At 40.5% G+C, this 142,874-nt stretch overlaps 5 protein-coding genes and 1 long non-coding RNA gene across 9 annotated transcripts; 3 read left to right on the forward strand and 3 right to left on the reverse strand.

Moving 5' to 3' along the window:
- The first annotated feature begins 3,568 nt into the window (after nucleotides 1-3,568).
- Nucleotides 3,569-21,099, forward strand: LRRC72 (leucine rich repeat containing 72). Of its 2 annotated transcripts, none has more exons than XM_015853749.2 (9): nucleotides 3,569-3,655; nucleotides 5,361-5,434; nucleotides 8,800-8,869; nucleotides 10,151-10,232; nucleotides 11,638-11,751; nucleotides 15,892-15,981; nucleotides 17,921-18,082; nucleotides 19,000-19,027; nucleotides 20,671-21,099. In XM_015853749.2, the coding sequence occupies exons 1-9, from the start codon at nucleotides 3,623-3,625 to the stop codon at nucleotides 20,834-20,836; spliced, it is 819 nt and encodes a 272-aa protein (XP_015709235.1). In that variant the 5' UTR covers nucleotides 3,569-3,622; the 3' UTR covers nucleotides 20,837-21,099. The 2 variants fall into 2 exon arrangements, with proteins under 2 accessions (XP_015709235.1, XP_015709234.1); XM_015853748.2 differs by having other exon boundaries at nucleotides 3,570-3,655; nucleotides 17,918-18,082.
- Nucleotides 21,100-23,313: 2,214 nt separating this feature from the next.
- Nucleotides 23,314-42,317, reverse strand: ANKMY2 (ankyrin repeat and MYND domain containing 2). The gene is made up of 10 exons (XM_015853743.2): nucleotides 42,146-42,317; nucleotides 41,203-41,267; nucleotides 36,882-37,020; nucleotides 34,700-34,798; nucleotides 32,569-32,729; nucleotides 31,079-31,293; nucleotides 29,911-30,046; nucleotides 26,594-26,722; nucleotides 26,025-26,166; nucleotides 23,314-24,878 (listed from the first exon to the last, which is right to left on the reverse strand). The coding sequence occupies exons 1-10, from the start codon at nucleotides 42,210-42,212 to the stop codon at nucleotides 24,649-24,651; spliced, it is 1,383 nt and encodes a 460-aa protein (XP_015709229.1). The 5' UTR covers nucleotides 42,213-42,317; the 3' UTR covers nucleotides 23,314-24,648.
- Nucleotides 42,318-42,537: 220 nt separating this feature from the next.
- On the forward strand, nucleotides 42,538-94,293 carry BZW2 (basic leucine zipper and W2 domains 2). 3 transcript variants are annotated; one of them, XM_015853747.1, is made up of 12 exons: nucleotides 42,538-42,669; nucleotides 61,900-61,964; nucleotides 67,910-68,086; nucleotides 69,159-69,262; nucleotides 71,845-71,910; nucleotides 78,911-79,046; nucleotides 82,150-82,259; nucleotides 84,053-84,223; nucleotides 84,699-84,845; nucleotides 87,126-87,264; nucleotides 92,095-92,217; nucleotides 93,836-94,293. In XM_015853747.1, exons 2-12 carry the CDS (start codon nucleotides 61,907-61,909, stop codon nucleotides 93,862-93,864), a joined length of 1,260 nt encoding a protein of 419 aa, XP_015709233.1. In that variant the 5' UTR covers nucleotides 42,538-42,669; nucleotides 61,900-61,906; the 3' UTR covers nucleotides 93,865-94,293. The 3 variants fall into 3 exon arrangements, with proteins under 3 accessions (XP_015709233.1, XP_015709230.1, XP_015709231.1); XM_015853744.2 differs by lacking the exon at nucleotides 42,538-42,669 and adding an exon at nucleotides 52,959-53,010; XM_015853745.1 differs by lacking the exon at nucleotides 42,538-42,669 and adding an exon at nucleotides 52,987-53,014.
- Nucleotides 94,294-107,289: 12,996 nt separating this feature from the next.
- Nucleotides 107,290-107,985, reverse strand: LOC116653034. Its single transcript, XR_004306420.1, has 2 exons — nucleotides 107,872-107,985; nucleotides 107,290-107,601 (listed from the first exon to the last, which is right to left on the reverse strand). It is a non-coding gene; the product is annotated as an uncharacterized LOC116653034 (long non-coding RNA).
- A 41-nt stretch (nucleotides 107,986-108,026) lies between these two features.
- Nucleotides 108,027-124,063, forward strand: TSPAN13 (tetraspanin 13). The gene is made up of 6 exons (XM_015853858.1): nucleotides 108,027-108,238; nucleotides 119,620-119,787; nucleotides 120,515-120,595; nucleotides 121,617-121,730; nucleotides 122,040-122,150; nucleotides 122,968-124,063. Exons 1-6 carry the CDS (start codon nucleotides 108,176-108,178, stop codon nucleotides 123,040-123,042), a joined length of 612 nt encoding a protein of 203 aa, XP_015709344.1. The 5' UTR covers nucleotides 108,027-108,175; the 3' UTR covers nucleotides 123,043-124,063.
- Nucleotides 124,064-126,530: 2,467 nt separating this feature from the next.
- Nucleotides 126,531-130,690, reverse strand: AGR2 (anterior gradient 2, protein disulphide isomerase family member). Its single transcript, XM_015853871.2, has 8 exons — nucleotides 130,579-130,690; nucleotides 128,878-129,009; nucleotides 128,727-128,790; nucleotides 128,592-128,644; nucleotides 128,277-128,350; nucleotides 127,820-127,883; nucleotides 127,302-127,385; nucleotides 126,531-126,854 (listed from the first exon to the last, which is right to left on the reverse strand). Exons 2-8 carry the CDS (start codon nucleotides 128,999-129,001, stop codon nucleotides 126,805-126,807), a joined length of 513 nt encoding a protein of 170 aa, XP_015709357.1. The 5' UTR covers nucleotides 129,002-129,009; nucleotides 130,579-130,690; the 3' UTR covers nucleotides 126,531-126,804.
- Nucleotides 130,691-142,874: the final 12,184 nt, after the last annotated feature.

A 142,874-nucleotide genomic window follows, 5' to 3' on the forward strand; every position in this document is an offset into this window, starting at 1 on the left:
CTCTCAGACATATGGTCTGATTTTTGGGTGGTCCTGTGCAGAGCCAGGAGTTGGACTCAGTGATCCTTGTGGATCCCTTCCAACCTGAGATAGTCCATAATACCATGTTTCTGTTAACTTTTTAAATGTAGGGTCAAGCTCGTAGTACTTACTGGAAAATATTTGCTCTCCCACAGTTCTGCTTCTGAACTTGTTAAGGTCAAAGAGATATCATCAGTGCTATCAGTAAGATTAATAGTGTCATTCAAATCACACAAATGCCTGAACACTTTAGTGTGGAGTATCTGAAACATCTGCACGGGGCTTGCAGCTACTGGGCTTGTGGGAGACCTGTGCTTTTCTGGAGCTATAGCTGGAATGCAGGTGGGATATCCTAGCAATCTTTCCTCAGGCTTCTTGGTTTCACTTGATAAACATTGATAAAATATTTCCGGTAACAAGAAGAAAAAAGGAAATGTGCATTAATCTACAATATACTGATTTTACTTCACACCTTTTCAAGTGACGTTTTTTTTACAACCTCAAAAGCAATTTAATTGTATTAACCTGTGCATAGCATTGCTGTAACACAGACAATATAAAATGCGTCCCAATTACTAAGTAGCAGATCACTTCCTTTTTTTTTTTTTTTTAATGGATGTTCTGTTAATATGCAGAACTGCACAAACGTGGGATTGAAAGTAACTAGCAGGATCTGCTTTGACTGGGGAGCTGGATTATATGAACTCATGATCCCTTCCAACAAAAATGACTTGATTCTATAAAACACAGATGCAATTTGTAAAATTATATTTTGTGAAAAAGTACCTTTGATAATAAGTATTTAATAGTAGAAGGCAATAAATGAAAGAACTGTGCAAGCACTGTAATATAATGATGTACGTTGTACTGATTTCATATTGAAAGTGGTGAGGGCAATCTTACTATTTTATTCTTCAGTACTTATTTTTACGCTGAAATACATTGTAAAAAGGCAGCTTCACCAGGGAGATGGCTTAGTCCTTCATTTAATAAGAGTCTGAACGTGACCTGCTAGATGAACCTCATGAAGAATTAAACATGAAATATATGACAAGGTCATTCTAGTGACTACAGCCCATTAAAGCAAATGGTTTAGGAGGAAAAATAGGATGGCAGCACAGCTCCTTCTCTGGTGGAATAATTAAGCTCAAGCAAAGATTAGAAAGCACTTAGTTTTGTCAGAATCTTGATAACCCCAAAATTTGAGATTTAGACATATATACAACAGTGTTACCATTTCTGTCCACATTATGTACAGAATAGTAGTGTTTTCTTTTTGTTGTACTGAGAAGGAAAAAAAGGTGGCTGATGAATTAGATAGCTGAAATAGAAAAACTATAGAAAATTATTAAGGTCGCTTCCAAAAAGCACGTTGTCTTTTCTTTATTTGGAGAATATCTTGTACACTATAGATGCCAGCAGAATTAAGTAAATACCATGCACTGAGGAAAAAAATAAAAATACTTCCATAGTTCCTGTTGAAGTGACATTTTGGGACCATCTTTTGCAGGCTAATTAGGCTAAGCCTTGCTACATTTTGCAACATACACCACCTCCAAAACCACTGAGGTTATATAATACCCGAGCACATGCTGCCAGTCAAGGGTCTCAGTTGGAAATCAGACTCACTCTCAAAGGCTGGATTCAGAATAAAGAGTTCTCCTCCCCACTCCTGAGCTCCAGATCAGGGCTAACAGCTGATGGGCAGTGCTTGTTTGCAATGGCAGGAAGGAAGTGGTCTTGGAAACTGTCTGGGCTCTGGGAAGAACTCTTTTCCCTTCCCAGATCCTGGGATTAATGTCCTTTATCATTTAACGCTTTCTACCGCATCTTCCCCAGACAAGATGGAGAATTTGGGAAACTGGATTAGGGGACATCTAAGCCCATATGCAGGGTTGTAGCAGTGCGTAGAGAAATGGGTTTTGTTCCAAACCACGTTTAACCTGAACTTCATTATCCAAGGCAAACATGTTTCTGTAATGTGGTCTATACAGCAATGCAATGGCAATCCCCCTTAGCCACGGTGTGGGCTTGAATCACAGGCATACTCAAGTACCCAATAATGCCTCTGAGATACCTGAGGGAATACGCAGTGTAACTTTGTGGGTCAGATGAACTGCAGTACCTGCAGTTTGAGCGGTTCATAAAATGAACAATTTCCAGAGCTGGCCTACCACTTTTGCCAGTGAAAACAAGATGTGTGCTTCTCCTCTTTTCATGTTCTGTTATCATATCAATATGATCACATTGTCTTGCTGTGACTGCATGCCTGTGTATAAGCAAATAAAGTATTTTTAGCATAAAAATGTAATGGGGACTTTCTGGCAAAATATGTGTATTAAGTCAGTCATTACTGTGAATATCAAGAAAAGTAAGTTACTGTTTATCCATTTTGTGCACAGCCACGCAGGAATAAGATTAAATAGGTTATAGGTCATATGTTATGGAGAAGGACAACATGTAGGTAACAGAAAGTATGCTGACAGCTCAATCTGAATCCAAAAATATTCATTTTCCACCCAAATTTCTTTAAACTTAGAGGAAATTTTAGGTGTCAATAGGCAGAAGGAAAAGTAACAGGGGTTAAGTTTCAACAACTTCATACATTTGGGCATATTTAGTTTTATACATTTTGGTATCTAGACTAAGTATCAATCAATTATTAATAATGAGAAGCATCTCAACAGAACAAATGAAAACAAACCTCAACCAGTGGATGTCACACTGGAATGCAACAACATACCTTCTAGAGGTTCCCTGGCTCTTCATACTTAAACATGGTGTGACAAGCAAATTCAGATCTGACTACTTGATAAAACAGTTTTAATATTAAGGTTGACTTTTTCTTTAATAACCACCTCACCTTCCAAAATCCAAAGATTCCAATGCAACATAAGAGCTATGGATCTATGTACAAGTTTCTACATCTCCAGCGCATTTCCTCTTTTTTTGTTGTTAACACCCTAGGGATATTTTCAGGAGTTGAAATAAGTGATTAAAGACATTTCTGTTGCCAGTTTTCTACCTTTAAGATGTCAAACCTTTCTTATTTGAGTTTTCCACTTTTAAAATCTAACTAGCTGAAATGGAAGCCACCCACACCATTTTTTTGCTATGAAAATGAGATATCTGCAATATAATACTTGCACTGCGGTTCCATTCCTCCATCACTCACACTCCATCCATGTCGTTTCAGCGGTCTGAACAAGCAAAGGCACGCACATAATTAACTCCACGAGGGACAGCTTATTCATAGCCTTGTGCACGCAGCTCTTGCTCTTTGTCTATCAGTTGCACGTAATTTACAATGGCTATTTCGGCTAATTTGAGTGCTCTGTGTAAGTTAAGTTCCAAATAAAGCTCCAAGTTTTCAAACCTCTTTATTGTGTAGATCAATCAAACGTTTTCCATTGTCCTACACGCGCATCGACACACACACGCACCCTGGAGAAAAAGCTTTTTCTATTCTTCAGCTTGTGCCGTACATAAAATGGTTTTAAAAATAACAACAAGACAACAATTGCTTGCACATGTGGATGTCATAAACATCGCTCCGGGCGCCCCTTCCCTCCCTCTGGTCGCCTAGGAACGCCACTCTAAAATGGCGGAGGCCGCCGAGGCTGCTGGCAGGCAGGTGAGCGGAGCTGCGGCGCTCCAGCCTCACAGCGGCGCCCACAGCGGCGGCGAACGGCATCGCTGCGGCCTCCCCCCCGCCAAGGCCCCTCGGAGCGTCCCATCCCCACAGCGCTCCCGTCTCGCCCCCTCGGCGGGCGGCGCCGGCCTCGCCCTCTCGCTCTGCCGGGGCGGCGGTGCGGAGGGAGGAGGGGGGTTTAGCTGGGCGGCCCGCTGCGGGTGGCGGTGCGCTGCCGCCGGGCTGGGGGCTCCGATGGGACGGCGTGGCGAAGGGCCGGGCTATGGCTGGGGGAGGAGATGGGGAGAACTCAGCTAGTGGAGTCTGAAGAGCAGCTGCCTTCGAGCGGTGCTTTTCTCTTACGCACTGCTCTTTAGCTGGGGTTCCGTTTTGGAGGTAGCATGCCTTTGCGTTCCCCAGGAACAGGCATTAGTGTTCCTGGGACTGATGTACAGCTGTCATCCTTCAGGCAGCTTTTCTTTGTAAGATTGTGTGGGCCGTTTGTCCAGCACTTTCCCTGCCCGACAGCTGCAATCAGGCTGCAGCCATGTCGAGTTCTGGACACATGGCCATGTCCTGCCACCGGCTGTGCTGTCAGTGTATGCCGTAGGCCCTGCTGGATCCCCTGGGAAAGTACCGCAGGTTCCATGCTCTTGTGTTTGAATCCAAAGTTATCTTAAGTTCCAGAACACACTGTATGGACTCATCATGCAGCTAGTGTGGGCTGCTCTAAGCATAACCATTAGTTCGTGGAAGCTGTTCTGTATTTGCAAAAATATTTTATAGAGTCATAGAATCACAGAATGGCTCGAGTTGGAAGGACCTCAAAGCTCCAACCCCCTGCCATTGGCAGGGTTGCTGCTTACCAGATTGGCTGCCTGGGGCCCCATCCAACCTGGCCTTGAACTACTCCAGGAATGGGGCATCTACAGCTTCTCCAGACAGTCTGTGACAAGGCCTCATCACTCTCTCAGTAAAGAATTGCCTCCTAAAATTAAATCTCCCCTCTCTTGGTTTAATGCCATTCCCCCTTGTCCTGTCAATACTGGACCATGTAAAAGGCCACTCCCCCTTGTGATTGTAAGTTCCTTTCAACTACTGGAAGGCTGCAAGAAGATCTCCCTGGAGCTTTCTCTTATCCAAACTAAACAAGCCCAACAATTTGCAGTTTTGTGTTGTAAGCGAAAATGATCTTAATGATGCTGGGCATAGTAAGTCATTTACTAACCCCATGTTGTTCCATGGAGACATCTTGCTTTATTAACTGCTGTAGCTGATATGCTTAATATTCATATTACTAGGATTGCCCTTATAGATTGTATTGCAATGTATTGCAAGTTAAGCTGTTCTCCTGGTGGTCAGCTGTGCAGTTTACCTGATATGAGCTGAGAAGCCCCTTCTTTCAACAACCATCCTATATCTATGAACTGTGATTCTCCAGGAAAAAGAAACAAGAAAATAAAATCAAAACAACAACAAAAAACAACCCTATAGTGAGTGTAACATAATTGTTGGCATCTTTTTATCAATTTAAAGTAGAAACTACTAATTTGATATCTCTGTTTTATATTTTGCTATAGTTTGCGAGGGGCCATGATTCATATGTTAACTTGGGCATGTGTATTAATTTAGAGTCTAAATATGTATGCGTTAGAACGTAATGACTTATGCAGGATCTCGTGCTGAAAAATGTACTGTGTACTGTCAGGCAGTAGAGAAGCAGCTGAAGATCTGCGGCTTTAAGAGGAACGTGGATGTGTCGGTGTTGTATCTGGCTGGACTGTAAGTAGATTGTTTCTCTGGCTTTTACTAGAAGTGGAGCACATAGTACATGGTAACCTTTCATAGTGCTTTCTGTAACAGTCACTGAACATCATTTATATGTGAAATACCATCCTTACACCTAGTCTGTGTGTGCTGTGCAATAAGAAATGGCAAAGAAAAATAGGGATGCAGGGAGCAAAGCTGCTTGAGCTTTGAAGCAGTTAAATGCCTCCGCTGTAGGCACACAGTCCTTCTCTAACAACCCAGCATTGCTCGAGGGTCTGTAAGTTCACAGAGTTTTGCATGAACTTCTTCCACAGGGAACAGAAACATGAAGCTTAATGTGCTGATCTCTACCTGTTCTAACTGGCTTGTAAGTCTGGGTCTAAAGAGCATCAAGACAGCAATTGAAAAAACACAGGACCTGCCCAGTCTGAGAACTGCCAAATGTCTGACCTCCCATAAGAAATTTGTTGTTGCAATAGCAAAACTCAATGGTAGCACCTTTGATATTACTTGCATCTCTGCTGTTAAGAACTGAAGGGAGGGCAGGGCAAAGTGAAGTGGGTACAAGAGCTGTTTGAGGCAGGCAGCACTGATCAGAGAACTGATCTCTGGGAGCTTTGTAAAGCAACTGAAGAGATGGGGTAGATGAGGAGAAGAAGCCATGCAAAGAGAAGGAAGGCAAAGCTTTTATGAACCTGTGGGTGATCTGGGTTGATAGAGCTGTAGGATGAACGTGCTGAGAGGCTACCAGAGAGAGATGGGTACATGACAGGACATACTTCAAAGTTTTTGAAAAGCATACTTTGAATTTCTGGCCAGGGCGCAATTCCAAGTGTTGCATACCTGTCTGCAGCCTCACAACTCTGTCTAGAGTTTCTACTGTTGATATCATGTCTGAAGAATTAACACAGTGTAATAATTCAGGCACAAGGCTTTCAAGGTCTCTAAGTCCTATGAATAAAAAAAAAACCCTAAAAACAGAACAAAAACAAAACAAAACAACAACAAAAACAACAACAAACCAAAACAAACAAACAAAAAAAGCCCAGGTGTTAGGAGATTTGGAGATTATCTAGTTTGCTTTTGGTGGAAATTAGGTGGCCTTGAAAGTCTCAGGGTATCCCCTTAGCACATCTGATTTTACACCAAGAAGGAATTCAACACTGTGGAAAGAAAATATGAAACATCTGGTTACTGTTAAATTATTACAATGCTTATTTTAGAAAGCATAGAAAATCTTACTAAGTAAGGAAGATATTTACATACTGAGATGGTGTGTCCAGTCTTAATAAGCATATTTTCTGACATTAAATATCTATATTCTCCCTGGCTTTGAAATACTTCTTGCTGTGGAATAAAGAAAGAAGAAAAGAATAAAAAGAAGTGATCAGAAGGCAGATATAGAAGTGATCCGTCTTCCCATGAAACCATTTTGAGAAAGATGATGCAAGGTTGTTTCTTTGATGACTGGAGAGAACCAATTTTCTTTTATTCTATCCCAAATTATATAAACCTTGAACCTCAGCCAATCTCAGTATCAGAGCATGCTTTCTTAAGTGTTAATTTGACATAATTTTTTCTACTGACTAAAGTATTATGAAAGTATTAAAAAAAAAAAAAGAAAAAAAGAAGTAGTAATTAAAGTCAATCAAATTTGAGGGAATCAAATTTTACTTTTAAACCACTACTGGCACGTGAAAAAGTTTACATTTGGTCACTAAAAGCTGTCATCCTAGGAAAACTGATTAACTTAGCAGTAGGTAGGATAAGAAAGCTGGAGGCCAGAAAGTATCAGTTTGTAAGAGACATGCGAAGTCTGGAAGGCGTACAGAAAGGGACATGCTTCTCTAAAATGTTAAAGGAATTAAGCTCTACCTGGGGCAAATTAAATGCCTTAATACTGAAAAGGAAAAAAAAAAAAAAAGGAGAGAAACAGATTAGGACTTGGAGATAGACAGCCTCATCTTGGCTGTTACAATGGAGTAAAGCCAATTAAAATGTAAACTTGTAGAATGGCAGTGACAGAATTCTATCAGGACATTTTGGCTATGCTATCTGAAACATAGTTTGGCAGTACACTGGTAAAAGCCTACAGAAAATAAAAGAAAAAATATAATAGCACTTGAAGAGCTTTGCATGTCCTGTCAGCTCTCATGCGCTTATCTTTACTACCTGCAGCATCGTATTTACTTGTGACAACAAAATGAACACTTATGTACATACTTGCAGGTTTCGTTTTTAGGGATGATTTGAGGAGACCAAATAACCAGTTAAACAGAGTAGCTACTTGGGATAAGGTCATTTTCAGAAATACATGAATTAAAGTAAAGCATATAAACTTTGTGGGGTTTGCCTCTGCTATTTTTTTATTTTTATTTTTTTCAAATGCAAGATAGAAAAAGTGTCCTATCAAAGGGCTATTGGGGAAAAAACACAAAATATGTGGGAAGTGAGACTTGGCTTCACAGCTGGAACACAAGCAGAGCAGTTTAGGTTGATGGTGAGAGATTAATTCCTACCAGTCTGGCTAGTTCTTTCTGAAACACTGGCCTTGGTCGTGCAGAATGTTGAAAACTGACATGAAAATTTTATTCTATCAATTAAAACTGTAAAGGCCATCTACAATTATATGACAGGAAGTCAAGAACATTTACTTATAACAATGAAAAACTGCAACAATGAGTAAAAATTACTCAACATCTCACCCATATTCTCTCAGCTTTAGTGGGTGATTTGTTATTTAGAGCACACCAGCAAGCTCAGCTTCAAAGTGCAAGGTAAACATTTAAAGTGAAATCCCTACCAGCATATGGGAGAGAGACCCAACCTCAGTCAAGCTGTTCATTTAAACCAAGACTGCTAATAAGTATGAATGCTAAGTTTATACAAGAAAAATGTTGAGGAACAGCAAAAAAATTCACAACATGCATTAATATGAAAAATAAGAAATTGACAGCAGTGTACTTGTTGTCTGCCTTCTCTTAGCGTCTCTGGCACCATGGCCAAAGAATCTATACTGCCCTTTCACAGCATTTTTCCTTTTATGTTTGCATCCCTCAGAATGCAAAAATCTTCCTTCTGTGTTTTCAGTAAAATTTCCATCAGCTGCAAAGTAGATGGGATGTTGTACTCACTGGAAAATATATGCTTTTATGGCAAAAGAAATCAGTGTATAACTGAGTTTGTTCCCATTTCTTTACCATTTGTTGCTCTGTTATGCTTTCACATGTTCACAGTGCATATATTATCTCTTCCCTTTGTACTATCTTTCTGGTATGTTCTCTACAGAATTGTTGCTTGTTAGTACTTACATAATATTATTTACCAGAAATCAAACTGCTTATGAAATGATTAAGCACAACTTTTTCTTCCACTAGAGGACTAAGAAGTATTCCAAGTCTGTCACTGTTTCGTAAGTTGAGGTATTTATGGATTCACAACAATAAGGTAATGTAATAAGGCTTTAACATCACCTAATTTTGTTTGAATTAAGGGACTCTCTAACTTAAGAGTGTTTAGTATGACAATGTCCACATTAAATTCTGTGGTATGGTCCTAAGACAGTTCCACAGACCGTGTGCTGTACCTGCTTCATCTGTGTAATTTAGATGATCATATTTCCTATATCCTGTATGAGTTCTAAGACAATGCTCTGCAAAAATATCCGGATGCTACAGTTTTCAGCCAAGTCTAAGCATGTTATAGTTTAGAGAAAATCAGCTACTTAGCAGTAGAATTGTGTGATTTGGAAATCTGCAAATATTTAGCCAACAATTATCAAGTGTCTTCACCTTGCTAAAAAGTGGGAATTTACAAAAGGCACTATTTTCTAACCTGCTTTTAAATACCTTACTATACAGTAATTTACACCACTCTCACAAAGGACGTGAATACTTAAAACACCAGAAGTGCTTGCTCAGGTAAATAAGTAGCTCTGTGAGGAAAGAAAATAATAAATCTACATTCCATGTAATTGGGGAGTATATTTGTATCTGCTGCCCCAGGCTAACATCAATTATGTAGCATCTTATGTCAACTTTGTTGAAAGACCTGTGGTTATCCAACTCAAAAAAAAAAGCAGAAGTATGGATATGTGAAGAGGTTGAACTAAAACCACAGTATAAGGCTTCCTATTTTACTTCTAAAAGGCACTAAAGAGTAAGGAGAACTGGCCTGTTGACTATCAATTTGAGAAGGATGGAGAAATGCCATTCTGTATGACAGGCGTGTGTAAGTCCCACACTACACAAGGTACAATAATCACTGCGAAGAATGTGACTTAGTTTTCAGATTGCTTTTTTCGCTCAGCCATGTTTTTCTGAACCTTAAAGTAACTTTTAATTTCCAACAAGAAAACTTATTTTGTCTTTTCCTTCCAACTTTCAGAAAATACTTAGAGCAAAACACATTTAACTTAATGTCGGTGGTATAATTCAAGATCTAAAATAACTCCTGCACTAACAAATTATATTACAGAAATCAGAATAGCTTCAGGAATCAAATTCTATTTGTTGTTCTTGTGTTTAAGCTGTTAGCATAAGCAGCTGTGCACCATTAATGCTCTCAGATGTTTCAAGGGCCAGATTGGCCCCCCTTCCAGATATTAACCTTGCATTCATGTCAAGACTGGAAGATTAAAAACTTCCAATAAGATAGTTTTTAGAAGACAGGGTTCTCCAGTGTTGCATTTAGATTATTACATAACAGCTTTCTTGACTCTGATTTCAGATCCAAGATTTAAGTTTCTTGGAGAAAAACTACTGTTTGACTGAGCTCTATCTCAACAACAATGAACTCGCACATATATCAGGTATCAATCTTCCCTTTTCAGATTGCTGAGCTATACTTTCTTTTTTGTGTACTGGCATTCAAATTTATAACAGTGGATGGCAGCCAGTAACTTAATGGCTGAAAGCTCACATGTATACCTAAATGTTAATTATTTTCTTGGGGATTTGATTTGTTCCAGGATACTTGAGTGGCAATAAACTGAGAGATCATATCAAGTTTATGCCAGTCTGAGGGTAATGAAATATCATATACTTTAATATCAGGCAGTTGTAAAACATTTGGATCCAGCATGACCTTATCTTATATTCTAAATGAATATTCAAAGTTGTTTTGCCATCGGATGATTTGCAGTCTTCTTGATGACCAGGCATTGCAGAAGCTGAATCTTCTGGGAGCCATTCATATTTTCATGATGAAAAACTGATTGTAGCACTGACAGACTCAGCATGAAAATGAAAGAGAAGTAATTAATAAGTTGTCTCATTTCTAATGTAGACATTAACATCCTTTGGTTTCTTCATTATGTAGTTACACTTAGAAGTGTTTTGCAGAAAAACATTTTTATTGCAAAGATCCTTTTTATACTTATATATCTTTATATGTTTCACATGCTCTTGTAGATTAAGGTAGCTGAGCCCAAAGCATATTAATACATTTGTGGATTTTAGGTGTTTTGAATATTAATATTTTACTTTTATCAGTTCCTATAAAATATTAAGATGTGTAATTGAGTTGATTAGTTTCTGTGAGATCTTGTGGAAAAATGAATGTCTGAAAGATAAAAACATTCAGGCACAAGAGGCGTTACAGTAAACACCAACATCTGGTTTAACAAAGGGTGGGTGTCATTAGCAGAGAAATGTGGATGAGAAAAAACTGTGTAGAAACTGGAAAATGAGCTGTTGAAACCAGCTGTGGTATGATGATGTGAACATGTAGTCGGGGTCAGCCACAACAGTGCATGCTTAATACATTAATAATAATCTGAAATAGAACTACTTTCTATAGGTGTAATCTATGTATTGCTTGTAAGGCAAAGCAATGTTAGGTAAGGACAGAAGGAAGTGGAAGATTACTGGGATATAGGAGAAAGGAAAGGATGCAGGAAGGGATGAAGAAGGGAGATGATACAGATTTTTTGGGTCAAGACTGATTGAGAGAAATGGAAAGAACTAGGATAAAAATAAAAATGAGTTGCATTCAAACAGTGTGACCAGGAAGGCAACAGGGATATTAAAATCTCTGATAAGGTTTCTTGACTTTTCTCATGCAGGGTGCTATAAAAATGTAGGTATAGTATAGTATAGTATAGTCAGTATATAACGAGAATGTAAAATCCCAGTGTGCAGCATAACAAAATAATTATCTAAATAAACGCAATGAGATGTGATGAGAATAATTAATTATTTTTCATTTCATTTCAGGTGCTCTGAAAAATTTGCGTTCATTACAGATTCTGTTGCTTCACAACAACCAGTTAAAAGAACTCGCTGAAACAGTGAAGGAATTAAAAGGATTAATAAGCTTGCGGACACTGAGTAATACCTTATTTTTGTTTTGTAGAACAGTGAGCAGTAGTTTCTAAAAATATCTTACCAGGATATGTTGCTTATCTGTTTGTGCATCACTTGCCAGTAGCTTCTGAAGCTAATTGTCAGCTTCAACCAAATTTGACAGAAGAGACATGTGCAAGAGATATGAAAATTCCATAGAGACTACTGCTACTAACGAAATAAATAGAGGAGTTTGAAAGTTAGCTGCTGGCTAACCAGTCTCCTGTGTAAGTAGCGTGGAGGCAATCAAAGCTATGTGCTGCTCCCCCTTCCAAAGGGAAAATGGGAGAATGCTGATATTATAGAGGTGACAGGAGACAAGAAACTGGTGTCACTGTTCTTGAGAGTGCAAGGAAGGTTATAGGTTACAGAACACAAATTCCTGTCTTGTTAATCATATTCTTCGTACAACTTCCTGCATCTTTCTGGGCAGATTCTATACATTTTTAGAGTCTAAGAGTGAACATATTCTGGTAAAATAGTATATAAGTGTCACAATTTTGATATACTAGATGGAAATGAAGTTTCAAATTGAATTGTACAAGACAGAGCTGGCATCACTAAGAAGGCCTGCAAGAAAGTAGAACTGTGTGCTATTAAGCTGTTGAAAGTACGGGCAGTCTTTGTGGATGGCTCCTGAAAGAATGTTGTCATAGGTCATGCCAAACTCTCAGTACTTTGAGAACACAGGAAACAAATTTCTTGTCTTGCTATCACAATCACTGGAGGTGAACATCATCAAACCATATCTCCTTATGCATTCCAAAATTGACTGCCAGTACAATCTTAATTGAACTTGATGTTGGTCTGAAATTCACAAACAAACCAAGTGTTTAAGAAGACAACATGCTGGCAAAATTATTCTTTTTTTTTTTTTTTTTTCATTATGTGCAAGACTAAGAAATGGCTCACGAAAGAATGCAGTTGTTTGAGGTGATTAGGCAAAGACTGGACAGACATCAAATGTATGAATAGCGCTGTCACTTGAGTTTAATGTTATAGCTCTACCAATTAGTATGCGGCTTCGAACAGCACAGGGAGTTTGTTGTGTTTGTTGTTGTTATCTGTGGGAAATAGAGAAATAGCAGATAGTTACAGTGCTGCTGAGTCATTATGAGTGACATTCATAAAGTCACTGTGAAAACTGAATGAATCTTAGACTGGCCACCATTATAGAAAAGCAGTTATTTAAAGTAACTTTTGGTTAAAAAAGTTCTTCAAAGATATGACAGTAGATCAGTAGAAGAAATGCAGTATTCTGCTTTATGGTCATTCCCTGTTCACCTGTTCAATGCCTTTATTTTAAAGAAATTTAATAAAAATGAGTTCCCAAATTACCAGGACTCTATTAGTTTAATAAAATTCCTCATCATATTTGAAGTAAAGGTCAGCAATAATTGAACAAAATGCATTTTAAAAGAGATGGATATCAAATTGTGTTACTATAGCATCTACTTGCCTGCTTGTGGCGTTCAGAACTGGGAAACGAGTGCAGCATTTCAGCTGTGTAACTTGAAAAAGGCCTGTGCCCATAATCCATCTCTACACAATTAAAAATGTTTTGGAAATGGAAAGGTTCTCCCTGCTGTGAGGCAGTTCTTGTTTGTTTGTTTTAATTTGATTTTCAAAAAGTCTAGCAAACTATCAATAGAATTTCTGGATGCATATAATAATGTTTTATTACAGTGTAGCTCCTGTGAACCCTTAAAACTAGGCAGACTGATACACTACTGTTGTTCAATTTGGAAACAACATTCAGCTACCAAAATGTTGCATTTCTTAAGGCTCTCCTGCGTTTCTTAGCCACTGCACTGCAATGGATTTGAAGCATAACACAGTTTTTCATCATGCATTTAGTGAAGACAGTCAACTTGTAAAGATTTACTGGATGGGGTGCTCACAACTGCAGGCTTTTGGGAGATGCAGAGGGTTTGTTTATAGGCTCACCTTGTTCTCACATCTCTTGGAATCCAAGATTTCTGTGTACTCTGCACGTTACCTCATCTGATTTATTGTCCACATCTGATAACATCTTTCTGCTTAAAAAACTCATTTTGTCTTTCACTGAGTTTCTGTCACAATAGTTCCCTTCTACCCCGTGTAGGGTAGGCATGCTCTTTTCCTACATTCTGAATTGGGAAAACAGACAAACCTGTGGAGGAAGAAAAGCATTATCCTTAATTTGTAGTAGGAAAATAACATTACCTTGACTAGAAAGTAGATAGCAGAGCCAAAAAGTGATTCCAGATGTTTTGTAAAATAAGACCATCTTGATCTGTGTAATGGCTGGATTTACTTTAAGATCAAGCAGCAGAAAAAATTGTATGCTATTAAAAATCAGTGCTGGTAATGAGGGACATGCTCCAAGCAGCATCTAAATCCAGAAGAACTTAGTATCAGCCCTTCTGTTTGTCTTGGAAAAATATCTCGAGTCATCATTCCATTCCTGTACTGCTCAAAACAACAAACTCACCTGCTTTTAGAGAAGTTTCTAAGAAGTTTTTCTCTGTGGAATACTACAGTGTATTTTCTTGACTCGAAAACGTGCTCATCAGACAAATACACGATATTACTTCTGATTAACGCTTCCTAGAAAAAAATGGCTATGTAGTCCAGGGCTCACTAAAAACATGGAACTTTCTTCTGCTGCCACCTGGTGGGCTGCTTACTACTCCTGAATATGATAGTTTTGTTGAGTTTATTACGTTAAAACATTTTCTGTTCTCTGAATACCTGAGCAGGAGTTTTCTGCATACAAGATCCCAATCACCCACTCCAGCCTTATTGAGCCTCTAAACAGTCAGGAGGTAGCACTGAGCACTGGGTGCTCTGTGGAATTCAGACGTAGCCTGGTGAACAAAAAATGAAATCCTGTGGTTCGCAAGCCACTGTAGAATATTTCTTCATCTTTTATTATCTCTGAAATATCAGAGCTCTTATTTGCCATTCACCTTGCCCTCCCTGCCTGTTAAGATTGGGTAAACCAGGGGATTTTTTGCCCTAGAGGGAACATTGTCCACAGCCTCTTTCTAAACAGACCAGTGTAGCCCTTGGTAGAAGTTGTCAAAACTGTTAACTATTTTTTCACCTGCTTTGATCATAAGGTATCCTCCTGGTCATTTATTTATTTTCCCCCGTACTGTTGAAGAAAAATGGTATTTCTTTATGGAGAAAAATAGCTTTATCTTGTTTCTGATTTAGAAAACAAACTTTTTTTAGTCTGTTTTCTGATCTGGGAATGAGCCAATTTCCGCTTTAATCAACTTCAGCTGTCATTCACATGAACCAAACCACGTCTGGTGTGTAAGTTAGGTGGATGTTCCACATTTGCCAAAGCAGTAACAGAGGACTGATACTTGTCTGTGTTGCAAAGGTTTGGTTATTCAGGGAATATGAACCTGAGCATAAGCATTTTAGACAAGTTGCTAATGGGCTTTGAGAGCTTAGGGCCTTATAACTTAATAAAAGGGAGTGGCACTCCATTTCCAGGAGCACAGATCCTTATACACATTTTAATCTTCAAGTTTTTCAGTTTTCAAACTCATAATTCATAGGTAAATCAGAAAACTGAGTTATTTTATTCTATATTGCATCTATGGGATAAAGCCTTTGTATCAGCTCTGATAAAGCCTTAGGAGTCCTAAAGCTCATCTTTTTTTAATTTACTCTCTTCTGCCGCAAATTTTGTGCCTTATCATTAAGCCATCAGACCTATGAAAAAAAAAACCTGCTTCAATTTAAAGTAGGCATCACCAAAAATACATAAGGAAATCAAAGGCGAGTATTTAGCGGCTTTGTCTGTATATCTTAAAAAATACAAAAAAAAAAAAACCAGCACCAACTTCAAAGGCTCTGAGTGCACAATGATGCCTTTCCTCAAATCTTGCCTGTGGTATTTTGCATGCTCTGCAATAAGCCAGTTCCTTGCAGTCTGTCTTCAGTTGAGTGATTTTGTGAGTATAAAAAAACAAGCTTTGTTTACCTAGCGTAAAAATAATTTGAAGTTAAGAATATTTTGTACAAAATCTTTGCCTACCGGTGCTCTTTTAATTTTCCTGTCTTGCTAAGTTTGTTATTTTTCTTTTGTAGTTTTGGTGATGCCATTGTTTTGTATGTATTTTGCAGACTTGTTTTACAACCCTCTGGCATATGAGGCAGACTACCGTCTCTATGTGATACACAGCCTGCCTTCAGTGCAGCTCCTGGACAGGATGCGTAAGGATTGATTTTTCTCTTTTCACAAATCATTGACTATTGCTTCTGAATTTAATGTTTGGAAAAATGTGTGCATTATTCTTGTCCACTTTGTTACATACATTTGTTAATATAGCAAAAGATCTAACAAACTGGTAACCATGTTTGAAAGGTTTGGCATAAACACTCTACTTCACCCAGCTCTGTTAATTTCTGTCTTTTTCTATTTAAATTGTGTATGGTTATCTTGTAGTTGGTTTATACATTGTTGGGTAAGAGATATAAGCCTGCATTTAGAAACATGTACCTCCACTTTGTGTGATATTCTCAGATATCTATGTGTTTCTGTGCATTTCAAGAATATATGCACATCCATGCTGACCAAGCTGTTAGATAGAAACCTTCATGAATCATCAGATCTTTCACAAATATATAGATATATATATATATAACAAATATAGAGATATGTATCAGTAAATATATTGAAGGCAAACCAATTTAATAAACAAGCCACAGTGGAGCCAGATAATCAGCTTTGGTGATTGTATCTTTGATGTTTGGTGAGCTATATGATTCACATGAGGATTGAACATTACTATGGAGTACTGAGAAAGGTATTGATTTGTACCTCATTTCTTCCTCATGGGAAAACAGTGAGGAGAAACAGGGTCATCTTGGAAACCTGCTACGAGCCTGTGGGAGAAACAGTACAGGAACTGAGAAGGCAGCCTCAGGACGACTGTGTGGCTGCAGGTTATGCAGCCTTGTCATGAAGGAGAGATGGCAGATGGGCATGGTCTGTGTTGGAGGTTACTGAGCTGCTGGGTTGACCATGTGGCCATCTGCCAATGCCTGCACGTTCATTTCCTACACTGGAAAGTGAAACACCTTTCCTGCGTACCTCCAGCCTCTTCACTACTTGGTCTGGGGCACTTTCTTCAGACTATTTTATTAACAGTCACTTTTGGCTGTCTGACGCTAAATCTACTGGGAAATACACATTGCCTTTACAGTTGTAGAAACAATTCCACAGAACTTCATGGACTCCTGTCTTCAGTACAGTTATACTGTGCTCAGCTCTGGAATAGGACTTGAAGCGTTATTTTCTATCAAGCTGTACCCTAGGCGTTCCATTTAGTGAGCTGTTTATTTAATGTTACAAAGACTGTAATGTGAAATGAAATGTTTCCTCTTTCAGTCTCGAATGGAAAACGTTCCATCCGTGGAACATTCCTACAGCTTCGGCCTGGCTGGCTTCTTTATGCAGGACACGTGCTCACACTTTGTTACCTCCAGACATGGATGTGGCAGCTCCTTTCTAATGAGTCCCCCAGATACCGCAACTTAGAAACTCTCCTGAATTTGGAATGTTTCTGCCAGAGAAAACCTACAGCTCTCTCCCTTTTCCCTATCTGAAGTTTTAGATTAGTATGCAGGTCATATCATTAGTTAAAATCCCTTAGTAAACTTACAATCTAAAACTCTTTCTTAAAAATATAAAGTTATTTTTGAAGTCAAGCGCAAAACAAGAAAATGTGAAGCTTTTCTTTTTACTGCACTCCTTCAGTATCCTCCATAATTGAGCAATGGCAATTAAACTGACCTTGAAGTGGGATTTGTTCACACTGTTCGTAAAGAAACATCCAAGTTTTCACTGACTTCTGCAGTAGATCTCATTTACATGGTAACGAAGAACCTTAGCTGGTAGTTTCTTCATTTAAAACTCCTGATCCTACTGCACCCATAATAAATACTTTTATTTCATTTGACAGGGCTGCACCCCAAGAGGAGCTGTAGCAAGCATCACTGTGATCCTCTCCTGAATCTCTGTGAAATTATGCAGATTTACAACACTGTTGTTATAAAACTGCACAAAATAAAGTTTGCGTGCAGGCAGTTAGTAGTACCAGACATTTTAGTTGATAGAGGAAATAATTTTTTATATCTCTTTTAACAGCAGTTACGCAAAGAGAAAGGGAGTTGGCAATTCTTGTCTTTAACTACGAAAAGTCCTGTGCTGTGGAATCGATTGCTTTTGGAAAGAGAGTGGACTCATTGCCAAGCACTTCCATCAGGCACAGCAAGGGCAGTCGGCCAGCCAGGAGACTGATTGTGCCCTCAGGTATTCATAAGAGCAAAAGCAACCAGTTTGGGGTGATTTCAATTAAAGTTCTTTTCATTCATCCGATAAAAACTTGATGTCCTAAGTAGTAAAATATAAATGCATTGGGAACTCAACCAAACAGCTCCACAAAACCAAGGGCAGTGGTAGGAACAGCAAATGAATGAATCCTCTGCTGTGTGCATCATGACAAATACATTCACAGAGTCACAAAATCATAAAGGTTAGAAAAGACCGCTACAATCATCTAGTCCAAGTGTAGTTCTTGCTATACCCTGTAGTTAAATAAGCGTTTTAAGATAGCTGGACAAACAGCATCTTATTCTTTCAATATATATCATGTTGTTACTTTTAAATTTTATTTAATTAAGAGCTTTTCAGCACACCACAATGCTGTTTTGGTTATCGGCATCCTTGAGTTTTGATGCCCTCTAGTGCTTTTATATAATAATCTCTTGAAGAAAATGTTTTCTTCTACTGTTGTAAATTTTGCACATCTTGCCTAGTTTTGAAAGCAGATTCCTTTTTATCTTTCCAAGCTGAGAATATTTTCATGATGTCTGATAATAGCACATAGAGTCATTTTATAGAGTCCTTAAAAACATTCACTGCTATGGGACAGCACGGTGGGTACCATAACCTCATGACTGCCCGTCATGTGGCAATCCAGAGCAAACACTGCATTTCCCTACAGCATTGTCTGCTTTAGGAGGTACTTAAAACCACAAACCAGTGCATGGAAATGTTTGTCTAGGGAAAATTAGACGTGAGTAACTGAATTAAAAAAGATTTTGTACATATCAAATCTTCTGGTTTTTAACTCATTTGAACAAGTAATTTGTGTTTGGTATAGTAACCTTTAGCTCATCAAAATGCTGCATGCACATTAACGTCTTAATTTGAACTTTTTATTACAGGTCGGGAATTTGGAAATCACGCAAATAAGTAAGTGCTTCTCTGGGCTTTCTGGTGTTGGTTTTATGTGTGTTTTAATTCAGAAAAATAGTAAAAATAATTTATTGACAGATTTTCTGGTGTTCTGTGTTTCACACAGTTAAAAAGTTGAAACTGTATCATTCTGATAAGGCAGCCAGTCCACTGCTCTTTTAATTCTGATATGGAAAGGTATTCCAGGTGTATAAAAATGCTGTTTATTTTTTAAAAGTGATGTTTATTTTATAAGATCAAATAGCAGTAACTAGAAAAAGTGTGCTTGAAGCATTAGAGCATCAGAGTAGCTGTTCGGTATGGTGGCACAAACAGCTTTCTGTTTGCTGGCTGCTCAGAAGAATGTACTCTCTGGGAAACATTACTGAGTATAGAACAAAATGGTTTCAGTCTGTAGGTGATGTTAACTTTATTCTGTTAAAATTCCAACATCATAGAAGTGAATGGAAAAGCTTATTTCTGTGATGTGTGTGCCTGGATTGAGGTGGCATAAAGGTTGCACTTTAATGCGTTGACATTTCTAGATGCTACCTTTATGAGATGTTTAAAATGGTAAGATATCAGACTTTTGAGTTTCACATATGAAAACAGTTGGAAGATTCATTAAAGGAAATAACAAAAGCCTATGTATGATGATTTCCTTTAAATATTTGATTTTACATGGTTATTCATTTTCAGTACAGCTCTTTTCAGTCAGCTTAATTTATGCTTATAAACGATTTTCCTGTTTTCATTGGAGCACATTTGTTGATACAATGGATGTGCAGCTTCCACTCCATCTCATTTACGTAAACGCTTAGAGCTTGTGAGGTACCTGAGCATTTGACAGAGTGTGTTATACTCAGTGGAGTCGGTCATGTGGTTTATGTTAGTTTTCTTACATCCGTGTGTCACGACAGCTACACCCCTATGGAATAAGTTCTTATAAATTTATGTTTTAATACCATATCTGAGCTTAAAGTTTTGGTTGTCGATTTGGAACTGATAATGCAAATCTGCTTCTTCTCTCTCACAAGTAGCAGGACAACATCAACTCTGATTTCTGGATTCAGTGCCCTGGATACTTGTATGGTTGCTATTTAAAAGACTGACACTGAAATAAAGTTTGCATTTGCATTAATGGGTATCAAATCAATATGAAATCATACAGTACACAGTTTTATGACTTTGACTGGATACTTTTAAGAACCAGAACCACTAAAGGGTACAGCAGTGCTTTCAACACATTGCAAATCATTTACTGCGTGATTCTTCATTAGAATTTTGAAATGCTGACTCTTTCAGGTTTTGTTTTGCTTTCTTAAATTCAGTAACAGAAGGAAGCCTTCCAAAAATTTAGTTTTCAAATCCTCAATTTTAAGTGACTTCTATACTTCGTCTCCGGTGGCGCAGTAGTAGGAATGCCGCATTGCAACATCGGAGGCCCGGGTTCGAATCCCCTGTGGCGCAAGTGGTAGAAGTGCCGCCCTGCTACACAGGAGGCTCGAATCCCGGGAGTTGGACTTGATGATCTCTAAGGTCCCTTCCAACCCGCATGAGACTGTGATACTGTGAGACTACAGAAAGCACGCTTAGTCAAATAACTCCAAAGTATGTGGAAGACATTCTGATAATTTACATTTGTTTTGTTCTTTTTGCAGAGTTCCATTTGAGAACCCAGAAGATGCTGTTTTAGTACGGGCAATGACAAGATCCTTAGTGGAATTTTCCTCTGTTGACTGGAACAAAATACCCACCTGTCAAGAAAGACGGCTTAAGCACAAAGCAGAGGAATCTCCTAAGAAGCTGACAATCCAATTTAGATGACTTCATTCTTCCTTAAGGAAAACACCGCTCCTCTGTCTAAAGTGGATGTAAGCATCTTACATAAGTTATTATCTCTATAATGCAACTACACTAAAACGTGCATCTAATTAAATGATCTTCCAGCAGAAAAAAAAGAAAAAAAAAAAAAAAGTGTTAGTGGAACATTTCTTTTATCATCGAATATATAACATGTAGGGCCACAAAATTAAGCAATCAAATGCACAACAGTGGTGATGTTATAATAAAAAATGTTTGAAATGCAATTCATACCATAGTATTTTTTTTATCACAAATTAAAACCAAAATAGAAGGTAGTTTTTAAGAAATGAAGGATACATTATTTCATTCTTTATAGTTTCTACTGGATAATTAGACTTATGACGTTCACTACCAATAATTTATCTTCCTCCCTCAAAATAAAGGTATGAGATAAATACCATTTTTATTTCTTAGAGGGGTTCCAATTTGGTAATCTGTGTGCTACATTAATGTGCTGGAATCTCTTAGTTTTATTACACCACTGCACCGTGTCTCACTACCCGTAGAAATATAAGGAAGGATGCTGCAGTGTGGTTCCTGTCTGTGGCTGCCTGTACTCTCCATGATGCATCACATCTCAGCTTACCGGTGCTTACAGACAGACAAGATGTGCCATACAGAATGCACTGTCCCAGGCCTGCTGACAGCACTGTGGCACTGCACCTGACACTTTTGTCTTCTAATGCCAGTTTCCACTAAAGGATGTAGCAGATCTGTACATAAACAGAAAGTAATACATTTCTTCACAGCTCTTTCTTTTTCCATTTTGCCAAAGGCTTAGTTTCAGTCAATGCTATTTGACATATCAAAGTCCTTCAGCAGCCTGGGGCTTGTCTTCTGAGTTCCTTCTTTTATCCCCTTGCTAGCACTGAGTCATGAAAGTCTAGGCTGGCAGGGATCACTGGAGTTTATCTAGTCCAACTGCTGTTGAAAGCCTGAGATTAGGTTATCCAGTGCTCTGTCAAGGCAAGTCAAATATTTCCAGTGAGGGAGAGACCACCACTTCTTGGCAACCTCCTTCATTGTTTAATTGCACTCCAGAGCAATTTTCTTATATCCAGATGGAATTTTGCCTCCAACAACTTGGGCCTGTTGGCTCTTGTCCTGTCACTCTGCATCCCCATAAAGATAGCTCATCTTCTCTATAGCAACCTCTAGGTACTGTAAGTCTGTGATTAGATCTGAGCTTTTCTCTGAGCTAACGAGCTCACTTCCTCCAACTCTCTGATCATCATGGTGGCATCCTGGCTGGAACCTCTTTTGATTTCTTTGTTCTTTTGAGTCAGGTTGACCAAAACTGGATGCTGTATTCCAGGCATGGCCGAACAAGTGCCAAGCCAAATGAGTTAATTACATCTTTGATCTGCTGATTATACTCTTGTCTTTACCTTCCATGCTGCCAGGGCATACCTCTGGCTCAGGGTCAACTTGCTGCCCACCAGGACTCCTGGGTCTGTTTCATCAGACCCAGACAGATCCCAGCCTGTACTGCTGCTTAGCATTGTTCCATTCCAGATAACTTTATCGTTGTTAAACCTTGTAACTCCTTTCACCTTTTCAAAGTTATTCAGATTCCTTTTATTTTATTATTAATTTCAGCTTCCCTCATTTTCTTGCTTAGATTTATGCATCCTGTAAATGTCCTGAAGTCATTGTCATCAGTGTTGTTTTAAGAGGGAGATCAACACCTTGGTAGGTTTCAAGACAAGTCAGATCAAATTAAACTCTGGCTCACATTTTTGCTTAAAGCAGTCCCGTCTAAGTTAGGATCCCTTATAATTCACTAAGTAAATGCAATTCCTAGTCTAACTAAGTTTTTTTTGTGCTTTTACAGCTGACCTTGCTCAGGGAGGCAGTCTGTGATGTAATAATCTCAGCTGAGGAAGGCCAAAGTGGAACACTGAGACCCTGATTTAGATTGCACTTATTCTCTTCTGAGATTCACTATAAAAAGAAGTGTGGCATCCTCTGTTTATGGTTCTGAAGCCTTTTGAAGTTTGAATGAGGACAAATGCAAGCACATAATCTCCACTGGGTAGCCTGTACTTCACACCTACTTCCCATTTTCAAACTTTACCTCCTTGCTTAGGCTTTTCTCACCTAGAAAAGATGTTGGCTGGTGGAATGAAGTCAGAATGTTTGTGGTGGTTTTTATGGTGCCTCTGAGAACCTGAATTGTTGGTCCTGAAGGAATGGCATTATCAGAAAAGCACTGAAGAGAAATATATCCCAGTCAGACCCTGCTATGCAGAGAACTGGGAACCAGCAGTACTCCTGCATTCCCATGACTCCATATCTATGTTCCAGACATGCATCTTTGCTTTCTGCCCTCTACTCATACACTTGAGCTACAGGAAGCCCATAGATCTCAAGTGGGAACATCACAAAATGTCCTGGTAGGGTTAAAGGATGGAATAAACAGAACTGCCACTCAGCTCTCATCTTTTGAAAACCTTCCCTTTATTATTCACATTTTATTCTTCTAATCCTTGAAATTAAAACACTCTTGATCATACAAAAGGTACATTCTCTGCATTTATGCATCCTCTTAAAATCTTAAGAATAATACACAAAAATGTTCAATATATTAAATAGTAAAAAAATTAATAGCATTTTTACTCTATATGGAAGGTGGTTTGTTTATTCTTCTACGTTGAAGGATATTGCTGTATTCCAAACATATTATTCATCCAACAACTGGAGAATATAAAATCCTACCATCTTTATGCAGCAAGTGGTATTTTAAGTCATGACATTCCCTTCTTTCATGAGAAAATGTAAAACTGAGTGAAAACAGAACAGTTAAGGGATGCTGGTTTTCAAGATATAGTATTTAGCTATAGAAAGCCAAAGTCAAACATCAGTGGTATCAATGAATGACATTGATACAGTTTATCAATTGTAGTTTACAAACAGTCCCATTTAATTGTGATCAGGTTCAGCGTGTAAAATATTAAACATCTCATATGTTTATGAAATCATTCACATACATCCCAGTGTGCTCAAAGGCATCTTTACCTGAAAGCACAGATTTAGAAACCATTATTTGTAACATTCAAAATAGTTAAAATCCTTCTGGTCTTCCTCCTTCCATTAAACTTTGATAAACTTGGAATATATTGGAGCAAATAAATAATGAGATTAATCTCTTGAAACACACACATTTCACAGTCAGTCTGAGACTTACAAAACAGCTGCATCACTTAATGAAATTGCCACCAAATAGACACTATTGTTGTGCACTCGCAAGTCAAAAATATTTACAGTAATGTCATGAAAATTGGAGAATTCAGATGAGTATCTTCAGAAGCTTAACTGCTACTGAATTCTTTCAAATAAAGCTTCATAAAGGGGTGCTGGCTTCCCAAGGCTTTTAACTGTAGTTCTGTGTACTTGCAGAAAACAAAAGTCTTAAAAATTATACTTAAAATATTTTTCTGGCTCTAAAACAGTGAATACTCCCAAACTTAAATGGCTGTTTGATCAGATGCTGATAGATTTTACTATGCTTACAGTTGGCATATATATAGCTGGATTTGCATCACTCTAGTTTTCATCAAATAATAAATATCTATTTTTATAATCTACAACAGAACCTGAAGACAAACCCAGCCAGTGTTTCATCTCAAGATGAACAAAGCTATGCTGTCATTTACAGGGAGCCCTGCATAAGCTGTGCTGTAAGAACTCAGACATGGTCAGCATAAAAAAATTCTTTACGACTATTGGGGTAGAGGGACTTTACCAGAACACTCAGTCCCTTCCAACCTTTCTTATTCCTCAGAATCTTGAATTTTTTGAAGAGCGATGTCAGCTAAGCCAGTCTCACTTTCCAGGGGGCTGTCAGGACGTGGGGCTTGTGCTTCTGGCTCTTTGGTAAGTTCAGTTTCTTCTGTCTGGTCAGTCTGGATCCACAGATTTGGATCCGCTTCTTTGGTAGCATCTGGGCCAGGAGCTGACTGTTCTTCGCTTGTAGAACCAGCCTCTTCTAGTTGTTCTTCATCTACGCAAAAGAGAAAACTCATCATCAGTAAACACAGAACTCATCTGCAAGTGAACCATTTTTTTCCTCTGGAAGAATATAAACACTAAGAAACTGCATCAGTTACAGAAGTGAATAGCTTAAGCAAGCTTAATCAAAAAAGACCTAAGAGTTCTGCTCAAGTCTCTGTAAGATTATTCTGAAACAAACCCTGCACAAAGCTCTCATTAGTTTATCTACAATTTTGCCACAGTTCCTTTTTATACATAAAGGAGCAGAGTAGGACTGTATTTCAACTTCCAATTCAAACATGCTTTACTGACACCATGGTTGGCCTTTCAAAGAAAGGTTCCAGGCTGATTAAATGCAGAATACAGGTGGTCTGTAAGGAAGAAAAAAAGAAGTACTTATGTTATCTTTATCTTTATGTAAGAAGCACTTTTGCACATAACAGATCGAAGAAATTCTTTGCTAATTAACAGTTGACCACAATGAACTCCAGCTGAAATGAGTCATCCCAAATTTTCTAACCTGACTGCACGGAAAAGAATCAGCAATTGCAACTTTAGTTCTCAAATAACTTTTTTTTTAAGAAAAATTTAAGTGTTAAATGACTTTTTGCTCTGATTCTGCTAAGCAGGGGTGGGTTTAGCAATTCTGGAAGGAAAGCGGCCTTGTGGAAAGCCGAAGATATCATCAGAAATTATTAACTGTGGTTTCGTATTTTCCTCTTATGACTGATAACCAGCTGTGAACAATGTCATAACCAGCCACAGCCCTGCTGAAACCTACCATGGTCCCAATAGGCTATGGAAGGAATAGTCTGTTGTCTTATTATCCAGTGCATCCTAACACCTCCAACAGAAAATTATGTAGCGTGAAACTTCTACGTTACTTGGATTAAAAATCTGGATTTTGAAACAGTGCAGTGTAATTCAGAATGCTTTGGCCGTAGAAACCTGTGCAACCTGTGCTAAAACGTAGATACTGGAAAGCATGCAGCACCTCCAAACTGAAGGAGTAGAATTCCAGCAAATGCAATTATGCTGTTATGCCACAACAAAAATATTTCTCTTAACTGTTACAGATTTTAAGGCTTGTTACTGTTGTTCCTTTTGATACAGTTCACGCCACATTAGTGTCAGCAAGGAAACTAAAAAACCTTGCCTTTCTTTTGCTTTTTTTCTTGTTTCCTTTTCTCTTTGGCAGCTTCTAGTTCTTGTTTCTCATGAATTTCCTTCAAGGTCTTGCAGACTTTTTTGTGGGTAAACCAGTGCGTTTTCTGGCAGTTCTGGTCACAGTACATCACCTGAAAGTTACCACAACCATCAATTCATCATGATACATTACAAAAACACACAATACTCTTACATCTTTAGTGCAACAAGTGAAATCTCTACGTGTACTACTTAATGATACTTGTAAGCCATCTGTCAGGCCATACAGTGATTCCAACCTCTATAAAACTCTAGAGGAATAGTTTGTTTAGCTCAACATTGAACATACAGAAATCTTATTCTTTCTTCTCCCTTAAACATACACTCTTGGAAATGCAAGTACTCCCACTTGTGAACTGCAGCCACCTCTCCTAGAAGTAGGTGACACGCATGTTTTCAGTGTAGGCTTAGGTGGAATTCCTCACCAGTCTATACAGTAAGTAGTCAAACATTGAAAATCCTCATCACCTCAATGCCACTAACTTTTGTGATCCGTTATAACAACGTATGGCTCCTTACCATCTTACACACTGAACATCTTTTGTCTGCTCCCTTTTCCCCGCACGTGGTACAGAATTCAGCATCCACAAAACCCACTTGGCCAGTGATGGCTTGTGTAAGCACAGAAAAAGCTGTAGGGTCAGAACCCTGAAAGACAAGGAGGGGCAAAGAGAATAACTTTGTAAAACACAGAAAATGCCACAATTATACAGTATGTTTCAGGTAAAAAAAAGAAGCACTATCACAAAGAGGAGCAACAAAAAGCAATTCAAGCCTCCAAGTGGTCAGCTGTGGTCTCACTAGAGATGCTGTAGCAGCACAGCATTAAACTACAACATATAACTCCAAGTAACACGCATATTTATATACATTTTGTATACAAAGTGACCTTAGTCCTTAGCTCCAGTAGAAAGGAAGATCAAAATGTTCCTTTTTTTATCCCATAAAATGAGTCCCATTTGAAGGCAACTAGCTCTCAGCTTGTGAACACGTGCTTACATTGTGAAGCAGCAGTGGCTGCACAGGATGGCTCCTCATTCTGTAGCTTTGTTCTGAATTAAAGCCAGCAAGTGTAGAGCAATGAAACTAAAATCTGAAGGCGAAGATAACAGCAGTTTTTAATAACTGCATGTTGTGGGATTAGTCGCAAAGTCCATTATAAAGAATGTACCCCTTCCTTAATGGAATGAATACTGACAGTGAAAAAAATGATTTTGGAAGAATGTGTTATTATTGCAGGACTAACAGTGGCACTACCTCAGATGTAAGCGGTGATTCATTTAATGAGTAGTCCCAAGAAACAGCTAAATGATACATTAACTGTGCTGCTTTCAGGTACAACAGACAGCAATTTAAATGCAACAAATATGACACAAAGTGCCTGTCTAAGTCTGTTTATTCAGACAACTGTTATTTTCCTGGACAGGCAAACTCGATAATTTAAAGCGTAAATATTCCCCACTGATGTCACTGCATTTGGACAACAGATTCCCACTCAGTGAAGGGAACAGGCTCTACTTTTAATGCTCTGTTAAGTCCTGAAGATTAATTGCGTAAGTTATAAGTCTGGATCTCCAAATTAAGCATTTAGTCACATTAAAACACAGAAACAAAGCTCAGTAGCTTTGTACCTTCTGAGGTTCACAAATATATCACTGATAGCTTCCCTTCCCTCATCTGAAATAACACCTGAAATACGCACATCACTTTCACCTCTCACTTTTGTGCTGTTTGTTCTTTGTGCCATTCTGCTATGGGAATATCCCACAGCCTTTCTTGCTGTATCTGAATGTCACTGTAATGTGTCTGCTGGGTGAATTAATGTCCTGTTCTTATTACTATAATTAATGCCATTAACGAATACTCAATCCCATTCAAGAACTCAGTGGTCTTTTCAAAGTCACCCACTTGTAGATCCTACACAGCAGGTTGCTGTATATTAGTCTCTGTGCTGACACACAGGTACATCTTTTTAGAAAGGATTTTCATTTAACACTGCTATTCTGCTGTACTCAGTGCACTCAGAGTACAGAACAAATGGTCAGAACCCGGAATTCTCAAGAAAATTATTTGTATATTATCATTTAGATATTATTTACAGTATCCTTCCCATATGTCACATGCAGTAATGTTTAGTATATTTTACTGGTAAACATCAACTAAGGATTATTTTGAAGTAAACAACAAAGGAAGAAAATGTCAGGTTGCCTTGGCTCTAAATAAATTTTCAGAGTGCATCACAGTTTCCAGTTCCTCCTGCTTGTTACTCAGGCTCCGTGCATTACTATAAAGGCACTTCAGCCGGGCTGTCCGTCTCACCACCTTCATAAGTGATCCAGGATCCGCTAGAACAGCGGCATCCCCAGCATCCCCCTGCCCTACTCCCTCCTTTTGCACTCTGCAATCATTGCCCACGGAGTTTGGTACAATCCCTTGAATGCACCGTTCAACCCCAGTAGCCCTTATTTTGCCCCTCACTGGAACAGGCTGCCCAGTGAGGTTGTGGATGCCCCGTCCTTGGAGGTGTTCAAGGCCAGGTTGGACGGGGCCCTGGGCAACCTGATCTAGTAAATATGTATGTTTGGTGGCCCTGCCAGGCAGGGGGGTTGGAACTACATGATCCTTGAGGTCCCTTCCAACCCGGGTAATTCTGTGATTCTGTGATTCTGTAAATAAATCCTTAAACAAAAGTCAGACCAGCAGAAGCATTCAGGGCTATAATGACTGCAGCAACACTGAGATGCCCAGACCGAATCCAGTAATTGTATGTGCTGAAGGTCAAGGGCTTCCAGGAAATTAATTTTTTATTGCATCTCCTTTCCAGTAATGGACAGAAATACAGTGTAACTGAAGGAAGAAAGCAGAAAAGACTGCAAGCTCTTCTAAGAAGAAGAGAGGAAAATGTTTATTCTAAAGCAGCTCTTAATGCATCATGAAGGTCTATGTTTTCACACTGTGTTTATTTTCCTGGCTTAGACAAACAGTAGGGATTGCATTAAGCCTCAGGACATTTTCATTTACTGGAGCCACTTAAGATGGAGGCTATTTTTAACTCACTCAGCATAATCCAAGTATGAGACAAAACTGTGCTTTTTTCCAAGTGTCAGAACATATAAGATCTTGCTCTCAGGGACCAGAAAGAACATATGTTAAAAATATGTTAAAATATAAATATATATATATATATATATATATAGAATTAAAACTCTTGCGTAAGATTGATTATAAATTAATGAAAACTACTGAAGAGTGAGTTAGCAAAGATGAAATGCTGAAGTTAGCCATTTTACTTGTAATTAGGATCTCCTAATTCAGATACACAGCGTACAGTAGATGGCATTGTCTCGTCTCTCCCTCTGATAAAGGGAGCTTCAGAGAACGTCCTTCTATTACCACGTATTACCGATTTTCCCATGTGCACTACAAATAACTGATGTATTAAACTAGGAAATGACTCAATCTGAAATCTATTTAGACTTGGGAGGGGAGTTAGGGAGCAAGTAAAACTGCATTGGAAAAGAAACACTGAATGGACATCCCAGAACAGGAAAAGAAAGTTCTGACACAGAAACAAATCGCCTCAATTTCCATTAACAGCTCAGGCATTTAAGCATTCACTATCAGACAGAAAAGATCCTACTAGGTTGGAATAGTTTAGAGAGTTTTCCTGCGACATGTAAAATAAAACTCCAGCTTGTCAGAAAGTTCAGGGACATCCAAAACCTTTGCTTAATACAAGACACTGAAGAAGCTGAGAGGGAGTAAAGAAAGCTTACTTTAAACTGAATTTACTATGCAAATTATTAGAAAATATTATCTTGATAGAAAAAGCTTACCAGTTCAACAGGAGCAATACTCCTCACAAGCTGCTGGAGCAACGTAGCTTCACAGTAAGGAAATTTCCGGATACTTTCTCGAATCAGCTTCTCTTGGTATACAGGGAAACCATCTTTATCTCTCCCTTTCAAGAGACTAAATTTTTTTAAAGACAAAGTAAGGTAAGAAATCAGACAGTAACTGCTCAGGGACAAGAACAAACACAGCATCCAGTACTTCACCCTCCTCACTCTTTCCTATCCCAAATATAACTAAAAGTATGCTCTGAAATGACTACTTGACTTACAGATCCCATTACCCAATGAAAAAGAACCAGCTATAGGTGGACAAGTAGCAAAGCACTCCCTGTATTTAAAAATGAACATTGTGAAAGTGAGCAGTAAAGAACAGCAATACTTTAACTTAAAATTCTACTTTATTTACATTTAGTACCACGCTGTAGTCCTGATGCTTCTGTATTTATTTGGTTGGCTCTTGCGGTTCACTGATGAACAATTTCATTTCAGAATGTGAAAGCTGACTTTATGATTTATTTTCAGTATCACCTGAAGGTCCACAGAGCTCCAATGTGACCTTTCTAAAGGTCAGGCCGCTTACCTTAAGATCAGGCAGTTTTATAACTCTGACTGTGTTCTGAGGTTCTGTCTACTTGATTTAAGAGCCCAAGTCTCATCTAAAGCCAGTGGGATTTGCAGCTCTCAATTGCTTAAGTGTTTCTGAAGAGAAATCTCACCGTCTCAATGCTAGAGAGCAAAATGGCAAAAGAAGTGTTCCCAGATGATCCATGCTAGACTCTTAAGAAATCCTTTCGTTCAAGACTATCAATCCCCTCTTTTTCTCCACCCATAGAACTCTCTGCTACTTCACAGCGTATGTGGGATTGCCAAGTTGTAACCAGTTTTAGCACAGAGCTGAAACCCAAGGATTGTTTCCTTCGTACCCCAGGAAAGGACAATACCACTGGGAAAAAAAAGAGAGTCGGTGCAACCCTGAAGTGACTAAAGTGGGATTACTTCAAAATCTACTTGGCACAGCCTCTACTAGAGACAGCCCAACTCCTATGATTATTCCAGTTGCCACTTCTGATATCTGTAAAGTTTAGATCAAGTAGGGTTGTAAAGCCAGTTGATAGATACACCCTTCGGACCTTCCTGCAGAAATCCGTACCTTTTGATAAATCCATCCAGTTTATCCTCTCGCTCTTTTAAGAATGTAACACATTTCTGGAAGATGCAACTGATGTAGTGCATTTTCATAGCGAGTACTTCATTCATATCTTTCTGCTTCATGCATTTCTCACAAATGAGATCCAGAACCCTGTAACATTTCTGCAGTGCTTCTACTTCAGCCAATAGAGGGTTCTCTTTTACCAGCAACACAATCTATGAGAAAAAAAAAGTTATCCAATTCAGAGCTAGTGTTTTTTAAACTTACTGCTATTAACGGTTAGATAAGTCTTTCCATCTAAACTTCAGTGGAGTTTTGACTATTCCTCTCCTGCCGTCTTACGCTGCTTTCCCCTTCTCTTGTCAGTGTCTTTATTTAGTATTTTGCAATTCCTGTACATAAAGCGCTCAAAATTAAGACTGGCATTAAAATATCTAAGAAATAGATGCCCTGGTGGCGCAGTGGTAGGAATGCCGCGTTGCAACACCGGAGGCACAGGTTCGAATCCCCCTGTGCCGCAAGTGGTAGAAGTGCCGCTCTGCTACACAGGGGCTCAAATCCCAGGGGTTGGACTCGATGATCTCTAAGGTCCCGCACAAGACTATGATACTATGACTATGATGATGATGAAATAGAGCTACCTGAAGAATTAAAACCATTTTAAAGGAAACATTTAGATAAACTACTATGCACTGCCCTAAGATTTGTTTCCTTTCTGAAAACCTAAATAAATGAGATCTACATGATTTAAGAGGCTTCAGAGAACATAGCAACCTCACACATACTCGGAATGCTTTAGGTAGACTAATAACACACTGTGCTAACCACTTCCAAAAGAGACCGTACTCTCTACTCACTAAATTAGCTGCCAGTTTGTATATGCTGCAGATACTTGGTTGGCAACCACTGACAAATTCCCAGCTTTGGACAGCAGGCCCAAGGAATCTGTCTTTGAAATGAGACATATTGATTTCTCTGAACTACACAGGAGGAAAAATCCTAAAAGAAACCCCAATTTTTTAAGCAGCAAATACACTGGGAAGTAAAAATAAACATCTCTTGCATACGCTGCCAGAAACAGCAACAGCCGTTACTATGGTGAGCCAGTGATTCATGTAGGAAGATACATGCTGGGACAAGCATGGAGAGAACACTGACAATTTGTCAAGGTAGGGAATTGTCTGATGTTTCCATTTCAAGTAAGGGTAGGAAAAAAATAAATCCAGAAAAGAAACCAGTATGTGTTCTTCTGTGTTAAAAATAATCTCTCTGATTAATAGTATTATTCTGAGAGTCTGACTTATACGAACACTGAAATTGCTTCATTTTTGAATCATGTCTAGACATTAGGCCCAATTCTCTGTCAGTCTCAGAAGCATCTGAGTTAGTGGATAATGCTTTTCACCTTAACTGGACTCACTGAAGAACTGAGTGCCTTTTGACATAGAAGTAAAACCAGCGCCCACACCAACAAACACATTCAACTCTACCTTAACAGGATGCATATTTGTAGTAGTAATAATTTTATGGAGCGGCCCAGCTAACTTTACTGGCAGTTTTGGCTCTTTATCTAAGCCTTGCAGTTTAGTATAGTAGTCCAGCCTTTCACGTGGAAAGAAGTTGTTGATGATGGTCACGCAGTCATGCTGACCTAGAAGTACATGAGGAAAAAAATAAATCATGTAACCATCACATGAAAGAGAAAAAAAATGACCTGAAACCAAAGCTAGTATAAGCAACGCAGGTGAGCGTTACGCATGAAGAAGCTAAGCATTATATGATATGCAGTGTTAACAAGCAGGTCTTGTTTTTCTTCTATAAAGTATGTGACTTTTTGGCTTCCAGAAGGAAATGATTTCATGACATTTCATTCTACAAATGCCACCCCCTTCATGCATCTTTCCTCCCTGCTGAGCCAGAGTTAAATAAGTGTTTCTCAAAGTCGTTCACCATATTCACAATCGAGCCATAAGAAAAGTCAGTACACTGACTCTGAGGTACAACTCTCCGAATAGCATCTCATAGGCGTTACAAGCTTTCAAGAGTTTTCTCCACTTTGCAGCCTGAAAAAAATTGTATTGTGACTTCTTACACATTTCAGACAGAGAGCAGTGTATTCATCTGAAGAACAGAACGTGTGGAAAACATCCTAGGGAAAAACAACAGCAAGGATCGTGATGAAATAGGATGAGAAAAGTTGCATCCCCTTCTTGTTTTCTACATCTGACAAAGTGATGGATTACCAGGCTGAAAGGAAAATAGCGTTTAGTTTCTGTACTTCAGGGCTACATTCTTTAAACTGACTGATGTATCTTGGCACTGACTCCCTTTATCAGCAGCAGAAGACACAACCAACCAAATTCCAGCATTTAAAACACTTCAGTGTTTTAGAAGAGACTGTTCTAAGGTAACAGAGCACAGTGTCACACAAATGACAGTGAGGAAGTATCCTCACTTCCCACACAAAAACAGATGACTTAAAGTTGACTGGACAGAGAATAAAAGATAACAGATTCCAATGTTCAGCCTGTCTCAGTGTGTGTGGAGATATTTGCAGTGATGATGCAATGGGTTTTTCAATGAGCTTTCTCAAAAATTGTGTTGGAGTCATCATTACCCATTCACCAAATGATGCAATTCAACAACACATTCAAAACCAATATCTGCTCTCCAAATTCCAAGTATAAGTAATAGAAGTGGACTTTCTTCAACACATTAAGTACATAGTTAAGGATTTGCTGCTTGAAACTCAAGTGAGTGCTGGCCATCTTTATCTCCCAAAAAGAATAAAAGCAGATAGGATCTAAATTGAAGCTGCACTAACTCATTATTACAGGAAGTAAATGTAAATGTCAAGGTAAGCTTCTTCCAGAACACTTAATGGACTTCTGAGAGTTCTCAGATGTTTAAAGAATATGAGAAGGCTGAGATCAAATGAAAATGGATGCTCATTTTTAGTTCCTGGGGGGGGTCATCTGGAAAGCAACAGCTGATTTCTGAAAAAGACGCTGCTTTTTCTGGTTATATTTTATCACACAACTTTGCTGGAAACAGATAGGAAGTGCTATATTTGGGTTATATTTGGGAATGCTAATCCAGGAATCTCCCAGCACTGTGCCAAGGTCGGTAAAGAAGTTAAAAGGAGTTTAGAAGAGAAGAAAAAAGAACCACAGCAACAGAAAGAAGCCTGGCTGCATGTTCTGCCCAGGGTCATGTTGCACACTGCAGTGGCAACACTTGCCTTATTCTAACCAAGCTGAGATCAATAAGTACCAACCTATGTCAGAACAGGTCCTGAGATTTCTCCCTCACACACGCGGAGGGAGAAAAGCAGGGGGTGACTAACCACAAACGTGACCAGTTTCCTCTTACTATTTGACAAGAGATGACAGTGCATAAACATGCACACTTGGAGAGCAGCAGCATTTGTTCTTACAGATACCATCACTTGGGCATCTATTAAACACAAACCGACTGTTAAAAGGATGAGATGTGGAAAAAAAAATAAATGACAAACAATGGAGTTAGTTCAAAACAGGTCATTAAACAACGTTTCTCCAATAAAAAGCACCAAAATCTGACATGTTACTTTAAGGATTTAGGAAAAGACTTTGAGCTTACCCACAAAAGCAGCCATCTGAGCTGCTGTCCTTCCCACAGAATTGACAACATCAGTCTCGGCTCCAGCCTCCAACATCATCCAGGTGATTTCTTTGTTTCCTGCATTTGGGGGGAAGATACGGACAATCAGGCAGGACAAACCACAACTTGTATTTCCTCATGTAAGAGCAAAATTAAACTTTTTATTAAGACCCAATATGTGTAACAGTGAGGAAAAAATAAGAATTTTAAGTACATTAAGAATTAACTATGAGAAATACACATTGTTGCCTTCTTCTTTACAGTCCCAAAGGGTTACATCGAAGTCAATTCACACAGGGTAAAACTCTGCCCTCCGTAACACACATTCAGCTCCCTGTAGAGCTTATGGGAGTCACATGCATACAATTACACTAGCAATCGGTCCCCCTGGATAGCAGTACAGAAGCAAATTCTACTAATCTCGTTTGACAGTTCAACTAAACGTTTGCTATTCTAAGAATAAAAAACTCAGTGCTGTTATGTTGCAGGAGCACAGAGAAGGGAACAGATTGTTCTTTTCTCCTCAGCAGGAACTGGGTGTTCAGACTGGGCTAAATACCAAATAAAATGAAGCTAAAATTTGGTGGGAAGATTATATGACATAATTGGTGCCCTTAGAGGCTATTAAGGACACTTGTCACCACTTGTGCTGGTATGTTTGCTTTAACAGTTGCTGTGCACGTGCTCACTGAGAAGAAAAAGTGAATATAAAAAAAGAAGGGGCCGGCAGATGGAAATTAGTATTTCTGACTTTAAAACAAAGGCTCTGTGTCAGAAGTGCTCAAGTGCCTTTTCCACTCACAGGTAACAGACCTTTAAGTCAACATTAAGAAGCATTAAAACCCAGATTCAAATCACAGCTGGGAGAAAATGATAAAAGCCCTGCAATTTTAATAAAGCTGCAGGCATTTAACAGCCTCTGACAGTTTGTTCCCATCTACTTGCTGCTCTCTGGATATTGCTCAATGCCACAAACCTTTTACCAAAGTTTGAGCAGCATCCTGAGCCAATTGAGGCATCACAGCCCTGTTTTTTTATTTTCCTTGTTTTCTTTTGTATTTACAATGAAAGAAAGCAGAGTTTAAACTCTACCTGGTAACAAACGTTACATCTGATCAAAAAGGAGGTTCTAGGGAAGTAGGTGGCCTAATAGAGCAGATACGTAAAGTAATACAGCATTTCCAATTCTAACTCTTATCTGGAAGGAACGCTGTTTTTATGTAATGCCTTTTCCTCACTTGAGAAAATTACTGTTCTTTGCATCAGGAACACAAGAAAAGCAAGAGGAACATTGCAAAGCTCCACCTGAACTGGGAGAAGATATATATAGCTATAAGAGCCCTAAACAGTTGGGGCTGTTTAGTCTGGGGAAAAGGAGGCTGAGGGGAGACCTTATCACCCACTGTGCTCACAGTGAGAGTGGGTCTGGTCTCTTCTCACTAGTGACAAGTGACAGGACGAGGGGAAATGGCCTCAAGTTGTGCCAGGGTAAGTTTAGATTGGATGTTAGGAAACACTTCTTTACAGAAAGGGTAGTTAAGTACTGGAATAGGCTCCCCAGGGAGGTGGTTGANGATGTTAGGAAACACTTCTTTACAGAAAGGGTAGTTAAGTACTGGAATAGGCTCCCCAGGGAGGTGGTTGAATCGCCATCCCTGGTTGTGTTTAAGAGCCGTTTGGATGTGGTGCTCAGGGATATGATTTAGCAGAGGGTTGTTAGAGTGAGGGTACTATGGTTAGGCTGCGGTTGGACTTGATCTTCAAGGTCTTTTCCAACCTGGGTAATTCTATGATTTATGATATGATTCTAAAGAAGGCAGTGTGGTGCAGCATCCTTTCCAGCATAACAGAATATAATTAAACGGTGAATCCCACTGTGCACAAAAATGATCACCAGAATGAATTTAAGCATGTGACCAAACAGAACTAAGTACAGATATGATACAGGCCTCAAAAAGCTGAACAAAGAAAAATGTTATATGAAAAAGCCAGCAACTCCCCCATTCCACTGTCCTGCTGATCCTCAGCACACTAACATGAGCCATGTAAATAACAGTAAGCCTGAATCATATCAAGGTGTCAGTGCTTTCCTTCTACTTATTAAGTCAAACTGTATACATCAATGTCACAAAATTCAGAGCCAAACTTCACAATAAGTTACCTGAAAGCCCAGCAAACATCAAGGCAGTGTATCCATGTTCATGTTCGTTGCAGTTAACATCAGCTCCATGTCGCAAGAGCAACCTGCACATGTCTACTTTCCCTTTGTACGCCGCATGCATTAAAGGAGTCATGCCATGCTAAAAAGGGGAAGGAAGAAGCACGCAAAAAGAGTTAGTTGTATCTCTTGATTCTACTGCCACTGATAATTTTCACTTGCTCACACATACTAAAAGTCCCTGCCAAAGCACGTGTAGCATTAGGGAGTAAAACAGGTCACCAAATGTTGATGAAGAAACGTGGTTACTGACATGCAGCAGTATTTCCATTCTCCGTAGTGTTTTCTGATGATACTGTTATATATGTGAAACCAGACAAGGCTTAAAGACAGTGAAAACCATTTCCCACAAATCAGACGTTCTCTTTGTAAGTCAGGAGCATTCCAGACAGCCAGTTCTTGTCACAGGAGAAGCTTGTTGCACAAAACCTGTCACACTCCTCAGTGGTTATTTTTTCCCCTGCATTAAATGATCAGTAAAATTAGCAATAGGGTCGGATTGCCTTTGCCATTAGAAAGATTTGTGCTTTCTAAAACCCATGTTGTTTAGTCATGCTTGTTGGTAACTGTTCTGTCCTCTCTCCCACTCACCTGTCCTGGTGGCATTGTGTTTCATGTCCTACACCAGACAGAGCCCTAAATGCCTTTTTAAAGCCATACCTGGCTCTAACTAGATCCTAACAACCACAGGTCTCAATTCTCACCTTTTGATAAATCATACAAAAGGGATTGGGCTGAGCACGGGAGGCCCTGACCTATCAGAACTGCACTAATGTAATTACTGATGCAAAGGTGGGTAAGCCCTAGGGGAAAGTTTCCAAACAGCATCAGGGTAACATGCACGGCTACACTCACATACACCATTACTGCAGCTCCATGATCTCATATAACCTAATAGTTTGAGTCTCAATGTAATTTTATTTCTATAGAACAAAACCTAAAGGTGAGAGAAATTGAGCAAGTTTTAACAATTTTCAGTAAAATTTCATGACTCCCTGCTCTAAATGGCAACATCAAAAAACAAATTTACGGCTGCACTTTATTTCAGTAAGCTGAGATAATTTCACATGCTGCAATATAAGCTGCTATTAAAGAAACGTGAGACATTCAGGGAACAAACTTGTGGCTGTTTTTGTTAGGTTTCATTTGTGGTCCTGTAATGGAAAGAAAAGCATTCTATCTCACTGTGCAGAATACACTGCAAACAGCAACGTTTTAGAGGCCAGTTTGGAGGCATCTGGTTCAGCAAGATACTTGAATTGTAAAAACGCCTCTGACTTAATAGGAATAGCACTAAAAGCTGCTTGTCCAGTGTCCTGGTTTCGGCAAGTATACGACCGGAACTGTCATTCAATGAAAGCCTTTAGAATTTCCAGCCTTAAAGCTTTCGAGTAAGATCATCCTTATCCAATTAAATATGCTGCAAGCTGGATTTGGAAAGCAGTCAATACATACTTGAATGAATAATTCTATCCACAGTTAAGTATGAACTAATTCTAATATGAAATACCGTTTAGTGAGTGCAGATATCTCTCACAGTTATAGTCTTCCTCTTCCTCCTCTGCCATCTTGCTGATTTCACATATGTAACACATCACATTCCTGACAATGGAGTAGCTGCAAAACCCTGCACTGAAGGTAACTAATAGGAGTGGATACACAGCAGGCAAGCTGCTGTTGCAATTCCAGTATTCAGTTCTGTAACTAGCAGAGAGATGTGAACTGTTTGTAAAAGACACGCATTATATTATAGTGAACAGCAGTATTATCAAACTAGGAAACAGAAAGTAATGCTGCCGATGTCACTGGCATACTCTGTACTACGATTCTTAACAACCTTAATGTTATCTTAAGCGTGGAAAAAGTGCGAAGCCTTTTCAGGTCAAACCCCTCTGGAAAGGGGTAGGAAAAGAGCTATGAATATAGTCTGATTACTGGAGGACACATAACTTTAGGTACGATATTTAATAAGTCAAGGTACTAAAGGTACTAAAATCTGACTGAAGGTACTGAAATCTGACTTGGCCCTTGTCTAAACATACACACAGAAAGGACTGTTGACTGTCAGTGATTTTGGATCTAAAAGAAAGTAGACCAGTTGGAATACAAGGCTAGAAACATTCAAACCAGAAGTTAACAAGACACTGTCTTATGCATTAATGTATTTTATTTAATCAACAAGTGAGTTACGTGCATGAAATTAATTGTGTTTGCATGTTTGCTGTAAGAGCAAACAGAAAATTGCTGTAAAACTATGCTCACTCTGTGGACTCTCTCATGTGAAAAGAACTACAAGGAAGGAAATGAATTCCTGGTTCCCAAGTGAATTCTGCTATCCTTTTAGTATCTAAGCATTTGATTGTCCAGGCTCCAATTCCTCACTTCTTAAATTAACAAAAGTGAATAAAAAATAACAGCAGTAATACAGTAATAATGTGGAGTTCAGGATAACAGCGAAGGCAGTGGAGAAAGAAAAGAAGACCTGATGCATTCAGAGCAGTCTCCAGTCGCCACGACCTTGGATAACAGACAAAGCTAATATTTGATTGGTGTTTCATACACTATTTATGTTCAAATATTAGAATATCACATTACAGGCAAAATAACTTGGAACAGAAAAAAAAAAAGTAAAGCTGACATGAAACAACTGCTGGATTGAAAATCCTAAATAAATCTGAACATGCATCATTGCATTTATCACTGCTGGGGAGGCAGGGAGGAAGGAGACTACCAGAAGTCTGTGGCACGAGCTGTTTAAATATACCCAAGGCACATACTGTTTCTTCTTTAACAATATCCTGAGGCATAATTCAGCTATGGTGCCTATTAATAAACCATATCCTCTCAGCAGTAATCCTACATGTTGCACTAATAATGCATCATGGGTGCACTAGTCCAGCAGCTGCACAAATATAAATGCTTTGTAAACTCATAAATTAAAACTCACAAACACATTTATCTCGGGTTCCTAAAGTTTACTGTCAAGCTGAGCATGATTAGTTTGTCAGGAGCTTTTGAAATTCATAACTATTTAAAACTTAATTAAACTGTATTTAAAAACAATCAGCAAATGGATCCGTCAGCAGTACAAAAACTGCTAATAGTATCCCAGGAACATAACCAATATTGTTGACCATTGTAATAATACTGTTGATCATTGTAATAAAGAGATCATTTCCCTGTACTCGGAACTCATGAGATCCCATCATCCTGAATACTTTGTGCAGTTTCAGGCCCTCCACTACAATAAAGGCAGGGACAACTGCAGTGAGGGCAGCACATTATCACCTAGACATGGTAGGAGCCCCCAGGTTGGGGGCTGGAGCATTTGTGAAGGGAGGCTGAGTGAACTGGGTTATGTCAGCTGGAGAGCAGATGGCTCCGTGGGGACATAGAAGCAGCCTGAATCTTCAGTTAAAGTGGTGGGAAGGCAAGAGACAATGAGATTAAGTTCTGAGGTCCTCTCTAGCCTAAACTCACTGGCTGATCCTCTGAAGTGGTAAGGTCAGGAAAAGCACAAAATGATATGAAGTACCTACTCAAGAACAGACACGAGCCATTGGACACTGTTTAAACTTAATGAACTACTCAGGGATCCAACATGCATACAGGACAACTACATTTTTGCCTTCATGTCACATTTTACACTCACATTGCATGCTTTAGAACAACACTGTATAAAGAAAGAAGGGGAAGACGCTCCCACAAGAGTCTTTTCTTCCAGACTTTTCACCCATCTTTATGTCACACTGAAGAATTATGTCTTGTACACAGCTCTCACCTCTGACTCTGCAAAAGACAGCACTTCCCACTTCTGACCTAGTTGTTCATGCTCTCTGTTTAAGGTTCAGCAAAGATGAGGTGCAAACGAGGGATGGGTAAAATGTAAGGACAGGTGCTCTTTATTCACACTACCCGCTGTTCTATAAACAGATGGTCTGCACAGCTTGGTGGGGGGTGACTAGAAGCCAGGCATGCCCCCAATTGTCTTGCTGCAGTGTTCGACTTACCTTATAGACACCAAAGCTCATGTAGTAATTTGAGAGAAAATACACAGCGTGTATTACACAAAGTAACATTAAACTTCCTTTAAAAAAAGCTTAGAGCTCTTCAAAGGTTCATTATTCAGCTGCAGGCTGGAAACTTCAGAGGAGTTCTGACTTCCAGGATTCTGCATTATAAAGTTAGTTAAAACTAGGCAGGCCTTTGGACCTGGTCTATTAATTGCTAAACCCAGTACAATGCTCATACAGTTGTGTCATACCTCATCCAAGCAATTGACATGGACGTTCTTGCTGCCCAGCAGCCTTCCAGCCTCTTCAACATTCCCTTTAATTAAAAAGAGACAGAGAGAAAAGGGGGTGAGAAGAAGAAATCAAGAATCAGGGGGAGAAAACCAGTTCTATCTGAATTAGAATAAAAACCCTTGTAACTAAGCATCAATAAATCCATCACACCTGGTGATGAGGCATGGGAATGAACATCTCTTCAGTACACATCAGACATTCAAACAAACAGAAATTAAGGAATACTGAGTCTCAAACTGGGGAATTTCATTTATTGACAGAGAATTCTGATCAGCCAAGTTAAACTATTTTAACAATGTCCTACTTAATAAAAATAAGGCTGATATCTCCCATTGAACAAAGGGCTTCCTATTTAACTTAAGTGAAAGAAAGCGAAGTTCATTCTGGACATCAGGCTCCAGACCTTTAAGGGTCCCTTCCAACTCCAAGGATTCTACGATTCTACCTACTGTAGGTGTCTCTGTTGATTGCAGGAAGGTTGGACTGGATAACCTTTAAGGGTCCCATCTAACTCAAACTCAAACTGTATGATTCTATAAGGAAAAGCATTTAACATCAGCGATAAGAGCTGCGGGTCACCCCAGAGGAGCACAAGTCCTGTTAATCTGCCTGCAGAGCCATGCTGTACGGCAGCACTACAGGCTGGAGGCCTGGGTTATCCCCAGCAAGACACCTTCTCATCGCACATCAATCAGCCATGTCCGATACACACGGCTCACACCAACACACGCACGACGCGATGTTCCCCAGCACGGCCGGGCCGGGCCGATCCCGCTGGGCGCAGTGAGACGCGGGCCGCCCTTCGCCCGCCGGCCGCGAACAGCCACGGACGGCGCCGCCGAGGCCCACGGCAGCGCGGAGCCCTGGGCGCGGGAGCCGCGAGCAGCAGGCCGGGCTCACCTTTAGCGATCACTGCCAGCAAGTCCTTCTCCTCCGGGCTCAGCTCCCCTTTCCTCGGGGGAGCCATGTCGCTGCCCCAGCCCTCAGGGCAGGCTCGGGGCGGCACCGCCCAGCCCGGCGAGCTCCGCACGGCCCGGCCGCACGTCGAGCCGCAGCCCGCCCCGCCAGGTTCCGGCCCCGGGTCACACTACGCGTGCTGCCGTGCGGGGGGAGCTGCTCCAGCTTCTCCGCTCTGCCCGCATCGCGGCTCGGCGCGGCTGAGCGAGCAGACGGTGTCCCTCTTTCATTCACCCTCTAAGAGCCGAGCATGTTGCTTTCCTATTCGTTTTACCCTTTCTTTCGGCTTTTCTCGCCGCTCTCCCTGCTTCCTCCCCCCGCGAGCAGCCCGCAGTGGCACGGCCGGGCGGAGGGGGCGGCCGCAGCGGCGCCGTGTGTCAATGTGTCCGTCCTTCACTCCTCCATTGTCTGCTGCCTCCAGTGCCGCTGCCGCGCCTGCCGTCCCGGAGCGCGCACCCACCCGACAGGTGCGGGGGAGCCGCGGGCAGCGCCTCGTCCCGCGGCCGGGCGCGGGGCTGGGCGGGCGGGGGGGGACGGCGGGGGGAGCGGGAGAAGCGCGGCTGCCATGGCAGGTGTGGGGAAGCGCGGCCGGGCCGCCTCGTGGCCTCGTCCCGCGGCCTCGTGCGGGCGCCCCACGCGGGTGCTGCTCCTCGGCCCGGTACCGGAGCGGCGGGGACGGGGAAAGGAAGCGAGGTGGCCTGAATGGATGAAGGGAAATGGCGTGTTGGGAGCGCGCCGCGCCGCGCCTTTTGTTAGAGCACCTTGCTACGTTACAGCGCGGAGGAGCAGCGCTTTGTTTCGGCTCCGACTTTCCGCTCCTCGGCCGGGGCTGAGGGCGGCCCTGTTCCTTCTGCTCTTCTGCCCCTGCTCTGCTGAGCGATCTCATCTTCTTAGCGGTTGATTTTGGAGGCGTACGTCCTCCTCACCCACCTGAACGACGCTTACGGGCCGTGACCCGGCCGCTTATTTGGTGTTTGTTTGTGGAATATCTCTGACATGCTGCTTTCGTCCCGTATGTCACGTTTGCCCGTGCCTCGGCGTGTGCCATTAGCGCTGCTGGCTGGCGGTCTGCGTCCTGACCCAGAGCCCAGCACGCTTTCTAGGGCTGCCATATCTTCTGTTCGGCGCCGTGTGACTTTAACAAAGCGGCCGAGCTCCGTGTGCTTTAAAAGTCAAGGAAATACGGGGACATCGCTGACAGCGAATCGTATCAACACGTGTAACCGAGTGGGGGCTGCGTGCTTACAGCGGGGCTCCGGGTTTTACAGGTTCCTTTGGCTTCTTGTGGGAGACCAAAAATACCTCGAAGGAAATGCCCGCAGCGCAGAAGTGCTTTTTATACTCCGGTCCAGAAAGATCTCCCTGTGCTGTGTAGACAGATGGCTGTGTCGGCTCAACGTGAAGGCTGAATTTAGGGTCTTTTGTTGGTTCGCTGTAGGGTGTTAATTGTACCCGCTGTGAACTAATTTTGGGATGTTGTTGAGCACTGATAATCTACTACTAAACAACGGGAGTGTATGTATTCCATAATGACCTGGACTGGCTGCCTTTCCTATTCCATAATGACCCGTGTGCAAAAATAACACCATAAAAACATATTCCTGTATAATATTCTTACAGTCATAGCACTTTAGTTCACTGGGCAAATGAAGCTTTTCCTCCCTGAAGTTCATTGGGTGGCTGAGGTTGGGAATGCTCTTTAAGAGGAAATAGCACAATATGGAGGTTGCTTTGAAAGTAATGCCTTCTATTTTATGACGCTGGCCTACAATGTCAGACATAAATGTTGATGGTATAGGAGTAGATACTGAACCCTTGCCACCAGTATTACTCTGTGTTGCTGTGTGACAGATGGCAGCAGAGGGACAGTGACAAAATGGCATTAGATATGAAATTGTGTGTGAATCAAAGGTGTGCAGTTGAATTCCTCCATGTGAAAGCAATTGCAGCTATTGACGTTCATGGACACTTGTTGAACATTTATAGAGACAGAAGAGTGGATGTGAGCACAGTGATGCAATGGGTGGTGCAATACCAGGAAACAGCTGGTCACCTCCACTGGGTGTAGACTTCTGGAAGCCTGGTATACATCACTTGTTCATCACATGTGAAAATGTGCAATTATTGGTGGTGCCTATGTTGAAAAGGAGTTCTTTCTAGCTTAGAATTTGCTCTATCAAATAGTGGTACTGTGCTTTTTGTATCTCTTGTGGTTTCCATGGAAATAAATCCCTTCCCCAGGGAGGTGGTTGAATTGCCATCCCTGGATGTGTTTAAGAGCCGTTTGGATGTGGTGCTCAGGGATATGATTTAGCAGAGGGTTGTTAGAGTGAGGGTACTATGGTTAGGCTGCGGTTGGACTTGATGATCTTCAAGGTCTTTTCCAACCTGGGTAATTTTATGATTCTATGAAATAGGAGGCATGGCTTCCAGAGCAACCTGAGTAACTTAGCATGCTTCTTTTACCTATCAAAGGTTTCTGTGTGACCTCCAGTCCAGCAGTAAGCAGATATTTCACAATCTTCTGTTTATTCTTGCAATATCCTGCTGAGGAAATGAAGTGCTCCTGCCTCCATTTTATGCACGTTTTATTTGAAGCGTGGGGACGTCAAATGACTGTTCCACAGCAGTACAGGAAGTCTGTGTCAGGGTGGGGAACTGGAATCTGAAAATGTAAGCTCTGAACGCTTTTTTTTTACTGCTTAATGTATTTTAGGTACTTTATTTTTTTACATAATACATAAGTTGTGGGCATTGTGTAAATAATATAATAATTTCACATTGAGAATTACAGGGGGGGGAAGGAAACATTAACCTCAGTGAGACCCCACGTTTAGGTTTCAAACAAATATCATCTATAGGAAATTCCGTATTCCCTCATCAGGTTATTTATACGTCTGATGCTTCTGGTTTATAAGGTTGGCACAAATGGTGATACGTTTTTCCCCCTCCGCTTTGCTGCTGCTTGTGTGTGCATTACTGCTCATGGGAGACGTGTATGATGGCTATTGTAATGAATGAGTAAGTGATTCTAAACACCTGATGCTTTCTGCAAGTGTGAAGAGCAAGGATATAGCAAGGATTTCTTTAGTTGAGTATTAGTAACAACCCGTTCTGGTATACAATAATTTTTTAGGGATTAAGCTAGGGCAGAAGCTGTTCTGTTCCTTGGAGAGTATGGTGTGAAATGGCTTTAGGATGTGAAAGGGAGAAAAAAGGAGATGCTGAACTCGTTTCACTGGTTTCAAGCTGTTTTCTCCCATTCTGTCTAGTGACTGTCACCTGTTCTTGGCTTGCTTGAATTCTGATGGTTGTCCTCTCTTGCTCTCCTGCTGGCTCAGAGATCGTATACCCTCTCTGTGCCAGATGATCAGAAACTTACTCTGGCACACTGCATTTTATCAAGGGAGAAAATACAAGAACAAGTCAAACAAGTATTCACACAGCTTATTCTCCTAGCTTCCATCCTGCTGGCTCATAGCTAAGGACCTTCTAAACACATCTTTGTTTTTGCCTTTGTACTTGATAGCCTGCAGTGGTGTTGTGGGTTGTTGGTTTTATGGAACGTATGTAAACTTTGCATCTGCAGCATCCTTTCATAGCTGCATGGAGGGGAGAAAAAGAAGATCTCCTTTAATGTGCTTTTAAACTTGACACTTTATGGCTGCTTTTATTTCCCCTCCCCTGTCCTAGTTCCTCTTTTGAGAGTTTATGGAAAAAATTATTCCCTGTTCACCCTTGACAGGCAGTCATGGCTTGAGAGACCTGTATCATCCCACACCACTGTTTTTTTGCCAACCTGAAGTATTAATTCCGTGCAGCCATTCCTATGTAGTAGCTGCTTCACGTGGCTCTCATGTCTGCTGTTGTGAAATGGTTCCACGTTCTGCACTGCCTGTGCTGTGGAGAATCTCCTTAGCGTGGGGCTGATGCTGTGGGACAGATCTCTGCTGAGTCCTGGACCTACTGACTCCAATCCTGATAATGACATCCTGCCAAAGAGAACAGTATCTAACAGGATTATTCATTTAGATCAATTCAAGTTCATGCAAGTTCAAGGCTTTTTTTTTTTTTTTTGTAGCTAGAAATATCCTGTTTTTTCCTCTCTAATATCTTCAGATATGTTACATTTTTCTTTTTCTTTTTTTTTTTTCCCAGTTGGTTGGCATTGTTTAACTCCCACTTCCTTAAGTATTTTTGTTTGATTGTAAATGCTTTTAATTTAGGTTTCTAATGCATTTGCTTCTCGTGACAGCTGCTCAATCTATGATCTAATCTGCTAATGCTGCTAAGACTTATTTTGTACCGAGGGTAGATTATGAAAATACTTCAAAGGAACGACTGAAAGCTGCTGTGGGCTGGAAAGCACGATAAATGCTCAAACACAATAGCTCGATCTTTGAAGGGCAGGGTATTCCTATAGCTGGGCTGTTCCCAGAGATGTGGACAGAGATGTCTGCCTGCTATCGGTTCCCTGCGGCACCTTGCACAAGGTTAGGCTTTCTGTACACTTTGACATTTAGGAGCAATATCAGCTCTTAAATCTAGCTGCATCCAAAGCATGGCAAGGTGAGAACGGCACTTGCTTGGTCTTGTTTTGAACTCTAACTGTTGGGAAGGATTCTCAAGCAGAAGGAAACTGAAACATGCTAACAGAGTTTCAGATCCAAACTATCAGGTGTGTTCTCCAGCTGGAAACAGGACAGAGCAATGCAAAAGTATCAGGTCGAGACTTGAAGGTTTATGTACCAGTGTAGTCCCTTTTGACAGGGCACGTTAATCTGACTTGGTGAGTCTGGTGATGGTTTCCCCTTAGGCTTGATGTAGGGCTGAGCAGAGCCAGCTCTGGTGTTTTTGCACCCTGAATACAGGTAATGTAGCTGCCATCTTTGTAGAGGTTTCTTTTGGGAAAACTCACAGGTTTGCTTGTAGTGGCCACAAAATGCATTTTTTTTATACATGCTTTTATTTCTAGGTGTATCTCTGATTCCAAATAGTGCGAGGGCAGCCCATGTAGTTTTCCCTGGGTAGGGAGTGTACAAAGAAAGGTTTTGAGGTGCACAAGTGTGGTGATGATGGGGGTTATGTGCATCAGGCAGCCAGCCAAGCACCTCTGTGAAATTAAGTTCTTTATGTGATGAAGAATAATGATGATGGAGGCGTGTGTGCTAAAAGTATCTAATTAGATGTAACCTACAAATATATTTTTTAGCTAAGATTATTTAAACTCTGTCTAATGGTCATCTACAGAGAGCTGCACCTGTTTGTAGGCCTGAGGTGACTGTTTAGGATAGATGAGCAAAAGTATATATTAAGTAGGTATGTGCTATTATGTTCTGATTGTTTTGGGAAGACTTTTTCATTTCTCAGTTTTTCTATTCTTATTTGTAGCAGAAATGCTGAGTTAGGGCTTCAACCAGTGATTGAGCACCTGGTGGGAAGGCAGGGCCAGCCCAGGGAGCTCAGCTCTGTGCAATGCTTCTGAGTGACCGGAAGGGATGGAGCCAGGATCCATCCCTTCCCAGACCTCATTTGAGGTTGGCAGTGGAGGTAAGGGTATCTCACTGGTGATCCTTTCATACTTGAGTCTTTCCAGGGTTAAACAGATTCTTTCCTTTGCTTCAGTGTCCATGGCTACTGTACTGGGCATATTCTTACTTGCTACAACCTAGCACTCTGCTGTTCCTCTGTCATTGCTGCGCTTTCCATTGCATTGTAGCGTTACATTATTCTTCCCTTTCAAATTTGAGAATTCTTACGTTTGTGTTGCACATCTGGCAATAGGCTGCTGTTATGTCTGTCTCACTGCCCAACCCTGGAAGTGAAAAAAATTCCATTCTGATTCTATCATCTATAGTGAATTTTGCTTGTGAACTGCCCTGGTTACCTATTAAACACTGAATTTGATTACTGATACCATTTCTTTTTCCACTTGATCCATTATGATTAAATACAAGTTCTCCACTCAGCTGTCACAGCACTTTCTTGTTAATTTAAAATAGCAATTATCTCTTTAAGGATATCTAAAATACTCAAGGTTCATTCGGTGGTAATGCTGGTATGACAAAGGAAAATTGACAAATGGGAAAATCTATTGCTTCTCCCTAGAGAAAACAGAATGTGGAGTGTGGTGCCTGAGAAACCTTCCAGCCTCACTGTGCCATGTGTAAATCAAAGTGTAGATCTTGTAGGAGGCTGCAGAGGTCAAAGCTAGTCTAAAGTAAAACAAGAGCCCAGCCAGCAAAGCATAAATGTAGTGGTGTGGTGCTTGTATTTAAGGCAGCATAATGGATGTGGAGTCTCCTTTATGCCATGAAGCTGAGAGCAGAGTGAAATACTCAGGTTTTGAGGAAGAAGTATTGACAAGAAGGATTGACATTAATAAGGCCAGGGCATCCCTGGTGCACCTCCTATGCTGAGGGAAGCAGCTGGGAGGTGAATGGGGAGCAAGCATGGAAGCTGGAACCCGGGTAACGGCTGGTATATATGGTAGGTAGCAGCTTTGTTCCTGTTGTCTTGTTCCCACTCAGTCTTTAGGAATGCTTTTCTCACCAAGAATGTTTTAATATAACCAAAAAGCTTCCTCTGTATAAAATACATTATCTTTTTTTTTTAAAGTTATGTTTTGTCTTTCACATTCCTGGAAAGCAGGAAAACATTTCCAAGAAATATCTGAGTAGTAATTCCTACCGTAACAGTGACTCTGCAACAGCTGTTTGTTTCTATGCTTCATAAAGCTTTTACATTGGAAATGTGGGTTAGGAGCAGTGCTTGCATTGAGGTTGTTCCGCAGAGTATTTTAAACTGATGGAGTATTTCATACACAGGCATGTTTTGGAGTCTTGCATTTGCTCTGCGTTGAGTTACTCCTAATGTCAGTTGCAGACACTTTGTACAGCAATTGTTTGCAGTTATTGCAGACTCATAGTAGCAGACGAGATCATTGCTTCCAGCCAGCTGTAAGAAGGATGGATTATCTCTGGTGAGCATTAGAATTGAGGACAGACAGAACATGCAAGGAAAAATGCTTGACACAGTCTGGGACGGAAAGGTCAGTTGGGGGAAGAGGCAGGAAACCTCTGATGTCTTAAATCCCAGTGAGCTACACCCTTCTGCAGCTCCTTCAGCTACTCCAGATGAAACAATTAACTACAGCTCTGGGGTTGCAGTTCCTTGTAATAACCACTGTTTAATGTGCTTTGGGGTTTTTTTTTGTTTTTTTTGAGGTATGTTTTCATGCAGAAAAAGAGGTCTAAGCAGCTCAGCAGTTTGTAGTTTGCAGGCTTAGATGATCCCTTCATTTTAGCTTTTGTTTCTATGAATTAAGTCTAGAAATGATCCAGTGAAGTTATTATTCTGATAAGGCGCAGGATGTGAAATCTTAGCAACATGTTACTGAGCAGTGATAGGCAGAGGGCTACTCACTTGTTTGCCTTTAATATTGGAAAAACAATATAGTCTTGTTGTTTTAAATGGTTGAGAAGAGCCCTTAAGAAAAGAAATGGAGACTAGGAGATGCTTCAGCATCTGCAGCCTTTTCTGTGTTAGCCAACATGGATGCAATTAGTTTGGTCAGGAGATCAGCTTGGGTGTTTAATGCCCTCTGTGGGTTGCCTTTGCCTCCTGGGTGTGGCTCCCTTCCCCATTTCCCTGTGTTTTGTGTTAAACAGCTGCTGGCAAGTTCTTTGGTCAAAATATGTTTGCATTCTGGCATGTCTCTGGGGTGCAAAGGTGCTGCTGTGGCATGAAGAGACTGTCTCCATGACCGAACAGATCTACATTTGGGGGATTTTAGCATCAATTCACTTCCTAAAATCAGAAAAGTCTCCTTTGTTATTTTTTCCTCTCCCTCATAGTACAATTGATGCAGATGCTGTTAACTGTTTTTTCTTTCTTTGTTTTGGATAAGTTTCTTTCATAAAGCCATGAGGTGTAGCACTGAAAGGTGGTACGTGCTTGTTTTTCATTGAAACTTAATGTAATTCATAGGAGCTTTTTTAGATGTCTGAAATCCATGTTGAGGAGCTATGGGTTAACTGGTCTGTCTTTCTGAAGTCCTCAGAGAAACAAACCAAGCCTTTCATTGTCTTTTATTCAGTTCAAGACAACAAACCCTTTATCTGTCTCATTAAAAAACCTTCTGCATTCTTAGTGTCATGCATTCCTGTAGAGAATCAGCTGTACAAATGTAATGTAGCTTTTATTCACATTCACTTCCACGTGCATTTCAGGGGGCTGGAGCACCTCTCCTATGATGAAAAGTTGAGGGAACTGGGATTGTTTAGCTTGGAGAAGAGAAGGCTCTGGGGAGATCTCATTGTGGCCTTTCAATACTTGAAGGGAGTGTATTAACGGGAGGAGAGGGGATGGCTGTTTACAAGGATGGATAGTGATAGGACTAGGGGGAATGGTCTTAAACGGAGACAGGGGAGGTTTAGGTTGTATATTAGGAGATAGTTTTTCACCCAGAGGGTGGTGATGCACTGGAACAGGTTGCCCAAGGAAGCTGTGGATGCTCCATCCCTGGAGGCATTCAAGGCCAGGCTGGTTGTGGCTCTGGGCAGCCTGGTCTGGTGGCTGGCAACCTTGCACATAAAAGGGGGTTGAAACTGGATGATCATTGTGGTCCTTTTCAACCCAGGCCATTCTGTGATTCATTTTCATGTGCATGCCTACAGACATGCATTCAGTGGAACATTTATTATGCCACCTGCAGAAGTAGGTTGCTGATGCTGGTCTTTCTGTTTCATGAAGAATGATGCTTTAAACAATAACATAGATTTCCCTATTAATAGTGTCAAGTACCATTGTGCTGAGCTGACACCCATACGGGTCAAACAACTGCAGGCCGGATGCACGCTGCTGCTGGAGGAAGCAGGGCTGGCTAGCGTGGTTTGTGCTCATTCAAAAAGTTCTTCAACCTGTTCCGGTGATTGTGATGCAGGGGTTAGAAATGAGTAACTTCTGTGTGAGTTGCTGGTGGCAGGAAAGCGGGCTGGGTTCGGGTGGGTGCTTGTGGTCTCACACTGAGCCCATTCACTGGGAGTGTTTGTGGTGAAGTGGTTGTGAAACTTCTCAGCACACAGTGGAAGTTCTGTGAATCATTTAAGAAATACAAGCAGTGAAGTCTACTGATTTACCTATGGAAGCGAGAATTTGCTGTTAGCAATTGCAATTGTTAACCGTGGCTGTATGCTGAAACTCCAGCTCTGTCTGAGATGCTTTGTCCTGTTGCTGTGTTAAAGATTTTCACACACTGTAAGCTGACAAATGTGAATTTCTGTAGCACTGTAGAGGCAGATGACAGAAGCTGGAAATGTATGGCCCAGTCACTTTGATCCAGTTCAAAAGGCTGAAGCCTGTTTATGGAGGACTCTGATAAGATCTTACCCAAAGGTTGGCAAGCAAAATATTTTAGACAAGCTGTTTTCTGGAATTGTTTACTTTTCTCCACTGATGGTGAAAAGAGCCAAAGGTTTCAAGGTCACACTTAGAGGTCCGTTCTTGGTTATTTTTTTACTTAGGTCAAATGAATGCTGTCCTTGGGGTCTGACAGCTGGCTGCTCAGTCAGGAAAGTGGGCATGGGTTTGGTGTAGCTGACTGCATGGTGAGATGATGAGCACTGAAGTAGGTGCTGGTCCTTACACGTAATTGCATTGTTTTCCTTGTCTTTTGCTCCAAGCAGAGCTGACAGCTGTCCTTCCTTCCACTTAAAGCATGTGGAAGCCCCTCAGGAGCAGCTGTGTCATTGTTCCTGTCCTCAGCTGGGATTTTCTGTCTGTATGGTGGAACGTGGTTTTGTATCGGGCAGCTTGCTGGTTCATGAGTGGAAATCCATAGCTGGCTCAGTGTGGTATTTGTGTGGAGCCAGGATGAGTAGAGTAGGATTGATTTGTAGAGTGCTACTTGACAGAGCCAAATTAATTATTTCTTCCCAACATTTCGGGTGCAGTTTGGGGAGCTGTCCCACAGCCAGAACCCCCAGTTTATGCTGTGTACCGTGGCTGCTGCTTTGTGACTGCACTTAAGTCTAAAGTTTCTCTTAAGTTATGCTAAAACACTGCCTGCAGCTTTGAGTCACTCGATTGTAATTCCAATCAGAATGTCTCATGAACACATCCTCAAAGGAGCAAAACTATCGAGACACATTCTTTGGGATAGTGTGATTGACGCTCAAGTCTTCTGAATGTTGAAGGGATGAAAGATTGGATTACCAGTACAGACACATTCTTAGTTTTATACATATGTATAAATGTGTTGCATTTAGTGACATTTATGTCAGATACAACGTGGAAAAAAAAATTTGAGAAGAGAATCTGAACTCTTGAAATGGGAAAATATGAGGTGCCAAGACAGACTTCCATCTGTTCTGATGTGTGAGCAGTCGGTATGGATGTGCATGTTTGTGTTTTTAGTGAAGATAGAAACGTAACCAAATTGCTCTGACTTTTCATTACGTCTTTTTCTTCTTTAAAAAGGAGCTCTTGCCATAGATTTTCATTATTTGAATGCCTGACACCAGAGATCTCCTGGAGGAAAAAAAAATACATTCTAAAGTATGAGTAGGAAGCCTATCCATCTCTGTATGCACTCTGCCTTTCTTTCTACTTTGAAAGCTAAGAGGTTGTTTGTATTTGGTTTTTTATTTAGATTGGTTTGGTGTATTTTTCTTTTGTGTTTTTGCTCTTCAGTGTTTATGTATTCTTATAACACTGACATCAATTCTGAAAATTCAGGTGTCATAATGCTAAGACTGACATCACATGGAACAGCAGGAGAAAGAGGAACTAGAGTAAAGCAGCTGCCTGCAAGTACGTATTTAACATTGGTGTGCTTCTTCTTTTGGCATTCATAATGAAAGACAGCCAGTTTAAATGCATTCCCTCTTAAAAAAACCAAAACCAAACAGAAACAACAAGAAGTTTATATCCTCTTACAAAATCAGTAATGCAGCGTGCTGACTCACATCAGTTCTCAGCACTGGAGCAGGTTGCCCAGCATGGTGGAGGATGCCCCATCTCTGGAGACATTCAAGCTCGGAGCAACCTGATCTAGCTGTAGGTGTCCCTGTTCTTTGCAGGGGAGTTGGACTAGATGGCCTTTAAAGATCCGTTCGAACTCAAATGATGTTGTGATTCTCTTGTAATTTTTGTTGTTTTTCCTCTCTCCTTGGCCTTAGTGTTTTTCCACCTAGCTCACTGTGCTTTTGGCACAGTACTCACAAGTGCATTATTTTGCAGTGGGGGTTTAACTCTTGCCCTAAGTGTGAGTTTAAGGGACAGCCTTTCTTGGAGTAATGTTATGGAGCTATGTGGAATAGAATATTCCCATAACTTTTCCCACAATGCTTGATTTACAAACTAAGACATGTTGCCCTTTGTTCCAGTGTCTGGTCCCTGAAAATGGCCTGTGGTAGGTGGATAGGATTGGTTGGTTTGTTGGTTTTTGTTGTTTTTAATAAATATTGTGTAGAAAAATAAACAGCTAGGAGTACTGCTTGTTTTTTAATTTATATGTTTGTCACACTTGCAGCAATTTTCAGTGTAGGAGGTTGTATCATCCTTGTGCTTGATAGTCTATCTCTTGGATGGTATCTTCACGAATTCATCTTAAGAGCTTTAGAGTTTCTGCGCAGAGCAGAAGAAATTATGTTCTGAAGTAAGACTGAGAGCTCTCAGTTGGCTGCCAACTTTTGTAGAGTAGCAGCTGCTGTGCCTCTCTCTGCTTGTTCAGTCTTTGCTGTCATTTTCCTGACCTGCCAAGGGTAACAGTGGGTTATGTAGGCGCTCTGTACCACACGTTGCTGGATGATGTTGCCATAGAATTAGCTAATACTACAAGGAATTGTATCAGTCTGCCTATAAGCCAGTTATCTGTTTTCGTAAGGAAGGTGCCTGGGTGTTTAGTACTTGTATCACCTACTTCAGGAGTTGGATCCCTGCAATGACTGTGTGCTGTAAGTGTAGTCAGCCAACTGGGAGGAGGAGGAAGCACCCCAGGGAGCAGGAGGCTTTGGGGATGCAGTGATGCAAGTCAGTAGCAGGCTTATGTGCTGTCCAAGTGAATGCTGCTAACAGCATGAGTTGCTCTGTTTGGAATAGCTGACATGGCGCAAAGTGTTGTGCGTTTCTCCTGCTGGCTCTTGGTTCCACCTTTTGGTAGCAAGAAATTCTAGAATTCACATATCTGAAAGCTCGTTTATTACCCTGCAGGTAAAAAGTCTTGCATTAACTTGGTGAACTGCTTTCCCTTCTGAAAATGTATTCTGAAGGAATAATTAGGGAATTGCATCTTAAAACTTGATTTCAGTCCTCGCTGAAGCTGAGGCCTTCACCAGTTGCATGTCTGTAAGAGGTGCTGACTATTAATATATCCTTCCTCCGATTACTGTATTTAGTCCATGAAATGCTATACTGTTAGCAGCTGGGAGGCATGGCTTTCTGCAGAATTGACGCTTGGCTTTCATTCGTTTATTTAATTCCAACCCTTACTGTGTTGATGACAGCACTGGAGTTTTCAGATCCTGCAGTGCTGTAACCTGCAGGTGCTGGTGGGCTCCTGTGCTCTCACTGCTGCTCAGAACTGCAAGACAGCAAGAGGAAGAGAACCACCACATCTCTGATTTTCCTGTTGTGAGGGTTGAGTTGTATGAGCAGGGTTGACATGGAAAATTCAGCTGTCACCATGCACTAAAAGAGAGAAACAGGGTGGACTTGAGTGGAGGATCAGTTCCATATGTGAGAAATCTGCTCTTCTTGAACTTGCCTACATTACTGATCTGTTATTACGTTGCCTTGTCTCTGACAAACCTCATTGCTGGCAGTGAAGCTTCTATGATATTTTTATAATGTAATTTCTGCTGTTTACTTGTAGGCTTTGGTTTGTTGCCGATTAGACTATTTGTGCAAAGGAGCAATATAAAGTGGCTTCAGTGAATGGTTGTTTCTCAATGTATTGTGAACAGCAATATAGCTTTCAGCTGTACACCTTTCTCTACTAGACATTGCTTAATAGAGAATTGAGCTAACTTGTAGCAGCAGTGCCTTTATAGCTATGTTTTTTGCAGAACTTCAACTAGGCTGCCTTTCCTTCAGCAGAGTCCTTACAAGACAAACAGCACAGCTAATGCTCTGCTGAATTAATCAGTCCTGTTTTAGCATCCACTCAGTCTACTGAAAATGGTATCTTGCATTAAAACAAAAAGTATTCCTTATCTTTGGAGAAGTATTGTGTTCTTCATTTTCTGTGTTATCCTGTTATTCTGTCAATCCTTTTTTATCCTCTACTTTTTCTAAGGGGTTTTTCTGCTGACAAGCTTTGAGTTGGATGACTACCATCACCTTAAAACTGGTATTCAGATCCAAAGTGATCTGTGGCAATACATCATCTCTGTTTTCTTGGGAGTACTTGAGTTAAAAGCACAGCAGTGGGAGAGAGCTCTCCACTGAAAGGCTCCCATTAATACCTTCCCCTCTCAGAATTGTATCCAGCTCCTCTTAGCTTCTGAGAGAAGCCTTGTTACTGAAAGATAGCTTTTTTTTTTGTGTATGTCAACCCAAGTGCATGATTTCATTTGCTTGACTTGTATTTTTACCTGTCAATGACTGAGAATCTTTTTTCTGTTCCTTTTGGCTGTACCGTGACTCATGTATATTACATGTGGTTGCTGATGAGACACAGAAATCGTTGCCTTAGTGGTTCAATATGCAGTTTTCTGACTTCATAGAGTACATTGGGAGTGCTTCAGCTGTGGGAGGTTTCTACTTTGTTTTCCCCTCCTTATTCAACTGAGCTGCTTCTTTAGACATTCTTGGTCAGTGACTGAATAAATGCCTGCAATACATGCAGTGGATACGTGCATTGAGTTGTGTATCTAATTCAGTCTGTTACTGTGAAGTAGCAGCTGTGGGGCTCTTTGGGTTTTTTCCTCTGAGAAACACATCCCTGTGCATCCCAGTTCAGCAGTTAGGTGACGTGATTTATGCACGTTCCAGTGAGCTTTGTCTTCTCCTTTTTGTCTGCACTTCTGTAGTTGTCAACTGGGTAATGAATCACAGATCGTGCAGAATTCCTGACTGGACTGTTTTGCATGAGCATGATTCTTTTATTTTTTTCCTTTTAATGTGATTTCATTCTATTCTGATAATTGTTTTCTACCAGTTGAGTACTTGCTACAGAATGAAACAAGCTCCAGTTGCTTTTCATTAAGTCTAATGGGAGAGAGGAAACAAAAAAGAAACAAGTGCTTTTATTACAGTGAGTGCTTACTCTGGTGTGGAAAAACACTGTCCTGTGATAGAAAACAAAAAAATAAGGAAATTTTTCAGAGCTTCTGGAAAGCTCTTTTAGGAAAGACAGAGTGCACTCACTGCTCTTGTAGAATACCTGCTACAACACTATCTTAAGAATACTAAACGTGATATCTGCTGGTAACTGTGGCGTGTTTCCAAGTATGAGATTAAAGGTCAGAATCTGGTTGTTTCATCCACTGTAATATCATAAGCAAAAATAATCCATGACAGAAGATGTATTTTCCTGCAATAAACATGTGGATTAACAGTGTTGTTTTCCAAATAAATACTGAAACAGGAGGTCGATACGCAGTCACACAACTGTAAGTTAATTATTAATCCCAGCCTGTAGCCATTGAGATCATACATGGCGTAAAGCTTTGGGGGAATCTTGAACTGGCTGGGGCCTGGCTTCTGCTTTCTTGGCTACCTGTAATGATCAGGATCCCTGGGATAAAGGTGTCTTCAATGCTGTAAATCTAATGGAGATCTTTGCAGGCAAGTTAGCAAGATAAAGCCTGCTGTGAGATGCTTGCAGAGGGAGATCTCAACAGGGCCTGAGCATCACAGCTGAAAGTGGGAAGCCTGACAAGGATTTGGCAAAGCCGTGTGGCTGCATCATGTCCCTCTGTCCTAATGTCCCCATAAATGCTTTGTTCCTCTGCACTGGTGATGATTTATGGTCTTTCTACCTCCAGGTTCTGTTAGTCCACGCTCCTGCTGCCTTCCCAGCAGTGAAGGCAACTGCTTATCTTCTTCCCTGCTGCTGGCATGAGTTATTTAATCGGCTTTTAATATATTGTCTTCTTGCTGAAAGAAGAAAAAAGCCCCAGATCTAAGCCTGAGACTTTATGATGAAAAGCTGAAAATGTGTAATTGCTCTCCTGGATGAAAAAGACCCAGTAAAACCTCTTAATGTCCTGCATGGAAAGGCTTGACCTTGATATTGGGTTTTTTGCATAGGAAAATATGACCTTGATATGTGTCTTTTTGCTGGTGCATGGCGTCATATCTGTCAGGGGGAAGTTTCACTGCTATGAAGCAACTGGTTCTGAATTCATCATAAGCTTGTTCATATTTGAAAAGTCTCAAGTGATTCTGAGATTTTTGTTCAAGTGTAAAACGATGCTTAGAAAAATAGATTTAGTTGGGATAAAGGTTTCCAGTATTTATGTGTTAAGCTTAAGGTATGCATTTCCAAGATGAAGCGTTGTCAGTATTTCAGATTGGCAGAAACATCAGCCCTGTTGAGGCTTTAAATAATTCAGGAGTTAATCATCATAAGAATTTCCTTGTGGCATGGATAAAAGGCTGCTTATCCCTAAATTTTTAGCAAGTTTGAATTTGCTCAAAGCTTTGCACTTTGTCGATGTTTTTATTCTATTAGTTAACACTGGTTTTATTGATTACTAAAACTTTACTAATTGTGCTGCAGGGGTTGTTCAAATATTACAATTGCTGCGTCGCCAGCTCTTGCAACTTGAGTGCTTCTTAAGTGTGAATCTGTTTTGTAGAAGCCTCTCAAGGAAAGTGAGAGTGCAGTTTGAGAAGCTGTTTAAAGTCAGGTAGTTTTTAATTTTTGATTGACTTTTGTAGCTGCAAGTCAGTTACCAGCAGTCTCAGACCTGTTCTGACTGGTACCTGGCTGTCTGATGGCAACGCTGTCTGTGTCCTGCTTGAGGCAGCCCAGCTTGGCTTGTGAGATACCTGCTTCTTAAACACCAGGGAGCTGGTTGTGCAGTTTGAACATGAATTTTCTACTGGAGGTCTTCTAGACCTAAAACAGAGAATAAACAGTGCAATGGCTTTTGCTGAGCTTCTCCCATCTGCTATGGCAGGGTGGAGTCTGTACAAAGTATGCTAAGAAGCTGTCATTTCCACATCTCTTGCTGGCAACTCATACAAATCCTAGAGGATATTGAGCTCTAAGACATGAGTGTTGTTTCAGGTTTTCTTTCTGGGGATGTTTCCATCTTACCCTTACTCATCCTTTTAGCCTTCATGCCTCAGAAACCATTCTGACTTAGCTAGCTGGCATTTCAAAACTCACCTTTGCTTTGAGCTGTCTGGTGTCTTTCATAATGTAAAACATTTGTAAAAGTTCAAGGTTTGAGAACTATATGACATCTGATAGACATGCTTAATATGGTTCTATGAAATGCAGTGCTTTGTGCATATTTGTACACTACCATGCTGAACCTCGAACTTTCAGCCATCACTTCAGGGCTGCTGGTTGTCAGTAAGTTCTTGGTTATTTGTTTGTTTTCATCATATTCACTTCAAATTTTAAATGATCACACAGGCATCTGTTGTAGTGGCAGCAGCACTTCAAAACTTACTCGCTGTACCTGGTGTCATTTGCACTAGAGATTGGTCCTGGGTTTGTCGTAGATTGCTGGGTTTGTTTTGCTCAGGCTCATGTTCTTGCAGTCGCTTGGTGACTGTGTCTTTGCTACTGCTGGGCCAGTGCCTTAGGGAGTGCCTTATAAAGCCTGACCCTCACTCGAACGGATTAAAGTGCAGTGTATTTAAAGCTAAATATAGAAGGCAGATCTCTCATTCCTAGTAATTAACCGTTCAAGTGTATCTTCTGTTGCACTGACCTCTACTCATTTAGTCTGCCACAAGTGGCAACTCCTACATTAACTTCTTTTTCCTTTTTCTCTCTTGTTCCCAGATGTCCTATAGGTCATATTTTTAATTATTTTGAACATGAGCAGTTTTAAAATCTGATAACCTACCTTAAGGTGCGTACTACTCTTCGAGCAGTTTAAAAATACTCCACATCAAAAGTGGTCAAGAAGGCCAGTGGCATCCAGGCTTGTCTCAGGAATAGTGTTTCCAGCAGGAACAAGGAGGTAATAATCCCTCTGTACTCAGCACTGGTGAGGTTGCACCTTGTGTACTGCGCTCAGTTTTGGGCCCTTGCTACAAGAAAAATGCTGAGGCCCTGGGGTATGTTTAGAGAAGGGGAATGATGCTGGTGAGTGGTCTGGAGCACAAGTCTTATAAGGGGGTGCTGAGGGAGCTGAGATTGTTTAGTCTGGAGGAGGCTCAGGGAGACCTTATATCTCTAACACTACCTGAAAGGAGGTTGTACTGAGGTGGGGGTTGACCTCTTCTCCTGTGTAACTAATGATGGGATGAGAGGAAATAGCCTTCTGTTGCACCAGGGGAGATTCAGATCGGATATTAGGAAATATTTCTTCTCAGAAAGTGTGGTTATGCACTGGGGCAGGCTGCCCGAGGGGGTGGTGGAATCACTGTCCCAGGAGGTGTTCAGGAAGTGTGGATGTGGTGCTGAGGGACATGACTTAGTCATGTAGTGGTGAAGAGTCAGTGGCTGGACTTAGTGATCTTAGGGGTCTTTCCAGTCTTAACAGTTGTATGGAGGAAGTCTAGCATTAGAAGTTTAGCATATCCATTTCTGACTTTTGTAGTAAGAGTTCCTTGGCTGAGGTCAGGTGCCCTTGTTCAGTTCTTTGCTCAGAAAGCTGTGTTTTTTTTCCACTAAGGGAGTAGATAGTGCTGGTACCAGTCCAATGGCCGTAAGAGCTGAGGATTAATTCCTACCTGCTATGTGGCTTGCTCAAAGCTTTCTAAAGCTTGTGGGCAAGGGCTGAGGTGTCAGGAGCTAAACAAACATATTTTGTACCTCTATCTTTTATGAATAGATGGTCACAAAGACAAAGCAGGTAAGTGTCACCATGTTTGGTTGGTCCATGGCTGAAGTCTGGCCCGTTGCTCAGGGCTGTGTTGTATTTCCTGAGCACGCCTCCTGCTTCTCGGCCTCTGAGGCAGCTGCGTGGGAGAACAAGATGTCTGAGCTCCCTTGTGAAGAGGAGCTGGGATTTGACAGCACTTCAGAAGATCCTGTGGCATTGCAGTTTGATGTTTTTTCTCTCCTTGCAGATGTGTGGGAGCATTTTCCAGAAGGCAATGTAGTGCGGTGGTTGTTCTGAAGTACTCTCTGTTAAAAAGAGTTGCTTTTAAATTGCAGTTATGAACGTCAGCCTCTCAGTGTAACTGGTTTAGTTGCTATTTTTTTTATATGACTTGTAGGAAGCAAAGCCAGTCTTGACTGTGGACTTGGCACAACAGTGCATGCTGGCATCTTCTGACTGCTGATAAATCATGGAGCTATCCTAGAGAGCAGTGGTTTGCCATGTTACACATCTGAAGCAATACTGAAGTAGTGACATTGCATTGGTGACACTGCAGCTAGGAGAGAGTGGTGAATGGCAACAGTAATTACGAAGTTAGAGCACTGCTAACTGCTGTGTAAGCTTTCGAGGTGGGGAGACCATTACTTAGGTAACAACCTGTGGCTGATGGAATCTTTCTAGCCAGCAAGCTTGAATTTCTCTTCTTTCGTGATAGCAAGTGCTTGCAAAGGGACATACATACTTTTGAACCGGACCTGCAGCAACATTAGGTTCCATATTGAAATTCGTCTTGGAGTCCATGATTAAGAAACAGAAATAATACAAATTTATGTAAAACTTAAGAGAATGCATCCAAAGGATGAAGCTTCTTGTATGGTAAAGCTCAGCTCTGGATTAGCAAACTGTACATGCCAGTGACCTGAAGACCTGCAGGGTATGCAGCAGGGCTTAATAGTGATACAGTGCCAGGGCCATTGGGACACACCATAGGGCTTTGGTGTATGTGTCTCTGTGTTTGGCTGTCAGTTTGATGGCTCCTTGCACCAATTGTGACTGCAGTGATAGAACCAACACTATAGATGAAATGATTTTAACATATCCATTCTGAGATTTGCAGTTCAGGTCTGAAGTAATGAGCCTGATACCTTTGGCTGTTCTTGTTATGTGATGTGTCATTTAGTATGCAAAATTGATGAGGAGTGGAAAGGCATTTTACCTTCTACTGTTTTTGCAACAAACACATACGTTTAGGAAATGTAAGATCCTAAGATGTGTTAGTGCTTGGAAGAACCGTGATGGTTGGGATGCTATTATTTCTCCCAGCACTCTGGGCTCGCAAGGTGCCAGCACTAAGGGCAGAGGCTCCTTCCTTCCCATTCCTGCTTGCATTTGAACCATTTCTTGTGAGGGATTTCTGCTAGCAATCTTTATTGTTTTCATGATGTGTGGTTTGGTTTGGTTTTTTGTTTGTTTTAGTTTGTTTTTTTGTTGTTGATGATGGTTTTTGGTTTTTTGAGGGGAAGACGAGATAGAGGCAGAGGAACAAGTGCAGAAGTTATTAATGGGCCATAATGCTCTTAATCTTTAATAATCTTTCAAATAATATGAATTATTCTTTGCATCAAGAACTTGTTTTCTCTTTCGCATACCAGGATTTTATAACATTGAACACTTCTTTTGCCTGTGGGTAAACTGCTGTTTGTAAATACCATAGTAAAGTTATCTCTTTTTTTTTTCCAGAAATTTTATGAATAAGAATCAGAAGCCGGTGCTAACAGGCCAGCGGTTCAAAACTAGGAAGAGGGGTATGTTATGTTATATTTTGTTATTTTCCTGTACATGAACATGAATAGAAACAATAGATTCAATGACTGATATTCAATAGGACTAAGATTTTTCTCTTGTTCCCCTTGCTGTATTAAGAATATAAATGTTATTTGTAACTTATCTGTAAGGTTTTGGATATTCTGTTTATGTTTCAGGACTTCATTGATACTTCTAAGTAAGGATTCTGTGATTCTGTGATTTCTTTGCTGTTAAATCTTGCAAAGCCTCTGTTAAAGAATTAGGTTTTGAGTTTATACTAGGCTTATATATTAAGAAGAAAACTTACTACATATTTCTCTTAGCTATTTCTTAATGCATCCCTTTTGATTGAGAAAGCAAACTATGAGCTTTTATTTAAAGATTGCTTAAAGAAAATTACCTGCTGTTCTTGTTTTTATGCATATTTCTTTGATTCAAACCTATGCTGTAAATATTCATGTAAATGAACCTTTTGCTTCTAAAAAGGAAATTTTTCATATTTATAATGTCAAATAATCTCACTGGACCCACTTTAACATAAAGCTCTGTTTAAAAACAACAGAAAACAAAAGAAAACAACACAAAAAAAACCAAATGTTTTTCTACTCTGTTAGTGTAGTTTGATTCTTATTGTTAAAATGCTTAATTGCCCTGGCATGAACCCTATTTTTGTAATTGTGATACTTATTTTTCTACAAAAATGGCTAGCAGTTTGTGTATAAATACCCAGTTTTTAAAGGGGCAGATAGTGCAGACTGTACTGATTGTGCAAGTATTCTATATAGCAAGAATCACTGAATTGTAAGGGTTGGAAGGGACTTCTGGAGATCGAATCCCCTTTCCCACCCCCAGCCTATTTCTTCTAAAGCAGTTTCCCTTGAGTAGGTTACACAAGAAAGTGTCCCAGGTGGGTTTTGGACATCTCCAGAGAAGGAGACTACCACAGAATCACAAAATGACTCAGGCTGGAAGGGACCTCAAGGATTATGAAGCTCCAACACCCCTGCCTGGCAGGGCCACCAAACTTCCACGTTTAGTAGATCAGGTTCCGGTGCTCTGTCACATTTAAAGTAAAGGAGGTTTTTCTCATGTTTGTATGGAATTTCCTGTGTTTCAATTTGCACTCATTGTTCTTTTGCTGGGCAGTGTTGAAAAGAGAGTGTCCCTATCCTCTTAACTCCCACTCTTTTATTAAAATTTATTGGCATTGGTAAGATGCCCTCTCATTCTTCAACTCTCTGGGCTGAGCAGTGCCAGGTCTCTCAGCCTTTGTTCAGAAGGGAGATGCTTCAGCCCTTAAACATCTTTGTGGCCATCTCGAAAAGTTCCCTGTCTGTCTCATCTCAGGAGCCCAGGACTGCATACAGTCTTCCAGATGTGGCCTCACTAGGGCAGAGAAGCGGAGGAGATAACTTCCCTTGACCTGCTAGCCACAATCTTTTTAATGCACCCTGAGACACCATTGGCCTTCTTCGGCACAAGGGCACTTTGCTGGCTCATGGCCAACATTTGTCTACCAAGACACTTAGGTCCTTCTAACATGCGTGTTCATATCTTGAAGTTCAATTTCGGTGGTTGGGTGCATAAGACAAATGATTGCTTGATGTTTTGTTTTTTGAGAGCAAAAAAACTGATTTTTAAATACATGTGTATATATACATATATATATATATATATATACACACACACACTCACACACTCAAAATATTGATAATAAAATGATCTTTCTCGGAAGATAATGTCTGTTTTGTGAAATGAAGATTTCAGTGTTTTGCTGTTGCAGTAGCTGATTATTTTAGTATGCACAGATGGAGATCCTATCTGTCATGTAACAGACTTTTTCCATCTCGACTTTCCTGTTTCTCGTTAGAAGCTGTCACCTGATCTGAATGTGTTGTGACAGATAATGTGAATAAGAGCATTTTCTCAGTGTGGATGAAAGAAACAAAAAGAGTTTGTAGTTTTCCTCGGAAAGCTGCTAATCCTACCACGAATCCAAGGAGCTGGTTGAATGTATTAAGATCTAGGAAAGTCATGAAGCTCGGGTGAGAACTGTGAAATAGCTTTTTGGCAGTTCTGTTAAAGAGCAGTTCCAGGTTTCTCAACTTTCCTCCCTTCCACACGTTGCATCCTCTGTTAACTGGCACAGTTCATACAAGTGAGTGGAATCTCTTAAGTTGAAAATATCCTTTCTGTTATGCACGTACAATGTTTACAAGTATGACTAAATTGAAAAAGAAACCTTTGGTGTTTGTAAATAAATGTCACAGTGCTCCAGTAATTAGTGAGATTAACTTTGTCCGTATGGTCTAGGACAGCATTAACTAGCAACAGCAGAGATGTAATTAGAGCAATGGAATTAATAGTCCCTAAAAAGTAAAGCTATCAAATCAACCAGTAGGGCAGTCATAGGTATGTGTACTGTTGGGTTGATTAAATATATTTAGTCTAATTCAATCAGTTCTTGTAGTTAGTTTACTTATTAAAATTGTCTCAGTACATTCTCTCTTTTGATAGGACATCCTTTTCAGTCCTTGTTTTGCATTATACACAGCATAATGAGGTCCTGACACTGATTTGGTACTGATTTTTATTATACTATCACTAATAATTATATGTAATTTATTTTATTTTATTTACTTAACTGCATGGAAGGAGAAGACTTAGAGCAGTGGTTGGACACTGAAGGAAGTGTTTTTCTGTTGTATTTTAAGAGACTACTTATATGGAATTTGAAATACAGCAATTAATATGCAGACACTTAGAGCATTTTCTAGTCTAAATCCTGCTTGTTTTTATCCTGATTCCCAATATATCAGAGACTCATTAAGTTTCACCCTGATGTGACTGAGCACAGTGAGTATGGTTTGACTCTGGCATTTCAGTCATCAGAGAATTTCTTGTGAATGCAACAGGCAGACCATTAAGAGAGTCTGAAATATGCAAGTGCTGGAGGGAAGTGGCTGAATGATGGATAATACATCTTGCCAGTTGATTTGTCTCAGGGTGCTACTTATCTCCTTCTGCAGCTCCCAAGAATACTGCTGTCTGAGGAGAAAGTGAGCTGTGACAGTCAGGCATTTAATAAAAAGTACCTGTCACTATGAAGTCCATTGCTGCTGCAAATACTCTACAAATGTGAATGATTTCTGAGCTTTCAGAAGGCAAAAAAAAAAAAAAAAAAAAAAAAAGGGAAGAAGACAATGTTTGGGTTTTTTCTTTTAAATCTTGAAAAGGTGTTTAGAGTCTACCTTAAATAGCAACTTTTAACCCACCCCCTTCCTTTTCTGAGAGTTGACCTAATAAGACTTACAGAATCATAGAATATTAATAATATATATTATAGATATGTGACATATATAATGCATATTATAAAGCTTTTCTGAAGTGCACTTAGTGACAAGTATTAAAATCGCTTTCAAAGGTCTGAAAGAAAACTTAATATTGTAAAGGGAAGAACTTCTGAGGCAGATCCACATCAGGTTTAGGTCAGTCTGAATGAAGATGATAGTTTGCTTAGTTCCAGATATACCTATATACCTGTCAATTACAGGACTTCTGATGAGTGTTAGCAGTAGTTGACATCTGGCCACGATTTGTGCTTGAGGTGCAGGTACACAGGAAATGAATTGTATTGGTGACACTGTACTTGCATGCGTGCAAATTCATTTTGTTTGTGTAGTCTGAAGTAGAAAAGGAGGAAATTGGAATAACAAAAATAGTAGTGGTTAGTGAGGAAAATGTATGTATCCAGGCAGTTGACAGATATCTAGGGACAAAAAATGTCATTAAGCATTAATGGGAACAACCAGTGTGTGTTGCTTATAGTAAGCTGACAGGCAGTAACTGATAGCCGTGTTTGTCCCTATGGCATAGATATCACAGAGCTAATAGCAGCCAAAAAACTATGCAAAAACATAAATGGTGGCAGAAAAAGAAGCTGAGCTAAACCCTTAATTTTAGTTTCTTTTGTGAAGAAAAATTAAGTAATATCAGTATTATGGTGAAGTCAGAAAAGGGACCACATAAGGCAGCTCATTTATCTTCCTTAGAAAAAAGAGCTGTGGGATTTCTCTTGAAGAGCTGGAATAAGTTCTTAAGGAGGGAGGTACAAATGTACTTTGTGATTTCCTTACAAGGAAATGAGGATCTGGGACCTGATGAAAATGAAAAGCTATGTATAGCACTGCTGCCTTGAATACTATATGCAGTGCATCTGCAAGCTACACCTGCCTTTGCTAGCCCTGATTGAAATTGTGCTTGTTCAGTAATTATGTACTTGACAGCTCAGCATACAGTCACCACTTCTTAATGATGGCTTCTTACTCATCCTGTTGTACTACATCAGCATATTCTTCTTCAGTACATCAGTTTGGTTGAAAAATGCTTCAATAAAATTATAAACCAGTTGCTTTAGTATTTCACTTTGGAAGGGAGCTGCAAGTACTTGGTAACTGGCCTGATAGCTCCAATTGGACTCCAGGAGTGTTTATGTATAGACAGTTTCCCTTCCTCTGTGGTTTATCCACATTGGGCACAACCACCACTGTGACTTTATGTGACTTTGACAGACTTGAAGTCTTCATCACAGCTGGAAAACACGGCAACACAACTGAGTTCTCTGAAGGTATCAAAGTCTGGGGGGAAGTAAAAGCCACTTTCAGTCCAGTGGAGAGGCTTACGGTGTGGTAATGATGAGAGTATGGTAGAAGAGAGGCTAGAATGGTACTCTGATAGTGTTCATTGCTTTGTGACAGCCTGGGGTTGGTAACAGGTAATCACTTTGAGTGTGGGTATCCATGGAGCTGAGAGAGCCTCAGCTATTCTCTCTGAATGATGGAGCCCCATGCCGCTTGGAGATGAGATAGAGAGCCAAGAGTCCACTGAAAGCTAGGTGTAACAGGGGATTTGTTGAAAATTAGATGATATGTTGTCAGGGAAGAAGGGGTGAAATGAGAAAGGGGGAAAAATGTCCAAGTGATGCTCAGGAGATGGTAGAATGAGAGCACCGCAAGTGCAGGGAAATAAACTGTAAATGTTTCAGCATGGTAACTATTAAAGATGATAAAAATAGGCACTGTACTTAAGTTACTTAACTGCCTAAAGGCTTTTGTGACAGTAGAAAGGAGATTAAAGGAGAAAAGGCAATCAGAATCCAAAATCTTTTGGAGTTGCTTTGGCTTGTATTTGGAGTGAGTATCTCTTTCACTGCACTGGAAGCCACAGAGAAAGGAAACCTGCAGCTGAAGACTGTATCTTGTCAGAACCTCTTCTCCCCAGAAAACTGCCAGAGTTTCAGCTGGTACATTTCTGATTCCATTAAATATGTTTAGACAGAAACTACCTAGTTGTCTTAGCAACTAAAATCTCTACATTTGTCTTCAGGATACAGTAAGTGTAGGTTTTTAAAAGAATTTTTAATTTTAGCAGGTGGTAACAGAGTATGTTCTTTGTGGTGTTTTTGAGTACTGTGGAAGAATTTCTGGTTGTGCTTTTGAAGTTAAAATTTATTTGAATGGTAGTGAATGGTTCATGTGTGCCCTCATGTAAAGTCAAGACCTCTTTTGCTCAAAAGCTTCAGGTGTATGTTTTAATTATTATTGGTCTGTAAGGAATAGTATCAGGAGATGTGTAACATCTGCCTGGCTTTACCTGGAGGTTGTGGTTGCGTCTGTTGGGAGTGATGGCCTTGGCATTACAGATGCTGTCTGGGGTTTCAGAATGTACTTTGAGTTCAAACAGGAACAACAGTAGAAAATGTTGTGTTAACACTGCATTTGTATAAACACAGCAAGACTTCCAAAGGCAATCAAAGCCAGCTGAACATTCTTTTGTGAACTGCATTGACCAGAATAGAAAGAACATTTAGGTGTTGTGGTCATTTTGAACTACCAGATGATACAGGATTTTAAAACTCCCCTTTTCATTTTCTTTTCTGTTCCAGATGAAAAAGAGAAATTTGAACCCACAGTCTTCAGGGATACTATTGTCCAAGGCCTCAATGAAGCTGGGAGTGACCTGGAAGCCATAGCCAAGTTCCTGGATTCAGCAGGCTCACGGCTTGATTATCGCCGCTATGCTGACACTCTCTTTGATATTTTGGTAGCTGGCAGCATGCTTGGTAAGTTGCAGTGTATCTGATGCAGAATTTTGAGGATTAGCCTTGCTTCTTTGGAGAAGCTGTGGAAATAATAAACTGCATTAGAATTGTACTAGTCTAAATACTTTTTGCATGTAATGTCATATAACTTCCCTATAGTTTGTTGCACCAAAGTACCTTGGGATTTGACAGTGTTGGGAGGCGTATATAAGAAAAAATGCATAGCGATCTGTGAAGCCTTCAGGCTGAGCTGAAAGAGCATATAAATTCAATACTAAACAAAATGAGAGATGCTGACTGTGGGAAACAGGAGCATATGAGCTTAAGGAGATGTCATACAGCACTCCAGGTTATTAGCTACTGCAAAGTTTGCTTTGTAGACCTTGCAACACAAGCTAGCTAAAGGAATTGAAGGATAACAAGTAGTGCTTTGTGGATGTTCATAGGAAATTTTCCCCAGGCATCAATGGCAGCATGGGAAAATTCCTGAACTTGTGCCTTCCTCTGAATTTTGGGTAACTTGTCTCTTTTTAATGGTCACATTGGTTTGATTACTGCTTCCTGCTTTTTGTTTTGTTAGATGGAAAGATATTTTTTGAAAGTCTTAAGATAACGCAGGAAACAAAAGCCAGTGGAAGTTCTGTTAAAAAAAAAACACCTCTGAACAAAATAAGTCAGGGGAACTCCAAACAAAATAAGCCAGGAGAAGGTTTTTTTGGCAGTATTTGAATGTTTACTTGGAATTAAGAAAGTGTTCTGAAGTCTTTAATTTAGTAACAGAGTTCATTCTTTTATCTTTGGAAATTATTTACATTATTATGGTGTTTAAAGTACCATGTAAAGTAAGTGTAAGTATTTTGCTTCAGCCTACATGTCCGTGATCCTACTCATTGCTCTCAAAAGCAGCTGAGATTCTGTAGTGTGACCTGAATTTCTCAGTCCTTTAAGGTCTGTGATCTCAGATGCAGCACCAGCCAGCTGTCCATTCTGTCAGATGGCGTTACAGCTCCATAAAACATGTGTAGGTTTCTCCCTCACTCATTCCTTTTAACTCAGCTGTACTGATCCTCTTTTTGCCTTTGCTTTCTTTTAGCTCCTGGAGGCACACGCATAGATGACAATGACAAGACCAAGATGACCCGTCACTGTGTATTTTTTGCAGAAGAAGATCACGATGCCATCCGAAACTATGCTCAGGTCAGGATAAGAAAGGGCTGGTTGATTACTGTTTTCCATTTATGAATCGAGAGAGATTATAGTGGAACATCTGCAGACTGGCTAGCCTGCACTTGACTGGTTTCAGGATAATTGAAAGTTCATGGAGCTAGTCTGCTCTGATGTAATTTTCTAGTAACAGAATAAGATATCTAAGATTTTCTGATCACATCTGCGAGCTCTTTCTTCTACAGAAAACGGTCTTACTTTTTATCAGTCCACACTCGGGTTCAGTATACTTTTAGACATAGTCCTTACTAATTTTGTTTGCCTTTTCTACGTGCAGCCATTAAGATTTGCAGAAAATAGTTTTAGAAATACAAAGTATGAACAACAGAAAAACACACCTCAAACCTCCAACATATAGTTGTGTGGCAAGTTAGGAATTGGGCAAATGTTGAAAAAAATCTCTCTGAGGACTTTAATTTCTCCTACATATGTGCCATGCAGTTTCTTTTCAAATTAAAACATGGCTTGCACAAATAGATGAATGAAATTAACACAAATAATGTAGTCTAAAGTATTATTGAGGACAAATTAACATTGCATTACTTTTTGATACGAGATAATTATGTGAGAAAATACAGTAAGAATTGTAAGTTTTCAGCTGATGTACAATTCTGAATACAGGTAGAGTTTCAAAACAAAATTCATTTTTACCACTGAAAATCCAATATCAAAAGTACGTTCTTTTTAAAGAGCAAGTTGCTGTTGGGGTGTTGAAGATAGTAAGCAAAAGCATAAAGACTACTATCCCTGTAAAGGTATTGAGAGTGACAAGTGGCTGAGCAGCCGCATGGTTGCAGCTAAGAGGATTCTGGGATCAGAATCTGCTTCAGTAATAAAGACTTGCTAAATAACACAAAGCACTTTTTAAAATATATCCTTGATGGTCTGGAGAAGTGAAATATGCAAACTTCTGGAAAGAAAATATTATGTATATTGTGTTATCTTTATAATCTCTTTAAAAACAGGGCATTCTGCTCTAGGAATGTTATTTGTGATAAATGTCTGTTATTAATAAAAGCATTCATTCTGACTACTTCAGTTTTAGTGTTTTAGCTTCTTGATGATAAAAATCAGCAGTATAAGGTCTCTAGGGACAAATTTAATATTAAAATATTGCCTGCTGGGAAACAGAAAGGTTTCAGGATCTGAAGCACTAGAATTTTGAATGTATTTTCTATGTTTCAAACCAAAGGTCACCTAATTAAGTCAGTATGTTGTAATTAATGCCTGAAAGGATGTGTCTTTTTGTATACCTTGTCAGCTTTCATGCATAGTTGGAAATAGAGCTTGTATTGCATTACTCTTTTGGGTACTTTCTTAATCTGACTTCCTGTGAGCTATAGTAGAGTGTTTCTAGTTGTGGGAACAAATTAAAGATAGAAAGGTCTTTAAGAGAAGGCCAGGGGGTAGTGATGATGCATTAGCAGATTATTTGCTTACAACATGTAGCTCGGTCGTTTAGAAGGACTTATCAAAATGCACATTATATTGGCTTACATTCCATCTTATTTTATTACACTTCTGTTTGTCTTTACCTCTTACTATGGTCACAACTTCCTATTTCATTGCAGTTTTCCATGTTTCAGAGCCAAAATAATAGTACCTTTTAGGATGTCTGAGTGTATTTTGCATTGTCTGAAAAATGACTTAAAACTTTACTTCTCTCATGCAGCTTGATGATAATGTCATATTTTTCTTTATACAAATCTTTTTGCATATGACAGTGAGTCATTTTTGTGCCCTTTGTACAGTAGTGAGAACAGCTACTTGTTTATTTAATTTCTTATCTCTCACTTCTTCCATCTGAATGCAGCCTGCTCCTGTGCTGCTTCTGCTTTCATAATCTGTGGTCACAAGATGAGGAACAAGTGGTGAAAACTGGAGAACAAGTGTTTCCAAGAACATAGTAGTTGTAAAAGCTTTGTGGAAGCTTCTTCTTTTTGCCTTGGCAGTAGTGAGTTTTATTCTGTGTTTTCATGCTAGTGGATTTAATAGAGATCCTGTCTGCAGTGAAGATAACCAGCAGTGCTGCCTGACTGCCTCACTCCATTGATAAACACATGACAGATTCACCAGGGAGAGAGCTGCATTATCCTATATTTGTTAACCTCTTCTTCCTCTCACTTTCTTATACTTTTTATCTATGGATAAGGGTGTTATGAGAGTGGGAATGATATTTCGAAAGTAAGAAGAAAAGTTCAAGCTGTAGTCAGTTCTGATTCAAGCATTTTTCTATAAATTGATGTTACAGAATTCATGTTTTCTACTTTTGAACAAACTAATAGAGGATGTTTCATGGTAAGTCATGTGATGTGCAGTGTAGCAGATGATGGCGGAGATGTCATGCTGCTGGCCGCTGATTTCCTACAAGCAATGTCTTTATTAATGTCTAAAGGAACATTAGTATGTAAGAAGCCTGTGTTACTTTCTCCTTTCCTGTTGTGGAGACATTAAAATGAAAGTCTCATCATGGTTTGGCCATTTTTTGGCTAAATATTTATTTATTTTCATTATGATTATTTATTTATTTAAATTATCCCATGTTTTTCCTTTAGGTCTTCAACAAGCTTATCAGGAGATACAAATATCTGGAGAAAGCATTTGAAGATGAAATCAAAAAGGTAATGTTGGTGACAGTTTCTTTAAGAGTTACTGTTTGTGTTGTTATTGTTTTTTCTTTAATATAATCATATATGTAAGTTCTGCTCTGCTGTGTATTTTATTCAGCTCTGCTGGGAAAGACAATGGAATCTACAGTTGGCAGGGGTGGCAGCTTTAGTCTGCAACTTTAGCTCCGTGGGAATGCTGCTGGTACTGTTTGATCTAGAGTAGTTCTGAATTAATGCTTCCTTCGGTTGCTTTGACTAAACTAATCTTATTCCAGGTTTTTCTGTACAGGATTTCGGTATAGTTCTTAATGAGAGAAAGTATTACTGTCTTGCTAATAGATCACGTTTATGTGTTGGTTGTTTTTCCCATAGAATAAATGCAGATGTGCTGTGCAGAATGGCACTTGATGCATGAGTATTGAATTGCTTCTGTGTTACGGAATGTGTCCTAACCACTAACTTCAGTATCTGAGGCCACAGATATGTGCAAGAGAAGTCACAACTGCAATGGTAGAGCTCTCAGAGTTTGCCTGTTATAGTCAAGTGGATGTAGTGGGCGTAAATAACTGTTTTGTGGGTTTGAATTCTAAGGAAATGGGAGAAGCATATGTAGGAATATTTGAAAGAAGAAATATGTATTTAGAGTGCTTTAAATTCTTAGTAACAAATGTAAATACTTTATTCTATTTTTAATTTGGCCTGAGTAAATAATAAACTGTGCTGTGTTGTAAGTTAACAAGCTCACTGGTATTACCAGAACCTGTCTTGTGACTGAAGTGCCGTGTTTGTTAAAAATGTGTTTTCCTACGATCTGAACATCAGTAGGATCACTGCAGGGGTCAAGTGAGGATAAGTCTGGAGTGTGATGCCTCACCACCACCTCCTGTGGCTGAATGAATTTGGCTGTTATTTATACATTCTTGCTCATACAGGAAATTATTTTTGCACTTGTGACCAGCATGCCTTCTAACTGATTCTGATTGCTCAATGCATCATTCTGAAGACCTAAATTTACCTCTGTTCCCACACAAATCTAATGTTCTTGCTGTTAATTACTATAATCATTGACATGAGAAACGCTGACTCACAGCATTCAACTTTCAGAGTGTTCTGCATATTAAACAAATGTCATGTCAATTCAAACCGCCTCCTCACTCTCCTGTAGCTGGCTTGATTTTGAATCCTTTAAGTTGCTGAGAATTCACTTGTCACAGCAGTGACAAGATGAAACCATTCAGCTCTTCAACTGAGGAACAAATGTCAATAATCTAAAGATTAACTCTATGCTAATTTTAATACAAAGCAGTAATTTGAGGTACGGTTTGGCTGGAGTCCTGAAGTCTCATGTAAAGCTGATGGAAGCATCCTGGCCTTGGCAGCATGGGGCTCAGAAAGGACTTGTTCAGCTTGCAGGCTACAAACATGAGTGTTATGTACATACTTTATGTATGATTCTCAACATCAGATTACATCTTGCACAGCAGACCACAAGAGTGGGTTTGCACACTGGCCCTAGGATGGACTGAATTTTTCTGCCTGTCCTTCAGTTGCCATCCTTAGCTCTGTGCTGTTGTGCAAATCTCAGTGTGGTTTCTGAACACTTCGACTTTGGACATGGTGCTGTTTATCTGCCAGTGCTGAGGATGGTGGGGGGAAAAGTCCTTTTAATACTCCATGTTGCAGAATTAAAAACTGAGATGGTCGTAGTGCAGTTTTGGGCTTGTGTGATGCCCTTTCAGTGTCATTGCCTTAAAACTCATAAACGTTATTTGTAGTTGCTTTCTTATCTTCTTTCTCCCAGTTTTTGTGAACTCATACTTGAAGTGTCCGTCTTCTGATGATGGTACTGAATTTTTACCTGGTTAGTGCTTTTAGTCAACATGTGCAGTAATGTGTGCACATAAAGAGGGTTATGTGGTAGATGTATTAATACTTCTGGAAGGGATTTCTACACCTTCAGAGGCTGCTGCACCTTGACAGCTCTTAGAAAAGCAAGAGTGACTACTAGATGTTGTTTCCATAATCCCTGTCCCAGAAATCCTTTGGTTTTTTTTTTCTAGCAGATTCACTAGGCAGGGGGAGCATTTTGGGAAAAATGAGCTCTTCTCACAGAAAGAAATTGGGCTGAAAACAAAGCCATACCAGCAGCTTCAGTCTGAAGAAGCAGATGGTATCAGTGGGACTTCTTTCAAGAGGGATTGTCTTAAATGGCAGTATTTACCACATGTTTTTTAGTTCATCATTTTATCTCTAGGGCAGCATTATTTTCCAGTACCTTTTGTGCCTGCTTCTTGCTTTCAGCTATTTTTTTTTTCTGAATTCTCTTCCCTTACAATTGTGAATTGTTCCCTCTCCTAATGAGATACGCAAACTGTGCATCCAAATGTTTATATCGTAATTACTCTGTGCAAGCAATTTCAGCAGAAGGAGATGATGTTTGAGTGCATTGTTTGCCTGCTATTTTTTAATGTGGTTATCTTAAGTTCATATGAGTTCTATCCAGTCTCTGTTCCTGCTTAGACCTGTGACGGTGTTTTACTATAACTTAGGTAAAATTGTCAGTTCCAAATATGTGTTCATCTTATCTGAACAGAAATGTACAGAACAGTAGATGAAGTCTGCAGTATTAGTGGCTGTCCATATTGGCCTTTTCAACAAGAATTCTGTATAGTTCTTGCTTTTATGAAAATAGTGGTCAAGTATGGATTAGTATTTTTTGGTCTTAGCGTGGGTAAATATGTAGGGTGCTCTGAAAGTAATGCTTCTTGTTTATTTCCCTGTAAACTACAATGGATCCAAAGAGCACAATAACACTGGTTTGATGGAGCAAATTCTTGGCTACAAAATGCTCTTTTTCAACACAGGCACCACCACTGGCTATAGCAACGAACATGAGCCTGCATACCATGCTCATGCATATCTGCACTAGTGAAGGTGGCCTGTTGTTTTACAGTGTTTCACCACTCATTGCCTCACTATGCTGACATCACTGTTTGGTCTCCAAAAATGTTCAGCAAACATAAGTGAATGTTAATGGATGCAATTGTGTTCACATGGAGCAATTCGGTTTCACACCTTTGCTTCATACACGCTTCTATGGCAGGTGCCATTCTGTCAGACTGCCCCTCTGCTGCTGTCTGTCACACAGCAAGAAAATGTAATGGGATGTTGGCAGGAAGGCTGAACCTGTACTGCCATACCACCAACATCTGCCTCTGAAATTGTGGGCCAATGTAATAGAACAGGAGGCATTACTCTTGCAGCAGCCCTTGTGCTTTTTGAGTCACATCGGGGTATCCAAAGTACTAGGAGAGATAAGGTTCATTCTTAGTGTTCCTGTTTTCCTAATGAAAATAAACATACATTGATTTTGAAATTAAGAAAAATGAGGAAGATAACATTTTGACACCAATTGTGAAGTTCATATAGATGCTTCTGGTCAGCTAAAAGTGATCAGGTATGCACTATGATGTTAGGTGGCTTCCCATTGCTGACAGTTGCTGTCAAGGCTGTCTACAGCTGCAACAAACTGTCAAGCACAAAAGCAACAGGCCACTTCAGAAAATGATAATATAAAAAGATACCTTGTTTGCTGTGTGCCTAGAATTCATTAACTTTCACTATTAAGATTTTAATATTGCAAGAGAAGGGTAGAAACACTTTTGTTTGCTACATGCGTACCTTTTATGATTAGAATTTGTTACTAATGGACTTCTTTGTGAAAGAAAAGTAGCACAGAGCAGCATATCAGGTCTAGTCTTGTGCTTATTAGGCATTTGAAACTCCCACTAAAATAGACGGGAGTTCTTATAACTGCGCTAGAAATACAGAAATGTGGGCCAGAACTGCATATTTCATGCTTAGAATCTGGCTGTAACAAAAGCAGTAATACCAGTACTTGCCTAACAGCAGGCAGGAATCAGCCTGGAACATTTTGTGGGTGCTTTGCTACTGTTCTGAAGTAACTTGAATGTTTTGTGATGTTCCTGCACAGGTTTGTAATAGTGGTGGTAAAAGAAGAGCTCTTAATCAGTAATACAAAACCTGTAACAACAGCAGTGAGCTAAGTGTTCTGTTTTTTGAGATGATTTCTGAGGGGGGTTATTAAAGGCTTTGATTTGTCTCGTAACTCAGTCCTCCCCTGAATTACTTGAGAGAATGGAATAATATCCTTGAGCAGCAGAAAATGGCATGTATTAGTTTAGTAGAGCTGCTTTTCAAACATAATGAAACAAATTATATTGGTAGCACCAGCAGTACTTAAAGCAGTGAGGGACCTGTTGGAAGGCCTTGTTCCTGCTCAGAAGATATTGCTGTTGGGTAAAGGTCAAAGAACATTATAATTTAAATTCATTCTAAGAAACTTGCTTGAAAGCATGTTTCAAAGAAAAGGGGAGAAGAGGAGGCTGTGAACTTTGTGAATGTATGATTTCATGTCTTCCAGATCATTCCAGGGACCTGTACAGGCTGGAGAAGTAGGCCCATGTTAACCTAATGAGGTTCAGTAAGGCCAAGTGCAGGGTGCTGCACTTGGGTCGGGGCAACCCCAGGTATTTATACAAACTGGGGGAAGATCTCCTTGAGAGCAGCCCTGCAGAGAGGGAGCTGGGGGTTCTGGTGAATGAGCTGGAGATGAGCCAGCAGTGCTTGCAGCCTGAAAGGCCAGCTGTGTTTCAGGCTGCATTAAAAAAGGGGTAGGCAGCAGGGGAGAGGGAGGTGATTGTCCTCCTCTATTTGCCACTTGTGAGGCCCCATCTGGAGTACTGCATCCAGGCCTGGGGCCCCCAATACAGGAAGGACATGGAGCTCTTGGAGAGGGTCCAGAAGAGGGTCACTAAGATGATCAGAGGGCTGGAGCACCTCTCCTATGAGGAAAGGTTGAGGGAGCTAGGCTTGTTTAGCTTAGAGAAAGCTCTAGGGAGAGCCTTCTGTTGCAGCCTTCCAGTACTTGAAGGGAGCATTTAAACAGGAGGGGGAATGCCTGTTTATGAGGGTGAATAGTAATAGGACAAGGGGGAATGGTTTTAAACTAAGACAGTGGAGGTTTAGGTTAGAAATGAGGAGAAAGTTTTTCACACAGAGGACGGTGACACACAGCTTGCCAAGGGGGGCTGTGGATGTTCCATCCCTGGAGGCATTCAAGGCCAGGCTGGATATGGTTCTGGGCAGCCTGGTCTGGTGGTTGGTGGCCCTGCATGTGGCAAGGGGGCTGAAACTGGATGATAATTGTGGTACTTTTCAACCCAGGCCATTCTGTGATTCTGTTATTGTACAATTACAGATTTCTCAAAACTGGAGTGGACAAATGTTTGTTCTTCTGTTGGAATATTCTTGCACCTTGGGCGGCATGTCTCACTTTGTGGTTGCACTTACCAGTGCTGCTTCTTTCGTAGTCTGACATAAATTGGTACAACTCTGTTGATAGTCATTACTAACACAGCCCAATGTAAGTTATGCATCAGGAATTAATCAGGACTTGGTTTGTGACATTAAGGTAATTTGTGTGACCAGTAATCCAAATCCTTACCCATTGCTTGTATGGCAGCAGAAGGAGTTAGAGTTAAGTGGGCTCTACAAAATTGTGAAGTTGTTCCCTCCTCAGTCAGTCCTGTTATCACTGCTTACAGTAACTTACATTAAAGATCAGATGGTCTAGTTAAATGTTTTTTCTCATGCAGTCATCTTCTTGGTACAGTACTGTTGATTAAAGCTGTGTAAAGAAAGCTTGAGTTCCTAAGCTTCCAGCCATCTTTTATGCTAGGATTACTTTGAATTTCAGAATTTAAGTTGATTTTCCCATGCAGAGTAGCACTGGGGTTCTTTTACCTGCACTATTGTACATAGCAGATAATTTCTACATTTGAAAATACAGCATAATGGTTATTTCTCATCTTTGTATTTAGAAATTACAATTCCATTTGCCTGCACCCCTTCTTTTGGTTGAGTTACAGTTTGTTGAAATGAAATTGCACTTTAAGATTTTTCTCTCTTAGTATTTTTTCTTTTGGGCTGAAACTGTATTGCAGTCATTTGGCTGCATCCCGCTTAAAGCCAAGTGACACGTCTGTGACTGAATCATTCAGCCTTGTGTAAGCTATAATTTAAAACTGATGTTATGTAAGTACTACTGTATGAATAAAAAGAGCTGTTCTGTTTTGTTTGCTGGTACGGAGCAAAGTTGGTCATACAACATCATGTGTCTTTTAAGAACTCACTTCATTAGTTACCCAGATCTTCAAAATATTGCACTCAAATCTTTACAGTTAATGATGGACTCTGGATATCTTGGAGAAGAGCTGTCACTGTCTGTGGTAACATACAAATACAGGGACATATTTGATATTCTGTCTTTTGTATGTGTAGTTATTACTAATGAGGTACAGTTAATGTGGAAACTGGGTGCAGTTTTCCCATCAAAATGAGCTCCTGTGCTTTGATTGCATCTGTTGCCTTCTGGAGAAGGAAAAAAAAGGTGTGGTAACAAATGGAATTAGCAGAGTTAAGTGCTGGTAGCTGGAAATAGATGTGAAAATTCTTCTTTAAGTCCAGAAATGTGCTGTGATCCCTTCCATGAAAGAAGAATGTGGAGCTTTCTCATGCTGTTATTTGCACGAGTGATAATGTACTTCCTTCTGTTCTAAAATCTAACGATGTGAATTGGCAGGCTCCTGTCAACCCATTGAAATCAGCAAGCCTGTGTTTCTCAATAGATCCTTTTAATTTCAGTGAGCCTTAAGTCTTTAGCGATTATTTTTATTTCACCGTGTGTATAACACTTATTTGCAGAAGACAGGCCTCGTGTCATTGAGTAAGACAGCATTCCACACGCTTGTATCCTTATGGAAATTCTGATTAGTCAATGGAATGGCACTGTGATGCTTTAGGATGGATTTTGATGTGATTGCTTGCAGTTACAGAAACAAAAAAAAAATTAACTGTCCATGAATATTCATCTCTACCTCTTACTGTTGCCAGTGGTTCAAATGTATGTTTTTTCTTGTCTAACCCACAGCTCCTGCTGTTCCTTAAAGCCTTCTCTGAAACAGAGCAGACAAAATTGGCGATGCTTTCTGGGATCCTTTTAGCCAATGGGACTCTTCCTGCTACCATTTTAACAAGCCTCTTCACTGACAACATAGTCAAAGAAGGTAATTTTCTATGTGACCTTTTATCTCATAGTAGTTTTAAGTGCGGATATATTCGGTTTTGCCATATTTTGTATGTTGGAAGCCTGTCACTGTTCAATAAGCAGTGGGATTATAAAGCAGAAGCACATGCAGACAGCAGAGGCCAGTGTACTTTCTGAGATGGCAGTGAAAAGTAGGATAACAACAACAAATAGGAGAACCAACACAAATACAAGCCTGATATGTGATGTCTGTTCCTTAGTTAGGCTGCTACTGTTGTGGTTTTTTTTGTCTACAAGTATTGCTGATGTCCTGTGAGTGTGAAGTGGGACAGAGGGCACATACAGGTCAGATGGGTATTGCAGAAAGGAAAAAATTCACACCCTCAGTTCTGCCACCATAGCAGTAATGGTTGCTTGATAACTTCTCCCATGGAGTCATCTATACTGTGTAATGAGTAACTAATCTTTCAGTCTTAGGGTGCTAATGCCTTTTTGCAACAAGTTCGTTTTTTGGTGTTGAGAGCAAGGGAGGGGGGACTGGGTGAGTTGTTTTGTTGCAGGCTTTTTTGAATAGGGGAACGTGTGGTGTTTCCTCGCTATGGAAAGTTTCTATTCACTTATAGTCTTCTACCTTGGAGTCTTTGTCAGACAAACGTTTGAAAAATAATATCTCTGTTGATTCCTGACTGCTTGGAGTAATCACAGATGCACTGTCTGTGTCGCACAGCTTTCATGAAATCCTTTTTGAAAGTTACTTATTAGTTAAATCTAATCTAAAAAAGATTCTAACTGCCCATTCTTGCATGTAGTATGCATCTGTTTTCTAAATGCTGCAGAAAGAAAAGCCACAGCTGCTGTTTTGCTCTGTCATCACCCACAGCTTTTGGGAGCAGAATTAAAGTAGGAGAAAAATGCAAACAAAAGTACTAATCACATCTCAGTGTGACGGGAGTGCTGTGTTTTTAAATCAAATTCTGTTTATGGATATGGCAACATAAGATGCATCTAGAAACTCAAATTTTTAACGCTCAAGTAACTGGTTATATTTTATACTTGAATATTCATGCAAAAATGCTAGAAAAACTGCATTCATGTTGTGAAATAGCATTTTTGGGAGCTCTAAACATTTGCTAGAATTTACAGTCTTCTTTATCTGTGTATTTAAGTGTACGCTCATGCTAATGCAAATGCAAAGAACACACTGGGGATAAACAGTAAAATGAATGGATGAAGTTGCTTTCTATCAGTGGGCTTGATAATGGATTTTAAAAAATAAATAAATAAAAGCCCTGGAAAAAAAAGCACATTTTAGAAGAAAAGACAGTGGCAACACATGAATAGTCTAGAAAATGATTTGAAAAAGGATATAGGGTGGAGGTACTTGGTAGCAAAGGCAGTTCTGTTTGATTTCGGTCATCATCCCCATGGTCTGAGAATGAGTGCTTTTTTGTTGCTGGCATGCTCATCTGCAGCTGGTTGGACTTTTTGCTGTTCCATGCTTCCTTTCATAAGGAAGTAGCATGTGACCTAACAAGCTGCAGTGTGGATCTTACTGACATCTAATAAAAGTGCTTCTAGCCAAAGTCCAACACGTGTGCTACCAGGCACTGCTTGCTGAGAGGTGCTGCTGTGGAGGCATTTTGTTTGCATTATCTGCCCTCTGATATGAATAGGTTCTGTTGTCACAGCTGTGCAAGTACTGTGCAGAACATACATGCTGTGAATAATGATTTCTAGCTACAAATACCTTTATCTTCATCAAGTATCACAGCTCTAGAATGCAAATGCTCATTTCAGATAAGCTGAATGGTGTTTGCAGGTTAAAATTACAGATGAATGTTATTCTTGGGTCCCCTTATAGTCAAACAGGCTTTTTCAGTCTTGACTAGTTGCTCATTGCTTTTATGATCATGCTCATTTCATTTGGAACCTTCTGCACAATATGTAAATGAGCCAAAGTGGTATATTTAGGCTATTGTTTAATGTCATCGCACATCATAGTTTCGTGTAGTACTTCTCCAAGGATCGTGCCTCACAACTGGGCTATTGAAATAAGGTTGGCAAAACTGTCATGACAGTCAAGATCTGTAATGAATGTTAATGAAGTTAGTGCTGCCTGGGGAATAATCTCTTCCATTTTTGTTTGGTGACTCATTTAGTCAATGTATCCTAGAAATAAAAAGAATGGTTATCAATCAATTAAGTGGGTAAGAATGACTAAGCTACTTTGCATCAGGAGGAGCTGTGCAGCTCATAGAATTTCAGGACTTTCTGGAGGCAAAACATAAAAATATCAGGACTGCTCTCAGTAGTACTGAAAGTGTTGATGTGAATGTAGTATGAAGAAACATAACTGACCTGCAGGGGACCACATCAGTAAGGGAGATATGTGTCTCCAGCTCCACAGCACTGCAGCTTCCTTTCAGCTGGCTGCTTACAGCTGAGAAGCTGGAGCAGAGCTGTGGAGGTGCATGAGAAAATAGATTTTTAAAGGGAGGAAGGTGTGGGGATGGTGCTTAGGCTCCTCTGGGAAAGCTATAGGTTGTAGAAATAAAGATGTGGTGTTGGGTTGTTTTTTCTTCTGATTTCATACAGAAAATGTTAATTTGTACTTTGAGGAAGGGATTTTTCTTCTTACAATAGTACTTGTGCCTGGTCCTACCCGCTACTAAATACTGTTTGGGAGGATGGGGTACGCTCAACTGCCTTGAAGTTGTGAAGTTGTTTAAACTTATTCTGGACTTCAAAAGCCCTTTGATATGTTTGTGTTTTTTTTTCCATTTCTTTCTCCTGTCTGTCCTTTGTTATTGTGTGCCTTCATTTCCTAGCTGATTTAACATAGACATTTTTCAGTCGTTGTCTGTAAGATGCAGAGGTAGAGAAATTAATTGCAAGCCAAGTCTTTGAACAGTTCAGTGTGGATAGGTAGAAAGAGCTTTTAAGGCAGTGCAACATACTCAGAAAAGTAGTATTGCACTAGAGGGAAAAAAAAGGTGCACATTAGTTCCACATGTTTGGTCCTGTTGTCATGAGTGTATTTTCATTCCATAATGAATTGCTGTAACAATTTCTCATTTGTGTTGAAAATTGCTGAAACATGTTTTGTGTACTTTCTCAAACAGGGATTGCAGCCTCTTTTGCTGTAAAACTTTTTAAAGCATGGATGGCAGAGAAAGATGCCAATTCTGTTACCTCTGCTTTAAGAAAAGCCAACCTTGATAAGAGATTGCTAGTAAGTATAATGTATTAATCTTTTTCTTCTGTTGAGGAAGAGAGAGAAATAAAATGCAGGCAATAGTTGTCTGTGAAAATATTTAGTCCCCTAAGACTGCCATAGCATTTTCCAAAGTATTTTGAATCACAGCAATGATGTTATGTCCGTGTTGCACTGATACATATTCAGCAGCATTAAATACCACATATCAACTTTTTGTCTGTTTTTATGTAGTTAGATGCCTTCTGAAAGGCTGAATGTGTGGGGCTTGCAAATTGTTTCTTCCTAACCCCTGCTAACAAAACACACCAACAGCAACTGCGCGTAAAGGTTTTTTCTTCTCTTTTTGTAATTATTTTTCCACAAATAAGAAACAAGATGTAAGAGGCTTGTTTAACCAGAAATGATTCCCACATAGTTTTCAAAGGTGATGGTGTTTGAATGATACAGAGACAGCAGGGTAAGCCAGTCTTCCACAGCAGCTGCCCTCTGGGTAGCATTAATGGTCCTGCAGTGATGACAGCAGAACTAGTGAAAGCAGAGCAGGGAAAGCTTTCAGCCCTTTGTCTTGAAACCTGTGTTCTGGGTTTGCAGCAGTGGCCGGAGGTGTTTAGAGTGTACGTGAATATGGAGCAGTGTCATGTGCCTTCCCCTGCTAGTGTGTGTCTGAAGATCAATCTTAAAAAAGGTTGCTGTGATAATCACTCAGACATGCTGTATCCTGTGCAGCACTGCCTAGAGAATTTCAGCAGTATTTCCTATTTTTACGGCAGTAATGTATGATTAAGCAAGAAACTTTCAAAAGCAAAGCAGCCTCCCACACCCCTTCCTCTCTTCAGTTTGTATGTGATTTTGAGTCCAAATGATAAATAAATTGCAGCAAAGCTGGGAAATGGGCTAATTTATTAGAGAAGAGGAACAAAAAAAGCTAATTGTCTTATTTCTGTTTTGAAATTTACTGAGTAAAGCTTTCAGCTGTTGGCTCTCATTACACTGCTATATTAAAGAATTATCAAGTATCAGTTGCTGTTGCTGAGCATAGATGCCTTGAGGAAGTTCATTAATCTGCTTTTCAGTAAACAAATAGATAGAGGGTCTCTAGTCTCCTGCAGGGGGAGAAAAACAGACTTCTGTTCATTCCACAGGAGTTACAATAAGTAAGTTACAGTAAGCAAATATCTTTGAATCCTTTCCAAGATGGGGAGCATACTCTAGCAGTTTTTAAGCAACACTTAAATTTTTCTAAGTACCTGGATTTAAGAAATCATAGATACGCAGTTTCTTTGAGTCAGATATGTGTAGGTGAGTTTATGTGAGTGTACATAATGAATATAGTGATCTTCACGTGATGCATTAATGGTAATCACTGCTCAGCAAAGTAGGAACATTTAGGCTAGCATGCCTGGGCCAGTTAAGTACTGATGAGAGTGAATGTGGGTAAGCCCTGGGAGGACACAGTAAATGTGCCTAGCATGTAATGGCTTTATCATTATTCATTTATGCTTCCCCTACAAGACTCACAGAGTTTGGGAAATGCTCAGCTGTTTTGGGCGCCATCTTAAGCTGATGACTCTTCATAAGTTTTGTGACCTTAATGTAGGACAGGTGTTGGGTTGCTTTTTTTGTATAACTGGCCATAATTTCTTCTCCCTGCTGTAACAATGCAATAATGTGAATGGAGTGTTGACTTTTCTACTGCTGGTAGAACGGTAATGGGTGATTCAGTGTTCACTCCTTGAAGTTGTTCCTTCCATTTTGTCAAGAGCCCTCATTCATCGTTTATTTAACACAGAGTATTCCTGTACTTTTAGGAACTATTTCCTGCCAACCGGCAGAATGTGGATCATTTTGCCAAGTATTTCACTGAAGCAGGTCTAAAAGAGCTCTCAGATTTTCTTAGAGTTCAGCAGTCACTGGGGACTCGTAAAGAACTTCAAAAAGAGCTACAAGAACGTCTCTCTCAGGAATGCCCAATTAAGGAGGTAAGGAGCGTTTTACAGCTTCTGTTTATATAAACATAGTCCAAGACATAAATACTCAGTAAGTGGAGATGAACAGATGTGGATACTTCAGTCTACTTCTCTTTTTCTTTAAATTATTTTAACTTATTGATAAATTCATTTGGTGGTTTCAACAGATGAAAGCAGCAAAATAACCTTTGGGTTTACAAATGCAGTTAGCTATATTTTTATGTTTAGTTCTGCTTGATGAGACAGTGGTTCATGTAACTGTTAGCTATAAGGTTGGGCAGGAAGGAGAAAACTTACACTCGAGTAACAGTAATGTTGATGAATATAAACATTCTAAGTGCTTCATTCTTATTCTTCTTCTAAATTTGATTCTTGTTTTCTTTATTCTAATATGCTATTTGTAAATGCTATAAGTACTTAATAAGGCAGAGTTTCTAGTGGTTGACTGGAAATGTTGCTGAAGCCAGCACTGTTTTTCATGCTTCAGATGGTGCTTTATGTAAAAGAGGAAATGAAAAGAAATGAGCTGCCTGAGCCAGCAGTGATTGGTCTGCTGTGGACCTGTGTAATGAATGCTGTGGAATGGAACAAGAAAGAAGAGCTGGTTGCGGAGCAAGCCCTCAAACATCTAAAGGTACATGCACAAATGAAGAGGGGAAAGGCTTGCTGTGAAATAACAGAATAAGTTCTACAGCTGCCAAATTTTACCTGTTAACTCTAGGAGATTTGGTCTTCAGGGTTAACTGATACCACACACTGAAGTGTCATGTCCCTTCTTCAGTCACAGTAATGCAAAAATGAGGTAGTTAAAGTTATGAGTTGCTGTACTCTGTCGCCTGAGGAGTACAGTGTAGAGAACCAGGGCAAACTGAGGTGGCTGTAGCTTGAGAGCCTCTGCAATATGTGTTCTCAGCGTGCTGAGGCTCTTTGCCTGGGACTTGGTGCTAAACAAATGATGAGGCTCAGAGCGGTGCTGACCTGACTAGTCAGCCTACTGGAATTATCTTTGCAATGTCTTTGCCGGAAGCAAAGACATTTTGGAAGCATGGTGAAGAGACACCTGTGCTGGCTTTGCACAAAGCTGGTTAGATTCGTGCAGGACTGCAGAGTTCAGAACCTATTATGTGTATGTCTTGCTGATGTTCACCATAGAAGCTGGCTAGCTACTTCTCAACTAGTAAGACAGGAGCTGACTTGAGGGTTTCTGCACTGTATAGTATGGTTGCTCTCTAAGTGAGGCATCTGGATAAATGAACTGAATGCACAAAAAGCCAGATGACAGATTGCAGTATTTATTGATACAAAAGCTATTATGAGCTTGGGAAGAAGGGAGGTAGGTGTAGAATTATAGCAGTGACTGATTACTCTGTATACATGGTTCCTCAGACAGATCTGAAAGAATTGTGATGTGCAAGAGACTTGAAATGAGAACAAGGGAAGAGAAGCTCTTGAGCAGATTTAGTCCATGTAAGCTGTTAAGCTATGAGCAAAAGAATGTTCCTTCGTATTCAGACCTGCAAATATTTACCCCAAAACAGAAACAATCAGTGCAAATCAGTACCTTTATTCTTATGGTAGCATGGATCTTAAGCTTAATAGAATTCCTTTTCTCTTCATATTGATGGCTTTCCACACCTCAACCATTTTCTTATGTTGCTTTGGCTCCCACACTGATTGTCCTTTCATCTGAATTTGGTTTTTCAGGAGCAACAGTCATGCTAGAAGTGTAGTCACTTGAGATCTTGTGTAATCTTTAATGGTAAAACCAAATGCCTTGAAGTCTTCTCCCAGCCACAGTGACCCAAGTAATATTAGAAAGAATAAGAGTTTTCAGAAGGGAGATATTATTTTGTTCCTTTGATGTAATGATGGATCATATGTCTTCAGCTGCAAGAAGGTATCAGTTGATTGCTTTGCAGTACTGCAGAGCAAATCAACAAATGTTTGTTACTGGAATATTTGAATGCTGGGGAGAGAAACACTGCTGGGTTTGTATGAATGCTGTTGACCCCTAGGCCACGTCTGATTTGTTGAAAAGACATTCTCATGGATGGGAGAGTCCTCTAGACCGTTTCAGACTACAAACACAGTTGTGGTCTCAGCATTGTGACACTGGAGCTGCTGACCCATTGCAACATAACTTGAGGCAAATGGAAGATAATGCAGCTTTTCTTAGCCAATGATGAGAGGAATATAATTTTATGCTGCTTGAGTTTGGACACTTCTGAGACTTTCAGTTGTACGTCTATACCAGTTACTGAGTGAGGAGAGGAATGTGAAAAAAGTCAATCAAATGTGGCAATCTGTAGAATTCTTATTTCTAAACTGAAAAGTTAGGATTTCTTTAAATATGTTGCTTAACAGTTACAGGCAGTTGTAGATCACAGATCCGTGGATGGAACTGGGCTCTGCTGATGCTACTAAATAGACATAAACTGCAGTGTATATTGCCCTGCCTCCCTACAAGTTGATTAGATGACAGCTGGATGAGTAAAGAGCCAGAAGGGGAAAAGGAAGAGTCTTGCCTAAAGCTTCCATGAATGTTACCGTGTTTTTTCCAAAATAATAAGTTGTTTCTAAAAATGTGCATATACCTGCGTGAAATGGAGGAACTCAGTCTGTGGTGTTAGCTATGTTGTAGTCGTATCAATTGGGAGCCCTAGTATTATAGGTTATATATGTACATCCCATTATATCAAACGATAGCAAATCCAGCTGAAAAATGCTAAACTTCATTACTGAAAACAAAGAAGGACTGATCTAATCAGTGCAAGAACAATTTAAATAGTAATGTTAACATATATTTGGTCAGTGGATCTGAAGGTCAAAGGTAATGTGTCTTCAGTTCTGAAAAATGATTTTAATGTTTCTTTAAGCTTAACATGCATTTTGTCTTACCCTGTCCTCCTTTCAGCAATATGCCCCCCTGCTTGCTGTCTTCAGCACTCAAGGCCAGTCAGAGTTAATCCTTCTCCAGAAGGTGCAGGAGTACTGTTATGACAACATCCATTTCATGAAAGCCTTTCAGAAGATAGTGGTACTCTTCTATAAAGGTAAAAGTATATGTCTGCTCCTATATACTTTGCATGGACATTGTACTTGGCACTGACTTGACTTTGTTGAGCTAAGTTAATAAGCATGTTATGGACATGCACTACAGACAGGACCAAACTATTAGAAGCAGTTAATCAGAAAGAGATCTCTTGAGTAGCTCCTTAATTTTGAGCTCATAAGTCCTTATCTAGTGGCATAGTTGCTATCTGTGCCAGCTACTCACCTGTGATATAAAAGGAAATGGTGTTCTGTAGATAATTGCATGCTTAACGGTTATGTTGGACTCTAAAATACTGTATGCTTTCTTAGCTCAGAGGCACACATGGCAGCGGGAAAAGTCAAATCAAGCCTTTCTTTCTGTTGCATTTACCTTGCAGTCAAGGAGCATGAGCAGGATCTCAGTGGTGTCTGCAGTCTCAGTGGGCTTTTGTCCTAATAGAAAATCAAGAATATGAAAAAAAAAAAATAATCTATTAATTTCTAGTAGCTGTAGAAAATAATAAAATAAGACCAAAAATATTTGTTTGGTTTTAAGAAATTTAGGAGTAAAATCTTCTTGGCAGGAAGATCTTTCAGATTTTTTTGTGTGTATTATTCCCTTTGCCAAAATTTAGCTTTCCTTATGCTTTTACTATTCCTTTTTCCATTCCCTTCTTGCAGGTGTCGTAGAGTGAGGGATTTTGATTGTGAAATTGACTTTTGTAGCAAGTCTATTCAGATCAGGTTGTCAGAGTCTAATGATCTTGTACTGTGTATGATGGGTGAGTGCTGAACAGTTTGTTCTGATGTTCTTGCTATAAATAGTTGAAGGAGAAAAATCAGCAGGAGTAGCAACCCAGTATTGATCTTAGTTCATTCTGTTGTGGCCAGTACTCATTTGAGGCAAACAAGTTGAGATTGTCAAAATAATTTAATGGGTTCAGAAGATGTAGCAAGTGGATGAGAGAGGTTTATTTCAATCCCTGTGTCAATATCCTGTGGCCTCAGTGATCTGGTGCAACTTGCAGCAAGTCTTTAATATTGAACTCTCTTTGGAAGAGAATTTACTTTGTACTTGGCTAATGAGCACTGCAGCGGCTGTGCATATGAACAATGAGTGATGACTGAAACAAAAATAATTTTGTATAGGACTCCTTTCAGAACTGTTAGGTGGTTTTTTTCAGAACTATCTGCCTGATTGCTGGATGTACTATTGCCTATTAGCAATTGCAAGCCTGATGTTATAGGCAGTAGCAGTGGGGATCCTTCTGAGCCTGAATAGAATAAGGAAGTTATCAGCTCCATCTGTTTTAGGGCAGGTTTAGAATCAAGTAAGCTGTGTCCATTAGGTCAGGACATGCTTCTGAATTAACCAGGAAAGACTCTGGGAACACCAGTCACCCCATTCTTATTTCTCCCCTGTGATATTTATCATGCTTTAGCTGCTCATGGTTGGTTTGTTGAGAGCTATAAGGAAGATAGCAGTCAGAAATGGGGACTGAAGCCTGTCTCTGCTTCATTTTGGTGCTGGTGATTCTCACCCTTTCCTTCTCCCAGCTCCAATCTACCCACTAGAAACAAGCCATCCAGTTCCTTTAGAGATGCATGCTTTACCATAGATTCTTTGCTGATGGCAGCATATCTTATGTTTCATGTTAGCTTGACTCTTAGGGGCTTCCTTGTCTATTAATAGCTATGTTGGCAGTGAGGGAACAGCAGATGCTTGTGTTGCCCTTCCTGTTCTACTTCAACGGTGACTTGTGTAGGATCTGGAGAGGTTTCAGAATACCTTGTGACTTTTTTCTAGTGACAAACGGAGGCATCTGGAGTATCTGTGGATGGATAGCAGAAGCGCAGCTATTTACCAGGCATGTGGACAGTTTATTGCCTATTATTCATCACGAGTGAGTGTTTCCTGGGCATAAAGAAGATCATCATCAATGGTGTTAGGCACTAAATGCCACCCATGCTTTGACAAATTTAGTTGTATGACTATTCTTAGGAGTGTATCCAACATCTTCTATTTCAGTCCTTCCAATTTTCCATCATAAAAGATGCAGACTGTCTTCTTGAATAGTAGGAATCTTACACTTAAAAGAACTGAATATTCAAGTTCCGCTTGACAGACAGGCTTTGGTAGTGTTGTTTTTTTTTAATAAAATTATCTTTAATCTTCATTATTCAAATACCATTTTTTTATGCCAAGTACAACGTTTTCCCAGGGAAAAAAAAATAGACCTTTACAGTAAAGTGGGTGACATTTCTTGTACTGAAAGAGCTCTTGCCCTAAGACTGTCCTCCCAGCTGTGTTATCTGTAGTAGAGGTGAGCTGGAATTTGTGAATAGTGTTGGCAGCTGAAAGCATGCAGCTATGCAGTTAAAAACAGGACTGCATTCACACTAGGTGATTTAGTCCAAAATCATGATCTAAACTTCAAGTAACATTCTACTTAACTTCTGGAATCTCTCGAGTCTCTGCTCTGAAACTTTGCCTGTCAGGATGGCTGTACCTGAAGGCTCTGGCAGTGGGTGGTTTGAGTGGCAGTTGGCTGCATGTACAGGAGAACCAGCTCTTTGGGGCTGATATCACCAGGGACTGCAGTGAAACTGATGTGTGCTTGCCCACAAATCACAGGAGTTCAGATTCAGCTGTTAAAATCTATCTATAATCAAGTTCAATCAGAAATAACAAGTATATATGTATAAAATCATTCCCTTCCACGTTCCATCCCCTTCAGTGTTCCTCTTGCTTCATAGCAACCTCGAGGTATGATTAACTCAGCACGTCCTGCTTGATTGTTTAGTTGAGCATCGTTGTGCTGACAGGAAAATACCATCTTATATGAGCACTGGAGGCATAAATGTAGTTCAGGTAATACTGCTCAGTAATGAAAGAAGAGTTGCAGTTGCCCTTCCTGTAGTTGAAAGCTTTTTTTCTTCTTTGTTAGTGTAGGAGGCTTATTGCTATGGAGTTGTTATATCTAGGCAAATTCCTTATCCACCTGACTTAAGCGTGTTTTAATCCTCAAGGCACATTGCAGGGTTGTTTTCTGCTATTATCAGATTTGGGTTTGAGTGGGGGAAAGAGGGTGAGTTTTCTTCTTCCTCTTTGGCAGCATACCCTTAAAGCTCATAGGCTGTGAATCAAGAAAAGGATTTACATAGAGGGATTAAGTTCCAGCTTTACAGGAGTCCTTGTGAAATGCATTCTAAGCTTGCTCAGTGAAAATCTGTCTTCCTTAAATGCCATAATGCTTTTCAGATGCTGTTAAAGATGGCTGGCAAGTACTTAATGCAAAGTAAAAACCTTTCTTAGTTTCAGTGTTTCTTTTAATGTTGAGGAAGACTTCATTGCCACATGTTAGGATTTCAGAAAGATACAGTTTCATGTCACTGTTGGAGTTCTCTGAGTGCAATGTAGTTGTAGTGAAAAACAACACACAGCTGGTGTGGTCTTGCTTTCCCTGTGTTTTCAGCTTACTGTCAAGTGTCTGAGAGATGAGGTAACTTACAGTTGCATGCACACACTGAAATCCAAACTTTGAGGGAGTTGTTTTGTATTCAGTTATTGTGGGATATCTTAGGGTAGTTTTGATGAAGTTCAAATGTATCCCAGGTTGCTCCCATCTGTTTGTTATTCAGCAGCACATGTGCTATGTCTACTCTCAGTCTAATTCAATCAGATGCTGTGGAGGTTTGGTGTCATTTATTTCAGTTTGCCACATTATCTTCACTGCCACATCTGTTGGAACCTGTAGGTTGAATAAGTTTGGTGGTCAGGGTCCACATTTAGGCAAATGAACTCCAAATTGATGGAATGATACTAAAGAGTCTGAGGAAGCAGGAAAGCACTCAAAAATAAATGTGTTGATTTTGCAGAGCAAGGAAGGGTGAATTTCTTCAAAGACAAAAAGAATGGAAGTTTTAATGAGATGCAGAAAGCTGTCTTGAGTCTTTTTATGGAACAAATACAGTTTGATTTTTTTATTCTTTCCCCCTCCATTATGTAACTGCCAAAATGCCATTGTGGATCCCAGATTTTGTCTCTACAGCCATGAATTACTGAGATATTTGGCTTGGCTGGATCATAGAAGCTTTGTTCTCAAAGCTAGAGGTCTGTTGCTAGGCCTAAATTTACATCTGTTGGAAACAATAAGTGTCCTTGCTGTTTGTTAGGATTTCTTCATTCTGAATTTTACTCACTTTCGCATTCTCTCGTTGACAGTTCTGTTGTTGGTACTTGACAAAAAATGTCAGCTCTGCTGTCCATCTGAGTGGTTCCCTTAAAATGGGCAGTCTGAACAAGCGGTGGTCTTACTCTTTTTGGTTAATAAATTGCATAAGACTTTAGATGATAATGGTGTCAAAAAATGCCTATCAGTTCTCTAGACTGCTATCAGATGGTGTCTGTTACTTCAGATTTCTAGAACTGTGCACAGTTCTGTGATCCAGTAGGAAGAAAAAATGTGTTTCTTCTTGTGGTGACTTCTAACATGTGCAGGCTGTTTTGACATTTCTAATCAACCATCTTTTGCAGTGCACTTAAAGCGGATGAGCACAGAACTTTCCTTTCCAAAAGCATAATATCTGGTACTTGAATTTAAGTCTTAACACATTTCACTGCATTTGGAATTCCTAAAGTCCATCAAATACTCTGTAGCTGAAGCCTAATGAAGTTAATGCAAAGCTTGTTCCATTGTGATCGTATTAGCTTCTTTTTTGCTGGCTTTGAGAAGGAAAGCCAAACAAAGTCAACAAAGAACTCCCAGACCAACAATCGGTCAGTATCTTTCTTCCACCATCTTCTAAAGCAGATATTGACTCTGTACGTACGTTTATCTCTATTTCAGCTGATGTTCTGAGTGAAGAAGCAATTCTCAAGTGGTATAAAGAAGCACATGTTGCTAAAGGCAAAAGCGTCTTTCTTGACCAGATGAAGAAGTTTGTCGAGTGGCTGCAAAATGCTGAAGAAGGTATGGATATACTTAGAGAAATACGGTAGTCTCCAGGCAAATCAAATGTGAGCTTTTTTTCCAGATTTGAGTTGTGCTAGGCATATGAAGCATGCAGATTTGGAATGGAAGGTAGCAGACATGTCTGCTCCATGCTGTTTGCAGTCATGCTGAAGCCTAACACCACTTGCTGCTTGTTAATTCAAGTTGTTCTTATAACACCTGAAGCCATCAGCACCACCTGTCCATGGATACATACTTAAAGCTTCTACAGGAAGGAAAGTATATTTGTCTGTATCTACATAGCCAAATGACCGTGCAAGTGTGGAATGTGCCGATGTGCCTGTGCTATCTCACTATAGCTAGCACTCTTCCATATTGGTACCTTTTCTGCTACCATTGCTTCTACTGACAACACGAACAGAAATTCCTTCTATCTGAAAGCACAGGCTAAGATATATGATCTGTGTTTACTACCTTAAAGTAGTTACTGGGGAGATTAACGGCTTTCTCTGGCCCATAACTTTTTATCTTTGTACTGCTCAAATAGGTTATCATTTTGCCTTGAAAGAGAAAACCCCATCAGTTGGAAGGATCAATCCATGTGTAGTAGATGGGGATATAGTTATTAGTGTTCATTTGTATCCATTTGATGTAGATTCTAGTGGAATCTTAGTGGGAATACATAGTAATTCTGAGGGGCAGGTAAGATTAGTAATTCACATATACATATAGGAACACAAAAATGGTAGCTCCTTTCACACTTTGGACTACCAATCTTGGTCAAATTAAGCATTTTTTCCCTTCTGTTTGTATGTCTTTCTGTTCCTCGTTACCTTTTTTTTTTTTTTTTTTTTGCATAGCTCATCTCACAGACGTACTTAATTACAGAGCCCAGTGCTACTAAAACCAAAGTGTTGTAGTTAGAACATGCAGATCATATTGGCTTTGAGAAATCTGATCTAACATGTTATGTTGGTGTCAGCAGGCCCTTTCCTGTCAGGTGAATGCACAGAAATGCAATATGATGCAAAGTAGCTTTAGGTGACAAAAACACTGAGCGTGTTCATACTTACAAGTTACTTTTAATGTTGTATTACATAAATAAGGAATATGTGCAAACAAGATTTTACTTCCTGCTGTAGACTAATACATTGTATGATGATGACGACTAATGTTTGCAGAGCAAATAGTTAGAAGAGTAGCAGTACAGTTTACTTAGACTAAAAGAGCAAGAAAATAATGCTGATTCTTTATTGAACTCTGCTCAGGTATTTGTTGGTTGTGTCTGCAGATGAGGAACAGAATAATTTGTAGTGAGTTAGAATTAAAAAATCATGGAATAGGAATCCTAACTTGGAAGCAATGTAGGAATGTCATCCAGTGAAACTCGGAGTAACAGATAACTTGTAACAATCAAGAACTACCCAATAGAGTGTAACAGTGTAGAACCTGATTTTCTAAAGTTTACTCTTCTTTCTTGACGTACCCAATGTAATCTGTTAACTTTTCCTGTGAGGTACCAGATGTGATGACAACTTTCATTTGAATTTGGGAAAGATATTTGGTTTTATTTTATAGAACTGCATCACTACTCTTGTACAACCTACGTGAAATATCTCACTTTCTTCTCTTCTAGAATCAGAATCTGAAGGGGAGGAGAACTAAGACGGTTCAACAAAGCACAGACTCAATCTAGGTTAATGCCAAATGCGCTTGGGAATGCCATACTGTTCAAGCAAAGAGGCTTTACTTCAGTGTCATACCGAAAATTTTAGGCTAGGCTTTCCTTTTGTTTAGAAGAATAAAGGTTTTTAATGGAGCCCTGAGGCATTAGATGCTTTTCTTGGGACTCTACCTCTGGCTCATTGTACTCTAACTTAGGCAAAGACATTCAGCAAGGAGCCATATAAGAAAAGTGAAATGAAATACTTATGGACTCCTTTTTATTAACGGTCTTTTTCAGGTACTATGGTATATGAACACTCCAATTTCTGTTTATAGATCTTGTTTGGTCTGTGTTTGTAGCTCAATATTGGCTTGTGTATGTGATTTGACACCACCACATTTTTTTGAATAAATGGCTTTTATATCTTAGTTGTGTGGTGTTTGTCAGTGTGTGTTTCACAAAGTCACCAAGTTTTTACAATTCCTCGAGTGAAAATTACATACGAGAGTGTCAAGAGATGGTTTTCATACTAATTATTCACAAAATCAACATCAATAGTTAATTGGCATCGGTGGAAAAATGAGATTCCATAGCAAATGCTGATATATTCACTTAATTGCAGCAGTGCGAAGAAACAAATCTCTGCTGTCCTCATTTTGCATGTAAAAAATTGTGCAAATCAGAAGAATGATGTGGTGTTCTCAGTACAGACTGCACTCAGGTATTGATGATGGCGAAGTAGTGTGAGAAAAAGCATCTCATTTAAGAAGTGTTAATTGGAAAATGTGCATGATTAGAAGACGCTGTGTGAAATCAGACATATGTATACCTGTGTGAGGTTACAGCTTACAAGTCTGAAATATGCAGATGAATGTATAGGCTTCTCAGGAGATCCATCCTGCTTTCTTTAACGTTCCCTCATGCCTTGATGTTATGTAATTTAGAACTCCAGTGCCTGGGACCTGGTTAGGGTGGTGTTTACACAGAGCCAGTGCGCAGTGTTGCACATACATGCAAGCCTCAAGCCCAGAATTGGAGATCTGATATTCAGCATCAGAGCTGCTGGAGTTCATAGATGTGAGCTGAGCACTGATGTCCTGTGTAGCACAGTCCCCTGCCTTGCACTCATTTTTCATACATCAGTCCATCAGGTGGCACTTGCTGCTAATTCCCTTTTCACAAGCCAGGTTACTCTGCATGGTCGTCTTCTGCCTTGCTCCTCCCTCTGCTGTGCCCAGAATGACTGGGGTAGTGAATTATTTCCCTGCACATCACGCCATTCCACTTCATCTTCTCTTGAGGAACATGCTATTTAAAATGCTCTGTGATATTCCCTTTATGATAAATGAGCATTTGGATTGGAAAAGACTGCAAAGAGGAGGTTTATATACTTAAAGGGGGCGGGGGGACAGGGGCATGAAAGCATAATGAACTAATGGAATTGTATATCTTGTAATTAGAAACCAATAAGCTACCCAACTATAGATTGTTCTGATGGGAAAAGTCAGCACATGGTAAACCACAGATCATGTGGCTATAAATAAGTATCTGGTTTTACAGGAAGCAGCAAACATCAGGCAGAAATGAAGTGCTGCTGAATGCCAGCTTTCCAGCTAGAGCAATGTTTATTTTTGTACAGGTATTGATTTTGGAAAGAGGAAATATACATTATGTGGATCTTTCCAGTAAGTTGTAGCAGTGCTGGGCAGGCAGTAGGGCAGTGTATTGTAAGTAGAACTGATGAATTACCTGGATGATTTCCAGTTCAGTCTTTTTTATTACAGAAAATAAATCTGCCAGGCACTGCTGACCTGGGATGATCTCTTCAGTGCAGCTGCAGTGTGACAGCATCGATTTGTTAATGATAGAGAGCCGCCATTGCTGGGAATATTTTGCATTCAGAGTGGTGCTTTTCAAAGGTAGCATGAAGATTCAGTTGGCTGTATGTAAAACTATATTTCCATATAATTTAAAACTCAGGCTCAAGTCAAAGGAGCCGATCTAGACTAATGCACAAAGGGCACAATAACATACACCTGCAGGTGAGGTCACCATGGGCTGCTGAGATGCGTTTAGCTGTGAGCTGCCTGAGCCATCTGCTGGAAGGGAAAAACATTGCTAGCAAACGCTGCTTTCCTGCAGAATGTGGCTGGTTGTGAATGCGTCTGTGCCTCCAGTGTACAGCAGACACAGACAAAGTCCCCTGTCACACTCAGCAGTGTGCTTCACTGAAGCTTTGTTCCTACAAACCAGGCTGCAGAATGCTGTTGTCTCCATCCCTCTGCGGTTGGGTCAGGCAGAAATGAGTACTTTGAGGATAGCACCGCTGATGGAGCGGAGTCTTGTGATTCAGGCTGGGGGGAGGAGCCATCTGCAGCATTACACTAACAATCAGCATAGACTTCAATGGAGACAAAACAGGCCTGTGTCAGTTGGAGTTGTCCCGGTATCCCATGTCTCCAGTGTTCACGTCTGTGTCTGAAGTTTAGCCACTGGAAACCCCTTCCAGCTTGATCACCCCCAATAAAACATCTCGTAAATTTGCTTGGGCTGTATTTCTATTTTTCAGCAGCTTTCCCACCTTATTGAAAGAAGTTCATTTGTGGACTTGCTTATTATCCAATTGTATTTAGAATATATGCTGGAAGGTCAACTAGGTCAGGATGCAACTACCAACAGAAATGCTAACACCGGGTTGAATTTCAGTATAAATACATGTGATGATTAGGCTTTGCATTTTGCAAAAGTGCTCTGTGGGAGAGGGGTCACATTCTACTTGCACTCAGTGAGTCAGGTTTTGTGGTTTCAGTTAAAGCCCTCAGAGATCTGAGAGTCATTGATATATATTTCTGCTTCTGTATAACTGCACCTCAGCCTTATACAGAGGAAGCTCCTCCTCCACTGTGGTAGTATTGTTAAAAATACACAGCTTGCCATTGACTTAATCCATGTTAATCCACTGGTTATATATTAAAATGGTGGCCTGCTACACTGTTAATATTTAACAGTTGTTTGTGAACACTGGAGATACTTCTGAAGGGGTGAGTATGTTCAGTCAATAGATACCCTGAAGTCTTAACTTCTTTCTGATTAATGCCCTGACCATTAATGGTTCGGTCAAAAGACTTGAAAATGGGAAACTATTTTTGAACATTACTCTGAAAGATAAATAAAATACGTAATGCTTAAAAATGCTTAATGCATATTCAGTATGAGTATTTCAGAGTACTGTTACTAGTTATATAAAAACGTATCAAGTGTCTTCGTGAGCATTTAAGAGACTTTAATTACACACAAAATGCAAAGAATATTTTTGAAAAGATAAAGCATAAGACTTAAAAGGGAATCTTCAGGGCTCACTTCTCCCTCTTTTCTGTCAGGCTCTTGCTTCTGTGTCACCATATTTCAGAAGTTTGTGTTTGTTCCTGACCAGCCAACAGGCCTTGGGGGCTTCATGTCACTGTAAGCCAACCCCAGGTGAGGTTGCCATACAGGGTGCACTCAGGCCTGACTGGGCCTGCAGGAACCCAGCAGGACACAGGTCGTGGTTCATCCTGCAGCAGGCCTGCCCGCTTTGCTGGGGGTTTCTGTTGCTCAGACCTGAGCTGGGAGAGCGGCCTTTTCAGTAGCCACAGGCAAATCTTCAGTCAGCAGAGCCCATTGGAAGGAAGGCCCATAGGCAAAATCCTGCTGTGATCCAAGGGACACGAGCTGTGAGGGCACCTCTCTGTACAGTAAGGCTGCAGCAGCCCTACCTTACTGCACCTCCAACCCCCACATAGGCCTGTGCCCCACCAGGAGCTCCTGCAGACATGAAGCTGCTCCCAGAGAGACCTAAAGCAGGTTGCTGCCCTGCACAGTCAGCTCTGTACTGCGGTGAACTAGTGTGCCCTCAGAAGGAGCCACGGAAACTTTCAGGTGCTCCCAAAAGGCAGTAGGGTGAACCATGTGTCTGCTTCCCCTCTGCCACTCTGAGAAAGGAAACTAAGGGTCAAAGAGAAAAATGCATTTTCTGGGCTCAGTGATCACAGAAACCACACAGATGACTCTGATTTGCAGACATATAGGGCATGTCTGCACCCACAGCAGAGACCCTGCTGTCCGCCCCAGTTTCCACCACCAGCCCCCAGTCAGCAGGAAGAAACAGGCTGGCACTGTGACCACTGATCTGACACAGACATAGGCTGACAGCAGCATTTTGGTACTTGAATCTGCCACTCACATGGATTCTGGGTGCCAAAAGCTCATTCACCTCCACCTAAGTACCTCATTTAGGAATTCAGCATTAACAATTGCTCTCACATCCTGCACTCGACACCAGCACTTCTATTGGTGGCATTACAAGGCTTGATAATTTGCTACCCTAACACCCCTCACAATTCAGCCTATGGGACTGCAAAGAAACTGCAAACTGAGGAGCTGCTGTGGGAAAAAAATAAACCTGGTTTATTTCTCTGTCATTCTCTGATTTTTGAGCATATACAAAAATAAGTAAATCAATACAATTAAAACAACCACCCAGAATAAATAAATGACAACACTGTGGCTGCTTTGTAGTGATAACGTACATTTGTGTTGCAGTATATCAGCTGCCTGAGATGTTTGTATTTATTTTTCCCTGATGAAGCTTTCTGACAGGCTAATATAATTCTCTCCGTATCATTACTAATTATTGCTGAGGTATTTGCATAATGCCCACAGCCATACATTTTAGCAGAAGGCAAAAACACAGCAGTACCGTTGATGTATCCAAGGATACGGCCTCTGCCCCCTCAAAAATAAGAAATAAAAATAAAAATCAGCTATTGAACAACAAATCAAAGGTGGAGCATCCTGTGCTCCCGGCCAGATCACTTATCACCTGTGTTAACCCATATAACTTGCCCTCACAGGTTGGCCTACAGTTCCAGAAAGACTTGGAGCATGCTGTCCCTCAGCCCAGGTTCTGGCTCTGCCGGGAGCACTACATTGGCCTCCCCTTGGTGCCCCTGTAGCATGCACACAGCCCCTGGCAGGGCCCAGGGGAAGTTGAGCACGTGGGCCACATCTGTTGGCACACTTTGTCTCTTGCATGGAAAATCTGTGTCAAACACAAGAATACCCTCAGTGATCAGATTTGTATGGATGCGTCCTCTAGAGATCTCAAATAGGGCAGTGTTTTCTCAGGGGGGAAGTCAACTCCTGGAAATGCTGCCAAGTGAGAGAGAGAAGGAGCACCCAATGTTATTCTTGAGAGCAGCATAGGACACAGAAAGCAGAACAGAAGGATAATTTGGGAGAACTGTGTAAATTGAGGTCATGGGCTGTCCCTTCTTCACCACATAGGTTCACTCGTGCTGCTGTTACAGCCACACCACAGAGCCCTGTTGCAGTACCTTTAACTATGTTTATTGCCTTTTATTTTATCTTTCAACTTCTGTGCGCATTCTCAGTTTCCTTTACGTATCTCCTTAGCTTTGTGTGTATGTAGTCCTGTTATTTTTGTAATAACTATTTGTGTAAAATAGGTACCATTGTATTTACATTGTGACTTGGTGGCTGTCACTGTACCTGCATCCCCCGGCAGCTTTCAGGCTGCTGACAGAAGAGGAACACAGGGTGGTGCTGACGCTGCAATACAGCATTTTGTTTTTAATACAAAAAAGGCACAGAGGAAAAGCGGGGCCTTCTTGGTAATACTAACCCTTAGAGAGGAACAGAAGAACAACTTTGTCCCGTATCAAGGGAAGAGTCATGGAGGATAAATTCAGTTTCTCTAAAAATAAACTCAGGGAAAGCAATGAAGCACTGCAAACATGAAAGGAGAGTGACAGCAGAGGAACAGCCTTCTGGTTGAAGCTCTCCAACAGAGGGAGAGTGAACCATGCTGTAGGTAACATTTAAATGTGATCTTGCTTGTATGAAAAAATTCATACTTGCTGTTTTCTCAAGAAATCCCTTAAAATATCAGAAGCACAGAGGTATCCTGGAATTCCCCAGAATACTTCTCCTACCCCATGAAATGGGAAAACCACATATTCCCCAGGATGCAGAAACTCCTTCCAGTTTGGGGGAAGTTATCGAACCTCAAACTTTGCTACTGACTCACCTCTCAGCAGCTGTCTTTCCCTGCTATGTCAGCCTGCAACGTGCAGAGGTACACATTGTAACTACTGAGATCCTTATCAACAGTGAAGAAGGAATCTGAAGTAAGCACAAGATCTTGCAGTTTCATCCCTAAACTCTGGGTGTCAGCAGATGCTCCAAGGACCAAACTGTAAGAGGTGTCTTCTTCTCTTTGGTAGTTACTAGGCACTTAGTGCACTATTAACCTCATCTGCTTGCAAAAAGACCACTGAAAGCTGTGCTAACAGGTGACCACACTCCTGAGCACTCTTGTTACTGTATGTCTGTAAAAGCCAGATACTCAGTGCTTTCAAGGAGAGAAGGCCAGATGATGGAACTGCTTCCCAGCTTGCACACAGATGATGGTGGATATTAAGCAGAACTGGCTGGCAGCAGCAGATTGTTTCTCTAACAAGAGGAAACAGCCGTCTCTTTTTCTATATGCTCCTTATGCATCCTTAAAAGTACTGTGTTCAGCTGCTCTATTAAGGAGGTGTTTTAAAGGAAAATGAACTGCAAGGGGCAGACATTGAGTATTATTACTGTACTAATTGCTTCAAAATATTTGTCAAGTGTCTAAATGACTAATGTCACTAGATTAAGACTGATACCACGAAAGAACCTGGGTTCTTTATATTTACCTTCTGAATCCTGAGCCATTTGCTGCTCATGTTTGCAAGATTATTTTTTTTTTTCCTGTTTCTGAGATTCTGACATCATCAGAGTGTGATAGCAGCTGACTTTAACATGAGTAAGCCAAGGTAATGGAGCAGGGCGAGCATGCTGACTTCTAGAAATCACTAAGAAAACAGAACACAGGTACACTGTGATTTGTCAGTCAGTCTTTCTACTCTGCCCGTGAATTTCTTTCATCTGGTGGTTGCTGATTTGGGCCAAGCAACTCCATTCTCTCACGAGTGATCTATTCCACTTGAGCAGAATGTCAAAGAAGATATCGGCATGTGTTGACACAGGGGGAAAGAAAGGGCTCCTCTGCCTTCTGAATGCATGATATACATAGGACTGCACATCTTCCTATGCACTGCCTGCCTTCTCCCTTTCTAGTATTTCTCTCCTTGTTATGATGAAACAAACAAACATATATTCACTGATCATTATTATTAAGCAAATGGCCTTGTGCTAGGGAAAAACACAGCATTCATTTGCAGCTTGTGCCCTTGAGAAAGAAAAAAGCAGTTGGGTGTGTTTAGGAATGAACTTCTCTGGAGCACAATACAGAGAGCTGCAAGAATGGGGTGAAGCTGAAGTGCAGTGGCTGCTTTTTTTCCCAAATCAAATACACGCATTTCTTAGAGAAATGGTTCAATTTGATTTTTGATCTACACTTATAACTCATGACACTGGCCTAGAGAAGGCCTCTCACAGTGTTTCATCTTATGAGTTATCCCTACTTTGAGCATGAGTTTGAATCTGATGATCTGTGGGGTCCCTTCCGACCCATATTTCTCAGCAACAAGCATGGACAGGGGCATAGCCAACAGGCAGACCCAATGACAAGCACTTACACAGCTTACAGCAAGTGTACATGCTGCAGCTTTCATTTGAGATGTAAAGCTTTTCTCCCCATCCATCTGCTCACATAGCACAAAGTCTTTTGCTCAGACCTTCCTGCTTTTCCATATCACCATAAACATTTTAGATTTCTGCTTCTTAACATATGATGCTTGATTACTTCAAGCTGGGAATGCTCCCGGGGATCACCTGGGAAGGATTGCAGTGCATGGTACTCATTTTCCTCTTCAAACCAAATCAAGTAGTGATGGTTTCCACCTGAACCTGATAAAGTGGAAATCTCTAGGATGTGATGATAATGAGAACCTGCAGCAGACATAACATAAAACTGATAAGAACTGCAATTAATTTGAAAACTGCTTATACTCCCCACTGCTTCCACCCTTCTGTTAGTCCTAGGCAATCACTTGTCTTATTAACCTCAGAGTTCTTATGTTTAGTGCTGAAGGTTGCTGGTTTTATCTCTGACCTGAAGAACAGAATGTCACAGGGGATCTGGTGCCAGCACACCACGCTGTTCTGAATGATCCCCCACCTCCTGCTGGGGCTGAGCAGAAAGAGCACTGCCGCCATGAGGCAGCCTTTGCAGCAAGCCTGCCCCTGCAGAGAGGCACATAAACACCTTATGCTTAAGGGCACCCAAAACTTTCTGATGTGGCTGCAGGAAGTATTAAACCATTCAGCTGCCTGGGTCTAGAATTCTGCTTTTTTCTCTTCCACACTTAGTTAAAATCAGCCTGTTCAAGGACATCCCTGAATCCTGACCCCATAAACAAGGAATGAGCTTAGGATCAAGCCCTTGATGTGCTACTATTGAAAATGCCATTACACTGCTATTTTCAGCCTCTGGTTACTTGTTTCTTTAATACATTAACAGCAACAAACTATCCTTATCTTAATCTATCATCTTAATTCAGAAAAGATTGTAAACGTGCTGAAAAAGGCAATTCTTACAATTAAGATAAGAGCTTCAGAAAATCCCAAGGACTGTTTGTAAGTCTATTAAATGAGTATTTGCCTCTTGTAGTATTTTCAGAAGGCTGACCTCTGAAACATGCTTTCCCTTTGTGACAAGAGTCACAGAGCTATTTCTTTCCTTCTTTCCTTCTTTCCTTCCTCCCTTCCTCCCTTCCTTCATCCTTCTCACCTGTCTATAAACATAACAAGGATAAACTTCACTAAATCCATCTTTTGTCTGGAAAGTGCCATTCATGGGACAATACAAAAGAAATGGGTATCAGCTGAATTAACAAGCAGACGTGCTATTGTTACACTCAAATGTTATTTTCACCCACTGCATGGTAGATGATGGAACTGTAAAGAAAGGCTTAGACAGCAAGCCTGGACACCCAGCAGCTCAGTCCCAATCAGTGGCTTCATGCCTGCCTGTCACTGTTACTCTTGCAAAAAGACTCCAGTCTAAGGAGCTTTCTAACAGTGATTCAACTGCCCAGCCTTAACTCGAGAGCTTTGTGCCATTTTGATTTTGATCAGAAAGCTTCTCAAAGAATATGCCTATTTCATTGCTTGTGATTTGTAACCACTTGCTGGAATTACTAAACCCAGTACGTGCTACATCTTTGTGCTTTAGGAGAAGCTGATTTCTGACCTAGTTGTGGGTTGCTCTAACCGCTGTACTACAGTGGCATATTTTCCTGTCCTAATTTCCCTTTCTCCATCTACAATGTTTCACTTAAAATAAATAAATAAGGGTCCCAAAGAGCTTTCTCTTCAGAGAAGAATTTTCCATTCCAAACAACATAAGCAAGTTCATTCCATATGCTAAATTTGAGCTTCCCTTGCTTCTGGCTTGTAGAGCCCATCACTGCAATGCACTGCTGCAACACCTTGTGTGTCTGTGCCTGGCACCCCCAGCACAGCAAAGGTCTCTCCAACGTGCAAGCTTTGCCTATGTGGTCCTTCCCTACCTGGTGCCAGAAAGGGCTGCTTTGGGGCTGGGGTGGAATGGCACAAGTGCTGTAGCGCTGCCAGGAAACGGGTTTTGTTCCAGGAAGAAACTCACAACTTCATGCCAGTGCCTATTGTGGCACAGTGAAACAATACAGTAAATAACTAGGATGTGGACACCGGACACTGGCATTAAATTCAGCTCTTTAGAATTGTTTTGCTGCAGACAACATTTAAAGTACACGCTTTATTGATTCCATATACTTTTCCTGCTGCTTTACTGGAAACCAAGGTGACTGATTGACACGACTGAATAATTGAGGTGGTTCAGGTGACCAAGATGACTCAAACGTCCTTTAACAGTGATGAGAAATGGCCAGGCACAGGGACCTGCTGCTTTTCATAGAGAGGCACTGTTAAACTCACACAGATTATACACATTATTTTCCTTTACAGACTTTTGTTGACCATAGCACAGGCCCCAGTTACCCACAAACTACAGGCACACTTCTGTGCCAAGCACAGGGTCATGCTTTCATGGCCAGTTGCCAAGGCAGGATAAGCCCTTTGCATATCCCATGATAAGCCAGCTGGAATCTCGTCCCCTTGATCCCGTGTGCACCTTAAAACTTACAATTCAAAATAGCAGCTTCATACAATAAATATTAGGAGTACAACTTAGACTGCAGATGCTTGGCTTCTTCTTAGGGCCGATGCAGAAAGCCTTAAAAACAATCCTATGGGACCACTTTGTACGTATAAAAGGAATATGGGAAATTTTCTGGATACTGCATTATCATGGTGACAAACATGATATTACTGTTTATAACACTATCAGTTGCAGTTGTCCTGTAGTCCCTTAAAGGAACCCAAAAACATTTGCTCAAGGGGCATTTCATGTTCCTTAAAAATCCCAAAGGAATTAGTAATGGTTTTCAACAAGCCTGACTGTCATGCAGCACAACCGATATCATGTAGACTCACTCTGTGTGTTTTTCCTACTATCACTGGCACTTTGTTTACACATTTTAGAAGAGAAAGTCAAACTGAATGCTAACTGATAGTAATTATGCTACAGAAATCACATGTGACATTCCTACCCGGCAAACACCTGGCTCGCTTTACCCAGCTTTTCTCCTCCCTGATTTTGATGTGCTTGAGAGACTTTATACAAACAACAGGGGAAGAAAAATGACCGAAAGACAAAGAGAGAAAGGAACCACTCAGAGTGCTGTCAAGTGCCCATTGTAGACCTGGGGAAAATAAAGCGATAAGAATCAATTTCTGCAAACAACGTTTCACTTGTGGGTGTTTTAGGGGCTCTGTAATAGCAGGGAACAAGAGAAAGGGTCACCATGTTTTAAGTCAGTGTCAACTTTAAGACATTCTTGTGCCTCCACATTTCACAGCTGTACCTCAGAAGTGGCACACACCTAAAGATTTCATGCACATAACAAGTAAATAAAGCAGCAACAAGAACAGGGGATTGCAGTAGAAACAGAAGAGGTTTCTCCATAAGGGCTCAGTTCTCACCGTGAATGGTTCAGCAGAAGGCCCCAAGCAGGAAACCTCCTTGAAATTACCACAGTCTGTATGGAAACAGACGGTGAACTACCAAAGCATCACTGCTTCAAGCTCTGCTCAACTGCAAGAAGTGTGCTGGCACTGAGCCCCGATAGCACTGCAGAATCCCTCCCCCCTCCCTCCAGGAGCGCTGCTTTTTGTCCCATCTGTGAGGACTGCAGCATCACAAGTGTGCGGTGAACAATCCCCTATTGCAGTTTCCCATGGAAGAACAGCCAATTCACACTGCTTGTCCCTCCTCCCGTTGCCAGCAGTGCCATTGAAAGGCAGCAAAGAAGGGCAGGAGAACAAAGAGAGTGCAAGGAAGTGGAGAATAGGCATCAGAAACATGGGGGAAGAGCAGGAAAGGGCAAACTCTGCTCTGGGTTGTTTCAGTCAGCTCTGGATTATTGTAGCATGGGAGTGCAGCATTTGTCCCCTATAGAGACAAAGGGTGGAGAGACAAATACTCAGGGTCCTCATTTGGAGCAGATGTTTAAACAACTGAACTTTAAAAAGATAAAAATCAAGCAAATGTTTTCTTCAGAGAAGGAAAGATTTCTCCCTAACTGCAGAAGAACCTTTTAATAACTAACAATGTGAAGTTATCCATTAAAAACAAAACAACTAACCAAACAAACAAAAGACAGAACATGAAGAAAGTTTAAGCCTGAAAGTTTCAGCAGTATTGATGTACTTCTGACCACCACCTGAAGAGACAGCACTTCGCACAGCTTAGGGATGGAAAGGCAAGTTGTATGCTAAATCTAAATGTCTGCTCTGTAACTTGCGAACAGAATCAGAGAGGTGAGGGGAGAAAAAATGCAGACCCACGCTACATTCATTTGTTGTAGCTCTGTTTGCTTCACTGAAGTCTGTGATGACCTGTACCAGATTTGCTGTGCCCCACAGAGTTTATAACTGCCCCAAATGCGTACAAACCAAGCTGCAGAGGATATGGTAGGATGCCTAATTGGATCTGAAGAAGTAACGTTGTACTAGGCGGCACTGTAAGAGCTGTGTCCCTTAGTAAGAAATATTCGCATTAATTAACAACGTGGAGGTGCATCTTTTAATAATTAATAGGGAAAGAGATCTTCTTAGAAGAAGAAGGGCAGTGGGTGATAGTATTGAATAATTCAGCCCGATAACAAAAGGAACAATGGTACAGTAACTTTACACCTGAGTATTTGCAACAAAATCCAACAAAAACATTTGATAGGCTGATGGCTTCTTGCGTTTAGGAAAGGGTATACATTGGAGATACTGTTTCCTATTGAGAAGGCAACAAACCATTTCTGAAATTGGTCTTCGCAACAAAATTAAAATGAAACTTCATCCAAGAAAGTGATTTTGTGCTGGGTTTGCCCTCTGCCTGGTTTGGGACCAGAAGAACAGAAGAGCGGCCCAATAAGGCCAGCAACTCAAGTCAGTAAACGTGTATCTTTAGAAAGCCCAATTGCCTGCAAAATCAAAGCAGCTTAATTAGCAAGGAACAAAGAAAGCACAAAGTATTTTTCACTCATCCTGTCACCTCGCAAAGCTCCAGCAGCAGAGTCAGGCTGTGTCTGTCAAGTTTAGAAACAGACAGAAAACTTCAGCAGCTGTTGAGCATTCAGATTTAATTTGTGGTCAGAAATGTTGGAGAGTTTTTAATTTGTAGCCTGGCTGGCAGCTGGGAGGTAGATGTACATCAGCAAAAGAGCCACCAGAAAAAAAAGTGTTTTATTTAATTGCAGAAGCCTGGCAAAAATATCAAAGAGCACGGGGGGAAAAAAAGATGCTTCCAAAAAAGATCTGAGTGACAGCCCGGGAAAGACAAAGGCTGCTGCTGTTCAGCCTCTCTGTCTCACTGCTGGCAGGGATCGATAGTTGCTGTGGCTTTCCTTAGCAGACAGCTGCCAGCCAAATTATAAAGAACAAAATGTTTTTGGAATTTCCTTCTTAAATTGTTTTGATGACAAGTTCCTATTAAGAATTGCTGTGAATTCACCAGAAGAGATGCAGCTTCCTCTGCTGACCAGGAACCAACCACCAGCAGCAACCAAATCCCTATGGAGTGAAACTGCAGTGCTGTGTACTGGTACAAACATCACAACAAGTGATCCTGGTTGGAGGAACTCTACACTCTTTGTGAAACCCAGCAAAAAAGATAAGAATACAATTTGGACCCTAATCCTGCCATGGTACACACTGAAGCAGTTTGTAATAATTGCTGAAAGGAGATTGAGGTGAGGGTTGGCCTCTTCTCCCAGATAACAGCAACAGGATGAGGGGTAACAACTTTTAGCTGCATCTGGAGAGGATGAGTTTGAGCATTAGGAAAAGTTTATTATCTGAAAGAGCAGTGATGCTTTGGAACAGGGAGGTGAAGGGTCACTGTCCCTAGGGGTGTAGATGTGGCGCTGAGGGATGCGGTCATTGAGAATGGTGGGGATGGGCTGACTCTTGGACTAGATGAGCTTGGAGATCTTTTCCAGCCTTAGTGATTCTATGATTCCACAGCAGGCACAAGCTTTTGGAGGGAACCAGAGAGCAGGGGCAGCGCTCCAGACCACTGGAAAGAACATTAGAACATTGGTAAGACTGTTAGGAAGGGATAGAGGTGGATCACTCTGTTTGACCACCTGCAATTAAAAGAAGTATTTAATTCTTAAGGGAAGGAAATACACACAGATTCAGTTGTTTAAAAAATAAAATAAAATAAGTTGATAATAATTTTAATAAGAAATATCCAGACAAACCGCTTGTAATACTGTAATACCCCGGGAAAATAAATCCCCGACTAGTTCTTCTTGATTACACAAGGAATTAAGCCATCAAAGGTAGGTATAGAAAAGGAAAGGAGGGATCTCCGCAGTTTCCCAAGCAACAAAATGGCTGAGGAGATGCCAGACCTCCCCGCGTTGCTCTCAGGTGACTGAGAATCCTCCCTTCGTCCCCTCCGAGAGCACGGCGAGCGGACATCGCCCCACCATCCCCCTCCCCCGTCATCCTGGCTGGGGGTGGGCGGGCGGCAGAGCCCGGCCCTAAAGGAGCTCCGCCGCCTCCCAGCCCCGCTCCTCGCGTCATTTCCATCTCTTCACCTTTACCCGGGAGCGGCCAACCAGCGGGCGCGGCGCCGGGCCCCGCTCACCTGCTGCCGGCGGCGGGGGCGGAGCGGCGGTGGGGTCCCGCGGTGCGGCTCCCGGCGGCGGCACGATGGTGTGCGGAGGTTTCGCCTGCTCCAAGAACTGCCTCTGCGCCCTCAACCTGCTCTACACGGTGCGTGGGTCCGGGTAGGACGGAGGCGGCTTGTTTCGGGTTTGTCGCCGCGGGGACGCGGCTCTCCGGGATCGAAATGCAGAGCTCAGCCCAGGCCGGGCGGCCTTCAGCCTGCCAGGCCCCGCTTTAAGGGAATCCCGGTGTGAGCGAGCGGGATCGGGTGGGTTGTTCCGAGGGTTTGAAACAAGTGTTTCTCTGCGGGGAGCCCCGCGTGGACGCGCTGAGCCGCACAAAGGGGCTGAGCGGGGTCAGGACACGCCTTGCAGCGGGAGGTGAGCGCCCTGCCTGCCCGCCGTGATATTGTGAGCCGATATAACCCATTTTCCTACCCCAAGGTAGATGCCTGCTTTCTTCTGGGCGAGTTTCAGGATGTATTTCCAATAGAAAACTGTAAAATCTTCAATTGCGGCATATCTATATATATATAGATATATATTCTCTTTATCTGTTTTCAAATGGCACAGAAATAGAATTGGGGCTGTGTGTAATGGCTTCCTCTTGCAGCACTTCTGGAAAGGTAATACATGTTTCCTGTTGGCAGCCCTGTGTTGGACAGCCGTGCTCGGGGGTGATACACAGCGCTGAAATTGGGTGAGCTGGGGCTGGCAGGCAGTGCCTGTGCTTTCCTGATAGCAGCCTGATCCCTTCGTGAAAGTAAGGCAGGAGAGCAGGCAGGTCTTATCACTGCCCATCAGAACAAACAGTTCTCATAGACAGCAGTTATTGGACCTGATGGTAATCCCTAGGACTGAGCATGAGTGGATGTAGAAGTGCCTGTGTTGAAGCCAGTATTGCTTATTAATGAGCATCGCCTTGTATTTTAAATACATTGCCTTGGAAAGGAGCAGAACAAAACCCTTTAGCGTTGTAGAGGCTGTGCTGCTGCGTGTTGTGTTTGGAGGAGTTGTAGAACAGATATGTCCCTAAAAAAAAATCTCTGAAGCATGCATAGTGTGCCTGGCTTACCTGCTGGAAGTCACCCATGATCTCTGTGACACTGTATTGCCCATGCCAGCCCACACCAGAGCAGAAGGGCCAGGTAGGCATAGCCTCATTTGCTATCCATTATTGCAGGTAAGCTTAGCATATGTAGACTCCTCAAGGTGAAGGATTGCTCCACCCCGATTTGTCTTTCAAACTAACCAGAGGTAACGCAAAAGGCTTCTTTTTTTCTCCCCCCCCCCCCCCCTTTTTTTTTTAACAGTACTTTTGAGTGACAGAAGGTTGACAGAAATCCAGATGGCTCTTTCTAACATAATGCATACACAGATCTCGTTTTGAAATGTTGTGGTCAGTGGGTATTGTTTTTTTTCTGAAGAAGATATCATCGCTTGTTCTTACAGCCAAAAGCTAACCAGATCAAAAGGAGCTGGTAGGTCTTTTGAGCATATTTAGCCTCAAAAAGGGATGATCTGATTCCTGCCACCTCCATACTTCCCTTTGTAATACCTGCACAGTGCACCTGAATCTTGCCTGATGGATCTGAGCACAATTTACTTTGTGGGTGTCACTTGGTATTTTTCCATGCATGTAACATATGCTTTTCTAAGAGGAAGGAATGACTTGAAATCAGAGTAACTAGAACATCCACCTGTTATTTCTTGTGTCGCCTATTAAGGACAGGCAAATTTGAAATGAACGCTTTTCATTTCTGAGGTGCAGAAATAACATATGCAATGTTTAGTAAGCCTGGAGGAACTCATCTTACAGAATGCATGGACTTCTCTGTTTCTGGGCTAAATAAAACCCTGACGATGCAACAATTGGGTTTTTCCAAATGGGAAAAACACATGGAAGACCACCAGAACAAGTTAATCTTTTTAAGCAGCAGTAATTCACAGCAGTAATTGGTGGGAGGACCAGTGGGAGAGGTAGAAGCTCAGTTAGGTAATGCTTGAATATTTTTCCTGCTAGCATTGATTTGTGTCTGTGTCATGTGCTCAGAATGAATTATCCCTCAGAACTAACGACAGGGATTGCAATTTGTATTCTGCTTTTTTGTACTTTTATTTATTTATTTTTTAAATACTCCTGGAGTATCTTGGGTTTCAAAACAACAAATTAGGATATGGGAGACTGACCTTATTGTTGATGCTGTCCTGATCTACTTTTCATGGTAGTGCACCAAGAAAAAATATGCCCTGGCAGTGCTTAATCAGTTCTTGGTTTAAGACAAGAAGCTAGAAACCAACTAAGCTAATTGCTCTCTTTCCTTTCAGATGATATTTGCTGCCTGATGCTCTTTGGTTTTTCTCTGGTCTAAATATCCTTAGGCTCTGATTCCATTTTAAATTTGTCCTGTATGAACAAGTCTGGTATCTATGCTGAGTCTTGCTGACTTCGTGTGATTCCTCACGTGTACAGGAAGAGTACAGAAAAGTCACTGATGCTGTTGACTTTGTATGCGTAAATTGAAATATATTTCTGGAGTTAGGTGGAAGAGCTGTTTGTCTGCATAGAAGTACTAGTCTTGGGTATCAAACCAATTTTATCTTTATGTAGTTGATCATATTCTTGTTTCCCTTTGGATGGCAGACAAGTGCAGACTGTTCAAAATGGCTGCCCACAGAGTTCAGCAGCTTTCAAGGATGTGGACATAACAAAAGCCTTCTTAACTCTCTTTTATTTGTTGACACAGTAGAAGGGAGAGATGTCATCCAGTGGGACCTGGACATAATCAAAGACAAGTCAAACCTAATGAGGTTTAACCAAGGCTGTGCAAGGTGTTATGCTTGGGTTGAGGTAATCTGAGATAGGAGTACAGGCTGGGAAAAGAACTCGCTGAGAGCAGAGAAGGACTTGCTGGTCCTGATGCCAAAAAACTGGACATGAGCCAGCAGTTTGTACTTGCAGCCCCAGAAGGCCAACAGTATCCTCAGCTGTATCAAAAAAGCAGCAGCCAGTAGGGTGAGGGAGGTGAGCATCCTTCTCTTCTCTATCCTTGCAAAGCCTTACTTGGAGTACTGAGCCCAGACCTGGGGCCCTCACTACAGGAGGGACGTGGAACTGGTGTAGCAGGTCCAGAGGAGGGCCATGAAGTTGATCAGAGGGCTGGAGTACCTCTCACATGAAGAAAGGTTGAGGGAGTTGGGTTTGTTAAGCTTAGAGAATAGCAGGCTCTGAGGAGGCATCGTTGCAGTCTTCCAGTACTTTAGGGGTATGTGCAACTACATAAAGACAAAATTGGTCAGATACCCTTACAAGCAGGAGGGGGACTGACTCACTGTGTGGTCAGGACAAGATGGAATGGCTTTAATCTATATGAGGGCAGTTTTATCTTGGGTGTTAGGAACTGATTCTTTGCTCAGAGGGTTGGTGAGGCTGTCTGGAGATGTGAATTCTGATCTCTGGCAGAATTCAAGGCCAGGTTGGATGGAATCCTGGGCAGCCTGAGCTGGTATGTGGCAGCCCTGTCCATGGCAGAAGGTTTGGAAGTAGACAGTCTTTAAGGTCTCCTCTAATCTAAGCCACTGTGTGATTATCTTCCAGGTGTAAGAACCCTGGTGATTGCCGGCTTCACCAATATTTGCTCACTTTACTCAGACAAGGATTTCCTTAAGCAGACAGTGTTCCTACCAAGGAAGACTTGAGTAATTCTGTCCAAGTGTGAACAGTTGATATCTTATTTCAAATCAGATTCTCAGAAAGGAAAGGGAAATTCCCATGGCCTGGCAAATGATGAAAGATAGAAGTGGTAGCTGTGCGACAGGATTAAATGTATGCAAATTAAAGTTTAAAAAAAATAATACTGTTCGTTTGGTTGGTAGGTGCTGCTTTTATCACCTGAGCAGCCACTGAATTCTTCCTGCAGCAACCAATATCACATATTTTCCTTTGTTTTGATGAGCTTCCAGTTTTTCTTAAAACTAGAAGTGGCTATCTGATTTAAAGTAAAACATGTGGTTTACCATTAAAATTATGTATATCTTTAGTACCACAGAGTTAGTGCCATAGGAGCATCCATATTTCCTTATAACATTAGAAAGAACCTTATTAAAGTCACTTTTATAGTACTTTACTCTCTGAACTTGTTTCTAGCCTGCCTATTCAGTGTGCTGTTCTTTGCATCACTTCAATCTATTGGAATATTGGTATCCAAAATGATGGCGATTTGTGGCAGCATGGTTGGAAATTAGACGTGTGTTGGGTTTCTAGATCAAGTGTGAGCCAGCTTTGTTTTTACACTCACCTTGTACAGAGTGCTGCAGCTGGAGCCAGGAAGGCTGAGCATGCTTAATGACAGAACTGGAGAATGGCAGGGTGCAGGAGGAGGTTACATGGAACATGGCATGGCTTGATGTCACTGATATTTTCAGCCATTCTAGCAGTGCGAGTAGACACGATCTTAGTTTAAAACAAGCATGGATTAGAGAAGCCCTTGGACTGTTCAGTAGTAGCTCTAAATCATTAACTGTAGCTTAAATCATTGATTACCTACTGCTATTTTCAGGTTGAGGGAGAGCCATGTTTGGAAGAAGGATCTGTGAGATCGCTGGGCTTCCTGAAAACGTTTCCCATCTCAAATTAAATAAGTAAACATTATGGCTGATAAGTGTTCCTGCCATGCAGCTTCAAGGCTTCAATTTCTAAAACAAAATGGGGTAGAAAATGGGTTAAATCTCATTGCTGTTTTAACATTAAAGAAGCTCGTTATGTGATCAGCAATAATTTGATAACAGTTATTGGCCGATAGCATGAAGAACTCTGTACTCAGCCATTTGACCAAAGGAACTGGGTTCTGAGATAAGAGACTGGAATGTTGCCTTTCACATAAATGTCTTGCTCCACATCACGTCCTTTCAGCTCTCCAGTATCCAGACTGCTGATTGTTCCTCACTTAAATAATTCTCAGGAAGGTGAAAGATTCTGTTTTCTATTGGGAATCTTTTGGAAGATGCTCAGCCCCAGCTTTGCTTTTGATAAAGCTGAAGAAGTACTGCGAGGAGATAAAGTTGCTTACAGATTGGACAGCTTGCAATTGTGATAGAAATAAGTTTCACTTAGTCTTATTTTGTTAGAGGTGAGCACTGCGCTGCCTGCTATATTAACAGATGAAGTACAGAGGACCAGAGGAGTTGTCTTCTAGATTCTCTATTGCTGTGCAGAAATGACTGAGCAAGTTGAATTTGGAGTGCAGTAGAAATCTGACTTCAAAATCAATACCAACTGTGGTTTAAATTCTGAAGCTCCCTTAAGATAGGTGTTGTGAATATGAATTCACATACAGAGGAAGGAGTTAGGCAGTCTGGATATCAATGCGTGTAACCTCTCTGATTTTAGTTCCTGTTCCATATGCAGCCTAACTGTTCCCCTCTAAATATTTCCTTTGCTGATAGCAGTGTGAATGCTGTATAATCTCTTTACCCAGAAATACTGAGGCCATATTTCTTGAAATTTAAGTGTTTAATTTACAAACTCCTTTTTGGACTGAGGCTACAAGAAAACACCGCAAGCACTAAATTCTGTGTATGATTTGCTTCCTGGCAAGCAAGAAGTCCAGCCTAGATGAAATGCTGAAAAGTTGCTAGTCAGTCAAAATAGCAGATTTGTTTATGGCATGCCATTGAGGGAAGGAGGAACTGTTCTGGGCATCAGATTTGTTTGTCAGTGATGTGGTTGAGTGAAGTGATTTCTCTGTATCTTGGCTTCTTTTTTTAACAAGGAGTGTAACCTTGAGGAGAAGTATACAGGAGATAAGTGTGATGAGAAATATATTTATCCAGCGTAGTAGTGGGGTGAATGAGCAACCATGTGAGCAGGAGAACTTGAACATCACAGATATTGCAAAATAATGATTTATAGATTAAGAAGAAATTATTTTTGATAGAAGCTGAAGCCATTATGAGTTTGCTGGTCTTCTTCTCCAGGTAACTTACTGTTAACACAGATAAGGCATTAGCCATTGTGATGTTTGTAAGGGAAAAGGAAACAAGCAGACAACTCTGCAAATTACTATTTTAAACCCATCTAAAAGTGAAGAAGACAGCAAATTCTCATAACTTGTAATATCCTTTAAGTGTGACATATATAGGTATATGTGTACATATAACAAAAAAACCATCAAACAAAAAAACCCCCACATTAATATGTAATGGAAGATACTTAAAATGGAGTCTGGTCCCTTTCACTGATCTTGAACTTAAAGTCCCTAAAACCTCACCTATGGAGATGCTGGCATGAGAGTAACATCTCATCTACAGGCAATGTGCTTTGTTTTCTTAATTATCTTTTTCAGACTGCATAGTATTTGACCTCACAGTGAAAACTACCACACTTCTCTTAGGACTCAAGCTGCCTGCAGCTCTGCTTAAGGAAAGCATTTACTTAATTTCAAATGAATGAGTGATATATTGGATTATGCTAAGCCTGTGCTTGTGTGTACATTTTTAAACAAGGTTGCTGGTGTTTGTAACGGTGAAGTTACTGTATAGCAAATGAGGGTTTGCAATTCAGAGTTCTTCTGTTAACTATCTACACACACTTCCTCTGGCTCTGTTTTTTCCAGTTGTGGACTGTATATGCCTGTAGTATCTTTGTGAGACAGCTTTCACTAGTTTGAGATCATTTGCCCTTAATGCTTGTTTATTCCCTGTGTAAACTTTCCTTAAGTGGATGGGACCATTTATTTCACTGTGCAAGTACTTCTGAAGAATCATTCATTTCTCTTTTATTGAGGGCATCTTGTAAGAAGAGAAAAGGAAAGAGGACAGAGTTTTAGGAGGTGGTTGCAGTCTATAATTAAGTGGTTCATAATAGTCCTTTGTCGGTGCTAAATCTGGCCCCTGTTCTTTTGGTAAGACTTCAATTTCTAGTGAGGAGAGTGACAAGTTTTCTGCAGTGGAGCAGCCAGTGGAGGTGTGGGAGCATTGGCTGGGGGCAATTTTGGAGCTCATCGGCTCTGGGCAGGACTGTAAGTAGTGCTGACTTAACAGCATTTATCTATCTGAGTCTTGAGAACCTTTGAGAAGCACCAAACCAACTTGCAGATTTATTTTATTATTCTTTTTTTTTCCGATGTCCGCAGCCCTTCAATCCATTGCCTTGTGGCTGTTGCACTTGTTTTGCTGTCAGTCAGTCCTGAGAAGAGTTTGCCTCTCTTGTTTATGCCATGCTCCTTCATTTTCAGCCACTATTAGGTTACCCTTGAACTACTACCTCTTTGTCAGACTGAACAAACCCAGCTCCACCACATGATTTTCAGACATCACCTTTGAGGCTCCAGGCCACTTGGTGACCCTTTCCAGCTTCTCCCATTCATTTTCAACCTCAGGGATTTGAAATGGGATGGTGGTGAAGCTGCAGTGCAAGTTTCCTTTGATCCCACTCCTCTTGGCTTTCCTTTTGTGGCAAGAGCAGACTCTTGGCTCCCATTCCACTTGGCAGTCTGTGTGATCTGCAGCTCTATCTCAGCAAGGCTGCTCAGCCAGTCTGTTCCCAAGATGCACAGATGCAATCCCAGTGCAGAATTTTGCACCCTGTGAGATTTCTCTTGGCTCACTCCTCAAGTTCATCAGGCCTGTCTGAACTGAATCTCTGCTACCTGAAGAGTTGGTTGCTCTTTATTTTTCAGTATCATCCACTGATTTTCTAAGGATTCACTCCATCTCACTGTTCAAGTTGTCAATAAAGGCACTGAATAATATTGACCCCTCTATGAACCCCCCTTACCAGCTTCCAACTGGATGCTGAGCCATCCAGCACTAGCCTTTAGCTCAGCAGTCCATCCAGTCTCCATTCAGTTGTACAGTCCATTCCACTTTTCCAGTCTACACTTGGCTCAGCTTACTAATGAGAGGTCTGTGGGAAAATGGATTCTGGTTGTATTCAGTAGAAACTGGGCTGTGCTTTGGTGTATTTCTGGTAGATTTAGTAGGCAAATATTTGAAACATCGTTAATGAAGGCTAATTTTAAATAACCTAAGATTTATGTAGGTGAAATGTCATTTCATCTATGTTGGAAATGTGCATCAGAAAACTTATTAGAAAATTATGTTTCCAGTTTCTAAGGATGTAATTATTTTGTCTGAGAGTAGTCTCCCACGGCTGCTGCTGTGAAATGGCACTGCAGAAATGCATGTAGGTGTGGTGTTCGTTCTGTTAAGCAATGAATAACAGGGAAAAACACTTCTATTCTTCTGGGGTGGGCTTTGGAGAGAAAAGAGTTGAAATGCTCAGTTTACATGATGGAGTTTATTTCCTGAATATCTGTTTCTGAGCAATTAATTACACCTGCAGAACAAGTTGGTAATTGCTGACCTGCATGTCTGATATTTCCTTGGCAGCCACCTGTTGACCAGGTAAAGAGAAACCAGAAGGGATGATTCTGAATGTCAAACCAAGCCTGAAGATGAAGAAATAACAACCATTTATTTCATCTTTCAGCATGCAGAGGGAGGCATGAGCTTAATCCTAAGTCTGTTTTGAAAAATGGCTTTCTGTCTCCATTTGAGTTTTAAAATGCAAGGTCAATTTTGCACATTTTCAAGTGGGCAAGAGTAGAGTAGTTGACAGTGGCTTTGATCCATGCAATGTGTGACTGATTGGATGAAGTATTTTTACATTGCTTGCCAGCCAGAATCCAGTGACATGGACCTGTGATCATAATGAGTTTCCAGATGTTTTAAGGAACTGGACAACCACCAGCTTCCAATAGGAATAGAAAATTAGTGTTCTCAAACAGAATATGAAACTTTGGAGTTTTTTTTTCGTTGGTTTTTTTTTTTTTCCCTGACTTATTCATGAACATTTGAGGTTTAGTAATGGATTTTAAAGCCTGATATATTTTCTCTGTTGAAAACTGTGGCAGTTTTAGATTTAGTATATAACTCTTTCTACCGGAAAAGTTTTTTGGGCAAGAGAATCACAGTAATAACTTCTAATGTCACACACCTTACTTTCATGTCTTTTGAGTATTGGAAGCTGAGGGAATTAACAGCAGCAAGAACTGGTAAACTGCTGCTCCAACACTGCATGTATCTAACGGATATTTTAGGCACACATTTTGGTTTTGATTTTCATGCTTGTAAGAATAAAATTGATTTGATCATTTTAGACTTAACAAAAAACTGAATGAAGATCTGAACAGATACAAAATTTCAAGCATAGATGAGGCAAGAGAAAGAGGCCTTGATGAAAGTGATTAGGAAATGCTTTTCCTGCTTTCCTTTGTGAAATGAGTTGAAATGTGACACGCTCTGAGATGACACCTTCAAGAATTGTGTAGTGGCAGTGAGAGTTCAGTGCTTTGAAGCTTGATGTTTAGTAAGGGATGTAGAATTATAGAAACATTTGGGACGAAAGGGACATATAGAGGTCATCTGGTCTAACCCTCCTGCAATGAACGAGGATATCTGCAGCTAGATCTGTTTCCTTAGGGCCCCAACCGGCCTGACTCAGCCCTTTCTGATTGGAAATTGAGTTACGTGATTTCTTCTGTTCTTCACTTCTGACGCTTATGCAGTAAGATAACTCTTCCCAGTGGTATCAGACAATGCAATAAAGTGAATGGACATAGATTAGGATGGATAGATCTTAATTGATTGGAAAAGCTGATTTTTAGCAATAACATTATGCAGTTCATAGCCCTGTGCTGCAGACAATCAGAAAATCTGTCTGTGTTGGAGCCAAGGCCTTTTTGTTGTTTCCTTTCTTCTTCCCCGTAGTTTAGACTCATAAAAACTTGGCACAGTGTTTTGGTTTTAACTGAATGTGATGATTAAGGCTTTTTGTTTAGGAGAAACAAAACTAATGGGAATTAATCCTAAAGCTGTACTTATGCTTGAAAAATTTCCTTGTCTTTGATACCATTCTTTTGTCACTTCATGTGGTGAAAGGAAGGTGTAGGTAAGGCGGATACCCTTGTATTCTTGTGGCCCGTCTTAAATTTTCCCTGAGGATTACTGGCTTGTAAAAACTTTTCTGAGGTGTTGTCCTCTTTGAGCACCAGGGGAAGAAACACCCACTGTGTTTTGATCTTGATGAGCATCACAACCTGTTTTACATCTTCCTTGATATTCTCTAAGATTTCCACATTTCAAAAGCAGCATTACACGGACCAGCCTTCTGAAAGGTACTGCAGCTAAAAAATACATCCTCGCCTGTTTTGTGTTGAAACCAAGAAAAGTCTCCTGCTTTAGGGTAAACACTCTGAAATGATGGCTAAAAAAATCCCTCTGGATAAGCAGTAAAATGTCAAAATATACCTTGTTTGGACAGAAACCAGCAAGCTGGCATAAATGTGTGCTCTGTATTTGTTGTGGAGTAAAATCATGGAGTTAGACTAAATTGAGCACATACTGGTTTTGATAATGGTACAACTTCTGGGTTTTTTCTGACAAGGTCAAACATATGTAAATTTTAACCTCCCAAGTTGAGCTGATGCTGTATAACAGAATGTAATGGATAATGTTATGCTTAAGTTTGACTGGTTTGGATGAGAGCATTAGGCATCTTGTGCGTTGGTCATCTGGGTTGGCTTTGTCTGCTGCTTACCTCCTGCTGTAACTCACTGCAAGATTCTTTGTAGCTTTTCATGTTGGATTTATTTATTTATTTATTTCCCCCATGTTTTTGGCATGGAAGCAGGAAAGGCTGGAGCTTCCTGCTCGCATAAACAATAAATTCCAGTAAAGAAACTGAGACAGATTCCACTTACCCTCCCTGAATGCCATCTTTTAAAGGAAGGAAATAGCACAAGAGTGCTTTGAGCACTGAAATAGGATTGACTTCATAGTAGAGCTATTTTCCTGACTAATTATGTAGCAAAGACAGGACACCTTTATTGTTTCATGACATGCAGTCCTTGAGATACAGATCTGAAAAATACATTTGTGTGACCTTGTTAACTTCTGCATTATATTGTATGCATATATCCGTATGAACTATACGTAATCTTCTGTAATAAATCAATGCAACTGTATTTCTGATTACAGTAAATTTTGGCAGCTTGCTCTTTTCCATGTCCAGAGCTGTGCAGTCATGCTTTCTTTAACTATAGTGTATTTCAGAATTATCTGAAATTTTCATTCTTCCGTTCTATGAATTAAAGCTGATGATTTTTATCTTATTTGTCAATTCCATTATAATCCACACGAATTCAGTGTCTCTAGTCAATCACTGATACACAACATAGCTTGTCTGGTAGGTAGGCTAAGTTAAAACAGCTCCACATTGACAGTGGTGAAGAATATGTGTCCCTTAAAACATCTAAAGTCACCTCTAGGATGAAGTGGAGAATTGGTTTGTTGAGGATTGTGCTGCATCTCTTCTTGCTGGAAAGAATGGTACCTTTCTGATAACAGCTTTAACATAAAGAATGTAGTTGTGTGTATATTGAGCCTCTTCTACATGCAGACTAACTCTTAGTTTTCTCTTCCCTCCAGCTGGTGAGCCTGCTGCTGATTGGAATTGCAGCATGGGGAATTGGCTTTGGCCTCATCTCTAGTTTCAGAGTTGTTGGAGTGGCAATTGCTGTGGGCATCTTCCTCTTCTTCATTGCCTTAGTTGGATTGATTGGTGCAGTGAAACATCACCAAGTGTTGCTGTTCTTTGTATCCTTCAATGTATTATATGGATTACAGTTTGGTTCAAGTTACATAAATCATCTGCTCTGATGGGCAAAGACTCTTGTGGAAGGCAGAAATTCAATCTTGTTTTGGTCTAATGCAGTCTAAATTAAACATAATTCCCAGCTTCACCTTTTTTTTTTCCCCCCCACTCTGAAGACAAAAATGGTCCCTTTCTAAAAGCTTTGAATCATAAATCCTTCTCATTGTGTGCTCAACCCTAAAGCAACCTCCAGTATGTGAACTACTAATGTGGTTTAACAGTGGAGAACAATGATATAGACAATGAAATGATTGGAGCTGGCAGAGAAATGCATACACATATGTGCTGCCAATAAGCACTTTCTTTTCATACCTACTTTTTAATTGTGAACTCAGATTAGAAGTGAGCACAGGCCCTCTCAGCATGGTGCTTTGCTGTCCCTTTTTGTGTTACTGACACTGCATAAGCAGCCTGTGATACTGCCTTGCATAACAAACTTGTTCTGTGCAGACGAGAGAAAAGATTAAATCAGATAATATTCTTATTTTTCTGGTTGCGGGCTCCAAATAAATAACATCCTCTGCTTTGATACAATTTAATCTTTTCCACATCTAGCCAGAATTTATCTGTAGGTTTTTTCTTTTTGTTTCAAATGACTTGATGTAATCCAATGATTATGTACTCTATAAGCAAAATCTTTAGGAGTGCATCTTTAACTACTGCTTCCAGTACATGATTATTCTTTTGCTAGTCTTCATTGTCCAGTTTTCTGTCTCCTGTGCCTGTTTGGCACTGAACAAGGAACAGCAGGTAAGAAATAGTTTCTGATTTCTCAGTTAATCTATAGCATAACATTATTTTTATTACATGCACACACGCATGCATGTGCATACATACATTTACATGTAGCCTTCCTTTAAATGAAGAATGCATATTTTAAGAAAATCTGCCTTCAAAAACCATAGTCATTTGGTTTGGAAAAGACCTTCAGGATCATCAAGTCCAGCCACCAACCTGACCCACTGAGTCCTATTACTAATCCATGTCTCATAGTGGCTTGTCCACTTGTCTCTTAAATCCCTGCCATTCAGCCGTCTTTTAAAAGTTGTTTTGGTTTTAAAGTTTCTGTCTAGGTTTTTGGTTACAAGTGTAGCAGTGTGGTATCTTGACTATATCATGTGTTCATCAGTTCCAAATAAACTGATGAAATATACAGTAATATTCTTACGTAGTTGAAAAGGTGGTGACTGTATTAGGTACAGACCAGATCTGTGGGAAAGACAACTTTTGTGGGATATGGAGAATAATCTTTAGTGCAAAAAGAAGGGGCAAGAATATAGTGATAAAATGGTCTACTTCCTCTGTGTGTAACAGAGTGGTTTGTTTAAAATCTGAGCCATACCAGTTAGTCATATGTCCCACTACTAGTGCTCTTGCCAGGTGTAGGAAGAAGACAGGAAGAAAATGAGTTATAACTGTAAACTTGCTGTTGCTGGGTGTTGCAGTCTCATTAGCTATCCAGACTGTTTGAATGTCAAAGTCATTTTTTAAGTATATTATCCTGTTAGACATGGGGATCTGAAGGTTTTAATTGTAAAATATTAAGTAATTGGTGGAGCAAAACTGGGTAAGCACAGCAGTTTGTGTTTTGTGACTTTTTTCCATTGAATAGGCAGACACAAATGAGGTTTACGTTTGAGATATATTTGGGAAACTCCTGTTTTGACTCTTGTGCAGACAACAAAACGGGATCATCTACTTTGCCTGGTATGTTGCTTTCTATTGAGATAGAAAACAGTTCAATTAATATGTGTTTGCTTATACCTACTAGAGTCAACTTCTGGAGGTGGGATGGAACAACACTAAAAGTGCACGAACAGATCTTGAGAGAAATCTGAATTGTTGTGGATTCAGGTTTTTTGACCTGAATGAAACCTGCTCTTCTGTAAGTTCTTTCTCTCATTGTGTTTGTTCCAAAATGTGCAATTTCTTTCCTAGTTGAAGGCAAAGGTTTTTAACAAATCTTTAAGTTTGTTGTCCCAATGGTCCTTCCTTAACTTGCTGGAAACTTTATTGCAGAGCACTCTTTAAAGGTTCTATTCTGTCATCATTTCTGTATTTGCTTTCCTGGAGTCTTAAAATTCCTAAAGTTTTGCCTGTGTTTTGAAGTCTGCTACAGAGCTAAGAAAATACTGCCAATCGGTGAAGCATCATCAGAGAACAGGATGCAATTCTCTGTTCGTTTCTGTTACAGGATTGCTTTAGAAGTCACCAGTGTCAACCATGTGCACCGATAATAGAAGAATATTCTGGAATGGTGCTCAGATTTGTTGGAGGCATAGGACTCTTCTTCAGTTTCACAGAGGTAAATGAATAGATTAGATCGCTTTTGGTTTATTTCCCTGGCCTTTGGGCTGCACACCCCGTCTTTCCAAGCTCTTTGTTTTTAGGTTGGTTTTCTGTGTTTTTTTGTGGGGGGTTGGCAGAGGAAGGGATTTTCTTTGGTGCCCCATGTGTTGCATAGAGGCAGTTTGATGATGGCTGGATATTTTGAGCATTAGATTTAAAATACATACGTCCTTTTTTAGTGAATAAAAATCCTCAGAGCAGATCTTCCATAACATGTTAAAATTCTGCTTCTCCTGTGTTGTGCAGTGTTCAGGCCATAGCTGTTACATCAGTAAGAGATATAGCACCTAAAGCAGAATCCATCTCTCACTTCTGCCCACATTTATTTACTAAAATTTTGAGGCTTGCCTTCCTGAGGTTTAGAGCTGATTAGCGGAAAGGACAGAATTTGAAAATGTACAGGAGAAGTAGATTTATTCTTAAGCTTTAGCTGTAAAAAGAAAGAAGTTTGGAGGACATTCCTTTATTTATCATTATCCTAAAAAGAACTTTATAAATATTTATCATTTAAAGAGGGGAAAGAATAGCAATAAATGCTCCTATTCTAAATACTCTTCAAACATTTTTTTTCTGTGTTGCTCGATAGATCTTTCTGAGGAACTTGCATTCTTTTCCTAATTAAGAAATTTGTGTGGGGTTGTGCAATTTTAGCAGCAGTAAAATATCCTACACTCCTGCTGTAAATTCATTATTAGAATTTTACATTTGAAATAAGTTTTCTAAAACTGTTGAAAGATAGGAGGGAGACCTTAATATCTATGTTTTCCTTTCAGATTCTGGGAGTCTGGCTGACCTATAGATACAGGAACCAAAAGGATCCCCGTGCAAACCCTAGCGCTTTTCTTTGATAAGTTTATAAAGGACTGAATCTTCTTTGTGCATCCTCTACTTCAGAATACTAGATCTCCATAGTTTAGTGTTTTCCTGTAGTAGGAATACTCTGTGTACCAGAAGGAAAATTTACCTTCCATAAGAAGTTTGCAGTTTTCATCTTTAAATATTCACTGTTTTTCTTACAAGAATCACTATCCTGAAGTAGATCAGTGTATTCAATAGCTGGGCAGAATCAGAATGCTGTTCTGAGCTGATTAAATAATTTTGTTAAAGACTTTGGTAGTTGGTGTGGTGAACTCTCTTCAGTGAGTTTTGTAGCACTACTGGCTTCTCTGGTGTCCAAAAAAAACCAAGTGTTATCTGCTGTATTCATTAACTACAAAAATTCACCCAATTTCTCATTAAAGTGACAAAAATAAATGGTGGGTGTCTAACACTTGTTTGATTGTTTGTATGATTTTATTAGGATTTAGGATGAGTTCTAGTTGCATTGTGTCTAAATAACAGTCTCACTCTCTTGTCAAGGTTATAAAAAAGCTGAAGTTGTTGTTTTGTATTTTCTGTACTGCACATAAGTGACTACTGTAATCTTGACTCTTCCCCTCCCCTGTTTGCTGTGGCTATGTGGTAGGTTTAGATTTCTGTTCAAAAATAAAAGTTCTTTATTTTTTACTGGATATTTTCACTATGAGAACAATGAATGAATGTAATCTGCAGCTAATCAACTTGATCCTGTTTTTTTCTTTGACATCTGAATGAAGTTTGGTATTTGCACGACATCAGAGTTGGTAGTGATTTATCTTCTGGTTCATGTGATAAACTTGACTTGGTGTTTGGAAAGTTGTACAAATGTTTTTACAGATGGTGTAAAATTATTCTTGCAGTAATTTAGCAGTATGTATTCCTCTGTTGTCCACCTAAAAGTCTTGATTTGATGAGAGATTGAACACCAGAGGGGGGAGGAGGGTAAACCAACTGTGTTTTCCACTAATTTGTTTTAAAAAGAGAAAAGAATTAAAGTTAAAATGTGTATCATTCACGTGCTGAGTGCTCTCTGAGCAGAAAGAAAGTACAGTCCCTGGTCCAGCCTCTAACAGAAGTGATAGATGAGCTGGAAGATGTCAACAGAGTTGTCAACACCAGAGGTGCACAATGTTCCAGTTATTTCTAATCACAATGAATCACAGGCCTGCACGGTACCTTTTCTTCATTAAGTTGCTGCCTCTGGCACAGTAGGTAGCTGCTGTAGCCTGAAAAAGGCAGCTCTGCAGGAAGAGAGAGTGAGGCTTATTAAATTAAACTGCCAAAGAGCACAGCATCTGAGTGCAGAAGAAAGAAAGGGAGGCAGTGAATGTTAATTGTGGTAGCTCTCAAAGGGCTCTCCCTTTGCTGGGGAGATGCCTTCTTGCTTTGGCAAAGGAATCAGAAAGAAGATGAAATATATGTTTATCAGAACACTCTGAGACTGCTGTGTGCCTAGGGCTGCTCAAGAAGGAATTGTCATGAGGTTTCAAAGGGAAGTGTTGAACTTGAACAGATCATCCCAAAGCTGTCCTTGGCAGCAGTTAATTTTCCTAGTCTCTGTATTTTGTGTGTTAATGCAATAAATTAGAGAAGTATTAAGAAGTTGTATGAAGGTTGAAATAATATTTTGTATCTGATTCAATTTTGATTCTTCTTTCTTTTTATTGATTTATTTGGAGCTTGTTTTGGAGTGGCTCTGGTTTCATTATTATAGTAGGTGACGCTGGGATGTAATTGTGCATTTCTGAGGCAATAGTAAAAATGTGACAGTGTTAGAGCTGTTACATCTCAGACCACATAGTGTGAGTTTGCTTTAGTGTTCAAAAGACAGGTAGTGGAGCATAAGGTTTGATTAAACCTTTTCTATTGTGTACGTAACACACTTTGTCTTTGGCAGATTGTGATTAAAAAACAAACAAAAACAAACCCAGACAACTACAGATCTTGAAATTCACATCAGAGATAGATTCACTCTCTTCAGGTGGGGGGAGGGACACAATAAAACAGAACTACTCTGACTTTGGAACTGGGAAAGAGACTTGCTTTAGAGGCCTGATGTGCATGTTTGTATACAAGAGATGCTGTACTCTTCTAATGTATTTAGATGGGACTTTATTTATGTGGGTTTGTCTTTTATTTTTTCTTTATTTTTTTCCATCTTTCCACTTGAGAAAGCAGTTTTGGCTATATAACATATTTTCTTCTTGCTATTTTCTGGTGAGGTGCATTAATTTTTCTGACTGCTTTAGAGTTTGACTTGATCGTGACCAAGCCTTCTAGGAGCTTATTAACAGTAGCAGAATGTCAGAGTAACAGGACAGTTTGGGAGCATTCAGTGCTTACATTAACTGCATTTTGACCTTAATTATTTTGAAATGCTTTCATAAAGCCTGTTGTTCTAGAAGAAGCAGGAAGCTGTTTTCTCTTTCTTTAAGATGTCCACCCATTTCCATCACAGATTAATAACTGCCTAAAACCAAAACCATGTAATTCTTATGTCCATACAAGCAAATCAGCCCAAGTCTTAGATAACATACTCTGTACAGCATCTGATTCCTTTCATGTGAAGATAACTGCTCATTACAAAAAGGAATTGTTACTTAGTATAGCAGAAATGCTGAGTCACAGCTTGAACCAGTAATTGAGCACCTGGCGGGAAGGCAGGGCCAACCAAGTGGGAGCTCAGGTGCATGCAATGCTTCTGAGTGACCAGAAGGGATAGAGCCAGGATCCACCCCTTCCTAGACCTCATTTAAGGGCTGGCAGTGGAAGTGAGGGTGTCTCATCTGGAGATTCCTGCCTGCTGGAGGTCTTCTAAAGGTAAGTAGTTTTTCTTCCTTTGTTTCTGTGGCTGCTGTGTTTGGGCTTGTTCTTTTTTGCTGTAGCCTGGGATTGTGCCACCCTGCTACTATTGCTGTACTTTCCATTGCATTACAGCATTATGCTTAGACACTTCAAAAAGTCTTTAAATAGTTAGGCCTAGTGGAACTGCAGAAATTCCATGCACAGGAAAACCTGCTCATCTTGTGCGCTTCAAGTTTCTGAGCATATACACTTCAGAAATAATTTTCCATATTTTCTGAAGAGATTGACTTTTATTTTACAGAAGCCTCTGTAAATAATTGTATCCAGTGGAGGCTTAAGCCTTAAGGTGGTACCAACTCGCATGGTGCTCCTCTTCTTAAAGGCTCTCAGGCACTGCAGACATTACCATGTGATTAACTGCCAACATAGAAGGGTGTGCGCCTCTCATCTAACTGTAAAGAAAGGACTGGTAATGAGAGCTGGGCATAGGGTGCTGTTGCAAGAGAATGAAGAGAAAGCATGCTGAGGAATGGAGCTCTATAGCTGCTAAAACTGCAGAGAAAAGCTGCTTGGATAGAGGATAGTGAGCTGTGGAAGTAACACTGATTTTACTCCAGTAGTGATAGATAATAGGGAGAAATAAAAAAAAAAACAACAAAACAACACAGCAACATTTTGTATGTAAACACTTGAAATGGATTTATTTAAAAAAAAAATCATTTGTACAATGGGGTCACACAGTGTTCTCCTGTATGTCTTAAATTAAAAGCCTCCAGCTTTTAAAAATGCTGCCCTGTACAGAAGTGCTAACATAAAACAAGCGTTTATGTTCATAAACCAGCACTATACATTACTAAATATCACTAAATAGTCTCTTCAGCAGTGTGAATGAGCGGAGGAGAGGTGAAAACCAGACTCAATGGTCTTTCAGGGCATCTTCCTTCTCCTTACAGCTCAGTCTTCAGCAGCTTCAGTGCTTTCTGCATATTTGAATACACTAGAAATGAAATATTCATACATGTTATTTTTGTTGCAACATCCTCTGCCAGTGACCAGTTACTGTAAAGAAGTGTCATTATTATTGAAGCTATGCTCAATAATGAATCTGATGCATTGTGCATCTTGTGCACTTGAGTAACCTGGAGCTGTAGGGCTCTGGAAAGGTGTTTTTTGTTTTTTTTTTAAACACCTCATAAGATGAATATAAAAATACATATATATTTTCCTGAGCTTGAATCCCCCCCACTTGTCCTTAGAGTACTTGTACAGCCAAGCATATAACAGGACAAGTTGACGCAGTCAGTCATGCAGTTACACCCTTCCCAAACCTACTCCTACTGGCATTGGATAATGGTCCTTCAGCAAGCACTAAGTGCATATGGGTAATGCATGGTGCTATCCAGCAAAAAAAAAAATGTGGCTACTTTGAGAACACTCTACTTACACAGAGAAATGTCTGAGGGCTCATATGCATAGAGACGGTTTGAGTATCTTCCAGTAATGTCTGCTCTCACAGTCAGGGAAGGGTCTGGAAAAGAAGAGGACAGTTGCAGAGCACAAAAGGAACCCTGAAGCAGAAGAAATCTTCCTGCACTTCTGCTTGCTTCCTAAGTTTGCCTGCAAGGCAAGTCTGCTTCCCCTAACAACCAACACACCTTCATTCTACGAAGTAACTGAACTTCTGTGTTAAAACATGTTTGCAGGTTTGTTAGGGAGGAAGTATGTCTGGTTCTAATCTGTGTTGTTCAGCCTTAGACCCATATCACTGCATAGTGCGAGAGTTAACTCCACAAGCTGAGACTGCTTTCAGCCTACAGATCTTACTAAGAAAGAACAAAGGAAGGAATAAAATGGCAGTTGCCATGGCCTACTGAAAATGGTCCTTGTGACCTAGGTTTATAGAAATGTGTCAGCAATACGTGTACCCAAATACAGGGGGGCTGCCATCTGAGAGGTACTCACCAATGAACAAAATCCGAGGGACGTACTGGCCATCAGGTGCAAGGTTCTTGTCTGTGGTTTCATACTGGAAAAAAGCAGATGTGATTCCAGGTCAAGATTGCAAGACAGCATGTAACATGGATGTTTTCTTCTTTATGCTCAGGGTAATTAATGCAAGCTAAGCAATATGTTAACCATTCCAGAAATCCACTGCCTGGGATACAACCTTTAAGCTGCTAGAGTTGGGAACTGATGATAACAGTTAATGGCAGCAATACATTAAAATTTAAATACCTTCCTATTTAGTAGTTATGGGAGCTGGAGATGTAAGAGCTTTATTACTAAATCTATTATGCTCCAGCACTGAGCGTTTTTCCTCGCCAATCCCTGCTATAAAAGTGTCTACTTAGAGCTAGAAGAGCCATAATCATAAGTAAAACTTTATTGCTTTCACCTGAAGTGTGAAAGGGACACTCACCACAAGGTTCAGGAGAATGAATTTTTCAGCCAGTTTCTGTATTTCCTTATGTTCAGCAAAGACCTTCTTGAGTGCTAGAATGAAAGCAATGAGCAATGATAATTAAAAAAGAAAGCATGTAATATTGCCCTAGAGAAGAAAATTTAAACAAATTGATATGTGAGAATATGAAGTTCACAGTTACAGCTAATAAAAATCGCTCTCTCCATTGCACTGATGGATGATTAACTCCGTTTTGTTCTGTGGTAAAGAGCGAGCGTGGTGGTACAAAGCGTGTCTCCTTTTCTTTTTCCCTTTTGTGCACAGAAGCCTCACCTTGGCTGTGTGGGCAGTCATCCAGGTGGTGGATAATCATCAGGGGCTTGTTGCTGGGGGAGAGGAAGGAGCCTGGTTAGCGGGGTGGTGTGCGGGGTGGCCGGTAGGGAGTGCTGCAGCGAGGGGTTGCCCTACCTGTTCTTTGAGCGGAATAGAGCTTCCTCGTACGTCTGAGTCCAGATGAGCTGGTCCCCCCAGCCTGCAGGGAAAGGAGAGGGTAGGAAAACGTCACATACATACAAGTGGGACCTGTGGTATCTATCTATCTATCTATATATATTTTTACCTCTGGAGAGTGTTTGAGGCAGTTTTGGTTTAGTCTCCTTCGTCTCCTTCTTGCCTATATCTTTTGCCAGAACACAGGAGATGGCCACGAGCAGCAGGAACACGGACACGTAGCTCTTCTCCATGGCTGCCCCTGGGATGAGGAAGAGAGCCTTCATTTCTCTGTCCCTCCCTGCTGCTGGTTCTGAGGTGCAGCCCGAGGCACCGCCGTGGTCAGGTATGCAGCTGGGTGAGTCAGCTGCCTGCTCCAGGTGGAGGCTTGGGGGAGTGTAAGGGAAGGGAGAGGTTTGCTAAGCTTTGCTTAGCTAAGGGTCATGAAGGATTTGGCTGCTTTCTGCTGTGTTGGTGCCACTGACCTGTGGTCTTATTAAGATGTGCACCTGTGTTAAGTTTCTCTTTGTTCCTTTTACATATATTGAGTTTGCTCAGTGAAACAACAGAGTTTTATCGATTTCAATAGTAATTCTAAGTCCTAATCAACTCCCATTTCTCTCTGGATCTCCCACTGATAAAGTAACTGGGCAGTTTAACAGCATGGGTGTTGACAAATTAACTTGTGTGGGCTCTTCATCTGTTTTGCAGCAAGAGCAACTCAAATGAGATGTAGAAGTCTAAGCTGGGTTTGACAGTAATGCATTACACAGACACAGCCGAAAGCTGCTATTGAAACTTTACATCCTGTCCTTTCTCATTAGCATCATCTAATCCTGAAAAGCAGTCGAATCTACAATAGAATGAGTGGGGAGCAGTGAGAACTAAAGTGCATTTTGCCATTATAAGCAGCACAAAGCAAACTGCTTGTCCTGCACCTGACTAAGGCATGGGGGTGGAGATGAGGCATGACTGATGGAAGCTGCTCAGCATTTCAGCTGTGATGCTTTGAAGGGGGAAAATCCTTTGCATGACCCTATATTTTTCTCATTAAGCTTATTCCTAAAACTGAAATAGCAGTATATTGAGTACGGTAGGAAGTCGTAAGGAATTCCAAAACCAATACAGAAAATTCAGAACATTCATGCAAAAAACATTTAAACAGACAGCTTTTAAAATACAATGAAAATGAGAAGTCTGAGGAAAAACAGAATCTTTTCTCTGGGTAAGAAGTGCAGGAGGAGGCATTAGCTGAATCTGCATCAGTGAAACAATGCTCTTAACTGCAAGGTGTCCAACAGACCTCTAAGCAACCACAGAGTAGATTTCAAGCGAATGAAATAGGATTTTGCAGGAGACTATCTGTCCCAGGAAAAGTCCCCTTGGAAAGGGAAAGAATTGAATAAGTTTACATTACATATCATGGATTTTCAAGGCTACCTTGTGTTGTTTTGGCTGTAGCTGTGTAGAGGAAGTAATGCTTACTGAAAAGAGGAAGAAAAAAAGAAAAGGTATTGGATGACCAGGAAGTCAAAGGTTTATAGGAATGCAAAGTTTACACTGTTACTGGTGCAGAAAGCCAAGACAGAAACACTAAACCTCCTCTTTGAAAACTTCCCCTTTGGAAGGCTGTGTGCACTTCTGCTTAGTTTTCTGCTCCATAAAGCCCCCCTTTTTTCCTACGCCTTCTAACTTGCAAAGACAACATATCTGTGTATCCTAATGGCTAGGAGCTGTGCTGTGCCCACACTGCTGCCTCTCCTTCCCATGGCTGTAGCCCCAATTAGCCCAGTGTTACGCAGGTAGTTCCGAAGAGTGAGCGCTGCCTTACCGTGTGTGCTCAGCCAGGTGCCTGCTGGGGTGCGAAGGTGTTCCTGGTCACAGTGAGAGCACCACGCTCCCTCCTGCCTATTTATGCACCTTTGCACTCCCCGTCTCCACCCATGAGCTTTGAATTTGAATACTATTTCCAAAGAGCTACACTTGCCAATCTTTCTCCTACCAAAGCGTGCAGGGTTAATTTTGTTATGAATTCATACCACACTTTCCTGCCCTGCATTGACTGTAAAGCTCAGAGATGTTTCTGGGGGCTTTTTAGAACATTTAGGAAAGTGATTTAAAAATGCTGGCAAAGATCCAAGTCCAGGTAAGCTTAAGTTGAGACTCCTGATTTGCCTGAGGAGTGATTTGTCTTTTTTTGATTGGCTGGAAAACGCACATGGGTCGGTCACCGTTCCTTTATTCCTCTGAAAAAGTGAAATTGGTGACTCAGAGCTCCAGATGTTAATTAGGTAATTAACTGTGTGCGTTATACGTGTATGTATACATGCACAAATAGCACCACACAAGAAAAGTTTAATGAAATGCTAGAGAATGGTTATAAAGCTCTCAGCAGGGAGGTGTTTTGTAGCTACAGGTGTAACAGGCACAGGTGTACAGGTCTAAGTGTGTTCATAAGCTGAGGCTTAAATAAGAGTTTAATTTAAATTCCGTGTTTAATTAGTTGTGTGGACACATACATCATGAAAACCATCCTTTTTGGGTTTCAGATACTTGTATAGTGAGGCAGAACTCTCCCACGCATCCATCTTAGTGCTGCAGGGCCTACTCAGCTCCTTCCTCAGTGTGATGAGAGGGTGTTTGGCACAACTGACTGAAACAAAAATGTGTTCCTCTAGGTGCAGGCCTCCTGTGTTCTAGTGTGATTGAAACTACAGGTTCATGGTGAGGGCTGAATGTGATGCATGGACTTACTATCTGAGATCTACACTGCTCTCTGATGGCAGTTCATGGCATGAATATACTTAAGAGAAAATAGTGCTTTGGATCACTTTTAAAAAATCTTTTGTAAAGGGTGATTGGGAATATGGGGTAAGAAGCATCTGTTTTTACTTTGGCATGTACAGCAGTACCATGCTTTGCTTATGTGCTTGGTGTATGGAAAGTGACCTCCCAGGGAGGTCAGTCACTGTAATGCCCATTTCTGTGTGGTTTATGTCATCTGCAGTCTCATCAAGGAGTAAAAAGTCAAAGATTGGGTACTCATGACTAAAATCTTGGTCTTAGACAAGTAGAACTTAGTGCACTCTTACTGACTGTCCTTTCAGTCTGCACCTGATACCACCTGGCAGTTTTAAGTCTCTAACAGAAGTTTTTGTTATTCTCTGGTTAAGTAAGCTAATGTGCAGGTAGGCTTCTATTCATGCACTTGGAGCGAAAATGAATGTTGTGTAAAACTGCATTCTCAAAACTGAACGCATATACGCACCTTGGCTCCAGCCTCCGGTGAATTTCTATTTATTTTGTACCTTTGCTTTCTTCTGTTTTCAGAAGATGCACTTATGCCCACTTTCATGTGGCTTTAGGCTGCTTTTTGAGAGTGGCTGCCTACTGGAAGTTCAGTTATTCAGACACAGCTATCACAAGGCCTGTACTGTCATCTTAAGCCAGGTGGTCTCAAAGGAGCTGGTTAAACATGTCTCTGAATCAGCCTTCTGCTGGATTAATGAAGAGAGAGGGGATCTCAGCCTTCCCCACAGTTTCCTGCCTGGGTCTGAGGCTGCACCAGGCTGGTTGATGTACATTGGTGACCAAATCCTGCCCTAAATATTCCAGGAGAGCTTGAAACAAAGCAGGCCTATCCAAGAAGGTTTTCCTTTTTTGCTATAAAGACCCCATTACTGCTGGTGTTTAACATCTTTACAAAGCTCGTAAATGGATTTTTCTTTTGGTTTTCATTCCTCTGGTCTGTAGGTTGCCTTGCTCATCATGTTACACAGAAATCATCACACTCAGCACTGGTATTATAGTCCTTTTAAAGTCATTTTATGTAGCTGATGCTTTTTTCCTATGCTCTATAATAAGTTTCAGACCTCACACAGAAGCACAGGGAATTCAGTTCATATGGTTTTCCTAATTTCATAAAAAATACATGCTTTCAAGTCATGTGATTGATCGCTCAGAATAAAAACAAATGCTTTAGTTAGGAGGAATGTGAGCAGGGAATGAAATGGTAGTAACATACTAGAAATACTCTGAGTCAAAGCCAGAGAATGGTGTATCTCTGAATGGGAGTCAGTGAGCTTCCAGTGCTGCCAGAGCAGTGGCACTTTGTCAGTCACAGTGTCTAAAGGTGGAATGCATTAATTTGACAACTGGTCAAACTTCTTTTGTTAGTGCTTTAACCACATTAACTGAATAGTATGTGTGTATAAATATATTTTATTACATTAACTGAATAGCATGTGTATCTATATATATATTTCACTTGAAAGCTGGTTGAATGAAATTTGCTTTATAATTTTTCTGGAAAACCTTTAACCCTACATTTTTAAAGCTCTGACAGCTCTGAATGAATTACTCTATTAACTTGGAGTAGTTACTGCTTATTAGTAATACTTATAAAATTGGATAACAGAAGAAATGGTTAGGATTTAAAATACTGCGTTCTTATAAATGTATGGTCTTTTGATCACTGCTTTCAAAACAAAATATTCTGCAAGGATTTTGATGGCATTCTTTCTCATTTGCATATGGAAATTTATAATACAAATCAGCATCACTTGGTATAAATCAGTGGTCTGGAATGAACTATCTTCAACATAGCCATGGATAAAGATGAGGATTTATTATGTAACCAGTTCTTATATTTTTTACTTTGTTTTGAGCTGTGAAATACTGAAATATCTGGAAGGCACTGCTGAATGTTGTGTTAAAATCCTTATGGGGTTTGAACAGCCATAGCAAATACACCTGCTTCGGTATTGTTCGGTGTTCTTTCTCACAACAGTAAGGAAGCTATCAAGATCTGTTACCAAGGAGCCTCAGGATTTTCAGTGGATGTGGAACTTAACTGTTCACCCTGTATTTGGAAAGATAAACTCTTAGATTTGACTTTGAAGTGAGATATTCAGTGAAGGATGAGGAAGGGTTCTTTGACAGTAGGGATTGCGATGAGGAGCATACCTTAGCCTATGGAGAAGATTGGTTATCTGGTCTATCTAGCTGGGCTACTTAATTGTAACTGGGAAGGCTTTATGCCTGAATTCTTGTACTTGTCTTTAAGTAAATGCATTTCAGTCAGTTTAAGTAATTAGCTGTGTTTAAAACACCAAAATAATCTGTACCTGGGGTTAAAGCCAATGACCTCAGCCTGAGCAGCTGATGTTTGGATTTTCAGAATTGCTTGAATCTGTAAGCTGATAGTTGTGTATTTTAACTATACTGTAGTACATGAGGATGGTTGGGGGACTTTGGGGTATTGAACAGCTTAATTTTGCTCCTGGTAACACATGGAGGGTTTTTAATTAACGTTTTTCTGGTAGTCTAAATTGCTTTTAAAACCTGCCTCCCCTGCTCATTGGCTGATAAGCTCTGCTATGAGCTTAGTTGTAATATTCGTAGTTCAGAGGTTTTCCTGGAGCTACCCCCCTTACCGTGATCACTCTTTGCCTTCTTGTATTCAGTGTTATTTTGAATTTATGTTTGGTTATCCATAGCCCAGATGCAGAGTATTCAACTTTCCTACTGGTTTACATCAAAGATGAGAAGGATTTCAATTTCTAGTGAGCATCAGTGCTCTGTGCACTGACAAAAACTTCTGTATTTTTTTTCTCTGGAACAAATCAGGTGTCAAGCCCCATCTATAAATCAGCTGAAGGAAAATGATCTTTCTTGCAGTGGGTGCAACCCGGCAGCAGTATGTGCTCTGTGTTTCTATAAGTGCCTGATAGGTGGCCACTAATGCAATGAGAAACACAGGATGCTGGTGCTCAAACACAGAGTGTGAAGTTGTAGTGACTCACTTGGTTTGCTTTGTTCTCAAGGACTACATCTTAGAGGTTCAGAAGGTAGCAGCGGATGATTGAGCAGTGTATAGGAACCATGAGTTGTAGCTTGGGTAATTCATAATGGACATCAGGAAGATCATCTTCATGAGAAGGGTTGTATAGTGGTGGCACAGGTTACCCAGAGAGGTGGGAGGACAGCTTTGCTGTCAGATTTCCAAGAGCTGGCTCAACAAAGTTTGGATCTTATTATTATTCGGCTATCCTACAGGGGGAGGGGATTGGAAAGAGGATATTTAACCTGTGCCTGACTTTTAACTGTTTAACAGTTTATAACATGAACCTTGCAATTATGCAGCAGTCTGTTCCATCTGGCTTATGCTACTAGGCAGTTCCTACTGCTTCTGAAGGCTTCTTGCTGCAATGCTTGTTGGCAAATATTGACAAAATATACTTTATTTATACAGTATCTTAATGACGTGTCATAGACCACTGGTTTGGCTTCCCATTGAGAAAAGTCATTTTGTTGCACAGTGTTTCAAACTTCACATTTTCCTTTTTTTTTTCTTTTTTTTCCCATCTGTATAAATATATACTAAAGATTGCCTACGTATCTATGCTGGTTTCTAAAATAATCTCATATTTGCCAATACAACAGGAACATTAAGGACAAATACCTCATATACCTTAAAAAGGTCTTAAGAAAAAGCCCTTAAAAATCCTTGTAGAACTACAAGTCCTGACAATACCAGTGACAAAATTATTCCCCTTTCTGTATTCTCTGATTGTATGAATGTCTTTTTTTTTTTTTTTTCTTTCTTTCTGGATTTTTCACTACTCTTTGTGCTTAAACTCCACTTAGTGGGTCACAGAGAAGAGAGTCATCCTCTCTGTTCTTTTGCAGGGTAGCATTTTCCTCTCTGTTCTTTTGCAGGGTAGCATTTTATTGCCAGTAATCTCCTAGCACACTTTGCCAGTACACTACTGTGTGTTTCTTGTTAAGGAAGGAGAGTTCGTGCAGTATGCTGGTACAGAACAGTGATCATCCTCAAAGGTCATCCATCATGAGGGGAGTCTGAGCCATTCCCTCAGTCAGAAACACATAAAAATGCAGTTAGCTTGGGTGGGAGACATGGGATATGTCTGCAATAACGTCCCCACTGATAAAATAAGAACTGAGAGGAGAGTGATGTAGATCAAAACCTGACTGAACTGCCTGTCTTGAATGGCACAAAACCCACCTTGAGGCCTTTCACTAATGGGACCCTTTTGCTGAAGGTTCAATACCCAACATAATTTAACATCTTCATTAAAGGACAGAAAGAATGAACCCTTAACAAGTCTGCATGTGATACACAGCTCAGAGGAATGACCAATAGACCAGATGGTTGTGCTGCCCTGCAGAGGAATATTCACAGGTTGGAGAAATGGGCTGGTGGGAACTTCTTTAAGTTCAACATACAGCACTGCAGTGTCCTGCACCTGGGGGTTTCAACCAGCTTTGACAAAAATGACTCGTGGGTCCTGGTGGGCAAGAAGTTGGACAGCATCAGATCCTTGCAGCAAGGGCAGCCTACAGCCCTGGGCTGCATTGAGCAGAGCATTGCCAGCAGGTTGAGGAAGGTGAGGCCACAGTGTGGAGCATTACAGAACTCCATATACAGCAGAAATATGGACATACTGCTGCAAATCTAGAAAATGGCCTTCGATGTAGTGAATGAGCTGGAACTTGAACTGGAACTCCTCCTGTAGAAGAGGAGGCTTAGAGGTCTCTTATGAATCAAGATGATGGGTAGAAGTGAAGATGATTGAGAAGAGTCTGGCTCTTTCAAGTGACAGATTAAGAGAAAATGGGCCCAAGTGAAATTTAGGAACTTCAATACAAATATAAGATAAATGTTTGTTCGTTAATTTTACCATTAAGATGATTAGACAGTGGAACAAGTACCCACAGAAGTTGTGGTCTCTCCAACCTCAGGCTGGAGAATCAGTCCAAAATTCAACTGGATGTGGCCTGAGCTGCTCCACCTGGCCTGGCTTTGATCAGGTGGAATTGGACTACACAATTGCCAGAGATGCCTTTCTTTTTGATTGTATGTATGTAGCATATATGAGTGAAAGCTTAAATAGTACAGAAGAGAACTTCTAATTGAACCCAGACACACTCCACTTTCAGCTACTGCTGACCTATTGCCACATAAAAGCTAAAATAATAGAAGAATGAAATAGTGCAGTCACAGATTAGGATGCTATTGCTGGAGCACTAATGACTAGTTATTCAATTTTACACAAGAGATGCTCATGTTTCACCACTGTGTGGGTCATATATCATAGAAATGTTAAATGATCCCTCTCAGAGTAGTTAGCTGGCTAATTAAACCAATTAGAATGACTTAAGGATACGTGTACTTAAAGTTTTGTTTAAACGTTTTGACTGGAAATGGCAAGAACACTCCCTCAGGTGGTGACACTAAACAAGCAGTATCAGTCACAGGGAACTGATAGGAGAATGGGTGTTACCACTCTCCTGCTGGCCCCATTCCAGCTGGTCTCATTGAGGCTCTATCTCCATGTTCAAATGAAATGCTTTCATACCTTCAACTGAGAATGACTGAAATAGAAGTGAGCTTAAAGCAGTATAGTCAACTTCATCCAGCTTTTTTCTGTACCCAGCTGCACCACTGGGAGATTTCTTAAGACAAAGGGTTAAGTCACAGGTGGTTGCACCAGCTGTGAAACTGAGTGGGAAAGATGGAGAAGGGAGAATGATCTGAAAGCAGAGCATTTAAAGACTCACAAGGAGCAGTATATATGTAAAATTGTGTATGTTGTAGATGGTCTGATAGGGTCTACTTGTGCTTTTAACCTGTCTGAAAGGAAAAGATTAAATACGGTGCCACTTCTTGTTTTCTGGTGAAAAGCATATAGCTATTCTACTTGAATGAGAATTCAATGTAAGAGCCCTTTCTGAGCAGCTGTGGGCCAGGACTTCAGTTCCTGCTTTCCTGCTGCACGCCATGCAGCTGCTGGAACTTCTGAGCAAACAAGCAGGGACTGGCTGGTACCAGCTGCCCGTTACGCTCTACAGGTGGCACCAGTAGAAATAACCTGTAGCCTGCTTCCTGCCATGGTGGGGGTGTGGAAATCAGCTGCACAGGGAATGTACCTGTCAGTGGTTGATTGGTCTTTGCTTACTGTGGTGCTGGTTTGGTGGATTGGCTAGCAGTGCTGAAATACAAGATAGTCATTCAAGGCAGACTGCTGCTCCCTTCACTATTTGAGTTGTCAATGCCAAATATCTTACTAAGAAGCAAAAAGTCAGAACAAACTGAAGGCATTGAATGGCTGACTCAATGGCATGATGTCAGTTGTCTAGGAGAGAAACAAAGAATAGAGGCTACACACAGTAACGCACAACATGGGTGCCACATGCTTCTGCCAACAGCCCACAGGCATAGAGGCCTGTAATGGCCTATTTTTGTTTCCTCTCAGCCTGCTGGTATGTTTGTGTTCATCAGTTCTTTCATCTGTAAGCTAAAAATGGTGAATATTAGGTATTTTCATTATGAGGTTATATGACAGATGTAGCCTTCATTATTCTTCTGTTATTTTCAAATAACCGGCGGATAGTTGGTAGCCACCTATTCCAGCCTAACCACCAATTCCAGCCCCATAAAAGTTCTGTTTAAAGTTTAGAAAGGTAGACACAAATATGTCACCCAGGAGCCCAGAATAACTTGCAGCTTTAGATGAGTTAGACATGAGCACTTGGGTATTGCAAATGCCATCCCTGTGTACGTGAGAAGCTGTGCCCATGGCCCAGTGTCACTGTCTTTACATTCTCCTGTAAAACCTTTCTCTTCTCTCCTTGTACAGAAGATGACAGTCTATTAAGACTGTGCATCCAGCTAATGCTTTCACTGTTGTTTTGTTGAAAGGTGTTCATTCCACTCAGGTTTCTTCTTTCTGTTGACCAATAGGATTGTAGCACCTGTACTTCCTTGTGAACTTCCTGGTTGATGTGTGTGATGTATCAGTATCTGTGCAGGGATCAGTCCTACTTTCTGCTCTTGCTGTGGTGGCTGAGCACCAGAAATAAATAAATAAATTTCTTAATATTGGTTATATAAAGCAGAATCATCCGAAAAGTCTAAGAGCCTATGTGAGCAGCAGCAAACTGCATCTTGAACTAGGAGACAGTCCTCCTGATGATTGTCACTGCTCTGCCCATGAAACTTAGGTGTTAATGTGCTGTAATAATAGGAATTTTCCAGCTGTCTCTCTGCAACAAGCAGATTGATTTTGAAAGAAAACCAGCCCATTAGGAACATAAATCTCATAATGCAAGTAGCTATACCTTTTAACTGTTTTCTTGCAGGTTGTAAGAGTTTCTGGGAGTGTTATGTGCATGTGCCTGTGCAGTGAAAAAGTTTTGTGTTACATGTTTGTGGGGTGCTTAGATAGTTCAACGGGAGAAGTTCTCACATGTGTATGTGCTTAGCAAAGCGAGGGCCTGGATACTCACAGGCTTTTTTGTTCCTTTTATTCCAGAATATATATATATATATAAAAAAAAGGTTTAATTTAATAAATATTTACCAAATAACTAGCATGTGCCTTGGAATATACTTAAATTCCAGCTTCTCTATGCAACTCTCTTCAATCTATCTAAATGTAATTTCTAAAAATTATTAGGTTAAACCCAAACTTTGTTACTGACCACATACCAATTCCTTCTTACAAAGGAGTCCTATTGTGATGGTTTGTTAGTGGTCTCTGAGCCTAAAAATGTCTTCCTATGTACAGGTAAGCCAATGTAAAGTCTGTCTGAAGCTGAACACCTCTTGCTTTTTCTGACAGCATCAGCTGGTCTCATAAAATAATCTACTTCCCCCTACAAACTGGTTTATATAGAAACTTTCCTTGATGAACATTTTGACATTGAAGATGCATCCTGCATGGCAGGAACTGAATTCTGTAAACCCACCTAGTCAAGCACATGAAAATGCTGCTCCAATTTTCTTTGTTTTGCTGACTTCTACCTGGTGAATCGTGCTTACGATGACCTCCAGGGCTTGTGAGCAGGAATCTGGCACAAACACAGCACTGGGTGTTGGCTCCCTGCTCTGTAGCACCATAGCAATTTGGGAGTGGCTTTGTTTAATTAATAATCAGAATACACTTCCTGCTTTTAGTTTTATTAGGGGAGGGTAGAGAGAGCAGCTGTGGCTGGTAGTAGTAATGAGATTTAAGTATTATGAGAGATGAATGACAAATTTATTTCTGTTCATGAAGGATGATATTATTTTTGATTTGCATGTGATTTATGAAGGATAATATTGCATTCTGAATGTACTGGACAACCATCCTCATGCAGCTCTCAGGTAGCAGATCTGAGATGACTATAAGTTAATGCTAGGTTTATTGTGCTAGTTAAACAATAGCTTGCGGCTGTTATCCAAAGAATGTGGCTCCAGTTTTACTAACAAGAATTGAATTGGGTATAACACAAAATGCAAATAAAAGCTCCACCTATTTTAGTTTTGCTGTATCTTTCTCCACACTTTAAGATTGCATTATTCTCCAGTTCATGCTAAGTCAGTGTCAAAGTCTCTTGTGAAAGACCTGGCAGTGCTTCTTTTTTCATTTGCTGTAGGTACCAACGCTGATATTTTGAAAACTCAGTGTGTATCTGGGGGCTCTAATAATAGCACCATTTCTTTGTTTTAGTGAAGGTACTCCCTCTCTGCCAGCAGCTCCCGCACCATGCATATCTTCAAAATAATAGTGGAATCAGATGTAGGGCATTGCCATTCATTCATTTTTCATTTCATTCAATCTTTCATGAAACTATGACTTACTCAACCCTTTGGAATGGACAGACTGACAGTCCAGAGAATTGGTTGTGTTTTTTTTTTTTTTTTTTTGAAGTGTTGATTGATTCCAGCTGGAACTCCAGGACAAAACATCAGGAATCCTTGAGAAATTTTTGACTTTGTACTTGGATCCACAGACAGTTCTACATCTTGGTCTTTCTGAGCGTACACAGGACTATGTTACCTGTGCTGGGTTTGCCAGAGCAGAGTGATGTTGTATGTGCACACCACAGTGCATGTAGGGGTATCTGCAGGTCACAACATAGCCACATAAACGTTTGGGAAAGCTTCACCCTTGGAATTAGAAATCTTAGCATACATGATATGACACCAGGAGATATTTTAATCCCTGAAGGAATAAAATGAGCTTGTTTAACATTGAGGTTATGGTGGGAAATAGCAGAGTTCATACTATCCTTTTAACAGGTGGAGTGCATCAGATTCTTAATTACAGATAGTCTGTTAATTTCATAACCAGGTGCTTTCATTCCTATCTACATCATCCATCACTTCTGCTGAGTCACTGGAGAACATACTCTATTCTTGGGTGAGCTTTGTTATATTGCTGGGTGCCCCTTCAGGCTACATGAAGAGTTTCACTTCTGCTAGATGTGGTGTTAAGGTTAAGCCAGCTGAGGTGTGCCTGTGGGTCATGTGAAAGCACTTAGTTCTGTTCTGGTTCTAGGCCAATTTCTGTAACAGTGCTGAGGCACCAGCCAGGGGTGAGATTTTGTCCCACACCCTGAATGACGTGAAGGTATGACAGTGTAGGTGTGATTACAAGTCTTAGTTTTAAGATGATGAGGCAAGGCAAACTTCTTATTACCTGCCTCATGTATTTTAATTCATTCATTTAAAATATTTTTCCAGGTAATGGAGATGCCAACAACGTTTGGAAAGCTCTCCTTGTGGCACAGGATGTGCATGTTAATTTATGCAAGCGGTGGAGCGTGGAGTGTCTATGTATTTATACATCCTGATACAGGATGTGCTGCAGAGATGTCCTGGAACCACCTTCCTCTTAATGCTTCATTTTAGCTCACTTGAAAAGTTAATTGGATAGAGTTTCTCAGTTTAAGCTGTAGCTTGGCTTGTGTTTCATCTTGGTTTAATCACTACCCTTCTTCCATTCTATATATATCTAATCAGGAGGTGGCCTAGGTCAAATAATATGTCTGCTGCAAATTTTGTTCTATTTGCAGTGTGTTTTGATAAATGATAGCAAATCTCCTCCAAAATGCTTCTACCAAATGGGAGTGTTTTTGTATTAGAATGTGAACGACTGCCTCATTATTTCTTATTGCCTTAGTGTTTTAAAGTACGGTTTCGGGGCTAATGTATAGCTATGCTATATATATCTGTGAAGGTTTCCGCTTCTCAAGCTGTTGCTAATTTAAGTTTCCAAGAACTTCCTTTTGTATAAAGCAGTTATTTATAGGCTTAGATTTAAATAACTTATTCTAAATTTCAGGACTGTCCAAAGTCTTTTTAACTCCTATTCCTGTTCCCTTTCCTGTTTCTAACCAATGCAAATTCATGTGTATCATTAACACCTACTATAAAAGTTTCAAATTACTGTGGCTGTCTATCGGATCTACTTTTTATTTCTTTTTTAACATCTATCTGAGTGTAACTGTCCATGTGAAGACTGAGCAGAAAGGTCTAGGTGTCTTGCTGAAGCATGATACAGTAGGCCTCCTTCAGTCAGAGGTTGGGAATGGTTAACTTTCTTCATGGCCATTTCAAACATTTGATATCTATTAACTTCATTGCTGGCTGTAGCAAAATTGGAAAGCATCACCAGCTTTTCTGATTGCTTTGTGCACAGTGATGTCAATGCCATTTATCTGGAGATCTTTTCACTGCTGTCAGAAACCAACATTCAGTGCTAACAACAAGCAGTGGCAGCAGTGATGCTATCTTGGGGAAAAAATGACAAAGCAGAGTGAATGCCTGTTCACCTGTGGGTAAGTCTACTCCAAACCAACAAGCCATGCCAGAGAATTGGGGGCTATTGGATAGAATGAATCTGCCTGCTAACAAAGCATGTGTTATCTTCAGTGGGTGGCAAGGCCTCCCATGGCCATGCACTGTGAAAGGTTCATGACAAGGAGATGGCTGCTGCTCTGGCTGAGGGGTGCCTCACTACCTGCCTGAACTGCAGCCCTGCTGCTGAGGGGCTCAGATAGGAGAGAGCAGGATGTGCTGAGCTGATAAACTGGGGGGAAATCTGAAGAAGTTTTTTGCCCAAGAGCCCGCTCAACAAAGATCCTAAACATACCTGTGTGGAGAAAAGCTGTCATTCTGACCCTGGCTGTTTTTTACTTTTCTGCTTATTTGAGATTAACATGGTGCTTTTCCTTCCAACTCCATCATATTGTAGTCTTGAAGGGAATACAAGAGTTAGCACATCCTGTAAAATAAAATGGCAGGGAATGGCTGCTGAACGCTTGGTCACTCTTATT

The sequence above is a fragment of the Coturnix japonica genome, chromosome 2, assembly GCF_001577835.2.
Source record: "Coturnix japonica isolate 7356 chromosome 2, Coturnix japonica 2.1, whole genome shotgun sequence".
In the NCBI taxonomy this organism is placed as follows: domain Eukaryota; kingdom Metazoa; phylum Chordata; class Aves; order Galliformes; family Phasianidae; genus Coturnix; species Coturnix japonica.

Excerpts from the sequence above, each read along its gene's own strand:
- LRRC72 (XM_015853748.2), top strand. The coding sequence starts at position 3,623 with ATGGCGGAGGCCGCCGAGGCTGCTGGCAGGCAG. Across the intron at positions 11,752-15,891 it reads AATAAGCTTGCGGACACTGA|ACTTGTTTTACAACCCTCTG; the intron begins GTAATACCTTAT and ends TGTATTTTGCAG. Across the intron at positions 18,083-18,999 it reads GAGACTGATTGTGCCCTCAG|GTCGGGAATTTGGAAATCAC; the intron begins GTATTCATAAGA and ends TTTTTATTACAG.
- ANKMY2 (XM_015853743.2), bottom strand. The coding sequence starts at position 42,212 with ATGGCTCCCCCGAGGAAAGGGGAGCTGAGCCCGGAGGAGAAGGACTTG. Across the intron at positions 41,268-42,145 it reads GCTGGCAGTGATCGCTAAAG|GGAATGTTGAAGAGGCTGGA; the intron begins GTGAGCCCGGCC and ends TTTTAATTAAAG. Across the intron at positions 37,021-41,202 it reads ATGTCAATTGCTTGGATGAG|CATGGCATGACTCCTTTAAT; the intron begins GTATGACACAAC and ends TCCCCTTTTTAG.
- BZW2 (XM_015853747.1), top strand. The coding sequence starts at position 61,907 with ATGAATAAGAATCAGAAGCCGGTGCTAACAGGCCAGCGGTTCAAAACT. Across the intron at positions 79,047-82,149 it reads TGACAACATAGTCAAAGAAG|GGATTGCAGCCTCTTTTGCT; the intron begins GTAATTTTCTAT and ends TTTCTCAAACAG. Across the intron at positions 92,218-93,835 it reads GCTGCAAAATGCTGAAGAAG|AATCAGAATCTGAAGGGGAG; the intron begins GTATGGATATAC and ends CTTCTCTTCTAG.
- TSPAN13 (XM_015853858.1), top strand. The coding sequence starts at position 108,176 with ATGGTGTGCGGAGGTTTCGCCTGCTCCAAGAACTGCCTCTGCGCCCTC. Across the intron at positions 120,596-121,616 it reads CACTGAACAAGGAACAGCAG|AGTCAACTTCTGGAGGTGGG; the intron begins GTAAGAAATAGT and ends TATACCTACTAG. Across the intron at positions 121,731-122,039 it reads TGAATGAAACCTGCTCTTCT|GATTGCTTTAGAAGTCACCA; the intron begins GTAAGTTCTTTC and ends TTTCTGTTACAG.
- AGR2 (XM_015853871.2), bottom strand. The coding sequence starts at position 129,001 with ATGGAGAAGAGCTACGTGTCCGTGTTCCTGCTGCTCGTGGCCATCTCC. Across the intron at positions 127,884-128,276 it reads TCATTCTCCTGAACCTTGTG|TATGAAACCACAGACAAGAA; the intron begins GTGAGTGTCCCT and ends GCTTTTTTCCAG. Across the intron at positions 126,855-127,301 it reads GCCCTCAGACATTTCTCTGT|TGTATTCAAATATGCAGAAA; the intron begins GTAAGTAGAGTG and ends TTTCATTTCTAG.